A 129637-nucleotide genomic window follows, 5' to 3' on the forward strand; every position below is an offset into this window, starting at 1 on the left:
GAAATGGTTCCTGAGCACCGACAGCTTCCAATTACGTGATGGGCGAGTAGTGGGCGCGCTCTCTTAATTGGACTGGCGGACACGCTACAGGCGCCGGCATAAAGCACCCACCTGCCACTGTCTCCCTTCCTCTCCCCGCTGTGCAGCTCAGCGAGAAGGCCGTAGAGTCGTGGAGAGTGCGGTAGTTCCACGGTGGAGACGCGTATAACAGCTGTGAGCCACTAGCAGTCTATAACCGTCTTACGTCAATACCTGCCACCCACCAGTGAGCCGGCAGCTCTCAATAATAGAACGGAACTCTCCGAGTGGGAGAGAAATCGCTAGATGCGATGCACATGTACAGACAAGCAAATGATTCCAACTTCAGAAAAATTAGATGATTTATTCAAGAGAAGGATCTTCACAAATTGAGCACAGACAAGCAAATGACTCCAACTTCAGAAATGTTAGATGATTTATTAAAGAGAAGGATCTTCACAAATTGAGCAAGTCAGTAACGCTTTGGTCCATCTCTGACTGCCGGTCGGGGTGGCCGAGCGGTTCTAGGTGCTACAGGCTGGAACCGCGCGACCACTACGGTCGCAGGCTCGAATCCTGCCTCGGGCATGGATGTGTGTGATGTCCTTAGATTACTTAGGTTTAAGTAGTTACTAAGTTATAGGGGACTGATACCTCAGCAGTTGTCCCAAAGTGCTCAGCGCCATTGGACCATCTCTGACTCTTATACAAGCAGTTATTCGGCTCGGTCTTGACTGACCGAGTAGTCCTCCTGATGCAAATCGTACCAAATTCCGTCCAACTGGCGCGTTATATCGTCGAAATCCAGAGATGGTTGGTTGGGCTGCCCATAATGCTCCAAACATTCTCAGTTGGGGAGAGATCCAGCGACATTGCTGACCAAGGAAGGGTTTAGCGAGCACAAAGACAATGCGCAGGAACTCTTGCCGTGTGCTTGTGATCATTATGTTGCTGAAATGTAAGCACACGATGGCTTGCCGTGAAGAGCAGCAAAACTGGGACTAGAATGTCGTCGACGCACCGCTGCCGTGGATGGCAACCAAAGGGGTCTGCTAGGATAAGAAATGGCACCCTGGTCGTCGCCCGGTATGGTGGACGACAGTCAAGTTGGGATCCCGCCACTGTCCGGCGCATCTGTAGACGCATCTACGTCATGGAACCTCATTGCCTGGAGCAGAATTGTACTCCTGCATCCAATTGAGACTCAATGACCAGTGAAGACGAGTCTGAAGACACCCCCGGCAGTAACGGGATAGCAACCAGACTGTCGCCACCCATTACGGCCCGACAACAAGGACTGATGGTCTCGGTTTGCCATAACAGGATCCGATCAGCACAGAGGTACGTCGTCGATATTCAACGCCCCGTTTTGTTTCCCTTCATGGCGAGGCATTCAGGGCTTACATTTCAGCAAGATAATGGCCGCCCACACTCTTCTAGAGTGTGTACTGCTTGTCTGCGTGCTTGGCAATCTCTACCTTGCCCGGCAAGGTCACCGGATCACTCCTGAATAGAGAATGTTGGAAGCATTATGTGCAGGGCCTCCAACCAGCTCGGGAGTCTGACCACCCTAACGCGTCAACTGGACAGAATTTGGCAAGAAACCCCTGGAGGTCATCCAACAAGTGTATCAATCGATTTGAAGCTGAATAAATGCTGGTATGAGGGCCACAGGTGGACCAATGCGTTGTTGACCTGCACAATTTGTGAAGCTCTATCTCTTCAATAAACCATTCAATTTTTCTGCAACTGTAATCATTTGTTTGTCTGTAAATCACATCTGCCGATTTCCGTCCCATTCGACTACTTCCTTCGTAGCGGATAGTTCCTTTGTCATAGTGTGTATGTTTGCGGGATGTGAGTGTAGAGAGGGGAGCAGTGTGTGGGTGGAAAAGGGAGCAGGAAGTGAAAGCTTGCGTGGGAGTTTGGGAGAATGAATGTGTTCGAGCTCCGATTCCTTTTTCGTATTTCTGTGATCAGCCAGACAAATTCACTCATCAGGTATGCAGTTATAAAAATTATTACAGACAGTCGACCCTTTTCGTCTGTAAGCTCTCCCCCCCCCCCCCCCCCTCGGTCCTCAATGCGCACTTAACGGCAGAAATGGGAGACATCACGTACATCCAGCGAGTGAGTGGAGTTATGCAGAAACGTGCAGGTAAGTCCCTTCAGCACCGGTTGGACAGTTGGACACTTCACGCATGGCTTAGAACCTTACCTGTAGGCTGCGACTAAAATAGTGATGGCCAGTTGTTCATCGTCCGCATATAATTGTGTGCGGTGTATGTCAACCAATTGAAATAACTATGGGCAATCTGACTGTTCTCTACTACAGCTATGCAGAAACCTGTACTTCTGTTGGGCAAACGTGCCATTTGTTGTTGTGGCCTTCAGTCCAGAACCTGGTTTGATGCAGCTCTCCATGCTACTATCCTGTGCAAGCTTCTTCATCTCCCAGTACCTACTGCAACCTACATCCTTCTGAATCTGCTTAGTGTATTCATGTCTTGGTCTCCCTCTACGATTTTTACCCTCCACGCTGCCCTCCAGTATTATATTGGCGATCCCTCCATGCCTCAGAACATGTCCTACCAACCAATCCCTTCTTCTAGTCACGTTGTGCCACAAATTCCTCCCCAGTTCTATTCAGTACCTCCTCATTCGTTACGTGACATATACATCTAATCCTCAGCATTCCTCTCTAGCACCACATTTCGCAAGCTTCTATTCTCTTCTTGTCTTAACTATTTATCGTCCATGTTTCAAGTCCATACATGGGTACGCTCCATACAAATGCTTTCAGAAAAGACTTCCTCACACTTAAATCTATACTCGACGTGAACAAATTTCTCTTCTTCAGAAACACTTTCCTTGCCATTGCCAGTCTACATTTTATGTCCTCTCTACTTCTTCCATCATCAGTTACTTTACTCCCCAAACAGCAAAACTCATGTACTGCTTTAAGTGTCTCATTTCCTAATCTAATACCCTCAGCATCACCTGATTCAATTCGAGCCCGCAGCTCGTGGTCGTGCGGTAGCGTTCTCGCTTCCCACGCCCGGGTTCCCGAGTTCGATTCCCGGCGGGGTCAGGGATTTTCTCTGCCTCGTGATGGTTGGGTGTTGTGTGATGTCCTTAGGTTAGTTAGGTTTAAGTAGTTCTAAGTTCTAGGGGACTGATGACCATAGTGCTCAGAGCCATTTGAACCATTCAATTCGACTACCTTCCATTATCCTCGTTTTGCATTTGTTGATGTACATCTTATCCTCCTTTCAAGACACCGTAGATTCCGTTCAGCTGCTTTTTCAGGTCCTTTTCTATGTCTGATATAATTACAGTGCCGTCGCGAAACTTCAAAGTTTTTATTTCTTTTCCATGGATTTCATTTCCTACTACAAATTTTTCGTTTGTTTCCTTTACTGCTTGCTCAGTATACACATTGAATAACATCGGGCATAGGCTACAGCCTTGTCTCACTCTCTTTTCAACCACTGCTTTCCTTTCATGTCCCTCGACTTTTATAACTGCCATCTGGCTTCTGTTCAAATTGTAAATAGCCTTTCACTCCCTGTATTTGATCCCTGCCACCTCCAGAATTTGGAAAAGGGTATTCCAGTGACCATTGTCAAAAGCTGTATTTAAGTCTACAAATGCTAGAAATGTAAGTTTTCCTTTCCTTAACCTATTTTATAAGATAAGTCGTAAGCTTAGTATTGCCTCGCGTGTTCCAACATTTCTACGGAGTATAAACTAATCTTCCCCAAGATCGGCTTCTACCAGTTTTTCCATTCATTTGTAAAGAATTTGTGTTAGTATTTTGCAGCAGTATGAAACTGACAGTTCGGTAATTTTCACACCTGTTAACACCTGCTTTCTTTGCAATTAGAATTATTATATTCTTCCTGAAGTCTGAGGGTATTTCGCCTGTCATACATCTTGCTCACCAGATGGAAGAGTATCGTCGTGGATGGCTCTCCCAAGGCTATCAGTAGTTCTAATGGAATGTTGTCTACTCCCAGGGCCTTGTTTCGTCTTAGGTCTTTCGTGCTCTGTCAAATTCTTCACGCAGTGTTGTAACTTCCATTTAATCTTCCACTACGTCCTCATCCATTTCTATAATATTGCTCAAATGGTTCAAATGACTCTGAGCACTATGGGACTTAACACCTGAGGTCATCAGTCCGCTAGAAGTTAGAACTGCTTAAAGCTAACTGAGCTAAGGACATCACACACATCCATGCCCGAGGCAGGATTCGAACCTGCGACTGTACCAGTCGCCCGGTTCCGGACTGAAGCGCCTAGAACGGCTCGGCCACCGCGGCCGGCTCATAATATTGCCCTCAAGTACATCGCCCTTGTATAGACCCTCTATATACTCCTTCCACCTTTCTGCTTTCCTTTCTTTGCTGAGGATGAGTTTTCAATCTGAACTCTTGATATTCATACAGGTGGTTCTCTTTTCTCCAAGAGTCTCTTTAATTTTCTGTAGGCAGTATCTATCTTACCTCTAGTGATACGTGCTTCTACATCCTTACATTTGTCCTCTAGCCATCCCTTCTTAGCCATTTTGCACTTCAAAAAATTGTCAATTTCATTTTTGGGCGTTTTTATTCTCTTTGGTTTGCTTTATTTCCAGCACTTTTATATTTTCTCCTTTCAACAATTAAATTCAGCATCTCTCGTGTCACCCAAGGATTCCTGCTATGCTACGTGTCTTTGGCCATTTGACCCTCTGTTTCCCTCATTATTTCAGCTCTCAACCCTATTCTATCGTATTCCCTTCCCTCGCCTTTGTGAGTCATTGCCTAACGCACAGTCTGAAACGTTCAAGAATCTCTGGTTCTTTCAGTTTATCCAAGTCCCATATCCTTAAATTCGTACTTTTTTTACAGTTTCTTCATTTTTAATCTACATTAATCTAAATTGCGGTGAGAATCCACATCTGCCCCTGAAAATGCCTTAAAACTTAAAGCCTGGTTTCTAAATCTCTGTCTTACAATTACATAATGTACCTGAAACCTTCCAGAGTCTCCAGGCCTCTTCCAGGAACACAGCCTTCTTTCATGATTCTTAAACCAAGTGTTAGCTATGATTAAGTTATGCTCTGTGCAAAACTGTACCTGGCAGCTTCCCCTTTCATTCCTTATCCACAGTCCGTATTTACCTACTGCTTTTCCTTTTCTTCCTTTTCCTGCATTCGCATTCCTGTCCCCCATGACCCCTAAATTTTCGTCTGCCTTAACGATCTTAATAATTTCTTTCATCGTATCATACGTTTCTTCAATCTCTTCATCATCTGCAGAGCTAGTACACTGTGGTAGGCGTGGGCTTGGTGTCTATCTTGACTATAATAATGCGTTGGCTATGCTGTTCGTAATTTTCCATGCTGTTCGTAGCAGCTTACCCGCTCTCCTATTTTTTGTTGCTGTTTTGTTTGTTCATTGTTAAACCCACTCCTGCATTAACGTTTTTTGATTTTGTATTTATAGCCCTGTATTCACCTCACAAGAAGTCTTGTTCCTCCTGCCACCGAACTTCACTAATTCCCACTATATATAACTTTAACCTATCCATTTCCCTTTTTAAATTTAACTTATCTGCCCGATTAAGCGATATGACATTCCATGCTCCGATCCGTAGAATGCCAGTTTTCTTTCTCCTGATAACGACATCCTTCTGAGTAGTCCACTCCAGGAGATCCGAATGGATGACTATTTTACCTTCAGAATACAATGTCATCATTTAACCATACAGTAAAGCTGCATGCCCTCGGGAAAAATTGCGGCTGTATTTTCCCCTTGCTTTCAGCCATTCGCAGTAACAGCACAGGAAGGCCGTTTTGGTTAGTGTTACAGGGCCAGATAAGTCAATCATCCAGACTGTTGCCCCTGCAACTACTGAAAAGGCTGCTGCCCCTCTTCAGGAACCACTCGTTTGTCTGGCCTCTCAACAGATACCCCTCCGTTGTGGTTGCACCTACGGTACGGCTATCTGTATCACTCAGGCACGCCAGCCTCCCCACCAACGGCAAAGTCCATGGTTCATGGGAAGAGGACCCTTTGTTATATTGGCGATATTACCTTTCCTTAGCATTCGATAAGGACCTCTCACAAGATTTCACGCGCACGTATCGGAGATTCACAAAAACATGTCATTCTTGGAATTATTGCTAGTAAAATGTCACGAATTGATTTATCGACGGTTAATGCCTTCATATAAGATTGCTCTCTTAGGAGTGAGTTGTTATCGTCAATAATTAACAAATTAAGAATGAGATACACTTACGTTATAATTTACAGTATGTAGTTTCAGTGCAATGGAGCATTGAAAATTTATCACACAAACATTACTATAATCATTAAATGTCACTTACAAGGGCTCCATGATACAAGCTTCCAAGGTAGAATATGGTAACCAAGACCGGAGTTAAACATCATTGAGTTTTAGTGCAATGAATGTCATGGTTTCTGGAGTCTAAAGTTGTTGGTTCGCATTCCGTTGCATGCAATCATTTTTCATGTTAGCGTTGTTAACACGTTCTGTTACTTTCTTATGAATGTAATACAAGTATGTTCTGCAGTATTTGGTGTTATTTACATTCAGTCTGATGTGAGAACGGAGGATGAAATAAATGTTTAGTGATTTCCGAATATGTAGTTAGGCAGGAACCTAAGAGGACACCTTAAATTGCTGCATCTGAAACGAGTAGCAATAAAATTTGTATTCTGTCTTTTCACTAATATTTAGCTCTTTATTTCTGAATATGTGATTATCTCCGAGTGGGTGGTTAGGCCGGAACCTAAGAGGACAGCTTTAAATGCTACGACTAAAATGAGCTGCAGCAAAATTTGTGTTTTTTCTTCACACAAAAATTTGTCTCTCCGTTTCCGAATATGTAACGACTTCCGAGTGTTTGGTTAGGCGGGAAGCTAAGACAACAGCGGAAATTGCTACGAGTGAATTGTGGAACAACAATATTCATATTCTTCATTGTAAGAAAGTCGATAGCCGATCATACGGTCGTCGATATTGCCAGCGATGTCAAAATGACGTCACGTTTCCGAGAACTGTTGTGAGACGAGCGTTACCCTGTACCTAACTAGAAGAATTACTGATGATTTTGCTTTCGTTCTGATTCGGCTACGGCGTTCTATAGGTATAAAAGTATTCACTTAGAGAGCAAACGGTTTAACAAAGTGAAATAGTTTCCTTCGACAAAACCTACAGAAGTAAAAAGCCGCAGCATTCAGACAGCTGGAATCCGTGAGGAATGATCGTGGTTTTCAGCCTGCTTACATTCTGGCGATACATATGGAAGAATTTTCTCCAAAAAATGTTCAAATGTGTGTGAAATCTTATGAGACTTAACTGCTAAGGTCATCAGTCCCTAAGCTCACACACTACTTAACCTAAATTATCCTAAGAACAAACACACACACACACCCATGCCCGAGGGAGGACTCGAACCTCCGCCGGTATCAGCTGCATAGTCCATGACTGCAGCGCCCTAGACCGCTCGGGTAATCCCGCGCGGCCGAATTTTCTCCGTTAAAATCGATATATAAAATAAAAATTTTCTGCTTATGGGGACCAATGATCGGTACTCCACGGAGAGCGCTACATTGCATGGTAGTCACCAATCTGAAGTGCTTTGAAGTTCCAGCATCACAAGAAATAGCAGCTTCAGCGGCGAGCAGCGTACAGAATTCTAAGGCGATTGTCTTGTTAATATTTTCAGCTTACGAGATAGCGAGCAGCGTGTCCAAAAAAAGAAACTATCAGATAAGATCTATTTCTTTAATTTCTTCTTCCTCACTACACTATAGAAACTTGAACAGGTCTGTACAATATGGATCAATGAAATGCAGTTTAATAACCTTCAGCGAGTCGGACTTCAGAAGAGTAATAGGCTAGGGAACAAGATGTTGGTAACCAGATAACTGATTACCGTAATTATCTCAAGTAAATCAAATATTCCCTTTCCATTATCATTTATCGTCTCGAAGTTTTCAAGATAACTTACAGTTTGTGATCTGAAAGAAATCTGTTAATGCAGGTATGGTTCTTTACAGATGTTTACTACGAATAGAAATATTTTTGACTGAGCTGATTTGGATGAGCCACAAGAATATTTATTTCTAACTGATAATTAATTGAAACACTCAGCTGCCGATAGGTGTTGTCGATATACGTCCATGAGGACAGCTATAAATGTGTGCTCCGACCAGGACTCAAACCCGGGATCTCCTGCTTACATGGCATGAGCCACCGAAGACGCAGATGAATAGCGCGGCTGCAGGGACTTATCCCTTGCATGCTTTCCGTGAGACCCAGATTCACAATTGTCCACAATCTACATACGTAATGTTCCTCATATATACTTTGACCATTCACTAGTTACTCGCGTCCACTAAGGTGACGATTCCAGTAAGAGTTCGGGCAACCTGTGAACATTCGTGCAGACGAAGGTCAATGACAGGGTCGGGGCACACATTTTCATCTGTCCCCATCGATATATGTCAACAACACCTGTCGGCATCTGAGGGTTTCTATTAATTATCGTTTATTTTAGAGAAGCTGAACGATCATCAATGGTATCTGTTCTTTCGAAAACAGTTACTTTCATATTTATTTCTAACAGCTTCCACGTAGACGTTGCACTACTCACTAGCCGAGCGGTCTAAGGCGCTGCAGTCATGGACTGTGCGGCTGATCCCGGCGGAGGTTCGAATCCTCCCTCGGGCATGAGTGTGTGTGTTTGTCCTTAGGATGATTTAGGTTGAGTAGTGTGTAAGCTTAGGGACTGATGACCTTAGCAGATAAGCCCCATAAGATTTCACACACATTTGAAAATTTTGCACTACGCGTCTTCGGTGTTTGCTTGCGCCATCTCATAAAATTATTACTTCAGTCAATTAAGGAAAGGTGTGAACTGAACATGAAAATAAGAGATTTACAGTAATTTTATTATGATTATTGCAACGAGAAATTACGATATTCTTACAAGAATCAACTAATTCATGTTACTCAAACACCTGTTGCTCTCAGTGTAGACGCACAAAGATCGTTTCATTAACACAGGTTTGAAAAAGATATGAAAAGTCAGAGATTCGTTTGGTGAATGAGGCAGCTATCCACTTGCTACACTCAATCACGTAGACAGAGCAACTTTTGCCACACATCGATGTTAGCCACTGGTGCTGCTTTATTACACATTCGACAAGATGTAAGCAGACCCACCACTCCGGTGCAACACGCCATTCTTTTCTTTCTTTCGCTTACGCCACAGTCCCACAGCGATTGCAGGGTCGGTGGATTTGGCAAGGTTAGCTTTTAGGGGTGGCCGGATGCCCTTCCTGCCGCCATCCCGTACCCCCCAGGATGGAAACAGTGTACCCCAACTGTCTGCGTCTAGTGTAAATCGTGAAATAGTGGAGATGTGTTTCAAATGTCTGCAACGCGTGTAACTGAGGCGGACTGCGGGGACCAGCCCGGTATTCACCTATCGGGATGTGGAAAACCGCCTAAAAACCACATCCAGGCTGGCCAGCACACCGGCCCTCGTCGATAATCCGCCGGGCGGATTCGATCTGGGGCCGGCGCGCCTACCCGAGACCAGGACGCAGCGCGTTAGAGCTCTCGGCTAACCTGGCGGGTTGGTACAACACGCCATGTCGGAAGGAAGAGAAACAAATTAAATTGCGTTGCTCAGCAAACAGAGAGAGAGGAGCGGTATACGCTTGTTACCCTGACTTAATCAATGTGGGTTCATTACCGTATCCATGCAGAGCGCTCTCTCCCTCCCTTTCAGCGCATGTTACTGTAGTGACGGTCAGTACTTCATGTTAGTGGCAGGTATCCATAGCAGTGCAAAAAGGAATATAAATGAGACAACTATATACAACCTCCTGACGACTACTTTCTCGATCAACACTGACTGACTGCTCACAACAACAACCACCACAATATTCCAACTCACTCTTCCTCGTTTCAAAACCAGTGTGTCGAAGTAAGGCAACCATGCCTTGCTATACGTTGGTTGAGCCTCACTCACTCCAAAGACTACAGGCAAAGACCTAACTCTAGACGATGCCGTAGAGAAAGTGCAGAAATCGATGAATGTGTTATCAAAAGAAAAGCAAAAAGTGCCTGTAATAGACATGTAAATAAATGGAGCACATGAAAGACGGCTGGTTAAAGAAGACACATATCAAGAGTTAACAGCATCTTACAGAACATGGGTAATCCCAAAAGTACGGTCTCCTATTAACTACAGAACTCTGTTTGTGTGGCAGTTGGTCACACCGTTACGAAGCGTGCTTCAGTCGCTGTGCCGGCCAGGGTGGCCGGGCGGTTCTAGGCGCTACAGTCTGGAACCGCGCGACCGCTACGGTCGCAGTTTCGAATCCTGCCTCGGGCATGGGTGTGTGTTTAAATAGTTGTAAGTTGTAGGGGACTGATGACCTCAGAAGGTAAGTCCCATACTGTAGAACCATTTATTCAGGCGCTGTGTGTAAACATGCGCACGCCGCGCTGAGTCGCTCAGTCTTGGCTTGGCAGCCGTTGAGAATGGAGCTCCCGTTCGATGTTACCGGCAAGTGCGAATTGCGCGCAGTTATTCGGTTCTTAAACGCAATGGGCACTGCGCCGATTGAAATCCATCGCCAATTGACGGAAGTGTATGGTGAGTCGTGCATGGATGTCAAAAATGTTCGTAAGTGGTGTAGAGTTTTTGCAGCTGGTCGGACCGAAATTCACGACGAACAAAGGAGCGGGAGACCGTCAATTTCTGAGGAGACAGTGTTGAAGGTTGGGCAAAGCATGCGTCAAGATCGGCGGATCACCCTGGATGATCTCTGCACGTCGGTTCCTGAGGTTTCCCGAAGCACCGCTCACAGAATTTTAACGGAAACATTGAACTACCGGAAGGTGTGCGCAAGATGGGCGCCACGCATGCTGACTGAGGACCACTTGCGGCAGCGAGTTGATGCTTCCCGTGCATTTCTTCACCGCCTTGCAGCCGAACAGGACAACTTTCTGGACTCAATTGTCACGGATGACGAAACCTGGGCATAGCACTTTACACCTGAGACCAAGCAACAATCACGCTAGTGCCGGCATCCTTCTTCGCCAAAGCCGCGGAAATTCAAACAAACACAGTCTGCCGTTAAAGACATGACAACCATTTTCTGGGACCGGAAAGGGATATTGTTGGTCGACTTTATGCCCACTGGGGCCAGAATTATCGCTGACAGGTACTGTGAGACTCTGAAAAAACTCAAACGGGCAATTCAGAACCGGAGAAGAGGAATGTGGAGCAATGGCGTACACATTCTCCATGACAACGCTCACCCACACATCTCTCGGTAAACCGTTGCTGTCCTGCAACAGTTTCAGTGGAACATAATCACCCACCCACCCACCCTATAGTCCTGACTTGGCACCCTGTGACTATCACCTGTTCCCTAGGTTAAAAGAACATTTGGTCGAAAAGCGATTCAGCTCCGATGACGAGGTCAAAGAAGAGGTTTATATCTTTCCGAACAGCATGGCGGCGAGCTGGTATGACATGGACATACAAAAACTGCCACAGCATCTACAGAAGTACATCGACAGATATGGTGATTATGTCGAAAAATAGCTAAATGTTCAAGCTGCAAACTGATTTAAACCGTCGTAGAAATAAACAGGTCTATGTAGGATACCTTACTTTTGGGATTACCTTCGTATTTGATTATATCGACGATACAATACTTCTGCATAATTCGAAATATTATGCGATTTGCGAAAAGCTAAAAATGGAAAGCAGAAAGTTACGCTCCATTGTCAACAAATAGGGAAGGATTTTGAACCTAACTGAGCCCACGTAAGAGGGGTGTCATAGGGGTCTGTTCCAGCTCCGTTACTTTTCTAGATACACACTGTCCAGTCACAATAATGTGACTATCTGTCAGAAACTTGAATAACCACTTTTTACAGAACAAGACGTGCTGTAAGAGTGTCACTGCTGTTCTGGAAGGTACCGACAGGGAAGTGAAGCCAGGCCAACTGGAGTGGCGTGGCCAGTTGAGCCAGGTTTCTCGGATGAGGGTCCACTGAGTAAACAGTCCGATCGACGTGGTCCCACAGATTGTCGATTGGGTTTAAATCCTGGGAGTTAGGTGGGCAAGAAAGTACGCTAAACCTGGCGCTCTTCGAACCACGCAACTTCGCTGTGAGCTGTGTGACACTTAACATTGTCCCACTGGTAAATGGAAATGAGCGTTTGGCGTCATTGGCCAGGAGGCCCCGTACGGGGCAGGTCCGGCCAGCTTGGTACAAGTCTTATTGCACTAATGGACATTAAAATTGCTACACCAAGAAGAAATGCAGATGATAAACGGGTATTCATTGGACAAATATATTGTACTAGAATTGACATGTGATTACATTTTGACGCAATTTGGGTACATAGATCCTGAGAAACCAGTACCCAGAACAACCACCTCTGGCCGTAATAACGGCCTTGATACGCCTGGGCATTGAGACAAACAGAGCTTGGATGACGTGTACAGGTACATATGTCCATGCAGCTTCAGCACGATACCACAGCTCATCAAGAGTAGTTACTGGCGTATTGTGACGAGCCAGTTGCTCGGCCACCAGTGACCAGACGTTTTCAATTGGTGAGAGATCTGGAGAATGTGCTGGCCAGGGCAGCAGTCAAACATTTTCTGTATCCAGAAAGGCCCGTAGAGGACCTGCAACATACCGTCGTGCATTATCCTGCTGAAATGTAGGGTTTCGCAGGGATCGAATGAAGGGTAGAGCCGAGGGTCGTAACACATCTGAAATGTAACGTCTATTGTTCAAAGTGCCGTCAATGCGAACAAGAGGTGACCGAAACACGTAACAAGTGGCACCCCATACCATCACGCCGGGTGATACGACAGTATGGCGATGACGACTACACGCTTCCAATGTGCGTCCACCGCGATGTCGCAAAACAAGGATGTGACCATCGTGACACTGTAAACAGAAGCTAGATTCATCCGAAGAAATGACATTTTGCCATTCGTCCACCCAGGTCCGTCGTTGAGTACACCATCGCAGAAGCTCTGTGATGCAACGTCAAGGGTAACCGCAGCCGTGGTCTCCGAGCTGATAGTCCGTGCAGCTGCAAACGTCGTCGAACCCTTCGCGCAGATGGTTGTTGTCTTGCAGACGTCCCTATCTGTTGACCCAGGGATCGAGACGTGGCTGCACGATCCGTTACACTCATGCGGATAAGATGCTTGTCATCTCGACTGCTAGTGATACGAGGCCGTTGGGATCCAGCACGGCGTTCCGTATTACCGTTCTGAACCCACCCATATTCTGCTAACAGTTATTAGTTCTCGACTAACGGTTGCAGCAATGTCGCGATACGATATGCCGCAATCGCGATAGGCTACAATCCTACCTCTATCAAAGTCGGAAACGTGATGGTACGCATTTCTCCTCCTCACACGAGGCATCACATCAACGTTTCAGCAGGCAACGCCGGTCAACTGCTGTTTGTGTATGAGAAATCGGTTGGAAACTTTCCTCATGTCATCACGTTGCAGGTGTCGCCACCAGCGCCAACCTTGTGTGAATGGTCTGAAAAGCTAATCATTTGCATATCGCAGTATCTTTTTCCTGTTGGTTAAATTTCGCGTCTGTAGCACGTCATCTCCGTGGTGTAGCAATTTTAATGGCCAGTAGTGTACATTCAACGCCACACTGGGCGATCAGCGCGCCGGGTGGTGATGAGTTGATGACAAAGACAACAGCCAGTCCCTGAGTGGAGAAAATCCCCGTTCCAGACGGGAATCAAACCCGGGCCCGTAGGACGGCAATCCGTCACGCTGACCACTTAGCTATCGGGACGGACGTCCTGCTGGTAAATGTCATCGTGCCGAGGAGAAACAAACTACACGTAGGAGTGTACATAGGCCCCAAGCACACATGCATGGTTCTGCTGATCCAGTGTGCCATCCAGACTGAAGAGACCAGCCAGGAAATGGCACGAAAACGTTTTCCAGACCATAACGCCCCCTCCTGGTTCCAGACGTTTCACGCCGCACGCGCCAGCTGCTGTCTGTCGGATGGAGCATAAGAAGTGATTCACTTGAGAAGGCCACGTGTCGCCACTCAGTGGACGTCTGCGGTACTGGCGTGCAAATGCCAGTCAGCGTGGGTGCATGAATCAGGCACCTTCTGAGGAGGTCCGTAGGCAGCAACGTTCACCGAACTACGAGGTGCATTCAAGTTCTAAGGCCTCCAATTTTTTTTTCTCCGGACTGGAAAGAGATAGAAACATGCGCATTGTTCTAAAATGAGGCCGCGTTCATTGTCAATACGTCCCAGAGATGGCAGCACCGTACGGCAGATGCAATTTTACCGCCAGCGGCGAGAATGAGAACTGTTTTAAGTACTTAAAATGGCGACGTTTTCCTTACTTGAAGAGCGTGCAATCATTCGTTTTCTGAATTTGCGTGGTGTGAAACAAATTGAAATTCATCGACAGTTGAAGGAGACATGTGGTGATGGAGTTATGGATGTGTCGAAAGTGCGTTCGTGGGTGCGACAGTTTAATGAAGGAAGAACATCGTGTGACAACAAACCGAAACAACCTCGGGCTCGCACAAGCCGGTCTGACGACACGATCGAGAAAGTGGAGGGAATAGTTTTGGGGGATCGCCGAATGACTGTTGAACAGATCGCCTCCATAGTTGGCATTTTTGTGGGTTCTGTGCACACAATCCTGCATGACAACCTGAAAATGCGAAAAGTGTCATCCAGGTGGGTGCCACGAATGCTGACGGATGACCCCACGGCTGCCCGTGTGGCATGTTGCCGAGCAATGTTGAGGCGCAACCACAGCACAAATGGGACTTTCTTTTCGTCGGTTGTGACAATGGATGAGACGTGGATGCCATTTTTCAATCCAGAAACAAAGCGCCAGTCAGCTCAATGGAAGCACACAGATTCACCGCCACCAAAAAAATTTCGAGTAACTGCCAGTGCTGAAAAAATCGTGTCCATGTTCTGGGACAGTGAGGGCGTAATCCTTACCCATTGCGTTCCAAAGGGCACTACGGTAACAGGTGCATCCTACAAAAATGTTTTGAAGAACATGTTCCTTCCTGCACTGCAACAAAAACGTCCGGGAAGGGCTGCGCGTGTGCTGTTTCACCGAGACAACGCACCCGCACATCGAGCTAACGTTACGCAACAGTTTCTTCGTGATAACAACTTTGAAGTGATTCCTCATGCTCCCTACTCACCTGGCCTGGCTCCTAGTGACTTTTGGCTTTTTCCAACAATGAAAGACACTCTCCGTGGCCGCACATTCACCAGCCGTGCTATTGTCTCAGCGATTTTCCAGTGGTCAAAACAGACTCGTAAAGAAGCCTTCGCCGCTGCCATGGAATCATGGCGTCAGCGTTGTGAAAAATGTGTACGTCTGCAGGACGATTACGTTGAGAAGTAACGCCAGTTTCATCGATTTCGGGTGAGTAGTTAATTAGAAAAAATCGGAGGCCTTAGAACTTGAATGAACCTCGTATCATGGAGAATACACTGTTGGTAGCCTCTTGGTTCATCTTGATGGTCAGTTGCCCAATAGTCACACGCCTAGTCACCCGTACACGTCTCCGCCGCCGTCATTTATCCCTGTCATCTATGGCCCTTGATGAACCACAGTTGCCTCGGCCTCCATTTTGGATAGCACCATTTGACCATGAACGGTACACGATAACCATGGCGGATCGCGAACAGTTTAGAAACGAAGCCGTTTTGCAAATGCTTCGACCTTTGGCGTGAAAACCAGTGATCAATCCACATTACGCTCTGCACTATCTTCCCTCCCCCTCCCCCCCCCCCCCCTCCTAGCCCTCTGCGACGTGCTTCATATATCCTCCAATGCTATTGTTGCCACCTGTCATCTGTGAGAGTTGTTATTAAACATTGACGTCGAACATATCCTGTACTCACACTGATGTCACTGCACCTTGTATGTCACCTGCACTAAACGTTGATCACTCAAAATAATTTTCTTCTTACATGACACAAGTGTTATAGTGAAATAATGTAGCTTATAGGACAGAAGGTAACATCACAACATGGCTTTGAGAGCAAAGATCAACTATTAACTGCAACAGTTTCTAACACGAAGTTCTCATAAAACAGAGATTTTACTCTCCGAAGGTGGCGCCATAACTGTGTCTGGAAAGTGAGTGATGAGAATGAAACCGAATCTGCTCCAATGATCGTTTTTAGTTTTTACACTTGCTTGCTAATGGCGCTACGGTTCTAAATTTCTCATTTATCATAGGCAAAATAAAGGCGGGTCATAAAATTGGCCAAGCAGCTTTTTCCCTGTGAGCGTTCGAAAAAATAGTGTGTTGTGAAAAAAAAAAAAAAAAAATCGGTATTTGTCCTGAAGGTTCTCCTGTAGTGATATTATTACGATATTCGTAAAATCTTAACCACAACGGCTCGAACAGCTTCGTTCAACATTCGTCAATCAATCACCATCAAAAAACTCAGTTTTCAAACAGTCTACAGAATTTTGTCGAGGACATGCTCGCGTCAAGTAAAGATGAATCGGAAACTCTCGTTGTTCGAAAGATAATAAAGTTTTTTTTGACTGATCTCATGCATACATTCTCCTTGTCAGTGTTTTCCATATATTCCTTTCCTCCTCTGCGGAGGAGAACTTCCTCATTCCTTACCTCATTAGCTAACTCATTTTCAACATTCTTCTGTAGCACCACATCTAAAATGCTTCGATTGTCTTCTGTTCCGGTTTTTCCAGCCCCCCAAAAATTTTTAATATTCCCGATGTTTCAACGTTCTGTATTTTGTTACCTACAATGAAGAAGACTAGTTTTTGAAGCAATGAGTCTGTATCATACAAAACTTACAACTGCGACTTATTCTCCAATACATTTTAAGATGTGTAATAATACTCTTCTGCAAACTAACATTCCCAGAAATTTCTGACGTATGACATCGAATGGAAATATCACACTGTTTGAAGGAGGACAGAGGAAAGACGAGAGTAAATATGAGAATATCTAAGTTCTACAGTTTCAGGGACTGAACCAAATTTTGCACATGGTGTCGTTATCTTATTGGTTATAATCTGCAGTATTTTTTCAAGTTTTTTTTGTCAAGTTGTGTGATCAGGACGTTGCAGAACACAAAATGTCACATGCGGATAACTATTCTCAAATGTTTGCTTATCACTTTGAAAATGTGTTAAATTATTCTGAGTAATTAGTAAACAAATATGTGTAAAAGTTTTTTAATATCAGTGTTAGAACTCTAGCAACATTTTTTAAAAATTTATGTTTATGATACATAGGAATTGACAGTAATGCACTTCGAAAAATTATGTTCCACAGGAAGATATGTTATAGTAAATACAGAGTCTGTAGTTAATTCTACCTTTTTATCTGCAATAACTAAGCAGAAAGCCTTCCCTATGCACTTCAAAAGTGAAAGATGGGGGAAATTTAGGAAAAAAAGATTTTTTTAGCATTTATGCCAGAAATAAGTACCTTGATCTAGAATGATCATTGTGGCGTGCCCTTTTTGTAATATCCTCCACTGGCATATCAGAAGTAGCAGTTCGAACGTCTTCGTCAATAGATTTTCAGTGAACCAATGTACATCAAATCCTAGTCTCATAAGAGTCCTGATTTTTCCAGTGTTACAATTATTGAACGCCAGACAAGTATCATACGAGAAAGTTTTAACAACAGTAGGGTAAGGTGGGGCTGTGTGAGTCATGAGGCTATGTGGGAAGGAATAAGAAAATAATCTACTGAGCAGCCCGTGTGCACAACTCGGACGCCATTATGTGACAAAATCTTTGGTAGACAAGACGTGTATAGGCTGCAAGAAGCGATTTGCAAATATATTTAACCCGGACTGCAATCACCCAGGAGGAAATAGAAGAGGTAAGACAGTACTGTCTACAAATTCCGCCATGCAACGTTAAGTCAGTTTGAAATAAGATCTGGTGTTGGAGTACATGAATGCAATTTATAAACCTTTCCGCTACCTGTTGTATAGCATCAATCACGACGGACAACAGCACAACTAGCGGCATCTGTTGAAAATTTGTGTAACTGCTTACACTTTAAAAATAATCAGGCAATGGGGCTATGTGAATCAGACTTCGTGGGGCTTTCTGACTCGGAATATGACATGAATTATTTCTGATTTCTTGTTTGTTGAAGTATTCATGTAGCCTAATTATTATACCTTACAACGACAATTCAATCATGCTCTAATTTAGGCTATAGTAATTAGCACGAGATACTAATTTAATAATTACAAAAAGAATTTTTGATTATTCACTTTTTTCAGATGGTAAGAACATAGAAGCGAAGCCATTCATGTTCATTGTGGTCAGAAGAGTCGATGGCAGGCACTATTACCAGTATTTTACAAGGGCATAAAAGCATGCTGGCTGCAGCTGGGCCTTAAAATGTGCCATTTACGACTCCTTAACAGACGGGTTTAAGAAATTCGTTTCCTTAGAGGAATGGAACACAATCACACACAAAGTGATCCCTCAGAGAAGAAGAAAAATGGGCTATCGAACTCGCAGTGGCCGAGCGGTTCTAGGCGCTTCAGTCCGGAACTGCGCGACTGCTACGGTCGCAGGTTCAAATCCTGTCTCGGGCATGGATGTGTGTGATGTCCTTAGTTAGGATTAAGTAGTTCTAAGTTCTAGGGGACTGATAACCTCATATGTTGAGTCACATAGTGCTCGGAGACATTTGAACCGTCTATCGAACTCTGTTATCAGCAGAACAAGAAAAAAATTTGAGCGGAAGAATGAAGAGTATCTAACCGTGGTATTGGACATACCTCAAAAAGCTGTGTATGCTAAAATCAATGTCATTGTGGTTCCATGGGGAGAAGATACGAAAGTGGCTGGTAAGGATTGGTACCTTTCTTTCATGAAACGACATAGGGAAGTTATTTCATTAAGAAAGCCTGAGGAACTTTCTAAAATACAAGCCATGGAATTAAACGATGAAGTAGTTAAAACATTTTACAATATTTTGAAATCTTTCAAGGATTTGATTTGAAAAATAAAGCTCAAAGCACGTATAATGTGGACGGAAGTGCGTTTCCCATGAACAACAGGCCTGAAAAAGTTGTGGGGAAAAAGAAAAAAAGAGAAGTTGTTGCATTGACGAGTTTGGAGAAGTGAGAAAATGTGACTCGTTGTTGCCTGCAATGCCATTAGGACATACATTCCATGGTGCATCTTCAGAGGCAAAAGAATCCGAGAAGAATACAAGCTGGGAACCACTCCAGGTACAAAAGCGTCTATATCAGATACGGGCTACAAAAAATATGAGCCGACCGGAGTGGCCGTGCGGTTCTGGGCGCTACAGTCTGGAGCCGAGCGACTGCTACGGTCACAGGTTCTAATCCTGCCTCGGGCATGGATGTGTGTGATGTCCTTAGGTTAGTTAGGTTTAAGCAGTTCTAAGTTCTAGGCGACTGATGACCTCAGAAGTTAAGTCGCATAGTGCTCAGAGCCATTTGAACCATTTGAAAAAATTTGATTTGTTTGCGAGTTGGCTCCAACACTTCAGCAAGCACCGTTCACTAGGCAGATGTCTTTTACTTGTGGACGGTCACGATTCACACCTTTCTCTCCAATGGCTGCAGTACTGTGTGAAGAATCACTTTGAATTAGTATGTCTTACCACCACATACAACGTACATTCTGCAGCCGCTGGACAGAACTGTTTTCAAGCCATTAAAGGCGTATTGCCACCAAGAAGCAGATTCATTTATACACATTAACCCGTCAACCTCCATTACAAAATTCGGTAAAATTCATCGTGAACCTTCAGCTGTCCTTCATTTTGTGCGATGCGCTTCGCTGCTTGTTTCGGTGAAATGACCACAAATTTTAACAATTATTTGGCACCTGAATATTCCCACTTGCAAACATACATAAATAAAATTGCTTTCTGGTAAAATTTTCGAAGTCGCCGGGTGGCGTGGAGATACTATAGAAAATTATGTGAAGCGTTGAGCGCACAGGAATTTTCCCCTTCAGTCCCAACAAAATACCATCGCACAAATTCCTTCCTTCGTCTATATTCGTGAATGATGTATCCTGTTCTGTTACTACAGAATCGGAAGGAAACGCAGTCCCTACAACTTCAAATCCTTCAACACATTCGGAAAGTCAGAAATCATCATTTTTCCCTGTTTCGCCAACTCCAAAGAAAACTACCGGTATCACACGTGCGAGAAGAGAGAAAAATTCACCTTGACATCTGACTTCATCAGTTCATCTCAGTCTTACGAGAGGGAAGGGAAAATTGCATTTTGAAAACTCTCGAAGCAAGATGATGAAGTATTGTAGAAATTCCCTGGATGTTCAAGGGAAACCTTCACATGAAATAGACGATTGATCTTCATCATCACCGGGAGCTGAGTTTCAGGAAGAAAACGTACCTTGTGGTCTCTGTAGCATTAGGTATTACGACCATAGATCTGCGAAGAAAGGGAAATGGCTAAGATGTGATAAGTACAGGGTATGGTTTCACGAAATTTGTGTGGGGGCTGCTGGCCGTAAACAATGTCGTTTTGAAATGGGTGTAACAACTACTGAAACATTAAGTGCAACTGAGGTGTAATCTTCCATGTTTTGATTAATTTTATGACAGATGGCAATGATTCACATAGCCCAATTTGCGATACAAAAAGCCCCACAAATTTTTAATTTTCCCGATGTTTCAACATCTTATATATTATCATACAATGAAGACGGCTCGTTTTTGAAGCAATTAGTCTGTATCATACAAAACTTATAACAGTGACCTATTCTCCAATACAACTGTGGGGCCCAAAAAGTTAAAATGATTCATTTAGCCCGACCTTACCCTAGATGAATAAAATTTTGTCTTTGGGCGTCTCTTCTAAACGCGGTTGTTGAAGACTTCCTCCGTGTTTTATGTTCCATATATATGCATTCCTCCTTACATGAACCATGGACCTTGCCGTTGGTGGGGAGGCTTGCGTGCCTCAGCGATACAGATAGCCGTACCGTAGGTACAACCACAACGGAGGGGTATCTGTTGAGAGGCCAGACAAACGTGTGGTTCCTGAAGAGGGGCAGCAGCCTTTTCAGTAGTTGCAAGGGCAACAGTCTGGATGATTGACTGATCTGGCCTTGTAACAATAACCAAAACGGCCTTGCTGTGCTGGTCCTGCGAACGGCTGAAAGCAAGGGGAAACTACAGCCGTAATTTTTCCCGAGGGCATGCAGCTTTACTGTATGATTAAATGATGATGGCGTCCTCTTGGGTAAAATATTCCGGAGGTAAAATAGTCCCCCATTCGGATCTCCGGGCGGGGACTACTCAAGAGGATGTCGTTATCAGGAGAAAGAAAACTGGCGTTCTACGGATCGGAGCGTGGAATGTCATCCCTTAATCGGGCAGATAGGTTAGAAAATTTAAAAAGGGAAATGGATAGGTTAAAGTTAGATATTGTGGGAATTAGTGAAGTTCGGTGGCAGGAGGAACAAGACTTCTGATCAGGTGACTACAGGGTTATAAACACAAAGTCAAATAGGGGTAATGCAGGAGTAGGTTTAATAATGAATAGGAAAATAGGAATGCGGGTAAGCTACTACAAACAGCATAGTGAACGCATTATTGTGGCCAAGATAGATACGAAGCCCACACCTACTACAGTAGTACAAGTTTATATGCCAACTAGCTCTGCAGATGACGAAGAAATTGAAAAAATGTATGATGAAATAAAAGAGATTATTCAGATAGTGAAGGGAGATGAAAATTTAATAGTCATGGGTGACTGGAATTCGAGTGTAGGAAAAGGGAGAGAAGGAAACATAGTAGGTGAATATGGATTGGGGCTAAGAAATGAAAGAGGAAGCCGCCTGATAGAATTTTGCACAGAGCACAACTTAATCATAGCTAACACTTGGTTTAAGAATCATGATAGAAGGTTGTATACATGGAAGAACCCTGGAGATACTAAAAGGTATCAGATAGATTATATAATGGTAAGACAGAGATTTAGGAACCAGGTTTTAAATTGTAAGACATTTCCAGGGGCAGATGTGGACTCTGACCACAATCTATTGGTTATGACCTGTAGATTAAAACTGAAGAAACTGCAAAAAGGTGGGAATTTAAGGAGATGGGACCTGGATAAACTGAAAGAACCAGAGGTTGTACAGAGTTTCAGGGAGAGCGTAAGGGAACAATTGAAAGGAATGGGGGAACGAAATACAGTAGAAGAAGAATGGGTAGCTCTGAGGGATGCAGTAGTGAAGGCATCAGACGATCAAGTAGGTAAAAAGAAGAGGGATAGTAGAAATCCTTGGGTAACAGATGAAATATTGAATTTAATTGATGAAAGGAGAAAATATAAAAATGCAGTAAATGAAGCAGGCAAAAAGGAATACAAACGTCTCAAAAATGAGATCGACAGGAAGCGCAAAATGGCTAAGCAGGGATGGCTAGAGGACAAATGTAAGGATGTAGAGGCTTATCTCGCTAGGGGTAAGATAGATACTGCCTACAGGAAAATTAAAGAGACCTTTAGAGATAAGAGAACCACATGTATGAACAACAAGAGCTCAGATGGAAACCCAGTTCTAAGCAAAGAAGGGAAAGCAGAAAGGTGGAAGGAGTGTATAGACGGTCTATACAAGGGCGATGCACTTGAGGACAATATTACGGAAATGGAATAGGATGTAGATGAAGATGAAATGGGAGATACGATACTGCGTGAAGAGTTTGACAGAGCACTGAAGGACCTGAGTCGAAACAAGGCCCCCGGAGTAGATAACATTCCATTGGAACTACTGACGGCCTTGGGAGAGCCAGTCCTGACAAAACTCTACCATCTGGTGAGCAAGATGTATGAAACAGGCGAAATACCCTCAGACTTCAAGAAGAATATAACAATTCCAATCCCAAAGATAGCAGGTGTTGACAGATGTGAAAATTACCGAACAATCAGTTTAATAAGCCACAGCTGCAAAATACTAACACGAATTCTTTACAGACGAATGGAAAAACTAGTAGAAGCCGACATCGGGGAAGATGAGTTTGGAATCCGTAGAAACACTGGAACACGTGAGGCAATACTGACCTTACGACTTATCATAGAAGAAAGATTAAGGAAAGGCAAACCTACGTTTCTAGCATTTGTAGACTTAGAGAAAGCTTTTGACAATGTTGACTGGAACACTCTCTTTCAAATTCTAAAGGTGGCAGGGGTAAAATACAGGGAGCGAAAGGCTATTTACAACTTGTACAGAAACCAGATGGCAGTTATAAGAGTTGAGGGACATGAAATGGAGGCAGTGGTTGGGAAGGGAGTAAGACAGGGTTGTAGCCTCTCCCCGATGTTATTCAATCTCTATATTGAGCAAGCAGTCAAGGAAACAAAAGAAAAATTCGGAGTAGGTATTAAAATCCATGGAGAAGAAATAAAAACTTTGAGGTTCGCCGATGACATTGTAATTCTGTCAGAGACAGCAAAGGACTTGGAAGAGCAGTTGAACGGAATGGATGGTGTCTTGAAGGGAGGGTATAAGATGAACATCAACAAAAGCAAAACGAGGATAATGGAATGTAGTCGAGTTAAGTCGGGTGATGCTGAGGATATTAGATTAGGAAATGAGACACTTAAAGTAGTAAAGGAGTTTTGCTATTTGGGGAGCAAAATAACTGATGATGGACGAAGTAGAGAGGATATAAAATGTAGACTGGCAATGGCAAGGAAAGCGTTTCTGAAGAAGAGAAATTTGTTAACATCGAGTATAGATTTAAGTTTCAGGAAGTTATTTCTGAAAGTATTTGTATGGAGTGTAGCCATGTATGGAAGTGAAACATGGACGGTAAATAGTTTGGACAAGAAGAGAATAGAAGCTTTTGAAATGTGGTGCTACAGAAGAATGCTGAAGATTAGATGGGTAGATCACATAACTAATGAGGAGGTATTGAATAGGATTGCGGAGAAGTTTGTGGCACAACTTGACCAGAAGAAGGGATCGGTTGGTAGGACATGTTCTGAGGCATCAAGGGATCACCAGTTTAGCATTGGAGGGCAGCGTGGAGGGTAAAAATCATAGGGGAAGACCAAGAGATGAATACGCTAAGCAGATTCAGAAGGATGTAGGTTGCAGTAGGTACTGGGAGATGAAGAAGCTTGCACAGGATAGAGTAGCATGGAGAGCTGCATCAAACCAGTCTCAGGACTGAAGACCACAACAACAACAACAACAACAACATATATGCATTTCTATAACAAATCGTAGTTGAGCGCATCGTAAATGGGCTCACGGCCTTCTGTATTGTGAGATATCTTCTCTGATGGCAGGAAATAATAAAATTTCGAGGGATAGAATCGTGCAGGAAAGGGGGCGTGGTTCTGTACATTGATTCAAACTTGGTAGCTTTTACAGCATTTACAGTACGAATTAAACCCTGAAAATTAAAGATAATATTTAGAGCGCTCTACGGAAGTATCTAGTGGCAGAAAAATTCAACATTTTTGACCAGTTTTTTCATACAAACCAGTTTTTATATACAAACCGCCTTAAGATATAATTTTAATTTCCCTATACCATATTTTGGGTCTATTAGGCGTCATGGACTATAAGACGCACCGTAATTTTTAAGCACTTTAAAAAAATATATCCTTTTTACCATTTTTATTACTAGACTGCAAAACCGACTTACAACAATTCTTAATTTATAAAAGCGAACTGACCTTTAAAATCCCCGAAAATTGTCATATGAGCTTTCTTCTTCTTGTTCTACTTCTTGTTACTCCTCTTCATTGTCCTCTTGATATACAACATGGTCATCACTGCCATCGAGAGCGTTGCTTACCCACACTTCTCGAAAGATTTGACAATAATAATTTAACAATAAAGACCACGACTGTTTTATCCACTAACACAATTGTATGATTGTAGGTCGTTTTAAAGGTTCTTTCGACGTGAACTCAGGTTTGGTTTCATCCGTGATATATTTGTTGTATTCTCCCTCATATACACTTTAAATTTTTTATTTATCGTCACGTCAAGAGGTAGCAATTGTGAAGCGAGTCCTTTCGGAATAACAGCGAGCTCTGTATTTCCCTCTGTTAGTTTCTCTTTCACAGGAACTTTTAAAAGCCTACAAAACTGATCAAACACAAGAAGACATCGTTTCTTCAATAAAGAACCTTTCCTTCTCCCCCACACTTTGTTAATTCATTTCGTACCAGCATCGCCGCGCGGGATTAGCCGAGCGGTCTAGGAGAGTGCTGCAGTTATGGACTGTGCGGCTGGTCCCGGCGGAGGTTCGATTCCTCCATCGGGCATGAGTGTGTGTGTTTGTCCTTAGGATAATTTAGGTTAAGTACTGTGTAAGCTTAGGGACTGATGACCTTAGCAGTTAAGTCCCATAAGATTTCACACACATTTGAACATACCAGCATCGTCCATCGAGCCCTTACGTGAACAGCACCACCTGGCGATATTTCATATGGTTGTGTCTTTGTTTTGCGCTCCAAATGATCACTGGATTTAGTGCAGTCAGGACAACATGAAAGGACAACAGTGTAGAGCATTTTCATAACTACAGTTTTAGCAACTTTCATGGCAACAGTTCTGTTACTCGGCACATCAAATGTCACAGGAGTTTCGTCCATATTCGTTATTTGGCTTGGTTCCACACTGATTTTCTGTTGAATAATTAAGCGATGGTAAGTGTTGCGCTGGCTGAAGAGCCAACACCGCGTTACTGGAAGAGGCCGAAATGCACGCGTTTTAGCTCACGCAGGCTGGCGTGAGGAGGGAAGAACAATACTGACGTGAGGTCTGAAACATGTCAAGGAATGAGAATTCAGAAAGCGGACGTAGCTAGTTTGGTACTTAACTTTAATCCATTAATGATGAACGTCGCTCTTGACAGTACATGATTCACAATATTATCTGTTCAGAATACATTCTTGAAGAATATGGCGCCTTGCTAGGTCGTAGCAAATGACGTAGCTGAAGGCTATGCTAAACTGTTGTCTCTGCAAATGAGAGCGTATGTAGTCAGTGAACCATCGCTAACAAAGTCGGCTGTACAACTGGGGCGAGTGCTAGGGAGTCTCTCTAGACTAGACCTGCCGTGTGGCGGCTCTCGGTCTGCAATCACTGACAGTGGCGACACGCGGGTCCGACGTATACTAACGGACCGCGGCCGATTTAAAGGCTACCACCTAGTAAGTGTGGTGTCTGGCAGTCACACCACAGTAAGATAATATTTTCTCTTCATACTACTATGGTATTTTCTAAGATGGTTCGCATGCTAAGTCCATGATGCTTCATAACTCTGTAGAGCAAACCAACTCTGCCCTTAAAGTCTGTTAAGGTCCACTGTAGCGCTATCCTATTTGTATTAATTCCACTGCCATTTTGACGGTGTCCTTGCATCTATTTCAATAGTCATCTTCTAGCTTTGGCCAGCTATCATTCAGTCCTCTATTTGCACATTTAGTCTTAGTCGTTTTTCTCCGCTCTTCTTTACTAGACCGCCAATCGCAAATAGTTTTTCTGTTGGGGGAGGGCCGAACTGTCACTCAGCTGCTCATTTCCCTTGTTCTTTTGCGTATGCTATTACTTTCAGTTTATATTCCGCATAATATGAATACCTTTTCTTTTTTTCCATTACGAGACTAAGTATTGTAGGGTTACCGACAATACAAATCACTTTCAGTTCAAGTTCACTAGCACCTTAGACTCCAATGACGCATCTTATGCTTAGACAGTGTTCAGGATTTGTGACAGCGGGGCTGGAGGGAAACAGTGTTACCAAGTTTGTGAATTCCCGCAACTCATGTTCGTCGCATTGGTGCACTGCTGCTGCCAGTTAAATCCATTGTTGCCAGATATAGATAGATGAAGATAGTAACTGTTCTCGAAAGGACAGATACCATTGATAACCGTGCAGGATCTCTAGAATAAATGATAATTAACTGAAACCCTCAGCTGTCGCCAGGCGTTGTTGATATACCTCAATGGGGACAGCTGAAAATGTGTGCCCCGACGGGACTCGAACCTGGGATCTCCTGCTTACATGGCAGACGCTCTACCCATCTGAGCCACCGAGGACACAGATGAACAGCGCGACTGCACGGACTTATTCCATGCACGTTTCCCGTGAGAACAGTTACTATCCTCATATATAGTTAAAGGCTATCCGGCCATTGACCTTCGCCTGTGCGAATGCGCACAGGTTGCCCGAACTCTTATGGGAATCGTCACCGTAGTGGGTGCGAGTAATGAGTGGATGGACAAATATCTACACTACTGGCTATTTAAATTGCTACACCAACAACAAAAAATGCAGATGATAAAACGGGTATTCATTGGACAAATATATTATACTAGAACTGACATGTGATCACATTTTCACGCAATTTGGGTGCATAGATCCTGATAAATCAGTACCCAGAACAACCACCTATGGCCGTAATAACGGCCATGATACGCCTGGGCATTGAGTCAAACAGCGCTTGGATGGCGTGTACAGGTACAGCTGTCCATTCACCTTCAACACGATACCACAGTTCATCAAGAGTAGTGACTGGCGAATCGTGACGAGCCAGTTGTTCGGCCACCATTGACCAGACGTTTTCAATTGGTGAGAGATCTGGAGAATGTGCTGACCATGGCAGCAGTCTAACATTTTCTGTATCCAGAAAGGCCCGTACAGGACCTGCAACATGCGGTCGTGCATTATCCTGCTGAAATGTAGGGCTTCGCAGGGATCGAATGAAGGGAAGAGCCACGAGTCGTAACACATCTGAAATGTAATGTCCACTGTTCAAAGTGCCGTCAGTGCCACGTCATCTTCGTGGTGTAGCAATTTTAATGCCCAGTAGTGTATCAGGTACCTTACGTATGTAGATTGTGGACAGTTGGGAATGTGGGTCTCACGGGAAACATGCAAGGGGTAAGTCCGTGCAGTCGCGTTATTCATGTGTCTCCTCGGTGGCTCAGATGGACAGAGCGTCTGCCATGTAACCAGAAGATCTCAGTTTCGAGTCCCGGTCCGGGCACACATTTTCAGCTGTCCCCATTGAGGTATATCAACATCACCTGTCAGCAGCTGAGGGTTTCGATTATCATTTATTCTAGATATAGATAGGTTTCCAGTGGTGTCGAATATTTGGCCATTTTTAAGACTGGCGGGAATTCTAAATTAAGCAGTGGACAATTTTGGAGGAGAAGCTGAAAAGCGCCGCCAGTAGGAATGCAGGAGCGCCTCTGAGCAGCGAGACGTGTAACGAGGTTCTGGCGCGGAGTCTGCGGCACGCAACGCTTCCTGCAGACGCTGGGACCGCCGGCCGGAACACACTGCGTTTCTCTCGGCCGGCCGGCGTTCCGGGCCAGGGAAACTCCGCAGGCGGGCCTTACACCGGCGCGGCCTCGCTCACACTTTCCAGCTCCCGTCGTAAGCGCTCTGTCCATGCTGCCCTCTGTAAGGGTCACTGAGAGACATACCGTGAGCTACACTCACGCTCGTAAATTAAGGATAATGGTGATACATGGTGAGCCGGCCGGAGTGACCGAGCGGTTCTAGGCGCTGCAGTCTGGAGCTGCGCGACCGCTACGGTCACAAGTTCGAATCCTGCCTCCGGCATGTATGTGTTTTCCTTAGGTTAGCTAGGTTTAAGTAGTTCTAAGTTCTAAAGTGCTGATGGCCTCACCAGTTAAGGGGCTCCGGAAAGGCTCAAAATCATGAAAAGTTCAATTTTTACTTTTTTGCGTTTTCTGAATCTGCAGACTATTACCTTTTAATAGATATATAATTTATTCAATTCCGAAGACTACAACTATTTTTAAATTTTTTTTTTAATGTGTTCTGCATGGCGCTGTTAAACTGCTGTCAAATGGTGTCATTATTAACGTCCGTGTTCATCAGGTACATTTTAGTGATGTGAGGTAAAGTATGTGTTGTGGCTAACCTGTGATGATTCAATATATATCGCTGGTGTGATTGTCGATTGTTTCATGTTTATTTACTCTGTCGTTATCTCGAAAATATTCGCAATTAATTCTGTTTCTTGAGTCTCTGTTTTGTTGAAGTATAATAATGAGTAAAAGTAAAGTTATTAGAAATCCTCTGAAGGCTTTTAAGAAAAGGAGAAATGTTGGAAAGCCAAACGTATGTGTTATTACTGTAAACAATAAAGACGATAACCAAGTGAGTGAACCTAACCTCTCAAGTACACCTGCCCATAGCAATCAAAGTGGGAAAGAAAATACTTCACAGAAGAAGCTTGGTTCAATGAGTGAAAACTATGAATGTTTTATGGGCGAATCGGATGTGAATGAAATATTTGATATGTCGGTTCTCAAAGGAATTTTTTCAAACTGTGTAAGATGTATTCATTGTAGTGAAGTTGGTCTGGAACTCTCCATAATAAAGCACGTAGGACTTGCTAGTGAAATACAACCGAAGTGTGATAAGTGTTCATACATGACCACCTTTTGGAACAGTGTTGCAGTAACTGCAACTGAAGAAAGTGGTAGCAAAGTCTACGAACACAACAACGAGCGATGCTTGCTTTAGACAAGGAACGCCTTCGGGCTGCAGACAGGGCTGTAAAGAGTCTAGAAATACAAGCAAGAGTAAACAGGAGGAGGAACAAGAGGAAGCTGGAGGAGGAGTTTGCAGAGGATGAAGATAATCCATCCTATGGACCTGGAATGCACTAAAAAGTTAATCCAATCTTTGTCGCTCGATTCCCAAAACTTTTATTTTCTCATACTAATTACATGTTTTCTAAGGATCTTCCAAACATATTTGTTTCAAACTTTCAGTAAATGTTACACAGTACCTTCTGCATAATTTAACACAGCCTTTTTCCAAAAAACTGTATATTTTTGAATATATAAATAAAAAATTGCAAAAATGTTGTGAATTTTCGTTACAATTGAAAAAAAATCATCTTTAATAACTGAACTAAAATTTTGTAAAATCCCTGTGTTAAGTTGTAGCCCATATTCCAGTAAATAATCTGTAAAAAGTTCAACTTCCTACCTCAAATACTTTGTGAGGAAAGATGTAATTTATAAGCGTTATTTTAACATTGCAAGTATAGGGCGTTCCGGAGCCCCTTAAGTCCCATAGTACTCAGAGCCATTTGAACCATTTTTTGATACATGGTGAAAGAACGCTCTGGTGGGCGGTTTGTGGGTTTAGATCACCTCGGGGTATTACCATGCGGTGCATTTGACCTGCGGTCGTCGCACGGTGGCGCTGGCAGCAGTCCACACACCCAGATGTGTGTTGGTGCATGTCAGAGTACGGTGCAGCGAGTAAGTGTGCAGACGTGCTAATAGCGACAGTGTGTTGAAAATAGCTCAAAGAACACATATTGATGACGTTATGAGGGTTAGAATACTAGGGCGACTGGAGGCTGGTCAAACACAACAGGTCGTAGCACGGGCCCTCCGTGTGCCACAAAGTGTGATCTCAAGATTATGGCAACGATTCCAGCAGGCAGGAAACGTGTCCAGGCGCTACAGTACGGGACGTCCACAGTGTACAACACCACAAGAGACAGCCACGGGGTACCGCAGGTAGCGTTGCTCGAGACCTTACCGCAGCCACTGGAACTGTTGTCTCCAGACACACAGTTTACAGACGACTAAACAGACACGGTTAATTCGCCCGGAGACTTGCAAGACGCATTCCATTTACCCCTGGTCACAGGACAGCCCGTAAAGCCTGGTGTCAAGAACACAGTACATGGTCATTGGAACAGTGGTCCCAGGTTATGTTCACGGACGCGTCCAGGTATAGTCTGAACAGTGATTCTCGCCGGATTTTCATCTGGCGTGAACCAGGAAGCAGCCACCAATCCCTTAATGTCCTTCAAAGGGACCTGTGTGGAGGTCGTGGTTTGATGGTGTGGGGTGGGATTATGATTGGTGCATGTCTTTGACAGAGGAACTGTAACAGGTCAGGTGTATCGGACATCAGTTTTCACCAGAATGTCCGCCTTTTCAGGGGTGCATCGGATCACACGTTCCTCCTGATGGATGATAACGCACGGCTCCTCCGAGCTGTCATCGTGGGGGAGGACCTTGGAACTGATCAGGCGAATGGAGTGTCCTGCCTGTTCTCCAGACCTAAGCCCCATCGAGCACGTCTGGAATTTTCTCGGTCGACGTATCGCTGCACGTCTTCAAACTCCTACGGCACTTCGAGAGCTCTGACACCCACTGGTGCACGAATGGGAGGCTAAACCGCAGCAGCTGCTCGACCACCTGATCCAGAGTATGCTAACCCGATATGCAGCCTGTGTGCATGTGCATGGAGAATACACTCCTGGAAATTGAAATAAGAACACCCTGAATTCATTGTCCCAGGAAGGAGAAACTTTATTGACACATTCCTGGGGTCAGATACATCACATGATCACACTGACAGAACCACAGGCACATAGACACAGGCAACAGAGCATGCACAATGTCGGCACTAGTACAGTGTATATCCACCTTTCGCAGCAATGCAGGCTGCTATTCTCCCATGGAGACGATCGTAGAGATGCTGGATGTAGTCCTGTGGAACGGCTTACAATGCCATTTCCACCTGGCGCCGCAGTTGGACCAGCGTTCGTGCTGGACGTGCAGACCGCGTGAGACGACGCTTCATCCAGTCCCAAACATGCTCAATGGGGGACAGATCCGGAGATCTTGCTGGCCAGGGTAGTTGACTTACACCTTCTAGAGCACGTTGGGTGGCACGGGATACATGCGGACGTGCATTGTCCTGTTGGAACAGCAAGTTCCCTTGGCGGTCTAGGAATGGTAGAACGATGGGTTAGATGACGGTTTGGATGTACCGTGCACTATTCAGTGTCCCCTCGACGATCACCAGTGGTGTACGGCCAGTGTAGGAGATCGCTCCCCACACCATGATGCCGGGTGTTGGCCCTGTGTGCCTCGGTCGTATGCAGTCCTGATTGTGGCACTCACCTGCACGGCGCCAAACACGCATACGACCATCATTGGCACCAAGGCAGAAGCGACTCTCATCGCTGAAGACGACACGTCTCCATTCGTCCCTCCATTCACGCCTGTCGCGACACCACTGGAGGCGGGCTGCACGATGTTGGGGCGTGAGCGGAAGACGGCCTAACGGTGTGCGGGACCGTAGCCCAGCTTCATGGAGACGATTGCGAATGGTCCTCGCCGATACCCCAGGAGCAACAGTGTCCCTAATTTGCTGGGAAGTGGCGGTGCGGTCCCCTACGGCACTGCGTAGGATCCTACGGTCTTGGCGTGCATCCGTGCGTCGCTGCGGTCCGGTCCCAGGTCGACGGGCACGTGCACCTTCCGCCGACCACTGGCGACAACATCGATGTACTGTGGAGACCTCACGCCCCACGTGTTGAGCAATTCGGCGGTACGTCCACCCGGCCTCCCGCATGTCCACTGTACGCCCTCGCTCAAAGTCCGTCAACTGCACATACGGTTCACGTCCACGCTGTCGCGGCATGCTACCAGTGTTAAAGACTGCGATGGAGCTCCGTATGCCACGGAAAACTGGCTGACACTGACGGCGGCGGTGCACAAATGCTGCGCAGCTAGCGCCATTCGACGGCCAACACCGCGGTTCCTGGTGTGTCCGCTGTGCCGTGCGTGTGATCATTGCTTGTACAGCCCTCTCGCAGTGTCCGGAGCAAGTATGGTGGGTCTGACACACCGGTGTCAATGTGTTCTTTTTTCCATTTCCAGGAGTGTATATCCCATATTGATGTCGTGGTACATGCGCAGGAAACAGTGGTGTTTTGTAGCACATGTGTTTGGGGACGGTTTTCTCAACTTATCACCAATACCGTGGACTGACAGATCTGTGTCGTGTGTGTTTCCTATGTGTCTATGCTATTAGCGCCAGTTTTGTGTAGCGCCCCGTTGTGTGGCGCCACATTCTACAATTGTCCTTAATTTATGAGCATGAGTGTAGTTTGCAATAGATACTGTCGTGTACCAGGACGCTCCAACGCCACAACACTGTACTGAAATAGAAGACGACTTGCTGAGGATTGACACATGGAAAAGTCTCTGGCAGTAAACCCTCAACAACAATACGAGAGAACTTGAAATTAAGTTACACATTATTATGGCAGGCCAAGGACTTTTACTTCACGCTGCTCTACGCTTCAGATTCGCATAGTTTTTTTTAACTTGTTTCGTGGGAACCGCCATAAATTCCTCTCCTGTGCCAACCTCTTCATCTCACAGTAGTACTTGCAGCTTAATTATTTGCTGAATGTATCCCAATCTCTCTCTTTCTCTACAGTTTTTGCTCTCCACAAGGCGGTCCATTGACCGTGACTGGGCCAAATATCACACAAAATAAGCGTCAAACGAAAAAACTACAAAGAACGAAACTTGTCTAGCTAGCAGGGAGAAACCATATGGCGCTATGCTTGACCCGCTAGATGGTACTGCCCCCCCATTTTTATTACATATTCGTGTAGTACGTAAAGAAATATGATAGTTGGCGCTGTAATAGTCAAAAACATATGGTTCACAATGTTAGACGAACAGTTGGTAACACGTAGGTTTTTTAAATTAAAATACAGAACGTAGGTACGTTTGAATATTTTATTTCGGTTGTTCCAATGTGAGACATGTCTCTTCGTGAACTTATCATTTCTGAGAACGCATGCTGTTACAGCGTGATTACTTGTAAATACCACATTAATGCAATAAATGCTCAAAATGATGTCCGCCAACCTCAATGCATTTGGTAATACGTGTAAGGACATTCCTCTCAACAGCGAGTAGTTCGCCTTCCGTAATGTTCGCACATGCATTGACAATGCGCTCACGCATGTTGTCAGGCGTTGTCGCTGGATCACGATAGCAAATATACTTCAAATTTCCCCACAGATGAAATCCAGTGACGTCACATCCTGTGAACGTGCGGGCCATGGTGCGTCGACTACCAATCCACCTGTCTTGAAATATGCTATTCAATACCGCTTCAATCGCACGCGATCTATATGTCGGACATTCATCAAGTTGGAAGTACATAGCCATTCTGTCATGCAGTGAAACATCTTGTAGAAACATCGGTAGAACATTACGTAAGAAATCAGCATACATTGCACCATTTAGATTGCCATCGATAAAATAGGGGCCAATTATCCTTCCTCCCATAACGCCACACCATACAATAACCCGTCAAGGGCGCTGTCATCGTTCCGTAATTTATCTTGTGCCCAGTGGCAGAACTGTACACGGCGTTCAAAGTCGCCACCATGCAATTCCTGGTGCACAGAAATATGGCACGGGTGCAATCGATGTAGATGTAGCATTCTCAACACCGACGTTTTTGAGATTCCCGATTCTCTCGCAATTTGCCTGCAACTGATGTGCGGATTAGCTAAAACACGTACTTGTGTATCATCATTTGTTGCAGGCCGTGGTTGACGTTTCACATGTGGCTGAACACTTCCTGTTTCCTTAAATAACGTAACTATCCGGCGAACCGTCCGGTCACTTGGATGATGTCGTCCGGGATACTCAGCAGCATACATAGCACACGCCCGTTGGGCATTTATTCACAATAGCCATACATCATCACGATATCGACCTTTTCCGCAATTGGTAAACGGTCCATTTTAACACGGGTAATGTATCACGAAGCAAATACCGTCCGCACTGGCGGAATGTTACGTGATACCACGTACTTACACGTTTGTGACTATTACAGCGCCATCTATCACAAAACGAAAAAAGTGGTCCAACTAAAACATTCATATTTGTTTACGTACTACACGAATATGTAATAAAATGGGGGTTCCTATTTAAAAAACACGCAGTTGATATCCGTTTGACCTATGGCAGCGCCATCTAGCCCGCCAACCATAGCGCCATCTGGTTTCCCCCTTCAAGCTAGACAAGTTTCGTTCTTTGTAGTTTTTCGTTTGACGCTTATTTCGTGAGATATTTGTCCCAGTCACGATCACTGGACCACCCTACATATTACATCAGTGAAGATAGAAATTTTTTTCTGTTGTACATTTTTTACCTACAGTTTCCTATACGTTTTTGTGCATTTGGGCGGAAATGTGCATGTTATCTTTAACATTCTATAGGTGTAGTAGAATATATTACAAATTAACTGTGAAAAATGAAGAGTCTGTCTTTTACAGTTACTGAGAAAATGGGTCATTTGTCTTAGAAAAATTTATTTTTCAGAAATTGCAATTGAAAATTATTTTTAAGTAAAACTCACTTTTAAATAGAATCGCCGGCCGCGGCGGCCGAGTGGTTCTAGGCGCTTTGGTCCGGAACCACGCGGCTGCTACTGTCGCAGGTTCGAATCCGGCCTCGGGCATGAATGTGTACGATGTCTATAGGATAGTTGGGTTTATATAGTTCTAAGTCTAGGAGACTAATGACCTCCGATGTTAAATCCCATAGTGCTTAGAGCCATTTGATCCATTTTAAATAGAATCAACAGCTAAAATGCACCAGCACTGTAGTCTTTATCGTCATCTTCATTCGCAGAATGCATCCTCTTCCTCCTGTTCAAAGATCTAGCCTCCTTGGACGCTTTCTGGACTAGTAGCTCAGCAATCTTCCCTCGCTGCTTGTCCAGTTCCTCTAGTATGTCACGCGTATTCCAACAAGTCTTCACTCCCAATTCCTCTAAGACATTTTGTCCACCAGCATTACCATCATTAAATGTGATAACACTATCAAACACACCAAGCTTCAATGTATGGTACCCCACAAATACGCACTACATTGTTGAATCACTCATTCACAGTTTGCATTTTCCCTGTTGGTCATTTCTTCAACAGATCTTGATTTTCCAAATCTCTATAAACTGACTTGATAGCCAACACGATAGCCTCAGATAAAAGGTTCTTGTGGGTAAACGTATCTAAAGTTTCAGCTGCTTCGCCTTTTTTATATTTACACCACTCGCCTGATAGCTGATTGATGGTTTCTTGTAGTAGACGACCCCGAATAGTCTCCCCACCAGACAGTGGCGTCTTCAACAATTCCTGTTTCCTCCGTCAAAGTCGTGTGCCCATTCCTTTCTGTACGTGGTTGACACACTCCTACTTTTCTGGTATCTTCTTGTCGTAAGATCTGCTATCAAAAACAGCTTTGAAAGAGCTAGTCACCATCTCCAGTGAACTGCACATAGCGAACCCCCTCGATTTTGTACAGAGCGATGAAAAATGTTTGCAGATCTGTACTCTCCATTGCTCCACTAGAACCTGTATAATTCTTGATGCACTTTCGTTCCTGCTGCCTCTTTTAGTCTGCATTTGACTTAGCAATATTGCATCCATCGCAATGTTTGCATAAAATTTCTACATCTAGGACCTTACCTGTGTCAATATTTGTGACAACTGCACAGGAGTTTAGAGACTGAAGGCCCCTCTTCTGCCAAGTACCATCAAATGCAACTTTTATGTCTGTAAGTGTCTCACTGTGTCTATTTTCCTCAACTGCCTCCTTTTCACTAATTCATCTGCTACTTTTTCCACTTTTTGTAGTAAAATGTCTGGGTGTTTTGATATGCTAGTAGTGGCCCATGGCAGATTCATTACAAGGCATAATACTTCCCCAGCAGTTGGACCTTTCAAACGCACATCAGTCCATAAAAATACCTTATGTTCGTCTCAAATAAGTCGATGTATTTGCACTTTTCTGAAGTAAAAAATTGCTTCTGAAGTTTACAATTTTCACATGAAACTGTCAAACTACAAAGTAACCCATATGGCTTTGAGGCATCTTCAGTGACGTTTAGTTTTCCTCCACATAACCTACAACTTGTAAATTACCTGAACACGGAACTGAGAATATTGAAATCTATAATGATGTTGATATCTTTATCATTCACATTTGTCTTATTTGAATACATTTCACCACATTTCGCACGTTTCTTTTTGGAAGATGTGGCAGTGGAAGGAGCTGTACCTGTATTGACTGAACTGTCATCCGTAACCTCTGGTACACGAGAATAAGTTCTGTAGTACCGGTTTCCTCGGTTTCTTACTTTCTTGAAAACTCCTTTTGCTCTTGTCATTGTCAAATGTAATAATTAGCTCACAGCACCAAGAGTACACTTGCACAACAGCAAAAAGTCTAAAGTACTCACAAACATTACACCAACATTATCGCATGCGCAACGCAAACAAGATTCGCAACTGTGGTGTCACCGCCAGACACCACACTTGCTAGGTGGTAGCCTTTAAATCGGCCGCGGTCCGCTAGTATACGTCGGACCCGCGTGTCGCCACTGTCAGTGATTGCAGACCGAGCGCCGCCACACGGCAGGTCTAGAGAGACGTCCTAGCACTCGTCCCAGTTGTACAGACGACTTTGCTAGCGATGCTACACTGACAAATACGCTCTCATTTGCCGAGACGATAGTTAGCAGAGCCTTCAGCTACGTCATTTGCTACGACCTGGCAAGGCGCCATTACCAGTTAATATTGAGATTGTAAAACATGTACCGTCAAGAGCGATGTACACCAATTATGGATTAAAGTTAAGTATTCCAGCAGCAACGTACCTTATTGGCTATATTAATTACATTGTCCTGTTCCAGACCTCACGCCAGTTTGCGTGAGCTTAAACGCGTGCATTTCGGCATCCTCCAAACTCCGTGAATTGGCTCCTGCCAATTCACAACAGGAACTGTCATGCAAGTTTTACCAACTTATGCAGCAAAGTTTCCACTACAAATTAAATCAAACCACAGCCTTCTAGACATAATGGTTCTTGAGATAAAAGGTTTTAGCTGACCAATTATAAAGACGTCCTTTTCAGCTAATTAGATTAAATTTTATTAAAAATATTTCCAGTCAGACAAATTTAATAGATCGCACACCAAAATAATCAGCAAATCCTAAATAATATTAGAATGAAATTTTCACTCTACAGCGGAGTGTGCGCTGATACGAAACTTCCTGGCAGATTAAAACTCGACTCGAACTCGGGACCAGGTTTGGAAGGTATGACGTGGGGTACTGGCGGAATTAAAGCTGTGAGGAAGGGGCGTGATTCGTGCTTGGGTAGCTCAGCTGGTAGAGCACTTGCCCGCGAAAGGCAAAGGTCCCGAGTTCGAGTCTCGGTCCGCACACAGTTTTAATCTGCCAGGAAGTTTCTATATAATATTTCTGCATAACAAACAAAAAATTGATAATTTTGGAAGAAATGACCCGTTAACGCTGCGTTACACTTCAGAGTCGCAAGCTTTCTTAACTGGTTTGATGAGAACCTAGATAAATTCCTCTCCTGTGCCAATATCTTCATAGTACTACCTGCAACCTACGTTCTTAATTATTTGCTGAATGTATCTCTCTCTCTCTCTCTCTCTCTCTCTCTCTCTCTCTCTCTCTCTGCAGTTTTTGCCCTCTATAGCTCCCTCTAGTACCATGGAAGTCGTTCCCTGATGTCTTAAAAGTTGTCCTATCATCCAGTCCCTTCTCCTTGTCACTGTTTACCACATATTCCTCTCCGATTCTGCAGACAACCACCTCATACCTTATCAGTCCAGTTAATTTTCAACATTCGTCTGTAGCGCCATTTCTCTTCTTTGCCGGTTTTTGCACAGTTCATGTTTCACTACCATACAATGCTGTGCTCCAAATAGACAGACTCAGAAATTTCTTCCTAAAATTAAGACCTGTGTTTCATCCTAGTGGGCTTTTTTGGCCAAGAATGTCGTTCTTATCAGCTCTAGTCCGCTTTTTTCCCCCCTCCTTACTCTCATCATAATGCCCTACTTTGCTGCCTAGGTAGGAGAACTCCTTAACTTCATCTACTTTGTGATCTCCAATTCTGACATCAAGTTTGTCGCTACAGTGAAATGAATACCACTAGCTGCCTACAGGCGTTGACATTAATCAACAGGGACAGTTGAAAATGTGTGCCCGAACTGGGACTCGAACCCGGAATCTCCTGCTTACATGGCCGACGCTCTATCCATGTGAGCCACCGGGGACGTAGAGGATAGTGCGACTCAGGGACCCACATTCCCAACTTATTGTCCCGCACTACATTCATAGTGCCCCTGCCCATTATACTCATTACTCACGGCTTTTTGCCGATTTCTATAAAGAGTTCGGGCACTGTTTTTACACAAAGGTACGGCCAAACTTTCAGGAAAGATTCCTCACACACAAAGAAGAAAATATGTTATGTGGACATGTGTCCGGAAACGCTTACTTTCCATGTTAGAGCTCATTTTATTACTTCTCTTCAAATCACATTAATCATGGAATGGAAACACACAGCAACAGAACGTACCAGCGTGACTTCAAACACTTTGTTACAGGAAATGTTCAAAATGTCCTCCGTTAGCGAGGATACATCCATCCACCCTCCGTCGCATGGAATCCCTGATGCGCTGATGCAGCCCTGGAGAATGGCGTATTGTATCACAGCCGTCCACAATAAGAGCACGAAGAGTCTCTACATTTGGTACCGGGGTTGCGTAGACAAGAGCTTTCAAATGCCCCCATGTCAACACAAGCACCGAAGTCAACATTACCTTCCTTCAATTGGGCCAACTGGCGGTGAATCGAGGAAGTACAGTATATACTGACGAAACTAAAATGAGCTCTAACATGGAAATTAAGCGTTTCCGGACACATGTCCACATAACATCTTTTCTTTATTTGTGTGTGAGGAATGTTTCCTGAAAGTTTGGCTGTACCTTTTTGTAACACCCTATATATATACTTGAAGATAGTATCTGTTGAACAGACACCATCTGCATATATATGTTTGTCGCTGTCTCACTCCATAATTCGTACACATTAGACTGTTCATTCAGCAGATCACGTAATTCTCCTTCCCTTTCACTGAGGATAGCAATGTCATCAACAAATCTTATCATTGATACCCTTTCACCTCGAATTTTAATTCCATTCTTGATCCTTTCTGTTATTTGCGTCATCGCTTCTTCAACGTATAGGTTAAACACTAGGGGTGAACGACTACATCCCTGTCTTACACCCTTTTTATTCCGTGCCCTCCGTTCTCGGTCTTCAGGTCTTAATGTTGCCTTATGGTTCTAATACATATTGTATACTGCCCGTCTTTCACTATACCTTATCCCGATGTCTCTCAGAATTTCGAACATCTTGCACCATTTAACCCTGTCGAGCGCTTTGTCCAGGTCGACAAGTCCTGTGAACTTGTCTTGCTTTTTCTTCAGTCTTGCTCCCATAACACAAATACGTGACACTATTCTTCAAAACAAGTCTCTGTAACTCACAGTCGCAATGTTCAACTCCCCAACGGTAAAAGATGCTTCTTGGGCACGTAGCCATGAGAGAACTCTCGTGTCATCGTTCGCATCGTCCAAAAATCTACGACTGCTGCGACATCTTCGTTTGTCCTAGACATCTTCGTTTGTCCTTCCCAAACAGAATCAACCAGTTCTTTGTGGCATAGGTCAAAAAGTTGCCACCGTATCATTTATGAGAGCTAGCAGAAATTAGAATAGCGAGAAGCTTAACATTGAAACTGGCGCTCACCAAGTAGGCGAAAATATGGAATTCCGTTACTTTGGGGCCGCAAGGGGTAGCTGTGCGATCTAGGGCGCTTTGTCACGGTTCGCGCGGCTTCCCCCGTCTGAGGTTCGAGTCCTCCCTCGGGCGTTTGCGTGCGTGCGTGCGTGCGTGTGTGTGTGTGTGTGTGTGTGTGTGTGTGTGTGTGTGTGTGTGTGTGTGTTGTCCTTAGCGTAAGTTAGTATAAGTAGTGCGTAAGCCTAGGAACCGATGATCTCAGCAGTTTGGTCCCGTATTCCTTACCGCAAATTTTTACCTTGGAAACAATGTAACCCATGATGGACGGAGCAAGGAGGACATCAAAAGCACACTAGCACTAGCAAAAAGGGGCATTCCTGGCCAAAAGAAAACATACGCCTTAACTTTAGGAAGAAATTTCTGAGTATGTCCGTTTGGATCATAGCATTGTATGGTAGCGAAACATGAACTGTGGGAAAGCCAAAACAGAAGAGAATCGAAATCTTTCAGATCTGATTCTGCTGAAGGATGTTTACAATCAGTTGACTGATGAGGTAAGGGGACCATCCGACCGCCGTGTCATCCTCAGCTGAGGACGCGGATAGGAGTGGCGTGTGGTCAGCACACCGCTCTCCCGGCCGTTACGATGGTTTTCTTTGACCGGAGCCGCTACTATTCGGTCGAGTAGCTCCTCAATTGGCATCAAGAAGCTGAGTGCACTGCGAAAAATGGCAACAGCGCATGGCGGCCTGGATGGTCATCCATCGAAGTGCCGGCCACGCCCGACAGCGCTTAACTTCGGTGATCTCACGGGAACCGGTGTATCTACTGCGGCAAGGCCGTTGCCACAGCTGTAGAGGAAGACATAAATTGGAAAACATCTAACAAATAACTGCGAAGCAGGGTGCCAAGTGCCACTCTGAGATGAAGAATTTGGCACAGGAGAGACTGATGAATGCACATATATTTCTTTTAACTTGAAACTGCTAAATATCTAGACAACGACGCATAATACGAAAAAAAGGTTCTAGGTGAAAAGTTAATAAAGGGGACATTTGTCTGTACCACAAGTGCCCACTACCTAACCACTACTACAGCATGGACGGGGTCAATTTTTTGTTTTCAAATGGGAACCCCCGCGCTTTTAATGGTTATTCTGATTCTACCCAAACAAATACATACTGATAGCCATACCATTGTTTTCCATTCGTGGTAAATGGCGCTGTAATGTCATGTGTGTCTGTTTTTGTAATTAAGAAACAACGCATTTGAATCTACATTTCATTTACGTTGTCAACGTAAAACTTTGTGTTCCAGGGGCTGGTATTTGTGCTAGAAAGTTACTTTGTACAGCTGTTGCACAAAATATGATTTTCTCCAAAAGTTTATCACCTTTAGATAACCACTGAACGAAAATTTTATCAAAAATATCTGATGCAACAGTTATACACCAGCTATGTAATTACAGATGACATGAACGTAGGCAACGAGGATGATCATATCTTTCGTTTATTTTTAATTATAATAATAGATCCGGGAAGAAGGGGTCAGGTGGCTCTCTAAGGGAAATTTAATTTTCACCAGACCATCGTTACTGGTAGAAGTTCGATGCTTACATATTTTCGGTCTACATATCATAAGATATTATACTAAATATTTACAAGTACAGAATGGACAGGCGCATTTACATAGTGAACACTTCTCTTACCTAACACGGTGAAATGGTCAGTGCAGACATACACAGTACAACGCGGAAAATGGACAGCAACCCTCCTTCGGCTGAAGTAATTCCACCTACTTTGTGTCTTGTTTAAGAGCAGACACGTAGCTGTTCTTCGATTAAACTGTTTATGTTTTCACCCACGTTAGAAATTTGATATATATATATATATATATATATATATATATATATATATATATATATATATATATATATATATAAATTTCCTAAGTTATTTTATAGGCGTCTTGTCACTCCAGTATTGACGTAATAGCAAGCAGGTGCATCAGACATTATTCAACCGGATTCTTGTAGTTGGCCAAAATATAACAGAACAGAGGTACTTACAAAAAGTAGTAATTAATTACTTCAAAATCGTCACAAGGAGATGGAAAGGTGGATGATAGCTTTTTAAAATGATTTAGAAGACAATCTGCGATAATATGTGTGAGGCATGGAAGTAAGTAACTGCCTTAGGGGTAAATAGATTGTTAGCAGAACTGTCCAATTTGGCCACATTGGAAGCCGCGAACTGTGGCCACTTTTGCAAATCGAGTCGTCTTTAGCGGCTCATTGGGAAAACTATCAAAGCTAGAGAAGCAATGTGCAACTACATTTGTAGGTGAGAAGACGCAGCTTCAGCATTGATACTGAAAAAAGTATTACGCTACGTTTAATTGGGGTAACAAGAATGAAACAAATCGCTTAACTGATATTAGACAAGGGAAAATTACTGAAGCTTTTTCAATTTAAAAAACAAAAAACGTGCTACAAATTTCCTCTGTCAAAATTCATTGGAACACCCATGGTTCATGTTAGATCTAGTAATGACCATTTCTCGGCAGGCAGTAGCATTGTTCAGGGCAAAAAAATAAGCGTCCTCGCCTTTCCCTCCCTGTACTAATAAATACAGTTTTAATAAAATATTCTGCTATATCACTTCTTCAATATTTTGCGTGGTGGGAGACTGTAGCTATTTTATTTAGTTACGTCAATTTCCTGTGTCAAGCACAAAATTGTTTTGCGAATAAATATGATCTCTGGCTATCTAAAAATTCATTGAAGCGAAAAATATTTTTCGAGTCTGAATACTAATAAATGATTTTAAACTGTATTTTTATACGAGTACATAGTATTATGAAAGTTATTGTCTTTTATTCTTAAAAAGTCCACTCCCAGTCAAAGTTCATATGTTCAAATGCGTGTGTATTTCTAAGGGACCAAACTACTTAGGTCATCGGTCCCTAGATTTTCATACTACTTAAACTAAATTGTGCTAAGAACAACACAAACACTCCCATGCCCGAGGAAGGACTCGAAGCTCCGGCAGGACGGGCCCGCGCAATCCGTGACATAGCGCCTCTAACCGCGCGGCCACTCCGCGCAGCTAAGTTGAAGTTCGAGTATCCTCGGGGTGCGGGACTCCTTTGGTATTATGAAATGAGTAATCTACATCTGGCTACATACTCCAAAAGTCACCGTCCACTACCTCGCGGAGGGTACTCCTCACTACTTCCAGTCACTCGTTTCCTGTTCCAATCGCAAATAGATCGAGGAGAAAACGACTCCTATTTGCCTCCGTGTGTGTTCTCTAATTTCTCGTATCTTATCTTCTCGGTCTTTACGCGCGATGTAGACTACTGGCCATTAAAATTGATACACCGCGAAGATTACGTACTACAGACGCGAAATTTAACCGACAGGAAGAAGGTGCTGTGATATGCAAATGATTAGCTGTTCAGACGATTCACACAAGGTTGGCGCCTGTGGCGACACCTACAACGTGATCACATGAGCAAAGTTTCTCATACACAAACAGCAGTTGACCGGCATTGCCTGGTGAAACGTTGTTGTGATGCTTCGTGTAAGGAGGAGAAATGCGTACCATCACGTTTCCGACTTTGATAATGGTCGGATTGTAGCGCATCGCGATTGCGGTTTATCGTATCGCGACATTGCTACCCGCGTTGGTCGAGATCTAAAGACCGCTAGCAGAATATGGAATCGGTGGGTTCAGGAGGGTAATAGGGAACGCCGTGCTGCATCCCAACGGCCTCGTATCACTAGCAGTCGAGATGACCGGTATCATATCCGCACGGCTGTAACGGATCGTGCAGCCACGTCTCGATCCCTGAGTCAACAGATGGGGACGTTTGCAAGACAACAACCATCTGCAGGAACATTCGACGACGTTTGCAGCAGCATGGACTATCAGCTCGGAGACCGTGGCTGCGGTTACCCTTGACGCTGCATGACAGACAGGAACGACTGCGATGGTGAAATTAACGACGAACCCGGGTGCACGAATGGCAAAACGTCATTTTTTCGGATGAATCTAGGTTCTGTTTACAGCATCATGATGGTCGCATCCGTGTTTGGAGATGTAATGATGAACGCACATTGAAAGCGTGTATTCGTCATCGCCAAACTGGCGTATCACCCGGCTCTATGGTATGGGGTGCCATTGGTTACACGTCTCGGTCACCTCTTGTTCGCACTGACGGCACTTTGAACAGTGGACGTTACATTTCAGATGTGTTACGACCCGTAGCTCTACCCTTCATTCGATCCCTGTGAAACCCTACATTTCCGCAGCATAATGCACGACAGCATGTTGCAGGTCCTGTACCGGCCTTTCTGGATAGAGAAAAAGTTCGACTGCTGCCCTGGCCAGCACATTTTCCAGATCTCTCACCAATTGAAAACGTCTGGTCAATGGTGGCCGAGCGACTGGCTCGTCACAATACCCCAGTCACTACTCTTTAATGGCTCTGAGCACTATGGGACTTAACTTCTGTGGTCATCAGTCCCCTAGAACTTGGAACTACTTAAACGTAACTAACCTAAGGACATCACACACATCCATGCCCGAGGCAGGATTCGAACCTGCGACCGTAGCAGTCCCGCGGTTCCGGACTGAGCGCGTAGAACCACTAGACCACCGCGGCCGGCCAGTCACTACTCTTGATGAACTGTTGTATCGTGTTGAAGTTGCATGGGCAGCTGTTCCTGTAGACGCCATCCAAGCTCCGTTTGACTCAATGCCCAGGCGTATCAAGGCCGTTATTACGGCCAGAGGTGGTTGTTCTTGGTACTGATTTGTCAGGATCTATGCACCCAAACTGCGTGAAAATGTAATCACATGTCAGTTCTAGTATAATATATTTTTCCATTTAATACCTGTTTATCATCTAAATATTTTCTTGGTGTAGCAATTTTAGTGGCCAGTAGAGTATGTTGGTTCCTGTAGAATTGTTTTGCAGTCAGCTTCAAATGACGGTTCTGTTATTTTCTCAATAGTATTCCACGAAAAGAACTTCGGCTTCCCGCCAGGGATTCACATTTGATTTCGTGACTCATCTCCATAACACTCGCGTGTTGGTCGAATCTACCAGCAAGCAGGCTATCAGTCCGTTTCTGATCTACTTCGATGCCTTCCTTTAATGCAAACTGGTACGGATCCAGAAAAGTCGAGCAGTACTCGTCACACAAGCATCCTATATGCGGTCTCCTTTACAGGCGAACCACAAAGTACGACGACTTGTAGTCCTGGACGTGAGTGTGGTCCAGCCCAACCCCTATCTGCCTTTGTGTATAACACGTGGACTTGGCAAATCGGATGAATCTTTATGAAACGTTCAGCACCTATTAAAATTATTGTAATAAACAGTTGTGAATTACTCCAGTTTCTTTTATTATTGAAGATACACTACAAATAGGATACATTTAGAATTGCCACAGAAAGTAATACGTTTTGCCCGCCAAATGTAAACGGAATCCCACATTTCAAACCTTGGCCACACAGGAATTCAAACTTTTCGCTAAAGAAAACTGTTAATAGACCATCTGAGACAATATATCTCGTTTTACGTAAATAACTGAGATTATGTAAACGAAACACAGTACAGAAGCAAGGATATTATGTACCGCAAAGTGTAAAACTGTAGGATATAACTTCTTGTCTGTTGGGCACACAGCTTGCATAGGGTCATCATAGGACATCATCTTTACACTTTTTACAAAATTAGCCACAAATTGTTCATTTCGTCTTGATTCCGTAAGTTCATGACAAGTTTGTTTCGGTTTATGAGCCGTCATCAAGTGATCTTGTTGAAATGACATTTATATATAATTTTATTCTACGTCTGTGTTACAGCACTATGAGATTTCATGTTATAGTTACAGATGGAATGAAATCTATAAATTATCTTGAAACGTAATTTCTTTCATGCATTATGTTGTTGACATAGGTCACATATTTACTTTCTATAGAAATTACGTGTATTTTTTGACAGCTCAATCGTTTTAACGATGCTTTATGTTTACAATTAAATTATATCTTAGGGGATAGTCAAAAAAAATGGCTCTGAGCACTATGGGACTCAACTGCTGTGGTCATAAGTCCCCTAGAACGTAGAACTACTTAAACATAACTAACCTAAGGACAGCACACAACACCCAGCCATCACGAGGCAGAGAAAATCCCTGACCCCGCCGGGAATCGAACCCGGGAACCCGGGCGTGGGAAGCGAGAACGCTACCGCACGACCACGAGATGCGGGCAGGGGATAGTCAGAGATATTTTTTGGCAGAGATATTGTGCATTATGTAGACGTGCGATCTTAATGTTGTCTATTATATATTGTTTATAGTGTCGTCTCCACCCCTTTCCTTTTTCTATTATATCAATGAAGTTTCCAGAAAATTTTTACGTTTGAGGACCGTCTGTTTGTTCAGGATGTCATTCGAATGTATAAATTTCTAGTTCTTCCGAAATGTTCATGGTTTACCGTTTTGGCATCCTATATAGAATTTTCAAAGCGTTTTTGATTGTGTTCGTTTTATGATTTTTACTTTTAAGTGTAGATAAAAACTTGACTGGTTGCTTTCTATAAATCTTATTCTAACATGTCCTCCTCTTTGTCCGACCCAAAAGCATACATAAAGACATAACATCGAAAAGAAATGACAAAACCAAAGCGAAACCAATACATGTACCAACAGCAGATAAAGGCAACACATGACACAAAATAAACGAATTGTTAAGGAGTACGAAAATACAAGTAGCACTACGAGTAACTTAATGAAGTTGAGATAACAAGAAATAGACTTCCCTATCTTTTCTAATAAAGGTGTTTACAGAATTTCCTGCGACGACTCCAATAGGCGGCACGGATCAGTAAAGAAAGGGCAAGAAATCACCTGCGTCCCTTTCAAATAGTTTTTAGTTACGATAATTTCTGTTTGATTTTTTCGCCCAAGTCTGGAAATGCAGTCTGCTAGCACGTCTTTGGTTTCTTTGTTCATTAGGCACAGATAGTTGCGGTCTAATTTTACGCTGGTTTGCAGAACTATGCATTTTGCCGTTGCATTTTGCAGTTCTGCCAAACAGCGTAAAATCAGACCTCTTTTATCAGTGGCTAAGTAAGAAAGAACACAGACATGCTAGCAGACTGCATTGGCTGATGTAGGCGAAAAACGAAGCAGAAATTACCGTAACTAAAAACAAATAATTTGTTAACGATCTGTTTTCGACCTAAAAATTAAATCAAATTGTAAACATGTTTAATTACAGAACACTGTATATGCTTTATTTAAATAAAGTGGAATGCGTCCCTTGAGGAAAAAAGCCTCATTTTTTTGTATTTGTAACAAAGAAATAAAAATTCCCTCAGGACATATATAGCGGCTGCGGACAATAAGGGCACATAAATGAGGAAATATTACTGGATTTTTGGAAAAAAGTGATCGACAATGGCATATATTACAGAGATAAGAAAATATTTGGAGACAAAAAATTGTATTGTGAAAGAATCGCGAATAACAAAGAAATTGTCCCTCTGGTTAAAGTACTAAAGTTAGAGGCCTGTCGAGATAGAAGAAATTAGTTATAAGAACAACATGGACAGAAAAAAAAGGAGAAGGCAATGTGGATGAAAGTGTACAGCAGAAATTATAAGCATCAAAGAAAGAAAAGTAGGTAATTTAAATTCTTACATACTTGTTCAGCATGAATAAAAAATGATTTGTACTAAAATAAAATTTTGTCTTCCACAATACAGTAAAGTTTGAAAAGGTGGACCCTCATAACTGTTTAAGATATTAGTGGTAATTAAAGTTCCTGTAAAGGACAATCTTACAGTTATTACAGTTCTTTAATCTGATGGTTATGGCTGACATAATAGGTGCACTATATTATTTTGGTATCCATAAGACCGCAAACGGATGTAATTCAGAATAGGTGGCACTGCCTCAGAACCCTGATGAGACGACCATCAGGATGACGGTGTGGGTTCATAGCCTGCCAATGAAAGTGGCGATCACACTGGAGGTCGCGAGCGTCGCTACGCTGGGTGCCTGGGACACGTCAGCAGCGGCGGCGACTTCCGGGCCATCGCTTCCAGTGGCGTCGGCGAGGAAGGCGGCGAAGGTGGCGACGTCGGTGTAGACTCCGGGGTAGCCGGCCACGCCACACTCGACGCCCCAGCTCACCACCCCGGCCAGCACGCCGTCACACACCAGGGGGCCCCCGCTGTCGCCCTGCACACGATCACACCACACTAGATTACAACCATACCGAGATGGCAAGTCTCGGCACGGTGGCAACATTCTCGGCACGGTGGCAACATTCTCGGCACGGTGGCAACATTCTCGGCACGGTGGCAACATTCTCGGCACGGTGGCAACATTCGCGGCACGGTGGCAACATTCGCGGCACGGTGGCAACATTCGCGGCACGGTGGCAACATTCGCGGCACGGTGGCAACATTCGCGGCACGGTGGCAACATTCGCGGCACGGTGGCAACATTCGCGGCACGGTGGCAACATTCGCGGCACGGTGGCAACATTCGCGGCACGGTGGCAACATTCTCGGCACGGTGGCAACATTCTCGGCACGGTGGCAACATTCTCGGCACGGTGGCAACATTCTCGGCACGGTGGCAACATTCTCGGCACGGTGGCAACATTCTCGGCACGGTGGCAACATTCTCGGCACGGTGGCAACATTCTCGGCACGGTGGCAACATTCTCGGCACGGTGGCAACATTCTCGGCACGGTGGCAACATTCGCGGCACGGTGGCAACATTCGCGGCACGGTGGCAACATTCGCGGCACGGTGGCAACATTCGCGGCACGGTGGCAACATTCGCGGCACGGTGGCAACATTCGCGGCACGGTGGCAACATTCTCGGCACGGTTATTTTCAACAAGATGGTGCAACCGCGCATACAGCTCGCGTTTCAGTGTCACTGCTTGCTGATGTTTTTGGTGATCGCATAATTTCATAGGGACTTTTGTCTCCACGATCACGTGACGTAACACCACCTCACTTTTTTTTCTGGGGTGCAGCGAAAGCAACTGTCTATAACAACCGTCCAAAATCCATCGATGAACTGAAAACTGCAATATCCACTTTCACTGCTTCTGTTACAGAAGAAATGTTACAGATTGTGTTTGGAAACATGATTAGACGAATTGAATTGTGTATTCAACAACAGGAGGGACACTTTCAACATTTAATGCGAAAATTTGTAAGTAAAAATGAATATTCAATTTATTAATAACTTATATTTCACTGAGTAGAGGCACTATGGAGAGACTTTTTGGACACCCCGCATATTGCGCAGAGTACAGACAGACGGTCTTGCGTAGTACTCCTCAACACGTTCTCCGAAAACTGTCTTGAGTAGCTAGTTCGGCTGCTCACACGCAATGGAAATATCTTAGACTCTGTAGCTACGAACAGACTTTGTCGATGACGTCAGTACAGCGACAGGAACTAGTGATCATGAAGTCATCGTAGCGACTACAGTTACGGAAGTCAATAGGCAGCAAAGAAGGCTAGGAGAGCGTTTTTGCCAGAAAGAGCAGATAAGCAGTGGTTAGAATCTAGCCTAGACGATGAATTTTAATCGCTGATTTTCAGTATGATGGCCGTAGGGGAATTATGGGATAAGTTAAAACAAACTGTAAATCGTGGTCTCGAGAATTACGTGCCTAGTAAGTGTATTATGGGTGGAAAAGACACCATCATTTAACAACGAAATACTGAGGAGACGAAGATTGCTGCCGTCTCGGTTCGGAACAGAACGCGCAAATGGCGATAGGCAACGGTTAGTTGAGAACCATGCGTCTGTAAAAAGATCTATTCGCGAAGCATACAACTATGACCGTCATGCAACAGCACAAGATCTCGCAAAGAACCAGCGAAATTTCTGGTTCCATGTAAAAATGCTAAGCGTGTCTAACGGCTCCATTACGTCAGTCGTTGACCAATCTGGTGTGGTAATAGAAGATAACAAAACGAAAGCCGAAGTTTTAAATTCCGCGTTTAAGAAACGGTTCACGAAGTAGGATCGTACAAACATACCGTCGTTTGACCTTTGCACAGACTTCGATATGGAGTACATAACAATAAGCATCCGTGGTATTGAGAAACAACTGAAGGCGTTGAAAGCAAATAAGTCACATTTCGGTTTGGCCACTTACTTTGACTGCACTTATCCGAATCTCTCGCCAAGCGCAAAGTCCCAAACGACTTGAAAAACCGCCTGTGTGTAAGAAGGCTAAAAGAACGGGCCCGTAGAATTAAAGACCAATTTCTCTAATACCGCTTTGCTGCAGCTGTCTACCAAAAGATTGAATACCATAGTACAAATAGTAACAAACAACAGAAAAAGAAAACATCGTAATAAAGCTGACCAATAAAACCAAGAGACAGGTAAAGAGCAAATACTCAGCTATCACCAACATGAGGACAGAATCTCTACAAGCACACACACAAAACATAAGAAAAGAAATAGCACAAAGTGAGAAAGAAACAGAAACATACAAATTCAAATACTAAAGTAGAATACCCACTATTTTTTCAAAAAACAAGGCATACATATATACCTGAAACCAACAATTCGATTCAAGGGTATCTTCCAGAAACAACAGGAAAAGGCGATCTCCTGGACACACACACACACACACACACACACACACACACACACACACACACACACACACACTCTGGAGAGGGAGAGAGAGAGAGAGAGAGAGAGAGAGAGAGAGAGAGAGAGATATGACATATATGTTATTAAAATATATGTCACAAGTTGGCGACGGTCACAACCTACACGAAAAACAAACGAACATACCTAAACACTGTAATACTGTGCTGGGTGCGAACACACGTAACTGGAGTTCTATTTCCAGAATGAGGTGAAGTGCAAAGAACGCCAACGAGGCGAAACAGAAAGCGCAAAAAGGCAAAAAACTGCCAAGTTCATAAGTCTAATGAAGTTTCTTTCCATTTCAATTCCGGCTAACAAAGAAGTAAAAAGCAGTGGTTTGCAGGATATGTGAAAAAGAGGCAGAAATCTCGTAAGTAAAATTTTATAAAGGAAAACTGTTTTTAATCTTTAAGAAGCATACTGTACAAATATACGTATCCTTTTATATCCACAGCTGTGATATATGTTAACTGAAGGTGTGTGTGTTAACTCCTTTAGCTGTTTCTGTTGCTTTTTTTGTAAAGGTTCTTTAATGTGTTAAATAATGTGCCACCTCTTAGTCCGTAATCACGACAGAACTACAATAGCAACAGATTTAATATTCCAGAATGAGATTTTTACTCTGCAGTGGAGTGTGCGCTGATATGAAACTTCCTGTCAGATTAAAACTGTGTGCCCGACTGAGACTCGAACTCGGGACCTTTGCCTTTCGCGGGCAAGTGCTCTACCATCTGAGCTACCGAAGCACGACTCACATCAGCGCACACTCCGCTGCAGAGTGAAAATCTCATTCTGGAAACATCCCCCAGGCTGTGGCTAAGCCATGTCTCCGCAATATCCTTTCTGTCAGGAGTGCTAGTTCTGCAAGGTTCGCAGGAGAGCTTCTGTAAAGTTTGGAAGGTAGGAGACGAGTTACTGGCAGAAGTAAAGCTGTGACGACGGGGCGTGAGTCGTGCTTGGGTAGCTCAGTTGGTAGAGCACTTGCCCGCGAAAGGCAAAGGTCCCGAGTTTGAGTCTCGGTCGGGCACACAGTTTTAATCTGCCAGGAAGTTTCAGATTTAATATTACTGAAGTCCAGCCACAGCCTATAGGATAAATTGACAATAGAAGAAAACTTTCACGTACAAATGAACGCCGACGGGCTTAGGAAACAAACAACACACTGCTCACCGCGTTTTACGAAGTAAAAAGGTGTTTATAAAGTACTTTAATATGCGCGTGCAGTGTACTTGCAACCTAAAAGGAGCAGCATCAGCCACAACAAAACGTGAGTAGTCACAATTATATATGCAAAACATTATGACACGTCAAAATCACGTTTTTTAAAAATCAAGAGAGGTGTCAACTGGCCAATGAAATTTACATTTACATCCTTTGGTTTTCATATGACAAGCTATCAGGTGCAGAACACCATATAGTTTGGTCCTGCAAAACCATAGGATGTAAAATCACGCTAAGAAGCAAAACGAACAAAAACTTTTTTTAGGCCTCACTTTGTTAAATCAGCTATAACCTGAAATACTTTCTACAGTTTTCAGTAAACAAAAATCCACAGTTGATGGCACAGTGGTGCTGAAACATGTTTCGGTAAAAAGAAAAAATTGTGTTTGCAAAAATGCGGGATCCATATCCTATAATGAGACGAAGTGTGTTCACAGAGCTGCACGCGTGCGTTGCTCATTTGAAGAAGACTGTGTCACACGTAGATTGGCCAGTAGAGTCACTAATGTTCATCCCGCTGAAACTGTCTGGGTCTCTTTCTAATGTGGCAAACATCCCGAAAATTTGGAATCTCTATGGTGCCTAATCGTCAATGAGTGTCTTCGACAGCAGATTTACGTGCCTGAAGGAGCTTCAGGGCTGTCTTCCTCTCCGAAATGAGGTCGTTACGAAAGGGGGTTGTCGAATGCTATTAAAAATTTAGTCGTTAAACATTGTTGCTAATAAACAGTTCAGCAGTTTGCGTTTGCTAAACAAGTTTACATCTCAAAATTAACCGTGCTTTTACAGTCTCTTAGATGGTTTTCTGCAGTAGTGGATGAAACTTTCGGCACAGAGCTGTGGCTTAGAGCACCATTAAAAACCGATAAGTCAACATCACCAAGGATGTAAATAGCAAATACAAAAATTTTAATTTAAAGATATGTTTATTTTTCATCGTCAGATCCTAAATGAAATGGTCCTCATGCATTTGGAATAAGTCAAAAAAATTTAAAAATGCATTCATTTGAGAGGTTTTAACAAACTTCTTACAAAACATGTACGTATACAACAGACTGAAGTGCGTGTATAATAACTTTTAGGGTATTGTAGCTACGCGGCAGCAAACAGATAATCGGTGTACACCATTTGTTTACACTGACCAAATCACTGCATTGAATACGTGCAACTGACCGACATTACGTAACAGGCGCATTATTTGATATTATTAATGATGCATTCATCACTAGGGTCTGCTAAGAAACTAGTCTTTCCCTGGAGGAAATTGGTCACCACTGTAGACTTTATTAGTAGCTACGCCTTTTATGGCTCCTAGCTAGTTATTGAAAAATGTTTGTTTCTGAATAATGGACCCCCGTATAGATCAAAATGAATGGCTTTAATCTTTATGTATAAAATCGTTACTTCCAATATTGATTCCATGACATGAGGTTTTGGTTTGAAATAAAGACACAGTCCAGAATGATGTATTTCAGTCTGCAGCAGCGTGTGCGCGCCGATATGGAACTTCCTTGTACGTTATCACATTCATTGCGATGATTGTGTTTCGGTAACGATCCTAAATTATTATGAGAAGAATATTAATGTTAGCACTGTTTCGTGACACTGCAATATTAATTACGTAAGATCCCATTAACTGCATTTTTCAGATACTCTCTAAAACAAAAAAATGACTAAAACCACCAAGGAATTATCCAAATGAGACGAAAGTCGGTAAATGTGATCTACGTGTGCAGCAAAACGGATGATAGCAATGCAGTTGCCAATCATGGCAAGCAGTCCTGGGCTCTAATGTTTCAGCAAGATAGTTTCGGCCGTGCATGGCGAGAGTTTCTATTGTTTTCGTGTTTGCCAGACCCTACCCTGGCCATCGGTTGCCGTATCTTCCCACTTGAGAATGTTTGGAGCATTATGGGCAGGGCTCTGCAACTACACTCACGCTTATAAATTAAGGATAATTGTAGAATGTGGTGCCACACAACGTGGCACTACACAAAACTTGCGCTAATAGCATAGGCACATAGGCAACACACATGACACAGATCTGTAAGTCCACAGTACTGATGATAAGTTGAGAAAACATTCCCGAAACACATGTGCTACAAAACGCCACTGTTTCCTGCGCATGTACCCCGACATCAACATGGGATATTATCGCCATGCACACGTACAAAGGCCGCACAACAGGTTGACATACTCTGGATCAGGTGGTCGAGCAGCTGCTGGGGTATAGCTTCCCATTCTTGCGCCAGTGACTGTCGGAGCTCCTGAAGTGTCCTAGGGGTTTGAAGACGTTCAGCGATACGTCGACCGAGAGCATCCCAGACGTGCTCGATGGGGGTTTAGGTCTGGATAACAAGCAGACCACTCCATTCACCTGATATCTTCTGTTTGAAGGTACTCCTCCACGATGGCAGTTCGGTGGGGCCGTGCTTTATCATCCATCAGGAGGAAGGTGGGACCCACTGCACCCCTGAAAAGGCGGACATACTGGTGCGAAATGACATCCCGATACACCTGACCTGTTACAGTTCCTGTGTCAAACGCATGCACCAATCATAATCCCATCCCACACCATCAAACCACGACCTCCGTATAGGTCCCTTTCAAGGACATTAAGGGGTTGGTATCTGGTTCCTGGTTCACGCAAGATGAAAACCCTGCGAGAATCACTGTTCAGACTAAACCTGGACTCGTCCGTGAACATAACCTGGGACCACTGTTCCAATGACCATGTACTGTGTTCTTGACACTAGGTTTTACGGGCTCTCCTGTGACCAGGGGTCAGTGGAATGCCACTTGCAGGTCTCTGGGCGAATAAACCGTGTCTGTTCAGTCGTCTGTAGAGTGTGTGTCTGGAGACAACTGTTCTAGTGGCTGCGGCAAAGTCCCGAGCAAAGCTACCTGCAGTACTCCGTGGCCGTCTGCAGGCTTCGATGGTGAGATATCGGTCTTCTTGCGGTGTTCTACAATGTGGACGTCCCGTACCGTAGCGCCTGGATACTTTTGCTGTCTGCTGGAATCGTTGGCATAATCTTGAGATCACACTTTGTGGCACACGGAGGGCCCGTACTACGACTTGCTGTGTTTGACCAGCCTCCAGTCGCCCTAGTATTCTACCCCTCATAACGTCATCAATATTTCTCTGAGCCATTTTCAACCCACAGTTACCATTAGCACGTCTGAAAACGTCTGCACACTTACTCGCTGCACTGTACTCTGACATGCACCAACACACCTCTCGCGTATGTGGACTGCTGCCAGCGCCACCGTGCGACGACCGCAGGTCAAATGCACCGCAAGGTCATACCCAGAGGCGATTTAAACCCGCAATCCTACCACCAGAGCGTTGTTTCACCATGTATCAGCATTATCCTTAATTTATGAGCATGAGTGTAGATCGGAACTTGACGATTTGACGTGTGGCCTGGGCGCAATTTGGCTCGCTATCGCTCAAGAGGACATCCAGCAATTAATGCCTGATCGAGTTACTGCTTGCATAGGTGGACCAACGTATTGTTGACTTATTCAATTTCTGGCGTTCTTTTTCTTGACCAGATTATTTAATTTTTCTGAAACTGTAGTCATTTGTTTGTCTGTACTTGTACATCACGTCTCTTATTTGTCTTTATGATATGTGCGGACAAATAATTTGTTTATTTATAGCAGTTAGAGCAAAACCTCATCATCACTGCACAGCCACTGCAACCTTCATTCATTTGAATATATTTACCGTATTCATCTCTCGGTCTCCCTCTACAATTTTTTCCACACACACTTCTCTGTGTTACCAAACTGACAATTCCTTGATGCCTCGGAATATGTCGTATGAGCCAAGCCCCTTAGTAGTCAAGTTGCGTCACAAATTTAGTTTCTCGCCAGTTCGATTCAGTACCTCCTCATTAAATATTCGATCTACCCATCTAATGTTGCACATCGTTCTGTATCACTGCATTTCAAAAGTTATTGTGTATTTGGTTCAAATGGCTCTGAGCACTATGGGACTTAACTTCTGAGGTCATCAGTCCCCTAGAACTTAAAGCTACTTAAACCTAACTAACCTAAGGACATCACACACATCCATGCCCGAGGCAGGATTCGAACCTGCGACCGTAACGGTCGCGCGGTTCCAGACTGTAGCGCCCAGAACCGCTCGGCCACTCCGGCCGGCTATTGTGTCTTTACTGTACCTCGACTATTACTCCAGAGAAAAGACTTCACAATAAATTTGTATTCAGTATTAACGAATTCTCTGTTTCAAAAATGATTTTCTTCCTACAGGCAGTCTGCATTTCGTTTCTTACCTTTTACTTTCCAGCCAAATATCAATTTCGTATTTCCCTTGGTAATCCAGTTCCCTCAGCATCAAATGATGTAATTCGACTTCATTCCAACCCTTGTACTACTTTCGTTGACATGCACCTTAGAACCGCTTTTCAAGACACTATCGAGTCCATTCAACTGCTCAACCAAGTACTTTGCCTTCTCTGACACAGTTATTGTGTCAGTGGCAAGGTTCAAAAATTTTATTACTTCTCCTCATCTTTAGGTCTCTTTCCAAATTTCTCCTTCGTTATCTTTGTATAACTGCTGTCAAAAACAATTTCACATTGACAGTTGTTGATCATGGTGGCACTTGTACTATAATTATTTTCAACCATTTATGGCATATGCATTTTATTATGATGACTGGTTTCATCGTTAAACGTCTTCAGATCGGTAACAGCCAATATTACAAAAAGATCATAGTTAACAGTAGTATTTGAAGAAACATAAAGAACTACAATCTGCATTTGTATAACGACTACGAGACGCATAGGTAGAACTAGTAACCCCATATCCACGATTTTGTTAAAGAATCGAACTCTCATGTACACATTAAATCTCATTATCAAACACATGATGAGTGTACAATCTGAGTAATTTGACCAAAATGACTATGACGTCGTATCTCCCGAGTTATGAATCGTATAATGATACGTTCATTGATATACGTGGATGCTGTCTACAACATTTGTTGTGAAAAAGAGTTAGCAGTAAAGAAGTACAAATTACAGCGTTTTCTCTGAATCTGAAGTTTTACTGCATAAAATTGTAGGACGTGACGTCCGCCAGTTATGCAGAACACCGTTTTTTCTCAGTACCCAAATATGTTTCAGCACCACTGTGCCATCAGCAGTGGGTTTCCGTTTTATTTATTCTGTAACGTGAACATTTTTGTTAAATTATTACAAAATTATGTGGATGAAAAATAAAAGTTCACTGAACATGCTGCAACTGCAGTGAAATATGTTTGGATTAAAAAACAAAATTGTGTTTTGCTAAAGGCTGACCCTATCTAAAGACACACGTAAAATTATGTCGATGTTTAGTTCAAACAATAGTTCGTTTCATTTTGTTAATACTTTTACACTTGGTGTGCATGAATTTTCCGGATCACTTGTGTATTATTTACTACAGGTAGCTTGTCATCTGCAACCAAACGATGTTGATGAGAAACTTTGCTGGGAGTTAACCTATCATCTAGAACGTAATTTCGTTTGTCGCGATGTTTTCACACCTATATTCGTTTTTACTTACGCTTTCGTGTGGCAATCCTTTTATTCTCCGCATCATGCATCGCGACAAATCAGATTACATTCTAGATGACAGGTTAACTCCCAGCAAAGGCCGGCCGAATTTGCCGTGCGGTTAAAGGCGCTGCAGTCTGGAACCGCAAGACCGCTACGGTGGCAGGTTCGAATCCTGCCTCGGGCATGGATGTTTGTGATGTCCTTAGGTTAGTTAGCTTTAACTAGTTCTAAGTTCTAGGGGACTAATGACCTCAGCAGTTGAGTCCCATAGTGCTCAGAGCCATTTGAACCAACCCAGCAAAAATTTCTCATCAACATCGTTTGGTTGCAGATGACAAGCTACCTGTAGTAAATAATGTACAAGTGATCCGCAAAATTCATGCACACCAAGTGTAAAGGTATTAACAAAAAGAAACGAACTATTGTTTGAACTAAACAGCCACATAATTTTGTAATCATTTAACAAAAATGTTCTCATTACAGAATAAATAAAACGGAAACCCACTGATGATAGAACAGTGGTGCTGAAACATGTCTGGGTACTGAGAAAAAACGGTGTTTTGCATAACAGGCGGACCTCACATCCTACAATTTTAACAGCAAACACGGTCAACACAAGGAGCTGCAAATCCAAAAGATGAACATTTTACTGCTTAAAAAGCGAAAACGTACTAAGCGATAAAGTTCCTTCTCGTTTTATCGGGTGGTGTCAGCGAGAAAATATTTCTGTAAGGTGTGAAATTGTGTGTAGCATTTGCTGGAAATCGCTAAATGTTCTCATTCTCAAATCCTTGATGAAAAGAGTCCGCGAAATTTCCGCGGCTTGAGTTAATGCTTCCTCAGAACACACACACACACACACACACACACACACACACACACACACACACACACGGCTTTTGAATTTAATACTTCCCTCAGTGCATTAAACCTTAAACATCTGATTATACCTGTTAATGAGTAAATTATGAGAACATTTTAAATTTTTAAACTCCGTCAGTGGTTACATGAAACAATGAAAAATGGATGTTTTGCTGCCCTTCGAAGTCATTAGACAGGCAACCATCTGGTTAGAAATATGTAGCAAAACTGTGATACTTGCACGTCTTTCCTATACTGCTCGTACACCATATAAGAATATAATTTCTGTCAACATTTGCTATAACAGATGTTAATACCACTAATAATAATAATAATAATAATAATAATACAGTTCGTATTCGGGAGGCGTTCAGTAACGAATGAACAATTTTTTTTCTCAAATAATTTGGGTTGAAAAGTTGCGGAATTTGTTGGTGCAAAAGAATTCAAAGCTGCACCCTCGCTGCTGCGGTCGCGGGTTCGAAATCTGCATCAGGCATGGCTGTTTGTACTGTCCTTAGGTTAGTTAGGTTTAAGTAGTTGTAAACCTAGGGGACTGATGGCCTCAGATGTTAAGTCCCACAGTGCTCAGAGCCATTTGAGCCGCATCGTCAGCCCGTCAGCTGGGACTCTACAGCGGTTATTCGGCAAGATTTCCTCTCTCACGGTGCAACTGCCACCTCTGATGTGTGTTGTGCCACCCGCAGGAACTTGAAGAAACGATTTCATTTTTTTTCTTCTCCATGACAACGCAAGGCGTTATACGAGTCTGGGCACCTGAGAGGAGATCGTAAAACTTGATTCGACTGCTCTTCCTCATCCACCTCCACAGCCCATATCTCGCACCTTCCGACTTCCATCCGTTTCGCCCAATGATTGATGGACTTCTCGGGAAGCAGTGCGTAGATGATGGGGTGGTGATTGATGCAGCACGTCGTTGCCGCAGATGTAGACCAGTTGATTGGTACCATGCGGGCGTACAGGCTTTGCCAGTAAGGCGGCGTAAGGTCATCACACTGAACAGAGATTATGGTGAAAAACTGGTTTTGTAGCCGAAAGAATGAGAAGTAATAAATAATATGGTGTATTGGAATTTTGCTTGAAACCGACCTGCTTTCAAAAAGAAAAGTGTGCTGCATTACTTACTGAACGCCCCTAGTATCTTCACAAAAGAGTCTCTAACGTTTAAATTTGTATTCGATGTCAACAAGTTTCTCTTTTTAAGGAACGCATTCGTTGCTATTACTGATCTGCACTTTATATAGCCTCTACTTTAGCCATTGTCGTTTATTTTGCTGCCAAAATTTAGTGTCCGTTTTCCTAATCTAACTCTGTCAACATAACAAGATTCAATACCACTACATTTGATTAATCTCCTTTTAATTTCGTTGATATTCATCTGACAACTTCTTTTGTTGACACTGTCCATTCCGTTCAACAGTTCTTTCAACTCCTTCGCCGTCTCTGAAAAAATACGTCACGGTAAACCTCAAACTTTTAAGTCCGTCTCCCTAAACTTTGATTTCCTTTGCAATTGCATACGTATTTATCCCGCTAATTTCAATGTGAGTAGACTTCTCTATTACGATGGAACTTATGTGTACTGACTCTTGTAGGTCTCACATTAAAACTCTAACGACATTCGTTTCATTGTCACCTAAAATTCGAAATAATTTCAAAAACTTTACTACTGCTTCCCAAGTAACTATCAATGAATGTTGCCCTAAAAGGCAAGGCGGCACAACTGACACATCACACTGTTTTTCAAAATTTTCAACAAGTCTGTGTAAACAACGTTCGGCAGTGGGCCGGGCGTTGCGGCCGAGCGGTTCTAGGCGCTTCAGTTTGGAACCGCGCGACCGCTACGGTCGCAGGTTCGAATCCTGCCTCGGGCATGGATGTGTGTGATGTCCTTAGATTAGTTCGGTTTAAGTAAAGTTCTAGGGGACTGATGACCTCATATGTTAAGTCCCACAGTGCTCACAGCCATTTGAGCCATTTTCGGGATTGCGTTTTCTAGCGCCATATGACAAATTTTTTGAATATTCAGCTGTTTCATGTTACAGTCCACCAATTTCGGAATGAAACCACTATTAAATATTGACAGTCTCAATGTTGCTATAAATACTGTTCTTGTTTAAGTAATAGCCCGGAGGATAGCTATGTAGAACAAATATGTTCTGTAGGTTTCCTGCCCCTTTATATACCCTCACTCAGTTTCTAGACGGTTCACTGCTTCCGATTTCTAGAGGTCTAGTAAGATGCTGACTGAATACGCAGACAAAGCCATCGAAATGACATATGCAACACACTTAACGTATAGGCAACGCGGTTACGATCTAAACCGACAAAAGGTAGTAGGAAACCTACTGTAGTCTCTGCTTGTTTACGATAGTGTACGGTAGCCTATGCTAGTTGTATAACACTAGTTGCCACGGTTTCACTGTGGCTGCACGCGACATTGTGTTTGGTCCACATACCGCCAGAATGTTGCGGCCAGTCTGTGTGCAGTTTAGAAGCATTCGCCCACAGGATTTGCACTGTCCGGCGTATTTCTGCTATGGACTAAGTTCCCAGTCGCTGCAACATTCCAATCCCTGCTGTCACTCACCAGTTATCCGTACCGCAGCAAAACTATCTCTTGCAGGAACTCGGGAACAAAAAAATGGCTCTGAGCACTATGGGACTTAACTTCTGAGGTCATCAGTCGCCTAGAACTTAGAACTACTTAAAGCTAACTAATCTAAGGATATCACACACATCCATGCCCGAGGCAGGATTCGAACATGGAACCGCAGCGGTCGCGCGGTTCCAGCTGTAGCGCCTAGAACCGCTCGGCCACTTCGGCCGGCTGAACTCGGGAACGTCTATTGTCTCATGACGATGCAACACTCTTGTTGCGAAACAACTTTACAGTGGAACGACATGTGTAGGTATCTACGTACGTAACTGCAGATGCTGATAACATCAGGGAATTCTGTGCTAGTAGAATTCGGAGCCTCACTGCAGCACAACTAAATAACACAGTGGCAGTACGTTTGCCCGCAAAGCAGCGCTCAGCACTTTGCAGGAAAGATAAATGCAGTCTGAAAGAGGAGCGGTCGGGGGCGACAGGTGTTACAAAGTGTTCTGAAACGGCGCCAGCGGTGCTCCTCACCCCCCACCCCCCACCCCCCCCCCGCCCCCCGTGCAGCACGGCAATTTACAGGAGTGGACATTTTTTTCCCCTCCCTCTAACTGCGAGCCAGCGGACTTGGCGACGGTCTGCTTAGGGCGTGAGTAATGGCCGTGCTGTGTGCGAGTTACGCCGTGAATGGAAGGCGCTCACGCACCGTGTTACCGCAACTTCAGCTCTCTCTGCCTTTTCCCCGTTTTACTGGTGTCGTACATCTACTGGTAATTCACTTACTGCACAACGCGAGAAAAATGTCTGGTCATAGGCAAACCCACTTCTCGTTTCCGGTCAACTTTACCTTAATTACTTTCGGGTAGGTTCATCCTCGTTCGATATCACTGAAGGGAAACACGGCGTAGGCCTGAATATTCTCTCGATATTGGGGTTGTTTCACTACAGACGCGTTCAGTCATTTATAGAAGGCCTACGAGGGGCATTCAATAGGCAATGCTATTTTTTTTCCTGAAAGCAGGTTCGTTTCATTGAGGAATCCAGTACACCATATTAATCCCCACTCTTTCGGCTACAAAACCCTATTTTTCAACATGATCTGCGCGTCCACTGCGCCGGTCTTCGCCACGTTATTGAGAGAGCCTGTATGCCCGCATTGTACCAATCTACGGGTTGACATCGGAGCCAGCGTCTTGCTGCAGTTTCAGATAAGTTTTTACAGTCTGACGATAATTTATGGAATTGTAGTTTTAGTCTGACGATGTCGACTATGGACAAACGCTAGTTACTTTTATTCTGAGGAAGGTTGGATTATCCCGACTGAAACCTAGGTAAATCTATGTAAACTTTGGAACTGAGGCTGTTGGTTTTTAAAATTAACTAGTGAACCCCCCTCGTATGTGTCCGCAGTTTATCCTTGTATGAGATTGTGAAATGGACGAGAAGCAGTCGAGAAAGAAAACGAAATCTTTTGAAATTTTGTGCTGCAGAGGAATCCTGAATATTGAATGAGTAGATTAAATAAGTTATGAGGAGATACTAAATCGAATACGTCATAACTAGAGTAAAGGGAGAAATGGTGAAAAGACTCTTCCTCAGGGATCAAAGAACCGTCAGTTTGGCAGTGGAAGGGAGTGTGGGGAATAAGATTCGTAGGAGGAGAGAAATGTTTGAGTATCGTAAACATATTCAGATGGATGTAGGTTGTTTTTGGACTGAAGATCACAGCACCAACATACGTAATGAAATACCTGGCTATACTTACTGTAAGAGATATACAAAACTAGAGATGGAGCAAGAGCGCAAGATGTTTAACGACATGTTCATGGAATTGTGAATGTCCTCGGGAGATACGAACAGTCACTCAGTCATTATTTAAAGCCGGCCGGAGTGGCCGAGCGGTTCTAGGCGCTGCGGTCTGGAGCCGCGCGACCGCTACGGTCGCAGGTTCGAATCCTGCCACGTGCATGGATGTGTGTGATGTCCTTAGGTTAGTTAGGTTTAAGTAGATCTAAGTTCTAGGGGACTGATGACCTCAGAAGTTAAGTCCCATAGTGCTCAGAGCCATTTGAACCATTATTTAAATGCCCCTCTAGAGCACAATGTTACTACGGAAATCACACGAGAGGATGAACAAAATTAATATAACTCAGAATGAAGACAAGCAAGGTGTGACCAAAGGTTGCAAACAATAGAAACCAATTAAAATTATTAATTGCTAATTCTTTTACTCGTAACTGTCCACTAAGTCTCTGTATTATTATTAAACGCAGATGTATTTAAATATGTTATTAACCAACAGTAAGATAAAACTAATTTTAATTTTTTTAATTAGCACACGAATTTCGTTCAATACCCTATTAAGCATCAACATCGATATTGAAAATGTGTTGCTGTCGGCAACAGCTGCCCCGTCCATTGACGGCAACTAATTAGGCGTGCGCGGCTACTGTTTGCTGACTGCCAGCACCAACAACCGGCAGAGAATTAATCGTGGCGTTTTTCTGCAACACCAAACAATATTGCAGGAACCGACAGCATCAGTTAAAACACATTTTATCAGCTTGTACAAGTACGATCGTGCAAAATTTCTCGTCAGTAATCACTAGCAACATAATGCGCCGTAATAATTTCGAAAAACATGGAGGTATCTTCGTCGTGTTGCGGCAGAATTATTCAAGATTTTTTTGTAACGCTATGAAAGAGATTCTTCTCCCGTAGGGATTGCGTGTCTCTTCCCGTCCGAACAGCGATACCAAAGCGTCAGATATCTTTTCTCGTCGGTATGGCGAAGTTAAGTCTTTCCGCTGAAACATATATTATATGACCAGAACCACACATCTGTACTAGTAAATGGCTCAAGCGGTTACCCGCTCAGTGATTCCAGTTGCAGGTTGCCTGTGTAACGTCTTCCAGGGTCAAAAAAATTTATTTTGAGTATTTCACACAATTTTTGAGCGACTTTAAAAATTTTAAATGCTCACGTAATCTGCTTATTAAGGGGTATAATCATACGTTAAACACAATGAGTCAAGAGTTAAAGTTGGAAAATATGTCTTAAGACGGTGTAACTCAAAACGCTCGAATTGTTCAAATGTGTGTGAAATCTTATGGGACTTACCTGCTAAGGTCATCAGTCCCTAAGCTTACACACTACTTAATCTAAATTATCCTAAGGACGAACACACACACACCCATGCCCGAGGGAGGACTCGAACCTCTGCCGGGACCAGCCGCACAGTCCATGACTGCAGCGCCCCAGACCGCTCGGCTAACCCCGCGCGGCTACGCTCGAATTACCCTGACTATATTCATCTTGTATTTGAGAAAGAGAGTACTTGGCAACTTCCTACGAACTATAAACAAAATTTAAGCTACACTAAACTCCTCCCGAATAGGCCATGAAGGTCCAACGGTGCTGACCGGCCGCCGTGTCATCCTCAGCTCATGGGCATCACTGGATGCGGATACGGAGGGCCGTGTGGTCAGCAAACCGCTCTCCCGGCCGTTTAGTCAGTTTACGAGACCGGAGCCGCTACTTCTCAATCAGCTAGCTCCTCAGTTTGCCTCACAAGGGGTGAGTGCACACCGCTTGCCAACACCACTCGGTAGACTGGATGGTCACACGTCCAAGTGGTAGCCCAGCCCGACAGCGCGTAACTTCGGTGATCTGACGGGAACCTGTGTTACCACTGCGGCAATTTTCGTCATGGCACTCTCCTGACAACGTACTACAGTTTCGCTGCTCATGCAACAAAACTTTAACATCAGTAATGTTTTGATTCATTACTTATTTCCTAGCTGTCCTATTTCCAACACATTTTCCAGCCAGTACTCATAAGAACCACTGAATGTGCGAGAGGGTACCCAAATATACTGTAATTACTTTTTATAAGCTATATATATTCAAATTGTTTACAAAACAACCTCATTCCCTTCAAAATACTCTCCATTATACAACTAATACATTTGTCCCATCGGTGCTTCCACTGTTCGGAACATTTTTTCTAGTCATCTTTATAAATGGCTGATAGATACTCCGCTGTTTTCTTCTTAAGTGTTGTCAAATCTGTGTCCTTCCATGCCCTTTTCATACGTGGAAATAAGAAAAAGTCGCACAGAGCCAGGTCAATCGAGTTAGGTGTGTGTGTGTGTGTGTGTGTGTGTGTGTGTGTGTGTGTGTGTGTGTGTGTGTGTGTGTGTGCGTGTGTGTGCGCGCGCGCGTTGTTGTGGTGGAAGAAACAGTCTCCTGTCTGCTACTAATCGGGTCTTTTTTGACGAACACCTTTGCACAGTCTTCTTAAAACTTTGAAATGGCCTGTGTGAACAAACTGAATGATTCGGGCAGTTGATGGACGTCCATAACGAGCTTCCCCATCAATCCCGACATATCGCCATTTTTAAATCGAGCAAAACAATCGTTCACTTGTTTTTTTTACCATAGTGTCATCTTGGTACGCTGTTTTCAACATTGAAACAGTTTTAGCAGCATTTTTACCGAGTAGAAAACAAAATTTGCTCTGCAGCACGTACGCTTGCCATTATAAAAAAGAAACAGAAACAATATCGCTAGCAAAAACAATCAGTGCAGATGAACAGAACAAGCCAAGTCGACAACAGTCCGCAGCTCGTGGTGTCGCTGCCCGAGCAGGGGGTCCCGGCTTCGATTCCCGGCGGGATCAGGGATTTTCACCTGCAAAAATGTTCAAATGTGTGGGAAGTCTTATGGGACTTAACTGCCAAGGTCATCAGTCCCTAAGCTTACACACTACTTAACCTAAATGATCCTAAGGACAAACACACACACACCCATGCCCGAGAGAGGACTCGAACCTCCGGCGGGAGCAGCCGCATTTTCACCTACCTCGAGATGACTGGGTGTTTGTGTTGTCCTCATCATTTCATCATCATCCATGAAAGTGGCGAGTTTGGACTGAGCAAAGGTTGTGAATTTGTACGGGCGCTGATAACCGCGCAGTTGAGCGCACCAAAATCCTGAATTGGCAAGTAGTTGCGCTATACGCACTTAGCGGTAGAAGTGAAATGCGTACTACACACGTTCCGCCCACAGCACTGTTATTCCGGCTTTCTTTAAGGGGCTCCGGAAAGACTCAAAATCATGAATAGTTCAATTTTTACTTTTTTGCGTTTTCTGAATCTACAGACTATTACCTTTTAATACATATACACTCCTGGAAATTGAAATAAGAACACCGTGAATTCATTGTCCCAGGAAGGGGAAACTTTATTGACACATTCCTGGGGTCAGATACATCACATGATCACACTGACAGAACCACAGGCACATAGACACAGGCAACAGAGCATGCACAATGTCGGCACTAGTACAGTGTATATCCACCTTTCGCAGCAATGCAGGCTGCTATTCTCCCATGGAGACGATCGTAGAGATGCTGGATGTAGTCCTGTGGAACGGCTTGCCATGCCATTTCCACCTGGCGCCTCAGTTGGACCAGCGTTCGTGCTGGACGTGCAGACCGCGTGAGACGACGCTTCATCCAGTCCCAAACATGCTCAGTGGGGGACAGATCCGGAGATCTTGCTGGCCAGGGTAGTTGACTTACACCTTCTAGAGCACGTTGGGTGGCACGGGATACATGCGGACGTGCATTGTCCTGTTGGAAGAGCAAGTTCCCTTGCCGGTCTAGGAATGGTAGAACGATGGGTTCGATGACGGTTTGGATGTGCCGTGCACTATTCAGTGTCCCCTCGACGATCACCAGTGGTGTACGGCCAGTGTAGGAGATCGCTCCCCACACCATGATGCCGGGTGTTGGCCCTGTGTGCCTCGGTCGTATGCAGTCCTGATTGTGGCGCTCACCTGCACGGCGCCAAACACGCATACGACCATCATTGGCACCAAGGCAGAAGCGACTCTCATCGCTGAAGACGACACGTCTCCATTCGTCCCTCCATTCACGCCTGTCGCGACACCACTGGCGGCGGGCTGCACGATGATGGGACGTGAGCGGAAGACGGCCTAACGGTGTGCGGGACCGTAGCCCAGCTTCATGGAGACGGTTGCGAATGGTCCTCGCCGATACCCCAGGAGCAACAGTGTCCCTAATTTGCTGGGAAGTGGCGGTGCAGTCCCCTACGGCACTGCGTAGGATCCTACGGTCTTGGCGTGCATCCGTGCGTCGCTGCGGTCCGGTCCTAGGTCGACGGGCACGTGCACCTTCCGCCGACAACTGGCGACAACATCGATGTACTGTGGAGACCTCACGCCCCACGTGTTGAGCAATTCGGCGGTACGTCCACCCGGCCTCCCGCATGCCCACTATACGCCCTCGCTCAAAGTCCATCAACTGCACATACGGTTCACGTCCACGCTGTCGCGGCATGCTACCAGTGTTAAAGACTGCGATGGAGCTCCGTATGCCACGGCAAACTGGCTGACACTGACGGCGGCGGTGCACAAATGCTGCGCAGCTAGCGCCATTCGACGGCCAACACCGCGGTTCCTGGTGTGTCCGCTGTGCCATGCGTGTGATCATTGCTTGTACAGCCCTCTCGCAGTGTCCGGAGCAAGTATGGTGGGTCTGACACACCGGTGTCAATGTGTTCTTTTTTCCATTTCCAGGAGTGTATATCACAGTTCGTCAGCAGCTGAAGTTACTAATAGAATTGTAATTTCAGTTTATTTTCGGTCGTTGTTGGACAGGATAATTATTTGTGGTTTCATATTCAGTAGTGTACTCGCTGGCGTTCTCTTGGGCAAAATATTATTAGGAATTGATACCTGTTCTGGAAATTACAGAACATTAGGTCACATGTGCCATTAAGATAACGAAGGAGGAAGGAGAGAGAGAGAGAGAGAGAGAGAGAGAGAGAGAGAGAGAGAGAGAGAGAGAGTGAGGAGGGGGTGGGGGGAGGAAAAGAAATTAGTGGTGAGAACGAAGAGGAAGTGTGCAGTTACACACTCGAAGTGCAAAAATTCCGCACTACTTTACTAAGTAAATATCACAAATACGTAGGTATAAAAACTTGGGGGATGTGTTTTGGCACCCATACCAAATAGGACCCAGTGACGACTTTTAAATTCCATAAGAAAAGACAGCATATGTTGTCACCGGTATGTCTGATCCACGTTCACAACGGGTTGGTAAAAAACCTAAACTGGCACGCGCCTGGGTATAGACGCCAACAATGTCCGTAGAAGTCTACTTACAAAATTTCAAGCACCGGCGTTAATTAAAGAGTCTAGGAATATGCTTCAGTTCCTTACATATTGACCCGTAGGGACACTGAAGACGATATTACACTAATAGCAGAGGCACTGAACCAGCTTCCATACTCCTAGAGTCCTGGACAGCGTTTGACGCAGTGCCGTGCTGCAGGCTCCTACGGATAGTCCGAGCGGGCCTAATTGGTTCTGATTAATGAGGCTTCAAGAGATTTTAAGTAAAAGAGCCCAGTATGCCGTACTGGACGGCGAGTGACCTTGAGATACGAGGACGACGTCAGTAGTGCCCCAGGGAAGACTGATAGGTCCGCTCTCCTTTTCTATATACGTAAATAGTGTGACGGAGAGATCAGTGACTGTTTGCTGACGACTCTCTAGTAAACGAGAATGTGTCGTAATTTCTACATCTACATTTATACTCCGCAAGTCACCCAGCGGTGTGAGGCGGAGGGCACTTTACGTGCCACTGTCATTACCTCCCTTTCCTGTTCCAGTCGCGTATGCTTCGTGGGAAGAACGAAACGCGCCGCTCTTCTTTGGATCTTCTCTATCTCCTCCGTCAACCCGACCTGGTACGGATCCCACACTGATGAGCAATACTCAAGTATAGGTCGAACGAGTCTCTTGTAAGCCACGTCCTTTGTTGATGGACTACATTTTCTAAGGACTCTCCCAGTGAAACTCAACCTGGCACTACCCTTACCAACAGTTAATTTTATATGATCATTCCACTTCAAATCGTTCCGTATGCATACTCCCAGATATCTTACAGAAGTAATTGCTACCAGTGTTTGTCCCGCTGTCATATAGTCATACAATAAAGGATCCTTCTTTCTGTGTGTTCGCAATACATTACATTTGTCTATGTTAAGGGTCAGTTGCCACTCCCTCACCAAGTGCCTATCCGCTGCAGGTCTTCATGAATGCAATTTTCTAATGCTGCAACTTCTCTGTATACTACAGCATCATCAACGAAAAGCCGCATGGAACTTCCGACACTACTAGCTCATTTATATATATTGTGAAAAGCAATGGTCCCATAACACTCCCCTGTGGCACGCCAGAGGTTACTTCAACGTCTGTAGACGTCTCTCAATTGAGAACAACATGCTGTGTTCTGTTTGCTAAATACTCTTCAATGCAACCACACAGCTGGTCTGATATTCCGTAGGCTCTTACCTTGTTTATCAGGCGACAGTGCGGAACTTTATCGAACGCCTTCCGGAAAATGGCATCTACCTGGGAGCCTGTATCTAATATTTTCTGCGTCTCGTGAACAAATAAAGCGAGTTGGTTCTCACACGATCGCTGTTTCCGTAATCCATGTTGATTCCTACAGAGTAGATTTTGGGTTTCCAGAAATGACATGATACGCGATCAAAAAACATGTTCTAAAATTCTACAACAGATTGATGTCAGAGATATAGGCCTCTAGTTTTGCGCATCTGCTCGATGACTCATCTTGAAAACTGGTACTACCTGAGCTCTTTTCCAGTCATTTGGAACCTTCCGTTAGTCTAGAGACTTGCAGTACACGACTGTTAGAAGGGGGGCAAGTTGTTTCGCGTACTTTGTGTTGAGTCGAATTGGTATCCCGTCAGGTCCAGTGGACTTTCCTCTGTTGAGTGATTTCAGTTGCTTTTCTATTCCTTGGACACTCTTTTCGATGTCAGCCATTGTTTCGTTCGTGCGAGGATTTAGAGGAGGAACTACAGTGCGGTCTTCCTCTTTGAAACAGCTTTCGAAAAAGGTGTTTAGTATTACAGCTTTACGCGTGTCATCGTCTGATTCAATGCCATTATCATCCCAGAGTATCTAGATATGCTGTTTCGATCTAACTGATCTAACATAAGACCAGAACTTCATAGGATTTTTTGTCAAGTTGGTACATAGAATTTTACTTTCGAATTCACTGAACGCTTCACGCGTAGCCCTCCTTACGCTGACTTTCACATCGTTTAGCTTCTGTTTGTCTGAGAGGTTTTGGCTGCTTTTAAATTTGCAGTGAAGCTCTCTTTGCTTTCACAGTAGTTTCCTAACTTAATTGTTGAACCACGGTGGGTTTCTCTCGTCCCTCACAGTTTTACTCGGCACGTACCTGTCTAAAACGCATTTTACGATCGCCTTGAACTTTTTCCATAAACATTCAACATTGTCAGTGTCGGAACAGAAATTTTCGTTTTGCTCTGTGACTACTGAAGGATACGAGGTGACTTAGAATTTCTGTTGCGTGTGATCAATGGCAGCTAGCCCTAAATATGTGAAAATGCACGTTTAAGCATATCTGTACGAGAAATAATCTCGAATGTTTGAATACTGTACTAGTCTGTGCTGGTTGACACAGTCTCGTCGGTCTAAATATTCAGGAGTAACACTGCAAAGCGACGTGGAGTAGAACGAGGGCATAAGGCCGGTTGTAGGAAAGGCGAATTTAAATTTATTTGGGAACTGTAGAAACGTAATTCATCTATAAATCAGACCGCGTACGGAACACTAGTGCGACATATTTTTGAGAAATGCTCGAGTGTTTGGTATCCCAACCAGCTCGGATTAGAAGAAGGCATTGAGGCAGTTTAGAACTTTGCTGCTCTATTTCTTACCAGTAAGTCTGATGAACACGCATCCAACATGGAAACACATCACGACCTGAAATGGGAAATCCGACGTTCATTACGCTAAACACTATTTAGAAAATTTAAACTACCGTTGTTTTTCAACTGACTGCAGAGAGATTTTGCTGCTCCACCTACATATAATATCACATACTGACGTATGGACCGCGAAGTCAAGATTAATCAGGAGACATGTAGAGAGTCTTTTTCCCTCGCCCCACTTTCAGGTGGAACAAGAAAGGAAATGACCAGCAGTGTTCAAAAGTACACTTCGTCGTGCACAGCAAGTATCTGCACTCCAAAGTAGAAACGACCCACCACGGATGAATTGTCATAATCAGACTGAAGTAGGTAGATGTGATGTACGTGTACAGACAAACAAATGAGTAAAATTTCAGATAAATTGGATAATTTATTATTAAAAAAGGGCTTAACAAATTGTGCATGTCAATAACCGCGTTGGTCCACCTCTGACCCTCATGCAAGTTATTATGCCGTTTGGAGTTGGTTGATAGAGAAGTTGGATGTCCTCCTGCGGAATGTTGTTGTTGTGGTCTTCAGTCCAGAGACTGGTTCGATGCAGCTCTCCATGCTACTCTATCCTGTGCAAGCTTCTTCATCTCCCAGTACCTCCTGCAGCTCACATCCTTCTGAATTTGCTTAGTGTATTCATCTCTTGGTCTCCCTCCACGATTTTTACCCTCCACGCTCCCCTCCAGTACTAAATTGGTGATCCCTTGATGCCTTAGAACATGTCATACCAACCGCTCCTCTCTTCTAGTGAAGTTGTGCCACAAATTTCTCTTCTCCCAATTCTATTTTTTTTTAAATCTTTTCGGACTTAACTGCTAAGGTCATCAGTCCCTAAGCTTACACACTACTTAACCTAAATTATCCTAAGGACAAACACACACACCCAGGCCCGCGGGAGGACTCGAACATCCGCCGGGACCAGCCGCGCAGTCCGCATAGACCGCTCGGTCAATCCCGCGCGGCCCCAATTCTATTCAATACCTCCTCATTAGTTATGTGATCTACCCACCCAATCTTCAGCATTCTTCTGTAGCATCACATTTGGAAAGCTTCTATTATCTTCTTGTCCAAACTATTTATCGACCATGTTGCACTTCCATACATGCCGACAGTCCATACAAATACTTTCAGATACGACTTCCTGACAGTTAAATCTATGCACCATGTACAAATTTCTCTTCTTCAGAAACACTTTCGTGCCATTGACAGTCTACATTCTATATCCTCTCTACCTCCACCATCATCAGTTATTTCGCTCCCCAAATAGCAAAACTCGTTTACTACTTTAAGTGTCTCATTTCCTAATCTAATTCCCTCAGCATTACCCGACTTAATTTGACTACATTCCATTATCCTCGTTTTGCTTTTATTGATGTTCATCTTATATCCTCCTTTTAAGACACTGTCGATTCCGTTCAACTGATCTTCCAAGTCCTTTGCTGTCTCTGACAGAATTACAATGTCATCGGCGAACCTCAACGTTTGTATTTCTTCTCCATGGACTTTAATACCTACTCCGAATTTTTCTTTTGTTTCCTTTACTGCTTGCTCAATATAGAGACTGAATAACATCGGGGAGAGGCTACAACACTGTCTCACTCCCTTCCCAACCACTGCTTCCCCTTCATGCCCCTCGACTCTTATAACTGCCACCTGTTTTCTGAACAAATTGTAAACAGCCTTTCGCTCCCTGTATTTTACCCCTGGCACCTTCAGAATTTTGTCCAACTAGTGCGTTAGGGCGTCAAAATCCCGAACCTTCTCCTGATGCTCCAGACGTCTCAATTGGGGAGAGTTCAGGCGACCTTGCTGGCCAAGGGAGGACTTGGCAAACACGTGGACTAGCAGTAGAAACTCTCGGCGCTTGCGGGGGGGGGGGGGGGGGGGGGCATAATTCTTCTGATATGTCAGCACACTATGGCTCACCACGAAGGCAACAAAACGGGGTGTACAACATCGCCGACGTACCGCTGTGCTGGAAGGGTGCTACAGATGATATCCAGAGGGGTCCTGCTGCGAAATGAAGTGACACTCCAGACTATCACTCGTGGCTGTAGGACCGTATGACGGGTGACAGTAAAGATGAAATCACACTGCAATCTGGGGCGTCTCCAGACACATCGCTGGTTATTGGGGTGCAGGACAAAGCGCGACTCGTCAGTGATCGCAATTCCACTCCAGTCAATGAGGTTCGACGCCGAAGAAGTTACAGCACAGAGATACGTCGACGATATTATACGCCTCGTTTGTTTTCCTTCATGGCAAGCCATCCTGGGCCTACATTTCAGCAAGATAACGCCCCCTCGCGTATGGTGACAGTTTCTACTGTTTGGCTTGTCTTCGTGCATGCCAAACCCTACAACTTTACGAGGATTATCGGCAGCGCCCTGTATTCAGCTTGGGATTTTGGCAGTCTAACCCATCAATTGGACTGAATTTGGCATGATATCCCCCAGGAGGACATCCAACAAGGCTATGAATGAGTGGCAAGGCGAATAACTGCTACATTAGGGTCAGAAGTGGACGAATGCGTTATTAACTTGCTCAATTTGCGAAGCTCGCTGTCTTAAATAAATCATCGAATCTGTGGTTTTTCTGTATTTGTGCATCACATCTACCCTTTTTCCGTCACATTCGGATAATTTCTTCTTGGTGCGTTGTTTTATTCTGTCTTAGAGTGTAGCTGTACATTCTCCCCGCACTGGATCCACGAATGGAATGGAAATAATCTCTAGTATGAGGTACCCACTGCTGTGCAATTCAACATAGTTGTATATGTAATATTACATTTGTTTTCTGATAACAGTTATGTGTTGTTTAGGGAAAGTTGTGCTGTGTTAGATTGGTCTGCAAACTAGGGCAGCTTAGTGATCCGTTCAGCACAGAGAAACAGAGGACATCCGTCACCATTTGGCATCGCCAGTGTGTGCTCTGTCTCTGTGCCACGTCGCACGCCTTAGGTATTCTCTGCTGAGGAGCCGAGTTGCCTAGTTCTCAGGAGCAACTAAGTTATGGCTGGCCTCCAACAGAGGGAGCAAGGAGGCGAAGCGGCATGTTTCATCCGTCCACATTATATCACTCGAGCAGTTCCCAAGCGAATACCCATCCAGCAGATGTGGATACAACCTGACACACAACTCTACTCAGCAGTTTGCATCAATACAGTATTCGACAATACCAATAATACTTCAAGACACCATCCGCACCATGCCTACAGGCATCAGCAATTAGAGCCGAACCAGATAGTCTTCAGTTGCTAGTAGTTATTGTTTATCCTATAATAAAGACAGGTCTGTTCGAACTGAACTGTTGTCACAAATCATCTTCAAAGGCAACTAATGTAGAGTTCCTATTAATAAGTTATTGTAAATATATGCTAATCTTGAATGAGATTTTCACTCTGCAGTGGAGTGTGCGCTGATATGAAACTTCCTGGCAGATTAAAACTGTGTGCCCAACCGAGACTCGAACTCGGGACCTCTGCCTTTCGCGCGCAAGTGCTCTACCATCTGAGCTACCGAAGCACGGCTCACGCCCGGTACTCACAGCTTTACTTCTGCCAGGCAAAGGTCCCGAGTTCGAGTCTCGGTCGGGCACACAGTTTTGATCTGCCAGGAAGTTTTTTTATCCTAATCTTTGTTAGCAGAATTTTTGCCATAATGTTGCCCAACTCTTTCTGGCCCTGTGACAGGCCTCGAAATTTGGTGTCTGCAAACAAGATGCCCCATACAGCAACTACGAGGGCTATTAGGAAAGTAAGGAACGATAGGTCCCGAAATGGAAACCGCAGAGAAAATCAGAACTGTTTTATTTGCAATAGTTAGCTACAACTTCCAGCTGCTTATCTCCATAGTCGCTGATCCGACTTGGACGTTTGTCATAGCCTTGTACCAACTTTCCAACACCCTCGTTATAGAAGGCAGCCGCCAGTACATTCCGACAATTCTCTATGCTGGCCTGCAGCTCGTTGACTGTGCCAAAATGTGTTCTCCATAGCCAGTGGTTCGTGTGAGCAGAGATGAAACCCAATTATGGGCTGTACGAGGTGCATTCAAGTTCTAAGGCCTCCGATTTTTTTTCTAATTAACTACTCACCCGAAATCGATGAAACTGGCGTTCCATCTCGACATAATCGCCCTGCAGATGAACACATTTTTCACAATGCTGACGCCATGATTCCATGGCAGCGGCGAAGGATTCTATAGGAGTCTGCTTTGACCACTGGAAAATCGCTGAGGCAATAGCAGCACGGCTGGTGAATGTGCGGCCATGGAGAGTGTCTTACATTGTTGGAAAAAGCCAGAAGTCATTAGGCCAGGTCAGGTGAGTAGGGAGCATGAGGAATCACTTCAAAGTTGTTATCACGAAGAAACTGTTGCGTAACGTTAGCTCGATGTGCCGGTGCGTTGTCTTGGTGAAACAGCACACGCGCAGTCCTTCCCGGACGTTTTTGTTGCAGTGCAGGAAGGAATTTGTTTTTCAAAACATTTTCGTAGGATGCACCTGTTACCGTAGTGCCCTTTGGAACGCAATGGGTAAGGATTACGCCCTCGCTGTCCCAGAACATTGACACCATCATTTTTTCAGCACTGGCGGTTACCCGAAATTTTTTTGGTGGCGGTGAATCTGTGTGCTTCCATTAAGCTGACTGGCGCTTTGTTTCTGGATTGAAAAATGGCATCCACGTCTCATCCATTGTCACAACCGACAAAAAGAAAATCCCATTCGTGCAGTCGTTGCGCATCAACATTGCTCGGCAACATGCCACACGGGCAGCCGTGTGGTCGTCTGTCAGCATTCGTGGCACCCACCTGGATGACACTTTTCGCATTTTGAGGTCGTCATGCAGGATTGTGTGCACAGAACCCACAGAAATGCCTACTCTGGAGGCGATCTGTTCAACAGTCATTCGGCGATCCCCCAAAACAATTCTCTCCACTTTCTCTATCATGTCGTCAGACCGGCTTGTGCGAGCCTGAGGTTGTTTCGGTTTGTTGTCACACGATGTTCTGCCTTCATTAAACTGTCGCACCCACGAACGCACTTTCGACACATCCATAACTTCGCCACCACATGTCTCCTTCAACTGTCGATGAATTTAAATTGGTTTCACACCACGCAAATTCAGAAAACGAATGATTGCGCGTTGTTCAGTAAGGAAAACGTCGCCATTGTAGGTATTTAAAACAGTTCTCATTCTCGCCGCTGGCGGTAAAATTCCATCTGCCATACGGCGCTGCCATCTCTGGGACGTATTGACAATGAATGCGGCCTCATTTTAAAACAATGCGCATGTTTCTATCTCTTTCCAGTCTGGAGAAAAAAAAATTGGAGGCCTCAGAACTTGAATGCACGTATTGTGGGTAATCAAGCGTTTTCAATTAAAAACTTTGCACGAGCATCTTCATTGCTCCTTCAGAATGCGGCTGAGAATTGTCTTGAAGAAGAAAACGCACGACAGTTATGTAATGTTGGCTGCATAGCTTCAGGCGAAATTTTTCCCCAGGCTCTCTTATTTGGCGGGAGACACTCTAGTTCTAGGTATCTTTATTTGCTCCCTGTGTGCTCGGAACTAAAAAGAACGACGTAACGCGATCGACGGGCACGCTAGAGACACTGCCCAGTCCACCTGCGCAAAACTTCATCGGATTTTCACTGTGGTTTTTTATTTCGCGACCGATCGTTCTTTACTTTCAGAAGAACACCTGTATTTTGGTGGTAGGAGATTCTCTTCCGGCCAGATTCATATGTTGGATCCCAAGAGTATTTGCTAGATACAACATAAAGCTGAATGATCCTCCATTAGAAGACACACTTTCTCGTTCTGATGGTCTCAAAAAAAAAAAAAAAAAAAAAAAAAAAATTGTAGGCGAAACTATCACCATCGCTCGTCTACGCAATGTTTTTTCTGTGCGCTTTGTATGACCCAAAATAAAAAGTCATCTGATGATTATTATCATGATGATTAGAGATCTGTAATGCTGTAGACTGTAAAGAAGACGACATGGGCGCACATTGTGTCTGGTTTCCAGAAAAAGGGCAGGAATACGAGAGGAAATACTGAGGCTGTGGCTTAGAAGATACACTGAAAAAAGAAAGAGGTAATGCTTCATTTATAGTATTTGAATCGTCTGGTTGGAAAGTAAGTTATGTCTCAGAGAGCAAATTTTTCTGGAAACTTAAAAGAATGCTTTAGTACACAACGGATTTAAGCGTGGTGTTGTGGAGTTACCTTGTAGCAACTGGCACTAGGGTGAAACAGTGTACTCCATTACAGCATATTTTTGCCATCGACTATGGTCAGTAATAGAGTTTGAGCGCACTGGAGAGGGCCCTTTTAGAACCTGATGATGCCGATGAGGCAACTTGCGTTCTCTTTGCAGCGTAAGGATTGTTTGACTCAAGTTTATATTATTCATATACATTATAGCAATAGGACAGTGTTTCATGAGAATGCTGGTTTATTTACAATATACCCAAACCACAATCAGAGCCAAGAAAAAAGTAGAGAGAGAGAGAGGGAGAGGGGGAGAGAGAGAGAGAGAGAGAGAGAGAGAGAGAGAGAGAGAGAGAGAGAGAACGGTTGGTACAGTTCATCTTTATCTTGTCCATCCTTCGCTGGCTACTGAGAGATAATGTTGTGAAATGGTTCCTGCTCGTCGGATATGTATTTTAGAACATTCTTTGCATCGTTTAGTTTCTTCTTTTTAATGGAACAAGTCCACTATCCCCTTGACTACATGGAATTGCCACTTCCTAACTCAGTACCCAACTGACGATGCAACACAACCCGTTGTTATACCAAAAGATGCGTGCAGTTATAAAGATCAGTTATCTCCGCTTAACGTTGGTTTTTTTTTTAAGTGGATATGGCGCCTCTTACAATTCACCTATTCATTTGTAGATTCAGAGAGAGCTTCATTGACTAGACTGCACCATTTGAAATTCTGAAGGTACAACGAATAAAATACAAGCAACAGAACTCCTTCTGCTACGGAAACCGGACTGTATTTTAAGATTAGAAGGAAAAAATGGTTCAAATGGCTCTGAGTACTATGGCACTTAACATCTGAGGTCATCAGTCCGGTAGAACTTAGAACTACTTAAACCTAACTAACCTAAGGACATCACACACATCCATACCCGAGGCAGGATTCGAACCTGCGACCGTAGCGGTCACGCGGTCCCAGACTGAAGCGCCTAGAACCGCTCGGCCACAACGGCGGGCGGATAGAAGGACATGAAAGGCAAGCAGTAGTAAGGTAACAGAAGATCGGGTAGAAGAGATAATGGCTTTGTGGTTTGTCCATGACACCGTAATTCTGTCAAGAAAGGCAAATAACTTTGAGCAGTAATAGCACGGAATGGAGTGTGTCTTACAAAGAGGTTGTAAGACGGTCAACAAAAGAAAAGTATGTTAGTAAATGAGACAGTAAAAGTGGATTTGCTACTTGGGTAACAAAGTAAGTAGAGAGGAGAGAAAATACAGACTGGCGATAGGTAGAAAAGCGTTCCTGAAAAACAGAAATTTGTTAACATGTAATACAAATTCGGATGTTAAGAAGTATTTCGTAAAAGTATTTTTACGGATGTACCAAATACATGGTAGGGAAATGTGGACGATAAACACTTCAGAAGAGAAATGAAAAGGTTGTGAAACGTTTTGCTACGGGATAATGCCGATGATTACGTAAGCAGCTCTGATAATTTTATGTAATCTAATTAGTTCGTATTCAAATCACGGATGTAGTCAAGGATCTGAGGTTTGTTGCTCTGTGTCTGTTTCCGCAACAGTTGCTAAATTCATGCATTGTGTTTCTTGTCTTCTATTGCATGTTTCTATTCTATTAATGTAACAAAATAACTGAAACAGACATAACTGGTAAGACAGTTACTAGATTTGCTTTCATGCTTGTGAAAACACATTTCCTTTTAGCAACAATCCTGAGCTGATAATGAGCATCAAAACGGATACAGGGATTAATGAAAACAGGTTTCTCGTAGCGAGACTGAATATCATAACCCCCAAATCCTCCAAAAATAAACGAAAAATATACCTATTCAAAAAAGCAGATAAAACTTCGGTTGACGCCTTCCTGAGAGACAATCACCACTCCTTCCAAATTAAAAATGTAAGTGCAGACCAGATGTGGCTCGAATTCAAAGAAATAGTATGGACAGAAATTGAGAGATTTGTACCACATAAATTAACAAACGACGGAGCTGATCCCCCTTGGTACACAAAACGGGTAAGAACAACGAAATAGCACGCAAAATTTAAACGAACGCAAAATATCCAAGATCGGCGATCTTTTACAGACTCTCGAAATTTAGCGGGGACGTCAATTCGAGATGCTTATAATACTTTGCACACTGAAACTTTGTCTGGAAACCTGGCAGAAACTCCAAGGAGATTCTGGTCGCATGTAATGTATGCTAGCGCCAAGACAAAATCGATGCATTCTCTGAGCGATAACAATAGAAATTACTATCGACGGCAGTGTTGCCAAAGCAGAGTTACTGAACATATCCTTCTGCAAATCTTTCATCAAAGAAGACAAAGTAAATATTTCAGAATTCGAATCAGGTACACCTGCCAACATGAGTAACTTAAAGGAAAATACCCTCGTAATTGCGAAGCAACTTAATCACTTAACAAAAGCAGGTCTTCTGGTTCAAATGGCTCTGAGCACTATGGAGCTTAACATCCATGGTCATCAGTCCCCTAGAACTTAGAACTACTTAAACCTAACTAACCTAAGGACATCACACACATCCATGCCCGAGGCAGGATTCGAACCTGCGACCGTAGCAGTCGCGCGGTTCCGGACTGCGCGCCTAGAACCGCTAGACCACCGCGGCCGGCTAGGTCTTCTGGTCCAGACTGTATACCAGTTGGGTTTCTTATAGAGTATGCTGATGCAATAGCTCCATCCTTAACAATCATATACAACCGTTCGCTCGGCGAAAGATCCGTACCTGAAGACTGGAAAGTTGAACAGGTCACAGCAATATTCAAGAAAGGTAGTAGGAGTAATCTACTAAATCACAGGCCCATGTCGTTAACGTCGATATGCATAAGGATTTTGGAGCATATATTGTGTTGGAACACTATAAATTTTCCCGAAGAGAACGGTCTGTTGTCACACGGATTTAGAAAACATTGTCCCTTCTAGATTTCCAGGAGAATTCTGATACTGTACCACACAAGCGGCTTGTAACAAAATTGCGCGCTTATGAAGTATCGTCTCAGTTTTGCGACTTGATTCGTGATTTCGTATCAGATCAGAATTGACGGAAATTCATCGAGTGAAGCAGAAGTGATTTCTGGCGTTCCCCAAGGTAGTCTTGTAGGCCCTCTACTGTTCCTTATCTATATAAACGATCAGAGCAGCCTTCTTAGGTTGTTTGCAGATGACGCTGTCGTTTATCGTCTAGTAAGGTCATTATAAGATCAAAAGAATTGCAAAACGATTTAGAAAAGAGATTTGTGCAAAAATTGACAATTGACCCTAATTAATGAAAAGTGTCAGGTCAGCCACGTGAGTGGTAAAAGGAATCTGTTAAACTTCGGTTACACGATAAATCAGTGAAATCTTAAAGTCGTGTGTTAAATTAAATACCTAAGAATTAGAATTACGAACAAGTTAAATTGGAAAGAACACACAGAAGATGTGGGGAAGTTGAACTAAAGACTGCGTTTTATTGGCAGAACGCTTAGAAGATGCAACAGATCTACTAAAGAGACTGTTACCAGATAGGATTAACGGAGTATTCGAGAAACTTCAAGGCATAGCAGCACGTTTTGAATTATCGAGAATTAAGGGAGAGAGTGTCACTGACATGCTACAGGAATTGGGGGTAGATATGATTAAAACAAAGGCGTTTTTCCTTGCTGCAGAATCTCTTCAAGAAATTTAAATTACTAAGATCCTCTTCCGAATATGAAAATATTTTATTGGCGCCGACCTACCGAGGAAGAAACGATCATCACAATAAAATAAAGAAAATTAGAGCTCGCACGGAAAGATATAGGTGTTCGTTTCTTACGCAAGTTGTTGGAGTTTTTAATAACAGAGGATGAACCCTCTGCCAGGCACTTAACTGTGATTTGCAGAGTATCCGTGCAGGTGTAGATGCACGAGGAATGGTTAGCGAGGATACATGCATCCACCCTCCGTCGCATGGAATCCCTGATGCGCTGATGCAGCCCTGGAGAATGGCGTATTGTATCACAGCCGTCCACAATACGAGCACGAAGAGTCTCTACATTTGGTACCGGGGTTGCGTAGACAAGAGCTTTCAAATGCCCCCATAAATGAAAGTCAAGAGGTTTGAGGTCAGGAGAGCGTGGAGGCCATGGAATTGGTCCGCCTCTACCAATCCATCGGTCACCGAATCTGTTGTTGAGAAGCGTACGAACACTTCGACTGAAATGTGCAGGAGCTCCACCGTGCATGAACCACATGTTGTGTCGTACTTGTGAAGGCCCATGTTCTAGCAGCACAGGTAGAGTATCCCGTATGAAATCATGATAACGTGTTCCATTGAGCGTAGGTGGAAGAACATGGGGCCCAATCAAGACATCACCAACAATGCCTGCCCAAACGTTCACAGAAAATCTGTGTTGATGACGTGATTGCACAATTGCGTGCGGATTCTCGTCAGCCCACACATGTTGATTGTGAAAATTTACAATTTGATCACGTTGGAATGAAGCCTCATCCGTAAAGAGAACATTTGCACTGAAATGAGGATTGACACATTGTTGGATGAACCATTCGCAGAAGTGTACCCGTGCAGGCCAATCAGCTGCTGATAGTGCCTGCACACCCTGTACATGGTACGGAAACAACTGGTTCTCCCGTAACACTCTCCATACAGTGACGTGGTCAACGTTACCTCGTACAGCAGCAACTTCTCTGACGCTGACATCAGGGTTATCGTCAACTGTACGAAGAATTGCCTCGTCCATTGCAGGTGTCCTCGTCGTTCTAGGTCTTCCCCAGTCGCGAGTCATAGGCTGGAATGTTCCGTGCTCCCTAAAACGCCGATCAATTGCTTCGAACGTCTTCCTGTCGGGACACCTTCGTTCTGGAAATCTGTCTCGATACAAACGTACCGCGCCACGGCTATTGCCCCGTGCTAATCCATACATCAAATGGGCATCTGCCAACTCCGCATTTGTAAATATTGCACTGACTACAAAACCACGTTCGTGATGAACACTAAGCTGTTGATGCTACATACTGATGTGCTTGATGCTGGTACTGTAGAGCAATGAGTCGCATGTCAACACAAAGACCGAAGACAACATTACCTTCCTTCAATTGGGCCAACCGGCGGTGAATTGAGGAAGTACAGTACATACTGACGAAACTAAAATGAGCTCTAACATGGAAATTAAGCGTTTCCGGACACATGTCCACATAACATCTTCTCTTTATTTGTGTGTGAGGAATGTTTCCTGAAAGTTTGGCCGTACCTTTTTGTAACACCCTGTATATATTATGACTTTTGAACACTATTTAGGTAAATACATCGTTTGTTCCCTATCAAAATCTTTCATTTGCTAACTATGCATATCAGTTGTTAGTGCCTTCAATAGTTAGAATCTTTTATTTAGCTGGCAGTATTGGCGCTCGCTGTATTGCAGTAGTTCGAGTAAGATTTTTGTGAGGTAAGTGATTCATGAAAGTTATAGGTTATTGTTAGTCAGGGCCATTCTTTTGTAGCGATTGTTGAAAGTCAGATTGCGTTGCGCTAAAAATATTGTGTCTCAGTTTAGTGTTGATCAGAATAAGTAAAGAGAGAAATGTCTGAGTACGTTCAGTTCTGCTCAGCTGTTTGAAAATCAAATAATATAAGAGGTTTATCAGCACAGTCATTCATAAATTTTTCTAAGGGGACGTTTCAAGATGAACAGAAATATCACAGACGATAAGAGGACACTGACCATCGGTAAATAATTTGTGAGCACCGTCGTTTGCAGCGAGTGTATAAAGAGGGCTTCGAGATACGGTACGGCTTTCGGAGCACTCGGCAGACTGATCGTATACTCGCAGTTGAATAACTTACGAACGGGGTTAAGATGAATACCATGTGCATCACTTACTTTAGAGCACTGTTTTGTTAATAACTCGCAATTCACTAAACTCGATCAGCGTATTCGGGGAGATTTGTTGTGTTAAATTATCGACAATAAAATGAACTGGTCAGGTTCGAAAGGGGACTTTATACAGCTGGACCTTACGTCCAGAGAAGTTGTCGGACGTCGTGGTCGAGAGGTAAAGCGCATGTGTGCAAAGCGGAAGCGAAACACCGATTAGGCCTGCCTTATAATGTAACATTCACGTTTCAGTGATGTCGAGGTTCGTCAGAAGAGACACCTTTTTGTCATTCCACCTTAAACTTTACGTCCCCTTCGTTCGGTCGGATAAATGTTCAAATGTGTGTGAATTCCTAAGGGAGAAAAACTGCTTACGTCATCGGTCCCTAGACTTACACACTACTGAAACTAACCTATAGTAAAAGAACACACACACACACCCATGTCCGAGGTAGAACTCGAACCTCCGGCGGGAGAGGCCGCGTAGTCCGTCACATGACGCCTCAAATCGCGCGGTCGGATAACTGGTGTGTCGTAGGCACAGGCAAGTCGCCGAACTGGCGTCCAACTGAAAGCCACTGAACCACACGAAAAAAGAAAAGATATCTTGAAATTTGAGACCAACGGATGCCAAAGTTATAAAGGTTTTTCTGAAGGTATTAGTGTCAAACGTCGACGCCAAAAATGTCAGACGATAGACGAATACAATCTTTTGAAACATGTTACACTAAAAGATTGAAAATCAGATCGGTAAACAGCATAACTAATGAGGAGGTACTGATTCGAATTTACGGAGATATGTGGCACAAGTTGACAGAAAGAAGGGGTCGTTTGATACGACAGTTACGGAGGCATCAAGCAATAGTCAATTTCATAACGAAGTGAGGGGGAAGGGGAACGGTAGAGAGAGAATAAAGCTTGGACACAGTAGGCAGATTCTAGTGGGTGTCCGTTGCGGTATAGTTGTGCTGGAACGAAGAGCCTCGCCCAGGATACACTGGCGTAGAGAGCCCTATCAAATAAGTCTTCGGACTGCAAGACGACTATGACACAAGAGTATATTTTTCATATCTTGCGGTCTTCACATATATGCGTTAGGGTCCCTGTTACATGGGTCATTTTTTTCAGCTTTTCACATTTTCTCTTAACACTTTACCGTCCGCACGTCTCGTAAAAAATTGATTCACTTAGCGCCGGCAGCGCTAATTGGAATTACTTGGCTTGTCGCTGGCCGTTGTTGACATTATCGGGAGATTACAAATTGTTGAGTGTTACTAATCTCATCGATAGTTCTCATAAATTCTCAACCCCGTTCCCCTACTTTAATGAAACTTCGAAGGTATACATACATAAGTAAATACAAAATTTGCTTTTTTCAAATATTAGTTTCTTTAAACTTTTTGGAAAAATGTAAAACACATCATATTTGTATGAATCGGTTGCGGGACATCCTTTTGCGAAATATCTGTGTGTCTATCACCGGATTCGTTGACTAACAATCATCGGTCCTTCCTTTTTTTACAGTTTCCATAAGGATAGCAAGCCTAAACCATTTTCTAAGTTCGGGTCCCGTAACGTCAACAAATTTGTCATTTTCTCCTCAGTTTTCTGCTATTACAATTTTGACTATAGTAGTTGTTGGTTTCCTTGCTAATAAATTCAAATAGATCGTTCCCAATATACAATTCGACGATAATCTCGACGCTTTATGTATCTTTAGGAAATATCTTTGGAACCGGAGAACCTTCAAATTTATTATTGCTCCTCGGTAAATCAAAGTCTGATCACTGTGCACTGTCTTCTTCGTCTGATTCATCCGAATCAGTTGCCAACCGTAGTGTTAGCTTAATCGTTCCTGGACATATTTCACTATCTCCTGACGATTCTGCTTCACTTTCATTTCTTAGAACTCCACTGTCTTCTCCGTCGGCCAAATCGTCCAGAACGTCAGACAAGACGCCCGCGCATTCATCGTAAATAATAATATCGTCTCTTTCGTCTGCCATGGTGAAAGGGTGCAAGTACTTATAAAAACAAAAAAACTTTTTTAGGTGTGTAACTTATTGTATTTTAAACAAAACAGCAGCAGAATGCAAAACATGCTAAAGTTCTGACGCCAGCCACTGCATGTCACTATGCACATGACACCACTGTGGTGTCGCCGGCCACTGAGCGATACTATGCTCACGACACCACTGTGGTGTCGCCGGCCACTGTGCGATAGTATGCACACCACACCACTGTGCTATCACCGGCCACTGAGCGATACTATGCTCACGACACCACTGTGGTGTCGCCGGCCACTGTGCGATAGTATGCACACAACACCACTGTGGTGTCACCGGCCACTGAGCGATACTATGCTCACGACACCACTGTGGTGTCGCCGGCCATTGTGCGATAGTATGCACACCACACCACTGTGGTGTCACCGGCCACTGAGCGATACTATGCTCACGACACCACTGTGGTGTCGCCGGCCACTGTGCGATATTATGCACACCACACCACTGTGGTGTCACCGGCCACTGAGCGATACTATGCTCACGACACCACTGTGGTGTCACCGGCCACTGTGCGATAGTATGCACACCACACCACTGTGGTGTCACCGGCCACTGAGCGATACTATGCTCACGACACCACTGTGGTGTCGCTGGCCACTGGCCGACACTATGCTCACGACACCGCTGTGGTGTCGCCGGCGACTGTGCGATACTATGCACACAACACCACTGTGGTGTCACCGGCCACTGAGCGATACTATGCTCACGACACCACTGTGGTGTCGCCGGCCACTGTGCGATAGTATGCACACCACACCACTGTGGTGTCACCGGCCACTGAGCGATACTATGCTCACGACACCACTGTGGTGTCGCCGGCCACTGTGCGATAGTATGCACACAACACCACTGTGCTGTCGCCGGCCACTGAGCGATACTATGCACACAACACCTAGTGGTGTCACCGGCCACTGCGCGAAACTATGCTCGCGACACCACTGTGGTGTCGCCGGCCACTGAGCGATACTATGCTCACGACACCACTGTGGTGTCGCCGGCGACTGTGCGATAGTATGCACACAGCACCACTGTGGTGTCACCGGCCACTGAGCGATACTATGCTCATGACACCACTGTGGTGTCGCCGGCGACTGTGCGATAGTATGCACACAGCACCACTGTGGTGTCACCGGCCACTGAGCGATACTATGCTCATGACACCACTGTGGTGTCGCCGGCCACTGTGCGATAGTATGCACACCACACCACTGTGGTGTCACCGGCCACTGAGCGATACTATGCTCACGACACCTCTGTGGTCTCGCCGGCCACTGTGCGATAGTATGCACACCACACCACTGTGGTGTCACCGGCCACTGAGCGATACTATGCTCACGACACCACTGTGGTGTCGCCGGCGACTGTTCGATAGTATGCACACCACACCACTGTGGTGTCACCGGCCACTGAGCGATACTATGCTCACGACACCACTGTGGTGTCGCCGGCCACTGTGCGATAGTATGCACACAACACCACTGTGCTGTCGCCGGCCACTGAGCGATACTATGCACACAACACCACTGTGGTGTCACCGGCCACTGCGCGAAACTATGCTCGCGACACCACTGTGGTGTCGCCGGCCACTGAGCGATACTATGCTCACGACACCACTGTGGTGTCGCCGGCGACTGTGCGATAGTATGCACACAACACCACTGTGGTGTCACCGGCCACTGAGCGATACTATGCTCACGACACCACTGTGGTGTCGCCGACCACTGTGCGATAGTATGCACACAACACCACTGTGGTGTCACCAGCCACTGAGCGATACTATGCTCACGACACCACTGTGGTGTCACCGGCCACTGAGCGATACTATGCTCACGACACCACTGTGGTGTTGCCGGCCACTGTGCGGTAGTATGCTCACGACACCACTGTGGTGTCGCCGGCCACTGTGCGATAGTATGCACACAAGACCACTGTGCTGTCGCCGGCCACTGAGCGATACTATGCACACAACACCACTGTGGTGTCACCGGCCACTGAGCGATACTATGCTCACGATACCACTGTGGTGTCGCCGGCCACTGAGCGATACTATGCTCACGACACCACTGTGGTGTTGCCGGCCACTGTGCGATACTATGCTCACGACACCACTGTGGTGTCGCCGGCCACTGTGCGATAGTATGCACGCAACTTCACTGTGGTGTCGCCGGCCACTGGCCGACACTATGCTCACGACACCACTGTGGTGTCGCCGGCGACTGTGCGATAGTATGCACACAACACCACTGTGGTGTCACCGGCCACTGAGCGATACTATGCTCACGACACCACTGTGGTGTCGCCGGCCACTGTGCAATAGTATGCACACAACACCACTGTGGTGTCGCCGGCCACTGAGCTATACTATGCTCACGACACCACTGTGGTGTCGCCAGCCACTTTGCGATAGTATGCACACAACACCACTGTGATGTCGCCAGCCACTGTGCGATACTATGCCCACGACACCACTGTGGTGTCGCCGGCCACTGTGCGATAGTATGCACACAACATCACTGTGGTGTCGCCGGATGGCAGTGTGTTAAACTAGCATCCTGTTTGATTCCATTCCATATAAATCTAAAGTGCGTGATATTTGGGATCAGCACAATAAAGGCGAGGTGTGCTTGTGTTCTCCAGTTCAGGAAAATCCATATAGTAAAATGGAAACCATGTACGTTGCAGAATACAGTCTCAGGCAAAAAAAAGCGAGGCACCACGAAGGAATTACCCAAACGACACGGAAATCGGTAGATGTGCTGTACATGTACAGTGAAGCAAGTGATTACAATTTCAGAAAAATTTGTTGATTCATTCAAGAGAAAGAGCTCCAGCTTCACAAACTAAGTCAATAACAGGTTGGCACTGACACAGGTGTTGGAAGTCCTCCTAAGGAATATCGTGCCCAATTCTGTCCTATTGGCGCGTTGTATCGTCAAAATCATGGGCTATTTGGAGGTCCCTGCACATAAGGCTTCAAACGTTCTCAATTGGGGAGAGATACGGTGACCCTGCTGGCCAAGGTACAGTTTGACAAACACGAAGACAAGCAGTAGAAACTCTTGCCGCGTGTTGGCAAGCTTTCTCTTGCTGAAATGTAAGCCCAGGATGGCCTCCCACGGAGGGCTATGAAATGGTGTATCGGCTGCAAAGGTGCCGCGGATGACAACCAAAGGAGTCCTGCTATGAAAAGAAATGGCACTCCAAAGCATCACTCCACGTGTCGGGCAACAGTCAGGTTGGTATTCCACGCTGTCTACAGACATATGCCGCAGCTCGTGGTCTCGCGTTCGCGTTCTGGTTGCCCAAGCACGGGGTCCCAATTTCGGTTCCTGGCGGGGTCATGGATTTTTCACCTGCCTTGAGATGACTGGGTGTTTGTGTTGTCCTCATCATTTCACCATCATTCATGCAAGTGGCGAGATTGGACTGACCAAAGGTTGGGAATTCGTATGGGCGCTGATAACTCCGCAGTTGAGTGCCCCACAATCCAATCATCATCATAATCATCATCATCATCATCGCCATCTTCATCTTCCAGACAGATCTTCATTTGTCGTCAGGGCTCAGTGCAAAGCAGCACTCATCACTGAAGACAAGTCTACTCCAGTCAATGACATTCCAGGCCGACTGTGCTTGACGCCACCGCAAACGGGCTTTTCGGTATACAGAGGTCAATGGTTCTCGGCGCAAGGGACGCCTTTAGCTCAGCCCGGTTTCTGTCAGCCGTCTATTACCGTTCCTTGCGGTTACTGATCCACATGTTGCGAGTCGTATGGCTGATCGCAATGAACCCGGGAACTATGCCCCTTTGATGATTGTTCGATCTTCGCGTTCTACCGTCTCTCTCGGTCGACCGCTTCATTCTTGACGGTGTGTTCGGCCATTGTTCACCCATTACTGCCAATAGCTTGGGGTAGTGGCATCGCTCCTATTAAATATGTCTAGCGATTGGCCGATTATATCAACTGGCTTCTTGGAGACCAACTACAAGCCCTCTCTCGAATGCTATCATCTATGTATATTGTTCACGCGCACGTCTACGAGCCATCGTTACCGTCCAGCTGAGCACATGGAATGAAATTCGCAAAGACTTTATGCCCTGGTATCGACATGCCTCCTGTCCGCTGTCCTTGTCGGCTGCTCGGTAAAATTGCGCTGCGGCCAAAGTTTTGGAATTTCCGTCAATACTTGTATGAATATTAATTTTTGACCAATTTGCATAGCTCCTTCGTGGTGCGTCGTTCTCTCTCTCTCTCTCTCTCTCTCTCTCTCTCTCTCTCTCTCTCTCTCTCTCTCTCTCTCTCTCTCTCTCCTTAGATTGTATTACTTCATCACGAGAAACCGATTCATTACATGTGCACAGGTTGTTTATGACAGTCTCATTACATGAATTCCTTCGAATTTCATGGATAGCATTCGCTGGGTCACGTGAATGGTCAGTGGTTCCAAGCAGGTAGGAGCCCACAGGGATCAGTTCCTTTCTCTTTCCGTACACAGGCAATGCCAATCATCTTTCATTTGTGAGGTAAGAACGAAGTCAGTAAATTCGTTTACAGGAGAAAAATTATTCGCTGGGGTGTTAGGCGCATCAAACAATTGTGAGAAAGGTGTCATCAATGAAACATAAGTCAATATATACAATTTTAATGTACCTATATAGAAAGTGTGTCCTACACCCTGCCACTTGAATGAAGCGGAAAGTTAGTATTTATTGCAAATAAGCATGCATTATGATACAGTACATGAGAAACAGCACCCTACAGCTATAAGCTCTGTATCAAGAATGAAAGAAATATAATAAATAAAATCGAAGATAACTGGAGGTGGCTGGCTGGAGTGGCCGAGCCGTTCTAGGCGCTTCAGTCTGGAACCGCGCGACCGCTACGGTTGCAGATTCGAATCCTGTCTCGGGCATGGATGTGTGTAATGTCCTTAGGTTAATTATGTTTTTTAGTTCTAAGTTGCAGGGGACTGATGACCTCATGAGTTAAGCCATTTGAACCATTTGAACTGGAGATGCGTTAGAACATATCGTGCTTGCTGAAGAATATAAGTATCTTTTCATCCATCGGCGGTTGAAAGGGCAACCAGGATTCTTGATAGGGTTCGATTAGTAGTTACTAGAGAAAGAAGATACAGCTTATAAACATACCAAACCAGCCGTCAAGAGGCGAGAGCAAAACGAATGTGAAATTTAATCATTCAAAACCTCATCTATTACAGTAATAATAATATAAATTTTATACATGAATGTATTTGAAAATAGAAGGATTTTTGTACGCAATTCGAGTTTTTAACATACGATAGTACCATTCACATGTCCTTGTTTCATTTACCTCTGACCAACCTACCGAATCGATGACGCCAAGTTTCCACCAGTGAAGATTCAGATTTCCTCTATTTCGAAAAGTTCCAGGAACTGTTACAGTTCAGCCTCGATAATTAGAGGCGAACTTGGACTATCGAAATGTATGAGCTTAAAGAAATAAGATGATGTTGAAAACAATAAATCACATTAACTACGGCTCATTTGTTTTTTCAAGCTGTGACTTATTTATACTTTTTAGGTTGAGAGATTCTTCAGAGTATGTCCTTGAACAAACGTGTTCCACTTTAAGTCGGTTCCTTCGCCAGTCAACAACAGTAACTTCGTCGACACCGTATTCGAGAACAATTTTGTTATTGTTTCTGCTTCTGGAACCTGCAGTTATGGATAAAGGGACGTAAGGCGAAAGGTTATGGCCCATGTACCATCATGTGTCACTTCCTGTTACTACCTTATTGACACAAATACCTCTGAAACAGATAGGCCTTTGGGAATCTCAATTTTATTTAACTACAACACACATTAAGATATCAGATCTGAATGATAGGGCAATAAAAACAGGTAATGATGGGGACAACACAAACATCCAATCATCTCGAGCAGGTGAAAATTCCCTGACCCTGCCGGGAATCGGACCGGGGTCCCCGTGCTCGGGAAGCGAGACCACGAGCTGCGGACTTGCGCTAATGGAATTAGAATGAATATCTATCGGGGCAGCACCAGGTGTTCAGCTGGTATGTCCAATAAACATAAAAGGTTAATAACGTTACTTTATTTTTTCGTGGTTATGTTGTTGATAATTCTTCCGGGTTATATGGCCGTGGTCCATGGAATTTTTCTATTCCTAACGTTTCGTCCAATACTACGTTGGACATCCTCAGAGGTATGGCTGGTCCTACTGAGTCCTGCTGACTGACGAGTCGGGCGTCGGAGAGCGGCCTAAATACCGAAGGAAGTGGGCGTGGTCTAGCTTGCACATGGTAGCAGAGAGAAAACTAGTCAAGGATAAAATGTAACTATCGATAATAAGATAAAAGAAGTGTGAATACGAGGGTAAAAGAGCATAAAAGTCTTTTCCGACTGGAAAAAATAGATAAATCGGCCGTTGCGGAACATGCACTTCAGTCAGGTGACCATGTAGTTAAGTTTTCTAAACTACAGTTTTAAGTGCTACCACGAACTATTATCCACGACTGTTTAGGGAGCCTATTGAAATTTATAAACAAGAAGATAATTTTAATAGAAAAGAAGAGGCCTTGAAATCAAGCGAGATATGGACAGTGGCGTCACAGAATCGATAAGTGATTTTTATCTATGACGGACTGTTATCGATAGTTACATTTTATCCTTGACTCGTTTTCTCTCTGCTACTATGTGCAAGCTACACCACGCCCACTTTCCTCGGTATTTAGGCCGCTCTCCGACGCTTGACTCGTCCTCCCCTCCATCTACCCCTTTACCAACTTTGATCCTCCCGCCCTCCTCCTGTACTTACTCCTCTGGGCACCCTCCCTCCCTTCTCTCCCTTTTCCTTCCCTCCTCCTTTTCTCCCCCCTCCTCCCCCGGGCCTCCCCTCCCCTGTCCCTCTCCTCCTGCCCCCGTCTCCTAAGCCATTGGCATCCTTTTTTCCCTCCCCTCTCCCCCGCCTCACCCCTGTTCCCCTCTTGGCAGGTCCCCGGACTCGCACATGCTCAGTGGACATTCGCGCGCCGGAGATCACCGCCATCAGTGTCTCGTGTGTGCCGTCATGTTTAGTGTTCAGTTTCGCCGTCACACTCCATTGTTCACCAGTGCCATCGTCTTCTTCAGTGTTTGTGCGTCGTGTCAACAGTTCGTAGTGTGGATTGTCATCGAGTGTAAACGGCTTCTTGTGTTTTTATGTTCATGTGTCTACTGTTTTTTTCCCGCCGTTTTTCTAAGTGATGTCTCTTCTTTGTTTATCTCCATGTACTCTCTTCGGCTGAAGAGCGGCGTATTGTGCTGCTGCCAGCCTACCTGCTTGTTCAGATGTCAAAATAACAATAAAGTAAAAAAAAAAAAAAAAAAAAAAGCTTGACTCGTCAGTCGGCAGGACTCAGCAGGGCCAGCCAGAAGAAATCCATGGACCGCGGCCATATAAAAATGGTTCAAATGGCTCTGAGCACTATGGGACTCAACTGCTGTGGTCATTAGTCCCCTAGAACTTAGAACTAGTTAAACCTAACTAACCTAAGGACATCACAAACATCCATGCCCGAGGCAGGATTCGAACCTGCGACCGTAGCGGTCTTGCGGTTCCAGACTGCAGCGCCTTTAACCGCACGGCCACTTCGGCCGGCTCGCGGCCATATAACCGGAAGAATTATTAACAACAGTACCATCCGGTCGTGAAAGCCTTCATTGTATGATTTCGTGGTTATATTTACAAATTTATGACTGCCGGTCGTAAAGGGCTAATTAGGGCCGCAGGCTGTGGCTGGAGTAGTGCTGTACTCACGCTGCACGCGTCCCGGCCGCCCTGGCCTCCCGCACACAGCATGCCTTCTCCCAGCAGTCCCGGCAGCTGGCGCCGGCAGTCCTCCACCCCCACCACAGGTACCTCCACGTAGCGCAGCGTCTCCTTCGGCTTCACGCCCTTCTGTCAACATGAGGAGAAAGAAAACCTTATCAACGACGTCGCCTATGTACTACACAACAGTGGTTGCATTTCACGGTCGAGCGGGATAGCCGCGCGGTCTTGGGCGCCCTGTCACGGTCCACGTGGCTGCCCACGCCTATGTACTGACTTGGCAGAAAATCCTAAGAAATTTTGGTATCATGTCAAAGCGGTAGGTGGATCAAAACAAAATGTCCAGACACTCTGTGACCAAAATGGTACTGAAACACAGGATGACAGACTAAAGGCTGAAATTCTAAATGTCTTTTTCCAAAGCTGTTTCGCAGAGGAAGACTGCACTGTAGTTCCTTCTCTAGATTGTCGCACAGATGACAAAATGGTAGATATCGAAATAGACGACAGAGGGATAGAGAAACAATTAAAATCGCTCAAAGTGGAAAGGCCGCTGGACCTGTTGGGAAACTAGTTCGATTTTACACAGAGTACGTGAAGAAACTTGCCGCCCCCCCCCCCCCCTTCTTGCAGCGATGTACCGTAGGCCTCTAGAAGAGCGTAGCGTTCCAAAGGATTGGAAAAGGGCACGGGTCATCCCCGTTTTCAAGAAGGGACGTCGAACAGATGTGCAGAACTATAGACCTATATCTCTAACGTCGATCAGTTGTAGAATTTTGGAACACGTATTATGTTTGAGTGTAATGCCTTTCCTGGAGACTAGAAACCTACTCTTGTAGGAACCAGCATGGGTTTCGAAAAAGACAGTCGTGTGAAACCCATCTCGCGCTATTCGTCCACGAGACTCATAGGGCCATAGACACGGGTTCACAGGTAGATGCCGTGTTTCTTGACTTCCGCAAGGCGTTCTATACAGTTACCCACAGTCGTTTAATGAACTAAGTAAGAGCATATGGACTATCAGACCAATTGTGTGATTGGATTGAAGAGTTCCTAAATAACAGAACGCAGCATGTCAGTCTCAATGGAGAGAAGTCTTCCGAAGTAAGAGTGATTTCAGGTGTGCCGCAGGGGAGTGTCGTAGGACCGTTGCTATTCACAATATACATAAATGACCTTGTGGATGACATCGGAAGTTTGCTGAGGCTTTTTGCGGATGATGCTGTGGTATATCGAGAGGTTGTAACAATGGAAAATTGTACTGAAATGCAGGAGGATCTGCAGCGAATTGACGCATGGTGCAGGGATTGGCAACTGAATCTCAATGTAGACAAGTGTAATGCGCTGCAAATACATAGAAAGAAAGATCCTTTATCATTTAGCTAAAATATCGCAGGTCAGCAACTGGAAGCAGGTAATTCCATAAATTATCTGGGAGTACGCATTAGGAGTGATTTAAAATGAAATGATCATATAAAGTTCACCGTCGGTAAAGCAGATGCTGGATGAGATTCATTGGAAGAATCCTAAGGAAATGCAATCCGATAACAAAGGAAGTAGGTTACAGTACACTTGTTCGCCTACTGCTTGAATACTGCTCAGCAGTGTGGGATCCGTACCAGATAGGGTTGATAGAAGGGACAGAGAAGATCCAACGGAGAGCAGCGCGCTTCGTTACAGGATCATTTAGTAATAGCGAAAGCGTTACGGAGATGATAGATAGACTCCAGTGGAAGACTCTGCAGGAGAGACGCTCAGTATGTCGGTACGGGCTTTTGTTGAAGTTTCGAGAACATAACTTCACCGAGGAGTCCAGCAGTATATTGCTCCCTCCTACGTATATCTCGCGAAGAGACCATGAGGATAAAATCAGAGAGATTAGAGCCCACACAGAGGCATACTGACAATCCTTCTTTCCACGAGCAATACGAGACTGGAATAGAAGAGAGAACCGATAGAGGTACTCAAGGTACCCTCCGCCACACACCGTCAGATGGCTTGCGGAGTATGGATGTAGATGTAGATGCGGAGGTTCGAGTCCCCCATGGGCGTGTGTGTGTGTGTGTGTGTGTGTGTGTGTGTGTGTGTGTGTGTTTTGTTCTTAGCGTAAGTTTAAGTTAGATTAAGTAGTGCGTAAGCTTAGGGACCGATGACCTCAGCAGTTTGGTCCCATGTTATGTTATGTTAACCGGGGACCTAGAAACGACGGAGAGGCTCCGCCCCCGCCGCAGCCGCAGTGGTCCGCAACCCCACGACGACTACCGCTGTCCACCTCACCCCTCCGCCACCCCACACCGAACCCAGGGTTATTGTGCGATTCGACCCCCGGTGGAACCTCCAGGGAACGTCTCACACCAGACGACAGTAACCCCTATGTTTGTGTGGTAGTGTAACGGTGGTGTACGCGTACGTGGAGAACTTGTTTGCGCAGCAATCGCCGACATGGTGTAGCTCAGGCGGAATAAGACAAACCAGGCAGTATTTGCCGAGTCAGATGGAAAACCGCCTAAAAACCATCCACAGACTGGCCGGCTCACCGGACCTCGACACAAATCCGCCAGGCGGATTCGTGCCGGGGACCAGGCGCTCCACCCCGCCCGGAAAGCCGTGCGTTAGACCGCGCGGCCAACCGGGCGGGCTACTTTGGTCCCATACGACCACAAATTTCCGGTTTCGCATTTCCCTTCTCCGGTGCTAGGCAATGAGCGACGTAGTGGCTCCTTTTGTAGCGCCAATTTGAGAGCCAGATTGCACTGGTCGCCATTAAAAATTACATCATCAGCAACGATAGCAAACTACGACTTGTTGTACGTATACACTATTTATATACCCGGCCGCAGTAGCACACTGTCTAATGGTTTCCAAAAAAAAAAAAAAAAAAAAAAAAAAAAAAAAAATTCATTTTCTGTATTTCGTGTAATTATTGCTTTAAAATGCTGTTGTAATCTACTGATTAAGAGGTATAATTGAGATGCATAATCATACATGATAGATGACGACCAGTTTGGCTTTAGAAAAGGTAAAGGCAAGATCGAGGCAATCCTGAAGTTGCGGTTGATAATGGATGCAAGACTAAAGAACAATCAAGAAACGTTCATATGATTTGTCGACTTGGAAAAAGCCTTCGATAACGTAAAATCGTGGAACATTTCTCCGAAATTCTGAGAAAAGTAGGGGTGAGCAATCGGGAGATACGAGTAATATAAAATATGTACAAGAGCCAAGAGGGAATGATAAGATCAGACGACGAAGAACAAAGGGCTCGGATTAGAAAAGGTGTAAGACAGCGATGTAGTCTTTCCCCCTTATTGTTCAACCTGTACATCAAAAAAGCAATGATGGAAAAAAAAGAAACGTTCAGGAATTGAAGTAGTAGAAATGAGAACAGCTAGAAAACATCAGGGTTGACGGTCACGAAGTAGATGAAGTTAGGGATTTCTGCTACCTAGGCAATAAAATAACCAATGACGGATGGAGCAAGGAGGACATTAAAAGAAGAGTAGCAGGGGAAAAGAGGGCATTCCTGGCCAAGAGAAGTCTACTAGTATCAAACATAAGCTTGAAACTGAGGAAAAAAATTCTGAGAACGTACGTCTCGAGTACAGTACAGCATTGCATGCTAGTGAAACATGGACTGTGGGGAAAACCGGAACAGAAGAGAATCTAAGCGCTTGAGATGTGGTGCTACAGTCGAATGTTGAAAATTGGGTGGACTGATAAGGTAAAGAATGAGGAGGTTCTGCGTAGAATCGGAGGGGAAAGTAATATGTGGAAAACATGATGAGAAGGGACAGGATGAGAGGACATCTGTTAAGACGTGAAGGGATGACTTCCATGGTACCTGAGGGAACTGGAGAGGGCAAAAAGTGTAAAGGAAGACAGAGATTGGAGTATATCCAGCAAATAATTGAGGACGTAGGTAGCAAGTGCTACTCTGGGATGGAGAGGTTGGCGCAGGAGAAAAATTCATGGCGGGCCGCATCAAACCAGTCAGTAGACTGATGACTCCCCACCTCCAAAAAAAAAAAAAAAAAAAAAAAAAAATACATTAAGGATTTAACAGAATAAGTCGATTATTAAAGTTAGAAACTATGTATGTAGAGTGATTCCTGGTAACGTTTAAAAACCCCCGAAGCGTCGTCGATGACGCTGAGACAAGTGAATTAATGTAAGACACAAGGCGAGGCATATGTCTGGAAATACCCCGGGAGTGGGTGACAAATGTTGAACACGTGACATCACCAGATGACGTACATCGCTGCACGTGCAGCACACAACTGTGTGTTTACATAGAGGTAAGATTAATTGTTCATAGGTTTCGCTTTCTCCACTGTTTTACTGTAAAGTTCAGTACAAGAAAAACGTACGGTATTGCATCACAAGTAGAGGAGTATAAGCTTCAGAGTTTCATCGTTACCAGTGAATGACCTATGTTTTCTTTAGGAAATATGTCTGTAAACAAGAAAAAAAGGGAAAAACGAGAGAAACACAAAACAAGAACAGCTTTTCTTGGTGACAGCGACAACAGTAATTTTGTAGATTATACGCTTGTAACAGGTCAGATTTACGAAAGGTGTTCGAAATTTGCGCCGTTTTGCTCGCATACAAGTGTTGTATTGCACAATCATCCCACCACTCCCAGCCGCATCATGTTTTGAGTTTTGCTATAAGACCATGCGCATGTTTATCGCACGGTTGCTGTACAGTGCTGTTTGTAATTCTGCTCCAATGTCAGTGTCATCGCTGACGCCGGCTGTGTGGTGTTTCTCTATTTGTGCTTATCTTACCTGAAGAGAATGTTTCTATGCTAACTTCATGATTTTGTGCTATTCTGCTTTTTTGCGATTATTCTTTGGCACTTTATAAGCGTTGTTGGCTGTATGGTCCTTGTAACGAAAAGCCAAAATAAAGAAATAATAATTAACAAAAGCCCAACCGCTGCAGGTTCGGTGGGGCACGTCGTCTAGTGACGTCACAACATCTCTCATCCATTTTTAAGTATTTCTCGACGCCAGCGACCATATATGTCTTGCATTAAATTACTTGTCTTAGCCTATCTACGTCGCTTCGGAGATTTTTAAACTTTAATAAGACTCGCCCTGTACAACTTAAGGCAGCGGAACTAACGTTGCGGAAATGAGTCAGACTAGATTCGTGCATTATTTCGTTTTTAGAACACCAGCAACTTCCAACAAACTTTACATGTAATTTCAAAACGTTTCGAAACTATCTCCTCCTGGCAAGCAGCATAAAATAATGAAAGAATAAGTTTATCGTTCACTACATTATAGCTGTTCGTAAAAAAACACGTCACCATTAGGCATGATGTTTAAATTTGTTACATCTACATCCACATTGTGCAATTCACACTTAAGTGTCTGGCAGAGGGTTCATCGTAACCCTTCCACACTGTTTGCCTACCGTTCCCCTGTCTAAAAGAGCACTGGAAAAACCGACACTTAAATCTCTCCGTGCCAACTCTGATTTCTCTTATTTCATTACAATGATCATTTCTGCCGCGCAGAAGCGTGTCAGCAAAATATTTTCACATTCGGAGGAGACCGTTGGAGATTGAAATTTCGTGAAAAGGTCTTGCAGCTTGTTAGGTTGGTGCAAAAGTTCGTAGCTTTCTTCGACATGTTTAATAAGCACAGCAGACACACACAACAAAGACTTCAAATGGTTCAAATGGCTCTGAGCACTATGGGACAACTGCTGTGGTCATCAGTCCCCTAGAACTTAAAACTACTTAAACCTAACTAACCTAAGGACGTCACACACGTCCATGCCCGAGGCAGAATTCGAACCTGCGACCGTAGCGGTCGCGCGGTTCCAGACTGTAGCGCCTAGAACCGCTCGGCTACTCCGGCCGGCCAACAAAGACTTCAGTGATCACTAACATACTCTGCTTCACTACTTACGGCAGTGTGCCAACGCTTGGGCGACTTATGTTAGGAGGACATTTTCATCCGGAAAGGAAGTTACTTGAACGCTGTTCTATAGGGAGCGGTAAAGGTGAAAATCTGAGGGCGCAACATTAGATAAATAAGGTGGGTGCAGAATGACTTCTGAACCCAACTCCTGTATAATGGTTATTATCAGTCTGGCAGAATTCAGTCGGACAGTATCGTGGAGTAGTATCACGTCACGCAGTCTGCCTGTTCGTTGTTCTTGGACTGTGTCTGCAAGGCGTCAGTCTCAATTGTTGCCAAAAAATGTCAGCAGTCATGGTTAGACCTCGGGGAAGCAGTTTGTAGTCCACCATACCGTCACTGATCCACAAGATGCATGACATTATCTTCTGTGGACGCGCGCAGTGTTCCTGCTAGATAGAGTAGGTAAGCAATTATTAACATCTCACTTAGACAGTGAACTGGCATCACTTACTTTCAGTAAGATGCGCGTAGTGGAACTATGGACAAAATTTAAGCACATTGTAAATCGTCGTTTGGAGAGTTGTGTGCCAAGGAATTGGATCAAAGATGGAAAAGAGTCAAAAAATAGCTCTGAGCACTATGGGACTCAACTGCTGAGGTCATAAGTCCCCTAGAACTTAGAACTACTTAAACCTAACTAACCTAAGGACATCACACACATCCATGCCCGAGGCAGGGTTCGAACCTGCGACCGTAGCAGTCGCGCGGCTCCGGAAAAGAGTCACCACGGTTTAATAACGAAATTCGACGAATGGTGAGGAAGCAGATGTTGTTGCATTCTAGGTTCAAAAGGGGACGCGGTAATGACGACAAGTGTGGGTTAGAGGAGATTCGTGCGTCTGTGAAAAGATCTATGCGCGGAGCATACAACTACTTCCACACCTTAGCGGAAGACCTGGCGAAGAATCCGAGGAAATTCTGGTCGTATGTAAAATCGCTAAGCGAGCCTAAGGCTTCCATTCAGTCCCTTGTTGACCAGTCTGCTGTAGCAGTTGAAGATAGAAAACCAAATTTTGAATTTCACATTGAAGAAAGCCTTCACACAGGAGAAGTACAAACATACCGTCATTTCACCATTGGATAGACTCCCGTATGGATGACACGGAAATAAGCTTGAATATTTGAAGTTTGAATATTTCAAAAGGAGTAAATCATGGACGTATGGAATACCAGTTAGATTTTACAAAGAGTACTCTACGGCACAGGCCCCTTACCCAGCTTGCATTTACCATGAATCTCTCGCCCAGCAGAAAGTCCCAACCGATTGGAAAAAAAGCGCAGGTGAATCCAGCGTATAAGAAAAGTAAAATAACGGACCAGCAAAATTACAGACCAATATCCCTAACTTCTGTTTGCTATAGAGTCCTCGAACATATTCTCAGTTCGAACATAATAACCTTTCTTGAGACTGAGAAGCTTACTTCCACGAATTTGAGAAAGCATCGCTCGTGCGAAACTCTGTTTGCCCTTTTGTCACAAGATACACTGAGAACTACGGATGAACGGCAACGGGCAGATTCCATATTTTTAGATTTCCGAAACGCATTTGGCACGTTGCCCCATTGCTAGCTGTTAACGAAGATACGAGTAAATGGAATAAGTTCACAGATACGTGAGTGGCTCGAAGAATTCTTAAATAATAGAGCCCAGTGTGTTGTCCTCGACGGCGAGAGTTCATCAGATACAAGGGTCTCGTCAGAGGTGCCCCAGGGAAGTCTGATAGAACCGGTGTTGTTCGCTATATACATAAATGATTTGCCGAATAGGGTGGGCAGCAACCTGCGGTTGTTTGCTGATGATGCCGCGGTGAGTGCTAATGTGTCGAAGTTGAGTGACTGTAGGAAGTTACCAGACGACTCAGACAAAATTTCCAGTTGGTGTGACGAATGGCAGCTAGTTCTAAATGTGGAAAACTGTAATATAATGCTGATGAGTAGGAAGAGAAAACCTGTAATGTTCGGGTACAGTATTACTACTGTCCCATTTGACACAGTCAAATCGTTTAAATATCTGGGCGTAACGTTGCAAACGGATATGAAGTGGAACGAGCATTTGAAAACATTGGTAGGGAAGGAAGATGGTCGACTTCAGTTCACTAATAGAATTTTAGGAAAGAGTGGTTCACCTGTAAAGGAGACCGCATATAGGACGCTGGTGCGACCTATTTTTGAGTACTGTTCGAGTGTTTGGGATCCGTACCAAGTCGGATTGAAGGAAGTCGTCGTAGCATTTCAGAGGGGGGCTGCTAGATTTGTTACCGGTAGGTTAAAACAACACCTAAAGTGTTACGGAAACGCCTCGGGAACTCGAATGTGAATCCCTGGAGGAAAGGCGACGTTCTTTTCCACAAACGTTATTGAGAAAATTTAGAGAATCGGCATCTGAAGCACTGCCGAACGATTGTACTGCCACTAATACACATCTCGCGTAAGGACCTCGAAGATACGATACGAAAATTTGAACTCATACGGAAGAGTACAGACAGTTGTTTTTCCCTCGCTCTATTTACGAGTGGAAGAGCAGCAGAAATGCCGAGTAATGGTACGCACCGTAAGGTGGTTTGCGGAGTATATTTGTAGCTGTAGCTGTAGCTGCAGATGTTTCAACCTTCCACCTTGCATGCAAATATCGCACGAAGGTGGCGAATGTTCACAGATTATCACATTTTCCAGTTCTCGAGTACATTTGCGTAAATCATTGAGAATCAATGCGTTTAAACGATCTTCATGAAACACTGAATGTCTTCCTGAACGTGGAGAGTCACTGTTAGCGAAACGATCCTACTTTAAACGAGGAGACAATTCCTTGCCGCGCCCTGTCCAGTGGCATTATCCCCACACACGGCGCAAATGCTTCTCTCTGCCTCCGCTACTGTCGCCCCTCTATTGATTTGAAACTGAAGAATATGTCGGAAATATTCCAATTTCTCCAATTGGCACTCCGTTTTCTAGTGACCACAGCTCCATTCGCTATCTCCAAAGGACAAAAAACAATATGTAAAGTCAAATGGCAGCAGTGAACTACAAATAAAAATACTATGCGCAGATAAACCGCAGCTCGTGGTCGTGCGGAAGCGTTCTCGCTTCCCATGCCCGGGTTCGATTCCCGGCGGGGTCAGGGATTTTCTCTGCCTCGTGATGGCTGGGTGTTGTGTGTTGTCCTTGGGTTAGTTAGGTTTACGTAGTTCTAAGTTCTAGGGGACTGATGACCATCAGTGTTAAGTCCCATAGTGCTCAGAGCCATTTTTTGACAGATAAACTAAACCTCTAAATATCAACACGCAAAAAAAAAAAAAAAAAGAAAAGACCGCTACGAACTTATGCGCCAACCAATACTTCCCTAATGTCCAACGATGAGCTTGGATATGCAGCAGTCAGCTTTTACGGTTGAAACTGTCTTCACGCTATTCTGAATGAAGCTGCCGCTATTTTAAAATACAAAAACTGGAAGAAACAACATAAATATAAATCACAAAAGCAAGAAACAGTGCATCCACGAGAAATAGTGTACAAAATATGATTCTTTATCTTATGTAAATGTTAAGACATCAGAGTTGTATGGAATAAAAGTCCTTCTCGAAAATCATGTCTGACCAGATCCATCATTAGTAATAGTGAGAACATCTCCAAAACGCCTAAATATGTTGGAGACTTTTGTTTCTGGACACTATAGCACAGATGTTATGGGAAACAACTAACCAATAAACAGATACGCGCCACACTATTGTGCCAAAACAACTACTGACATGGACATAGATGAAACTAGCTTCCAAAGACAGAGAGACATCAAAGTCTGCACAATGCGATCTGTGGTGCGTTAGGAAACAAGGTAGATGAACTGTTTACTTTTCGTGATAATTTCGTTATCCTTGCATACAGTGGTACATAAGTGTTTAGATTATGTGACATAGAGGTCCACATGCAAATATCGTCAAGTGTCTTATCGCAGTATATTTGTAACAACCATGGTTCAAATATGGTTCAAATGGCTCTAAGCACAATGGGACTTAACATCTGAAGTCATCAATCACCTCGGCATAGAGCTACTTAAACCTAACTAGCCTGGACTCGCATTCGGGAGGACGACGGTTCAATCCCGCGTCCGGCCATCCTGATTTAGGTTTTCCGAGATTTCCCTAAATCGCTCCAGGCGAATGCCGGAATGGTTCCTTTGAAAGGGCACGGCCGTCTTCCTTCCCCAGCCTTCTCTAAACCGATGACACCGATGACACCGCAGATTGGCCTCTTCCCCCAAAACAACTCCAACTAACTAGCCTAAGGACATGACATATATCCATGTCCGAGGCAGGATTCGAACCTGCGACCGTAGCAGCAGTGCGGTTCCGGACTGAAGCGCCTAGAACCGTTCGGCCACAGCAGATGGCTAACAAACATGGAATTTGTGTAATAGAGCATGTGGTAAACAAACAAACAAACTATGGAATTTCTACCTTGTAATACAGTTAATTACGTAAAACATGGTGCACTATATAGGCGAGTAGTAATATGTATCGTGAAAAAACTGCAACGACACTATGCAAATGCTCCCAAGAGTCCATCACATCACCACAGCCAATCAAGAGAAGCACAACCCAACGAAATGTTGGGGTTAGGGAAGGAACATGGATGCATCTTTTTTTTTGTTTTTTTTTGGGGGGGGGGGGGTTTAAGGGCGCTCAACTACTGAGGTCATTAGCGCCCAGTCACAATTGCTAGAGCACATAGAATCTAGTAAAACTCAAGATGGGGGGGGGGGGGGGGGGGACACCAGAAAGTTCTTACAAAGATGCAGATAAAATAAGTGAAAGGGTTAGATGTCTTTGGACAAGCCAGTCAAAGTAATAAAACGAAGAACACGAGCAGCTGCTCGAGCGTCATCAGCTAAAATATCCTGTAAAGTAGATGGCAGAGACAGGACAACACGAGATTGACTAAAACGGGGACACGACAATAAAACATGGCGCACTGTCAAGGCATGACCACAAGGGATGGATGCATCTGTGGAGCCAACAGAACATGAGGCATTATTCAGACTGGATAGGGGTGGCAGTAGAGTGGGTGGCAAAGATGGGGGGAGGGGCATTCAGGGGCTGGGGATGGTCTGAGAATTGGATACCGAAAGGGGCCTGGGCGGAAACCAAAAATCATATGGTTATTGGACTTCCGGCATAAGAAGTCAGCCTCATTCTGCCAAGGGATTTGTCAAAGAGGGCGGAGGAGCGGATAGAGGTTCAGGGCACTCTCTTGTCCTAGGGGTGGGAAATTGCCCCTAAAGGCGGAAGAATCAGCAATGATCAACGACATGACGATGCAGGAGGCAATGGAAACCACTGCATTAAAGATACGTAACGTGTATCCACAGGACATGTGGCCTGTAATTGAAGAAGTGTCATGATGATCTCTCCATCGGCAAAAGATTCCGGAATAGTCCCTCATTCGGATCTCCGGGAGGGGACTGCCAAGGGGGAGGTTACCATGAGAAAAAGATTGATTAATCAACGAAAGGATAACGTTCTACGAGTCAGGGCGTGGAATGTCAGAAGCTTGAACATGGTAGGGAAACTAGAAAATCTGAAAAGGGAAATGCAAAGGCTCAATCTAGATACAGTAGGGGTCAGTTAAGTGAAGTGGAAGGAAGACAAGGATTACTGGTCAGATGAGTATCCGGTAATATCAACAGCAGCAGAAAATGGTATAACAGGTGTAGGATTCGTTATGAATAGGAAGGTAGGGCAAAGGGTGTGTTACTGTGAACAGTTCAGCGACCGGGTTGTTCTAATCAGAATCGACAGCAGACCAACACCGACAACGATAGTTCAGGTATACATGCCGACGTCGCAAGCTGAAGATGAACAGATAGAGAAAGTGTATGAGGATATTGAAAGGATAATGCAGTATGTAAAGGGGGACGAAAATCTAATAGTCATGGGCGACTGGAATGCAGTTGTAGGGGAAGGAGTAGAAGAGAAGGTTACAGGAGAATATGGGCTTGGGACAAGGAATGAAAGAGGAGGAAGACTAATTGATTTTTGTAACAAGCTTCAGCTAGTAATAGCGAATACCCTGTTCAAGAATCACAAGAGGAGGAGGTATACTTGGAAAAGGCCGGGAGATACGGGAAGATTTCAATTAGATTACATCATGGTCAGACAGAGATTCCGAAATCAGATACTGGATTGTAAGGCGTACCCAGGAGCAGATATAGACTCAGATCACAATATAGTAGTGATGAAGAGTAGGCTGAAGTTCAAGACATTAGTCAGGAAGAATCAATACGCAAAGAAGTGGGATACGGAAGTACTAAGGAATGACGAGATACGTTTGAAGTTCTCTAACGCTATAGATACAGCAATAAGGAGCAGCGCAGTAGGCAGTACAGTTGAAGAGGAATGGACATCTCTAAAAAGGGCCATCACAGAAGTTGGGAAGGAAAACATAGGTACAAAGAAGGTAGCTGCGAAGAAACCATGGGTAACAGAAGAAATACTTCAGTTGATTGATGAAAGGAGGAAGTACAAACACGTTCCGGGAAAATCAGGAATACAGAAATACAAGCCGCTGAGGAATGAAATAAATAGGAAGTGCAGGGAAGCTAAGACGAAATGGCTGCAGGAAAAATGTGAAGACATCGAAAAAGATATGATTGTCGGAAGGACAGACTCCGCATACAGGAAAGTCAAAACAACCTTTGGTGACATTAAAAGCAGCGGTGGTAACATTAAGAGTGCGACAGGAATTCCACTGTTAAATGCAGAGGAGAGAACAGATAAGTGGAAAGAATACATTGAAAGCCTCTATGAGGGTGAAGATTTGTCTGATGTGATAGAAGAAGAAACAGGAGTCGATTTAGAAGAGATAGGGGATCCAGTATTAGAATCGGAATTTAAAAGAGCTTTGGAGGACTTACGGTCAAATAAGGCAGAAGGGATAGATAACATTCCATCAGAATTTCTAAAATCATTGGGGGAAGTGGCAACAAAACGACTATTCACGTTGGTGTGTAGAATATATGAGTCCGGCGATATACCATCTGACTTTCGGAAAAGCATCATCCACACAATTCCGAAGACGGCAAGAGCTGACAAGTGCGAGAATTATCGCACAATCAGCTTAACAGCTCAGGCATCGAAGCTGCTTACAAGAATAATACACAGAAGAATGGAAACGAAAATTGAGAATGCGCTAGGTGGCGATCAGTTTGGCTTTAGGAAAAGTAAAGGGACGAGAGAGACAATTCTGACGTTACGGCTAATAATGGAAGCAAGGCTAAAGAAAAATCAAGACACTTTCATAGGATTTGTTGACCTGGAAAAAGCGTTCGACAATATAAAATGGTTAAAGCTGTTCGAGATTCTGAAAAAAAGTAGGGGTAAGCTATAGGGAGAGACGGGTCATATACAATATGTACAACAACCAAGAGGGACTAATAAGAGTGGACGATCAAGAACGAAGTGCTCGTATTAAGAAGGGTGTAACACAAGGCTGTAGCCTTTCGCCCCTACTCTTCAATCTGTACATCGAAGAAGCAATGATGGAAATAAAGGAAAGGTTCAGCAGTGGAATTAAAATACAAGGTGAAAGGATATCAATGATACGATTCGCTGATGACATTGCTATCCTGAGTGAAAGTGAAGAAGAATTAAATGATCTGCTGAACGGAATGAACAGTCTAATGAGTACACAGTATGGTTTGAGAGTAAATCGGAGAAAGACGATGGTAATGAGAAGTAGTAGAAATGAGAACAGCGAGAAACTTAACATCAGGATTGATTGTCACGAAGTCAATGAAGTTAAGGAATTCTGCTACCTAGGCAGTAAAGTAACCAATGACGGACGGAGCAAGGAGGACATCAAAAGCAGACTGGCTATGGCAAAAAAGGCATTTCTGGCCAAGAGAAGTCTACTAATATCAAATACCGGCCTTAATTAGAGGAAGAAATTTCTGAGGATGTACGTCTAGAGTACAGCATTGTATGGTAGTGAAACATGGACTGTGGGAAAAGCGGAACAGAAGAGACTCGAAGCATTTCAGATGTGGTGCTATAGAAGAATGTTGAAAATTAGGTGGACTGATAAGGTAAGGAATGAGGAGGTTCTACGCAGAATCGGAGAGGAAAGGAATATGTGGAAAACACTGATAAGAAGGGACAGGATGATAGGACATCTGCTAAGACATGAAGGAATGACTTCCATGGTACTAGAGGGAGCTGTAGAGGGCAAAAACTGTAGAGGAAGACAGAGATTGGAATACGTCAAGCAAATAATTGAGGTCGTAGGTTGCAAGTGCTACTCTGAGATGAAGAGGTTAGCACAGGAAAGGAATTCGTGGCGGGCCGCATCAAACCAGTCAGTAGACTGATGACCAATTAAAAAAAAAATGGTCTGAGATGCATAGTAACTGACGAATATAAATAAAATCTTTGTAGAGTCCTTGTTATAAAAGTTACTGAAGTGCTAACAAAAGATGTGTACCCCACCTATAATGGTTACAGAATGTTTGAAAAAATTTACCATGACTATGGCTCCAGCCAAAATAGAAATTATCTTCACGGAGTTCCTTCACTGCAGAAATACTAGGTCACAGTTCTAGATGTTAGGCTGACAAGTGTCAGCAGTGGTGACTTACGAAGGTGGTGACGCCCCAGCCGCTGACGTTGCATGACGTGCCGGGGGCGGGACTCCTGTGTGCCAACGCCAGCGGATACACCGGCACCTCCTCCCCCACTGGGATGAGCTGCTTCAGCTGCAACAGCGGAATTCGCAGAGGGACAAAACATCAAATCCCTCACTCAGTTTCTCTTTTTATTTCCCAACTACTGTTAATGATTTTAGATAAAAAAGAAAAGCGAACGTCGTCTGAACGGGCCTTGAAGACCCAACGGCACCGACCGGCCGCCGTATCATCCTCAGCCCTTAGGCATCACCGGATGCGGATACTGACAAGGGAGCCTCCCCATCGCACCCCCCTCAGATTTAGTTATAACTTGGCACAGTGGATAGGCCTTGAAAAACTGAACACAGATCAATCGAGAAAACAGGAAGAAGTTGTGTGGAACTATGAAAAAAATAAGCAAAATATACGAACTGAGTAGTCCATGTGCAAGATAGGCAACATCAAGGAAAGTATGAGTTGAGGAGCGCCGTGGTACCGTGGTTAACGTGAGCAGCTGCGGAACGAGAGGTCCTTGGTTCAATTCTTCCCTCGAGTGAAAAGTTTAATTTTTTATTTTCAGACAATTATCAAAGTTCAGGCACTCACACATAATCAACTTCACTTTCCAAAATTCCAGGACATGTTCAGATTTGCTTGGACGTATGCAGGATTTGCCGGTCTACACACGGAAAAATTTGAAAACGTTAAAAACATATGTTTTGACAGAACACGGCGAAAACTGTGCGACTGTGAAACTGTTGCATTCATTTGTTGCAGTTTATGTGACAAATTCTTATGTTTTCATCACTTTTTTGGGAGTGATGAACAGAGACTTCAATTAACAAACGGACTGATCATAACTTTGCGAAAATAAAGAAAATAAACTTCTTACTCGAGGGAAGACTTGAACCAAGGACCTCTCGTTCCGCAGCTGCTCACGCTAACCACGGGACCACGGCGCTCCTAAGTCTACGCTATCCTTGATGTTGCCTATGTTGCGCATGGACTACTCAGTTTGTATATTTTGCTTATTTTTTTGATAGTTCCACACAACTTCTTCCTGTTTTCTCGATTGATCTGTGTTCAGTGTTTCATGGCCTATCGACTGTGCCAACGTGTAACTAAATGTGAGGGGGGTGCGATGGGGAGGTTCCCTTGTGAGCGGCATGTGGTCAGCACACCGCTCTCCAGGCCGTTGTCACTTATCGTGACTGGAGCCGCTACTTGTCAGCCAAGTAGCTCCTCAATTGGCCACACAAGGGCTTACTGCACCCTGCTTGCCAACAGCGCTCGGCAGACCGGACGGTCACCCACCCAAGTGCTAGCCAATCTCGACGGCGCTTAACTTCGGTGACCTGACAGGGACCGCTGTTACCACCGTGGCAAGGCCGTTGGAGGAAACTCATCTTGACCACCCTAGATAAGATTTTGTACAGAGACTTTTCCCTGTTCGTATCTGCTGTTAGGCCTAGTGGATTGTCAGATCTCTGCCCCTCTCCCTAATTTCTTCTGCCTCTCGGTTGGTGTTTAAAGTGTTATTGGGGAATTGGCCAGTCTCCATCCAAGTACTAGGTGGTTTCAATTAAATTGCAGCTACTCAAAGAGGTGCGCTGAAACTATCGTATAGCAGCGAAACTTGGTAGATATTCCAAGGTGTTAATGCAGAACCAATTGACACTAGAAAAAAATTAGTTCGAGTTTAGGTTACCAGGTGCAAATCTGGCGAAGTGAATGTAAGAAAGATGTGTAGAAATTTTTCCGTATGTAATGGATTAGGAACGGGACGTGGGCCCGCCGGCCGCGGTGGCCGAGCGGTTCTAGGCGCTACAGTCTGGAAACGCGCCACCGCTACGGTCGCAGGTTCGAATCCTGCCTCGGGCATGGATGTGTGTGATGTTCTTAGGTTAGTTAGGTTTAAATAGTCCGAAGTTCTAGGGGACTGATGACCTCAGATGTTAAGCCCCATAGCGCTCAGAGCCATTTGAACCATTTTTGGGACGTGGGCAGGAAAGGTCAAACAAATGAGACGGGTATTATGTTGAGTTTATTATTAACTTCCCCTTACACAGTTTGTTCAATATGAGCAGTGGAGAGTCGACGAGATGCTGTACAGTGCCACATTTGCCGTTGGTGGCCAAAACATGAACTAACGTTTTCTAGCTTTGATCGGTTCTGCCTTAACGTATTCGGATTTCTACCAAGTTTCGATGCCATGCGATAATTACAGTCCACAATGAACCTTTAATAAGAACCAACCAGTACATGGTCTTTCCAATATGTTCTGTAGTGTTGTACTGCGTGTTTTTACGTCTTCATTGTGGGTTCCAGAACTGATTTTGCTTTGAGATCCTTAAGGATGTCACCAGGCCTTTTCCTGTCCCATAGTGTGTAGCCAGCTGTTCTTGTCAAGAACTACATCTCGGTGCTCATTACTCTCCGTTCGTCATCTCTAAGTAGTGTCCAAGATCTGTTGTAATTCAAGAGGAATGTTGTATGGTTTGAGTTTGGTGTGCCGCTGTATAAGACATGGTCAGAAGATCTTACTTATTAGTCCTATGAACTTCGTGAAGAACTTTGTGATTCTGTGATGCACATCGTTTTCTTGAATGTAGCTGGGGTTGCACCCTAGACATTTTAATATTGCTAATTTATCGAGGACTGTGTCACCTGTTAAGATTTAGATTCTGTTGTGATCGTTCCCGATTAAAGCCACAATTCTCATTTTATTAAGGGACATCTCCCTGATGTACATCTGTGCTGTTGATTGTAGATTACACGATTTGTGTAGATCATCCTCGCATGTGGCAAAAAGTATCAGGTCAGTTTCCTTTAATTTACGTCTATGGTCACAAACTTATTGTTAACAGATTACCGGTTTCGCTTTATAATGACCATCATCAGATCTGTTTTATAAAAACAAAGTCCTAATGTACTGCAGCCACAGTGGAAGTACGTTAGGACTTTGTTTTTACAAAACAGATCTGATGATGGTCATTATAAAGCGAAACTGGTAATCCGTTAACGAAAAGTTTTTGACCATAGACGTAAATTAAAGGAAACTTATTGTATATACGGGTCACTGTTTTATTCGCGACAATGTCGCAACTTGTGATGTGTCAGGTCATCTGTAAACAGTAGTGGGTCTAGGTCACTACGTCTAACCTGATTCTGTAATGGGGAAGTTGTCTCTAGTTTGTGATGAATTAATGGGACGCTTTTCCGAAACACCATAATTGTCTTCCATTACGAAGCATAAATTTGAAGTCTGACGCATAGTTCCGTACAGACTTCCTCTATAATGGTACAAAAGCATGGTGCTCTGAGACGTGTCATACAATGGGAAGGTCGTTGGACTCCATTCCAACCCCCCCCCCCCCCCTACCCCCTCTCTTACACAGATTTCACTCCTTCTCTTGACTCCTCTGCAATGGACCATCACATCCAGCGTTGAAATCACGCGGTTTTCTTGTAAACGGCCGAGGAAAAGAGTTGAGGCGCATCGCTACTCAGAATCTACAGGAAAAGGCTTCAGGGGGTGGCATAAGGTGAATCAGTTCAACTACTCTTTCCCTTGAGGCGTTGATGCCCACACATTTCACGGTCGAAAACGATATTTCACTATGCGGTAAGCGACAGGACAACGTTCATGACAATCGTCACACTGTTGACGCCCCCTGGACACTTCTACCCTTCTCTAAGCACGTTGTAACTTCAGTGAATACGATCAGACTCTTTTGGAGTGCAGCGCGACCTCAATTTTTGCTCTGATGTACAGGACGGAAACACTAGGTGGAACCACCACAGTTAAAAGTGCAAGTGAAGTGCTGAAATAAATGTGGCATTCTTATATAAAATCTCATCGGTATACAGACAACGTCAAATCGGAGTTAGCACTCGAGCTTTCGAAGATTTCCACCGCCTGCTTCGTCTGGAGATGACTGTCTGCCGTGAATGAAGCCTGTGTTCCCTTTATAGTGGCCTTCAAGCGGTCGGGTGATGCTACTTCCAACACGTCATCCAACCAATGAGTCACTATAATTGAAGCAAACTTCACACCCAGCAGACAATCATGTTCTGACGAAGAAGGTGGTCATAACTTTCCAAAGCTTGAGTTCTAACGCAGATTTCACGCTGTTTGAACAACGAGGAGATTTTATACGCAACTGCTAATGGTATTCTTGAGATTGTACTCAAACCAGATAGTGGTCTTAAGATACCATGTCTCATACACTCCTGGAAATGGAAAAAAGAACACATTGACACCGGTGTGTCAGACCCACCATACTTGCTCCGGACACTGCGAGAGGGCTGTACAAGCAATTATCACACGCACGGCACAGCGGACACACCAGGAACCGCGATGTTGGCCGTCGAATGGCGTTAGCTGCGCAGCATTTGTGCACCGCCGCCGTCAGTGTCAGCCAGTTTGCCGTGGCATACGGAGCTCCATCGCAGTCTTTAACACTGGTAGCATGCCGCGACAACGTGGACGTGAACCGTATGTGCAGTTGACGGACTTTGAGTGAGGGCGCATAGTGGGCATGTGGGAGGCCGGGTGGACGTACCGCCGAATTACTCAACACGTGGGGCGTGAGGTCTCCACAGTACATCGATGTTGTCGCCAGTGGTCGGCGGAAGGTGCACGTGCCCGTCGACCTGGGACCGGACGTAGCGACGCACGGATGCACGCCAAGACCGTAGGATCCTACGCAGTGCCGTAGGGGACCGCACCGCCACTTCCCAGCAAATTAGGGACACTGTTGCTCCTGGGGTATCGGCGAGGACCATTCGCAACCGTCTCCATGAAGCTGGGCTACGGTCCCGCACACCGTTAGGCCGTCTTCCCCTCACGCCCCAACATCGTGCAGCCCGCCTTCAGTGGTGTCGCGACAGGCGTGAATGGAGGGACGAATGGAGACGTGTCGTCTTCAGCGATGAGAGTCGCTTCTGCCTTGGTGCCAATGATGGTCGTATGCGTGTTTGGCGCCGTGCAGGTGAGCGCCACAATCAGGACTGCATACGACCGAGGCACACAGGCCAACACCCGGCATCATGGTGTGGGGAGCGATCTCCTACACTGGCCGTACACCACTGGTGATCGTCGAGGGGACACTGAATAGTGCACGGTACATCCAAACCGTCATCGAACCCATCGTTCTACCATTCCTAGACCGGCAAGGGAACTTGCTGTTCCAACAGGACAATGCACGTCCGCATGTATCCCGTGCCACCCAACGTGCTCTAGAAGGTGTAAGTCAACTACCCTGGCCAGCAAGATCTCCGGATCTGTCCCCCATTGAGCATGTTTGGGACTGGATGAAGCGTCGTCTCACGCGGTCTGCACGTCCAGCACGAACGCTGGTCCAACTGAGGCGCCAGGTGGAAATGGCATGGCAAGCCGTTCCACAGGACTACATCCAGCATCTCTACGATCGTCTCCATGGGAGAATAGCAGCCTGCATTGCTGCGAAAGGTGGATATACACTGTACTAGTGCCGACATTGTGCATGCTCTGTTGCCTGTGTCTATGTGCCTGTGGTTCTGTCAGTGTGATCATGTGATGTATCTGACCCCAGGAATGTGTCAATAAAGTTTCCCCTTCCTGGGACAATGAATTCACGGTGTTCTTATTTCAATTTCCAGGTGTGTATGTACGAGGATGAGTAAAATGAATACCGTAAATAATTCTGTAAATATTATTTATTGTGCAGAAGTGGTACAAAGCTGTAGCACTTTTCAACATAATCTCCCCCACGCTCAGTGCAAGTCCTCCAACGCTTACACAGTGCATAAATTCCTTTAGAAAAAATTTCTTCTGGTAATCCACGCAACCACTCATGCACGGCGTAGCGTACCTCTTCATCAGAACGGAACTTCTTTCCACCCATTGCGTCTTTGAGTGGTCCAGACATATGGGAATCACATGGGGGCAAGTTCTGGTGAGTATGGTGGATGAGGAAGACACTCAAAATGCAGGTCTGTGATTGTTGCAACTGTTGTACGGGCAGTGTGGGGCCTTACATTGTCATGTTGCAAAAGGACACCTGCTGACAGCAGTCCACGTCGCCTTGATTTGACTGCAGGCCGCAGATGATTTTTTAGTAGATCTGTGTATGATGCACTGGTGACAGTGGTCCCTCTAGGCATGTAATGCTCCAAAATGACGCCTTTTTCGTGCCAAAAGAGAGTCAGCATAACCTTCGCTGCTGACGGTTCTGTTCGAAACTCCTTTGGATTTGGTGATGAGGAATGGCGCCATTCCTTGCTCGCTCTCTTCGTTTCCGGTTGGTGGAAGTGAACCCAGGTTTTGTGACCCCAGTAACGAGTGTTGCAAGAATGTCATCACCTTCTTGTTAAAAGCGCCGAAGAAGTTCTTCACAAGCATCAACACGTCGTTCTCTCGTTTCAGGAGTCAGCTGCCGTGGCACCCATCTTGCAGACACTTTGTGAAACTGGAGCACATCATGCACAATGTGGTGTGCTGACCCATGACTAATCTGTAAACATGCTGAAATGTCATTCAGCGCCACTCGACGGTTTTCCTTCACTATGGCTTCAACTGCTGCAATGTTCTGTGGAGTCACAACTGACCTGGACGAGGAGCATCTTCCACTGAAGTCACACCCTTTGCGAACTTCCTATTCCATTCGCAGCCTTGCTGCTGTGACAAACATGCATCACCGTACTGAACCTTCATTCGTCGATGAATGTCAATAGGTTACACACCTTCACTACGCAAAAACCGAATAACAGAACGCTGTTCTTCCCTGGTGCAAGTCGCAAGTGGGGCGGCCATCTTTATACTGATACTGCGACGGTATGTGTGCATGTGCACCTACAGTCTATTCTGCACGCTGTTTGTAGCATGCTTACCAACTTACAGGAAAACGGCGCGAAATTTCGGTTTTTTATTACAAACTTAAGGTTTCCATTTGACTAACTCTCGTATTTGACATCGGTGTCATCCCAAAAAAAAAGACACAAAACTCAATAAGAGTGTCAAAAATTGGAAAGATTATGCAGTGAGATCATGACTAATGAGAAAAACATTTTATCGTCTCGTTTTTCGAGAAATACGTGACAGATTGATAACATCCCGTCTACAGGAAGTGTGACTCACCTTGATGACTGCTATATCGTTTTCCATCGTGGCTGCGTTGAACTGAGAGTGAACGAAAATGGCCGCCGCTTGGATCTTCTTGGCGTTTGTGTACTTGACACTCCCAACGGACACCTTCAGTAACTTCGGCGACAGTCTAAAATACATAGAGTTCAGTATCATAATTCCCAAATTCTTAAGCAATCTGATTCACCAGACAAAAGGCATTTTCAAGGTTTTTTTTTTTTTTTTTTTTTTTTTTTTTTTTGGATAAAAGAAAGCAGAGCATTTGTACGAATACAAATGGTATGAATGTAACTTATTAGAGAAACTGTTCTTTCCAGTAGAAAATTCTACAGTATACATTAAAGTCGCAAAACACCTTCGAAGACTTCACGATAGTGATGAAGCGGTGCAACCAGATTTGAGGCTGTGGTTCCGTCAACAAAGTTTAACATTCCACAGTGACGATATCAACAAACTGGTATGTCATTCGGAGAAATGAGTTAGGCGCCAAGGTGACTATGTCGAGAAACAAATAAGTAGACATGGAGGATAAAGATGTAGAATGCTAACAACGTTTTACAGTATTTAAAAAGCTTTAAGACTTTGCACACAGAAAATTCGGAGGCATTACCTTCCAGCACGTTCTCCTAGTTCATAGTTTCCTGGGTTATTTGATGTGGTATGTATAACGTGTCTATTGCTGTAAATGTCAAGTCTGTGGTTATAGTCATCTCTGTGTACTGTTATGTCCAAGAATTCTGTTCGTATTTGCATTCCTTTTTTTGCGTTGAGTTTGATATTTTTATGTATAATATTTATGTCTGCATGAAGTTCATTTATTGCCTCTATTGGTTCATCTACCATACAGATTATATCATCCACAAATCTTTACCAGTAAAGAATTTTGCATCTTGTCTTTCTGATTATTTTATCAAAGAATGCATTTTCTATGTGACTGATGAATATACTGCACATAACCAGACTAAATGGTGAAATATTAATGAAACAACACACACACATAACAAAGAAAGAAACAAACAAAGAAGAATGGAAAACATGGATAGACAGTTGGCAACATTACATACAAGGTATCACAAGGAAAGAGAAAGGAGAAATTAGGATTGCAAATAAATTTTCAAGACAGGACTGTACCTACGGCGTCCATGAGGAGTCAGAAAATAACTTTCCATGAACGCATTGTAATTAAAGCGTATAGAACCTCGTACTCCATCAGTTTCATTTCGACCTTCGAGCAACCCTCGGCAGTTCGTTACAAATAGTGGATTCCCGTTTCTGTTAAAATCAACCCACCGAGAGAGAAAAAGAAATCACATCCCAAGAAGACAGCATCAAACACAATACATTCCACTGTACATCACCATCTACCCCCACCAATATTTGGCGAAATGGTGCATTGTGCGTGCTTTGCTGCCATACTGTATGTAGAGAGAGAACCATTCATGAATGTAAACGAAGTTTGTTTATCCATACGAAGACGTCGGCTGTGAACAATGGTAAGCGAAATTTTGGTTATTTCGAGAAATCACGCAGTAAAATTTCGAGAAATTCTCGGTAAGAATATATTGCACGTACACTTAGTGTAATATTTTTATTCGTATGCGTCGTTGTTTTCACATGTATCTACCGTATAGACGTATTCTTAAAACGGTAACCGCGACGGAGATTCGAGTCCTCCCTCGGGTATGGATGTGTGTGTTGTCCTTAGCGTAAGTTGAAGTTAAGATTAAATAGTGTGTAGGCTTAGGGACAGATGACCCCAGCAATTTGGTCCCAAAAGACCTTACCACTAATTTCCAAATATAAAAAGGTAAATTCTATAATTCTATTCTTAAAGTTTCATCAATGGCTAGTTAACATTGTTTACATATAAGCCGAGTGGACTTAACGTGAGTTACCATTGACCTACTAACGTTTACTTGCTAGACGACTTAACGAAACATTACTGAGAAGTACCTCAAAAACACTAATTTAAAAATTCCTTTCACGGATAACACTTTTGGACCGTAACCGACCTTCTAGGTACCTATTTTGTGTATCACGGCAAAAAAGCGATACCACAAATTCCCGAATATGCATTGCTTACCTTCTTCGCTATACGCTCGAAACACTTTTTACACGATGCACGTGATGGTCCTATACGTTTTCATATGACATCTCTGCTTGCCTTATATTGTTGTGTGTCCCTTTGCTTCGTTCTATTTTTCTTCATTTGGTGCTACATACCTCCATGTTTTACCATCTTCTGACTTTCTTTGTCGGCTCTGCTGGTCATTTGCATCAACTGTATCTGTCTGCAGAATGTCAGGACCCGGTGCATGTTTGGAAGGATGCATTTCTGTCATGTTTCTCTGAACCTATAAAAATTCAGAGCTATAAGCTCAGCATCTTCCAAATATCTCGCGCACAAAAGTAGAATACGTCCCTCGATAGTTAGTAGAATGTACTAATTACCAGCCTTATATACAGAGTGTAAATATTAAGTTCACTAACCAGAATAAATCGAAAAATAAGCTTCACACGAAAAAATGTGTAGAATCCAAAGTTGATTATTTTCGAGGGAGACATCTGCTGGTGCTAAAATTAGCCCGCCACCCCAGCCCCATGGGGGTGGGGCAGGAGGCAACTTTAAAATTTCAAATGGGAACCCCCATTTTTTATTGCAGAATCAGATTCTACATAAAAAACTACGTACATTTTTGTCTTAAACATTTGTTTTGATTCTTGGTAGTTGGCGCTGCAATTCAACAAAATCCATGTTCTCATTTTTGCGTGGAAAATGGTAACGGATAAATAAAAAATACTTATTTACTCCGTAGGATGTTTGGTTAGCTAGTTAGCTAGTCAGATGATTTATTTGATAATTAAAAGTTGTGTGGCCTCTTGACCATGAAACAAACAAATTTTATCCGAATCTGCGGAAGAATTAATATTTGGGTCAACATTAGTAGAACTCTAATTCCTATCTCTCAAACCCCACCCTATGGGGAGAGAGGGAGAGTTTTAGTTTTAGCGAATACCGATTTGCAAAGTAAATAAGTATCTTTTATTTATCCGTAACCATTTTCCACGCAGAAATGAGAACATGGATTTTCTTGAATTACAGCGCCAACTAACAGGAATCAAAACAAATGATTAAGACAAAATGTACGTAGTTTTTTATGTAGAATCTGATTCTGCAATAAAAAATGGTGGTTCCCATTTGCAATTTTAAAGTTACCTCCCACCTCAGCCCCAGGGAGCTGGGGTGGCGGGCTAATTTTAGCACCAGCAGATGTCCCCCTAGAAAATAATCAACTTGCATTCTACACGTTTTTCGTGTGAAGCTTATTTTTCGAGTTATTCTGGTTTGTCAACTTAAGATTTACACCCTGCATGCGCCAGATTTAAACATATGGGCAAGACGCGCTTAACAGAATATACAGGGAGTTTCACAGTTCACTTGTAGATGTTGTAGAGGGAACTCAGTAGATAAAGTTTTACACAGGAATCCGTGTCTGGAAACATCATCCGAAGACGCTACAGAGCGTTAAACTTATAGACACCGGTGCCTGTAAATGTATGCATATAGAGGGTGATTCGTGATGATGCTACAAAATTTCAAATGTGATGGATAAATGTATCAATTAGAGGAAAGGATCTGTGTACCACAAACGAACTAGTCGAAAGATGTAAACGAAAATCGTGCTGATACCTGAGACTGTGCAATAAATGCACTGGTACTGTTGTTAAGATTTTAGGGTAGGCAACTTACTGAGGTGGTAGTGTGGACCAAAACAAGAGAAAAGATAATGATTTATTAGAAACCAACAACACGGCAACAATGTTAGGGACGGCGCTTAACATGTCCGACATCGCATTGTCACATAAATGGACGGACAGTCTTAAGCGATGCGACTTAACACTGTCTTCTCGCTTAACGAAACATGCATCCTTCGTCTGATGGGTAACACCTTTTGACGTGCATTTTCGTTCAGGAATATAGGCAGAATTTTTATCGGCCTCATCATCTCCCGATTCGTACATCTAGTTGGTTGGTTGTTTTTGGGGAAGGAGACCAGACAGCGAGGTCATCGGTCTCATCGGATTAGGGAAGGATGGGGAAGGAAGTCGGCCGTGCCCTTTCAGAGGAACCATCCCGGCATTTGCCTGGAGTGATTTAGGGAAATCACGGAAAACCTAAATCAGGATGGCCGGACGCGGGATTGAACCGTCGTCCTCCCGAATGCGAGTCTACATATAGTTCCTGGGAAACTTTTTCTTGACAGGACAACAACGACAACAACATCTACAGCCAGCGACTTTTGTGGCACTTGCCACTGTTCATAAGCACACATCATGTCAAAGCTGTCACTGGCTATAATCCGAATATCGAGACAGAGCTGCTACACCTCGGATTACCACGGAACTTTCTACTAATAATATCAAAGAACATCACTTACTAAATTCTGCAATGAGTAACTCAGTTTCCAGTTGACTGTCAGTTACCATTGTTTATATAAAACTTAAAAGACAGTCGTGTAATTTTGAGAATATGGCGTTTATAATGTGTGTAAGATGACGGTACAAATACTGTTCCATCGTTTTCATGGTGAATATCGCCCCAGCATGTGTAAAACATCAAATCAAATTAATAAAAAGTACACTTTCATATACGAAGTTCTCGTGTACGCTTTACAATCCTTTGCTGGGAATTATTTTGCAATCCCAAAATTTCATTTTCCTTTCGTTGTCAAGTCTTTCATGAAAATATTTTTAATACAATATACTGTTTATTTGCAGTGTAAGTAACGTAAAAATTGAAAATAAGGAAAAGGTAAAGGTGCCAGAAAGGCAGTTCTTAGGTGACGGTTGATAATAGAAGCAATACTAAAGAAAACGCAAGACACGTTCATAGGATGTGTCGACCTGGAAATAGCGTTCGACAACGTCAGCTGGTGCAAGATCTTAAAAATCCTGACAAAAACATGGGTATGCTAGAGGGAAACATTGGTAATGTATAATATGTAGAAGGACGAAGAGGGAACAATACGAATGGATGACAAAGAACGAAGCCTTCGAATCAAAAAGGTTTTCAGGCGGTGATGTAGTCTTTCGCCGCTACTGTTCTATCTGTACATACAAGAAGTGATGATGGAAATAAAAGGAAGTTTCAAGAGTGGAGTTAAAATTCATGGTGAAAGGATATCAACGATAAGATGCGTTGATAACATTGCTGTCCTCACAGAAAGTGAGGAAGAATTACAGGATCTGTCGGGTGGAATGATCAGTGTACTGGGAACGGAATGTGGGTCGAGAATAAATCAAAAGACGAAAGTAGTGTGAAGTAGCAGAAATAAGATGAGTGAAAAATTTAACATCGGCGTTGATAATAACGACGTGGGAACTTAAGGAATTCTGCTACACAGGCAGCAAAACAATCCATGAGTGATGGAGCAAGAAGGGCATCAAAAGGAGAAACAAATGGCTCTGAGCACTATGGGACTTAACTTCTGAGGTCATCAGTCCCCTGGAACTTAGAACTACTTCAACCTAACTAACCTAAGGACATCACACACATCCATGCCCGAGGCAGGATTCGAACATGCTACCGTAGCGGTCGCGCGGTTCCAGACTGTAGCGCCTAAAACCGCTTGGCCACCCAGTCCGGCTCAAAAGGAGACTGGCACTGGCAAAAAAGTCATCCCTTGTCAAGAGAAATCTATTACTATTAGAGGAACAAATTTCTGGTCATGTACTTTTTGAGGACAGCTTTGTATGGTAATAAAACAAGGACCGTGGGAAAACCGGAACAGAGGAGAATCGAAGCATTTGAGATGTGGTGTTACAGAAGAATATAAAGAATAGGGTGGAGTGATAAGGGAAGGGATGAGGTTTTTTGCGGAAAAGGCGAGTAAAGGAATATATGGAAACACTGACAAGAAGAAGGGACTGAATTGCAGGACACGACGGAATAACTTCCTTGGTACTAGAGGGAGCTGTGTAGGGTAATAGCAGTAGAGGAAGGGAGACATTGGAATACATCCAGTAAATACACTACTGACCATTAAAATTGCTACACCAAGAAGAAATGCAGATGATAAACGGGTATTCATTGGATAGATATATTATACTAGAACTGACATTTGATTAGATTTTCACGTAATTTGGGTGCATAGACCCTGAGAAATCAGTACCGAACAACCACCTCTGGCCGTAATAACGGCCTTGATACGCCTGGGCATTGAGTCAAACAGAGCTTGTATGGCGTGTACAGGTACAGCTGCCCATGCAGCTTCAACACGATACCACAGCTCATCAAGAGTAGTGACTGGCGTATTGTGATGAGCCAGTTGCTCGGCTACCATTGACCAGACGTTTTCAGTTGGTGAGAGATCTGGAGAGTGCGGTGGCCAGGGCAGCAGTCGAACATTTTCTGTATCCAGAAAGGCCCGTACAGGACCTGCAACATGCGGTCGTGCATTATCCTGCTGAAATGCAGAGTTTCGCAGGGATCGAATGAAGGGTAGAGCCACGGGTCTTAACACATCTGAAATGTAACGTCCACTGTTCAAAGTGAAGTCAATGCGAACAAGAGGTGACCGAGACGTGTAACCAATGGCACCTGATACCATCACGCCGGGTGATACGCCAGTATGGCGATGACGAATCCACGCATCCAAAGTGCTTTCACCGCGATGTCGCCAAATACGGATGCGGCCATCATGATGCTGTAAACAGAACTTGGATTTATCCGAAAAAATGACGTTTTGGGATTCGTGCACACAGGTTCGTCGTTGAGTACACCGTTGCAGGCGCTCCTGTGCGTGACGCAGCGTCAAGGGTAACCGCAGCCACGGTCTACAAGCTGATAGTCCATGCTGTTGCAGACGTCGTCGAACTGTTCGTGCAGATGGTTGTTGTCTTGCAAACGTCCCCATCTGTTGACTCAGGGATCGAGAAGTCGCTGCACGATCCGTTACAGCCATGTGGATAAGATGCCTGGTGGTGATACGAGGCCGTTGGGATCCAGCACGGCCTTCCGTAATACCCTCCTGAATCCACCGATTCCATATTCTGCTAACAGTCATCGGATCTCGACCAACGCGAGCAGCAATGTCGCGATACGATAAACTGCAATCGCGGTAGGCTACAATTCGACCTTTTTCAAAGTCAGAAACGTGATGGTACGCATTTCTCCTCCTTACACGAGGCATCACAACAACGTTTCACCAGGCAACGCCGGTTAACTGGTGTTTGTGTATGACAAATCGGTTGGAAACTTTCCTCATGTAAGCACGTTGTAGGTACCGGAGCCACCTTTGTGTGAATGCTCTGAAAAGCTAATCATTTGCATATCACAGAATCTTCTTCCTGTCGGTTAAATTTCGCGTCTGTAGCACGTCATCTTCGTGTTGTAGCAATTTTAATGGACAGTAGCGTAAGTGAGGACGCGGGCTGTAATTGCAATTGTGAGACGGAAGGATTAGTACAGGAGAGAAATTCGTGGTGACCCGCATCAGCCCAGACAGAAGACTGACGACTGAAAAAAACAAAACAAAAAACCTAAAAAAAGCCAGTGCAAGTAGTTGCGTTGTCAGACTCACAGGGACGGAGGGTGATCGGCGACGCAGACGCAATGGGCGGCCGTCACGACGTGCCGAGGTCCGACCACGGTCGCCCCGCAGTAGGGGAACGGGTAGCCGCTCCTCCAGAGTCCAGCCTGCGGGCACGTGACAGGAGTGGATCACTCATCACAAATGATAGCTTAGTCATCAACTTATCACTAGGAAGATACGAAACGTCGACTATGAAACTTGCTCTTATTGGTAGCGACATATTTCCTGTTGACTTCTGCCTCGCGTTCTTCGGCCGACGTTCGTTTGCCCATCTTCCTATCATTTCGTCAGTGCGAGTGGCTGGCGTTGTCAAAGCCGTCATCCACTGATGGTGTCACACTGTATTCGAGCTCGTGGCCGTGGCCGTGGTCTTTTCGATGTTCTTTCTCCGGCCGCGGTGGCCGAGCGATTCTAGGTGCTTCAGTCCCGAACCGCGTTGCTGCTACGGTCGCAGGTTCGATTCCTGCCCCGGGCTTGGATGTGTGTGCTGTCCTTCGGTTAGTTAGGTTTACGTAGTTCTACGTCTAGGCGGCTGACGACCCCCGATGTTAAGTCACATAGTGCTTAGAGCCATTTGAACCATTTTTGATGTTCATTAACAGTGGTTTCCCCCTGTTCTCATGTTTGTGGATTTCAACATCTTCGCTGAACAACTGGGTGTGGTAGCTCTTCTCCGCAGCGAGAACCCCCGTTTCGGCGTCTTACGTGTTCAGTCTCACATAGGGCTCTACCAATCCCGACCGGAAATACACTCATGCTCATAAATTAAGGATAATGCAGATACACGGTGAAACAACGCTCTGGTGGGCGGTTTGCGGGTTTAAATCACCTCGGGATATGGCCATGCGTTGCATCTGACGTTCGGTCGTCGCACGGTGGCGCTGGCAGCAGTCCACATACGCAGAGGTGTGTTGGTGCATGTCAGAGTAAGGTGAAGCGAGTAAGTGTGAAGACGTTTTCAGACGTGCTAATGGTGACTATATGTTGGAAATGGCTCAAAGAACACACATTGATGACGTTATGAGGGGTTGAATACTACTAGGGCGACTGGAGGCTGGTCAAACACAGCAGGTCGTAGCACGGGCCCTCTGTGTGCCACAAAGTGTGATCTCAAGATTGTGGCAACGATTCTAGCAGACAGGAAACGCGTCCAGACGCTACAGTACGGGACGTCCACAGTGTGCAACACCACAAGAAGACCGATATCTCACCATCAGTGCCCGCAGACGGCCACGGAGTACTGCAGGTAGCCTTGCTCGAGACTTTACCACAGCTACTGGAACAGTTGTCTCCAGACATACAGTCGACAGACGACTGAACATACACGGTTTATTAGCCCGGAGAGCTGCAAGGTGCATTTCACTGACCTCTGATCACAGGAGAGTCCGTAAAGCCTGGTGTCAAGATCCCAGTACATGGTCATTGGAACAGTGGTCCCAGGTTATGTTCACAGACGAGTCCAGGTACAGTCTGAGGAGTGATTCTCGTCTGGTTTTCATCTGGCGTGAACCAGGAACCGGATACCAACCCCTTGATGTCCTTGAAAGGGATCTATACCGGGTTCGTGATTTGATGGTGTAGGGTGGGATTATGATTGGTGCACGTACACCCCTGAACGTCTTTGACAGAGGAACTGTAACAGGTCAGGTGTATCCAGACGTAATTTTGCACCAGTATGTCCGCCTTTTCATGGGTGCAGTGGGTCCCACATTCTTCCTGATGGATGAGAAAGCACGGCCCCACCGAGCTGCCATCGTGGAGGAGTACCTTGAAACAGAAGATATCAGACGAATGGAGTGGCCTGCCTGTTCTCCAGACCTAATCCCATCGAGCACGTCTGGGATGCCCTCGGTCGATGCATCTCTGCACGTCTTCAAACTCCTTGGACACTTCAGGAGCTCCGACAGGCACTGGTGTAAGAATGGGAGGGTATACCCCAGCAGCTACTCGACCACCTGATCCAGAGTATGCCAAACCGTAGTGCGATCTGTGTACATGTGCATGGTGATCATATCCCATACTGATGTCGGGGTACATGCGCAGGAAACAGTGGCGTTTTGTAGCACGTGTTTCGGGACGGTTTTCTCAACTTATCACCAATACCATGGACTTACAGGAGTGTGTCGTATGTGATCCCTATGTGCCTATGCTATTAGCACCAGTTTTGTGTAGTGCCACGTTGTGTGGCACCACATTTTGCATTTTATGAGCCTGAGTGTAGCTTATGCGTTCGACTATTTTGGTATTGATAGATCGCCCGGTTGTACAACATAGGTTTAGGAAAGTGATAAATTAGATAAATTTTAGCTGCAAACGTAGAACGACGATCGATTATCTTCAATCTAGAATGTTAGCATCACCAGAGATAGCCTCGTGTCCGAGGTTTGTGTGTGGTTTGAGGTTTTCGGGCGCTAAACAGCGTGGTTATCAATGCCCAAACGCATAAAAACAGGAACACATGCAGTGAAGGGACGAAGACGGTCAGCGAACAAGGAGAACGGCTAAAAGACACAGACCTGACGCAGTTACAAATCCTCACATACAGAGGCTAAACAAGAGGAGAAGAAACGCACTAAAAAAGGAAAGGAAGCACAAGGAAAAGAGAACAGAAATCGAAGTGAAACAACTAGGTAATCGTGACTGGCGGACCTCTTGCCTAAAGCCTGGGTGAGCCAGTCACCCAGCAGCACATTAAAATCCTCTCCCTAAAATCCGAGGCAACAAATTGGACAGGACACAAAACCGTAAGACCTTAACCACAGTCGTTGCGTCGTCTTGCAAATTAGAGGGCAAATCCGGTGGCAAGGAAACCACCGCCCTCTGGTCAGAGAATAAAGGACAGTCAAGTAAAATGTGGCGGACAGTAATCTTGACGCCACAAGCACTGCAGGTTGGGGGGTCCTCCCGCCGGAGTAAAGAACCGTGCGTTAAGGGACTGTGCCCGATGCGGAGGCGAGTGAGGAGAACCTCATCCCGCCTGCATGACTGGTAGGACGTACGCCATGGCCGCGTGGTGGCCTTGACCAGACGCAGCTTATTTCCACCGACTGCCAGCCACTCCTCTTCCCATTGACGCATAACACGAAAACGCAAAAGGGAGGTAACAGCATGGAGGGGGACGGTACATTCAACAACGTGAGGGAGGGAACATGCATCTTTGGCAGCCACATCCGCCAGTTCGTTTCCCCTAATACCCACGTGCCCCGGCACCCAGCAGAAAGAAACCTCCTTCCCCTGCCGTTGCAGGTTGAGTAGGGCATCATGGGTGTTCTCGACGACCGTATCCGCTGGGTACAAGTGTTGCATGGTCTGAAGGGCACTCAGGGAGTCAGAACAGATGAGAAACTTAAGACTGGGAACACATCTCATCTGCTCCAATGCCCGCAAGATCGCAAACAATTCGGCATCGAAGATGGTAAACGCCGCAGGAAGCCGTAACTTGACGACTCGATCAGGGAAAACAACAGCACAACCAACAGAGTCCCCCTGTTTAGAGCCATCCGTAAATACTGGTACATGGTCGGCATGCTGGTTTAAAATATCGTAAAATAAGGTGGTAAAAACAAACGCAGGTGTGCAGCTCCTCCGGTACTCTGACAAGTGTAAAAGGACGCTGGGCCTCTGGAGCAACCAGGGAGGCAGGCGGGTAAAACCCTGGAGTTGGGGTGCCACACGCTCCACACCAAGGGACTCAAGCAAATGCTTGGCACGAATCCCAAATGGTCTCGTTGCCCTTGGACGACTGGAAAAGAGACGTTCCATAGGCGGTCGGGCAACAGTAGGGTATGCAGGGGAGGTAGGACAGGCAAGGAATTGACACACCCGTCGCACCATGAGGAGTTTCCACCGGATGGCGAGCGGCGGTTCCCCTGCCTCAGCACACAGGCTGGGGATGGGACTGGTATGGAAGGCACCAGTGGCCAGCCTGACACCCTCAGGGTGTACTGCGTCAAGAATCTTCAGATACGAAGGCCTCGCTGACCCATACACAGTGCATCCATAGTTAAGACGCGACCGGACGAAAGCCCTATAAAACTGCAGCAGACGCGCCCGATCTGCTCCCCAGGACCGATGGCTCAGACACTTCAAAATTCAGCGCCTTCAGAGCCCGCACCTTGAGGTCTTTAAGGTGCGGCAACCACGACAACTTGGAATCAAAAGTGAGGCCCAGGAACCTCACAGTGTCTCTAAAAGGAAGAATGGTGTCGCTCAGACGCAATTCAGGGGAGGTAAAAGCATGTCGAGAACGATTAACATGAACACACACACATTTGTCTGCAGAAAAGGTACAATCCGTCTTCGCAGTCCATGCCTCTAATCGCTTTATCGTAAGCTGCAGCTGCCGACTAGCAGTGACAAGACTGGAGGAAGAACAGAAAACAGCAAAATCGTCCACAAACAAGGAGCACTGGGCCAGACTCCGGATAGTGGACGTGATACTGTTAATGGCGACGGCAAAGAGGGTGGCACTTAAAACGCTTCCCTGAGGAACACCATTCTCCTGCACGTACAAATCAGATAGCACATTACCAACCCGATATCGAAAGAGGTGGCGGGAAAGAAAGGACCGAATGAAGATGGGGAGATGGCCACGAAAGCCCCACTGATGGAGTTGATTGAGGATAAGGCGGCGCCAAGTAGTGTCATACGCCTTATTAATGTCAAAGAATACACCTAGACAATGCTGGTTACGTAGGAGGGCCTGCTGGATGGCCGCCTCAAGCAGGGTCAAGTTGTCTATAGTTGAACATCTCCGAAAGCCACACTGAGAGTGGCTGAGGAGCTGCCTGGTCTCGAGCAGCCAAACCAGGCGACGGTTGACCATGCGTTCCAATGTCTTCCCGACACAGCTCGTCAAAGCAATACTCCGATAACTACTGGGATGCATTCGGTCCTTCCCCGGTTTGAGCAGGGGAATCAAAATCTCCTCCCACCATGAGTCAGGGAACGTGCCGGGCCGGCCGAAGTGGCCGTGCGGTTAAAGGCGCTGCAGTCTGGAACCACAAGACCGCTACGGTCGCAGGTTCGAATCCTGCCTTGGGCATGGATGTTTGTGATGTCCTTAGGTTAGTTAGGTTTAACTAGTTCTAAGTTCTAGGGGACTAATGACCTCAGCAGTTGAGTTCCATAGTGCTCAGAGCCATTTGAACCATTTGAACGTGCCGGATGACATATCATATTAAAACAATTCAGGAGAACTTCCTCGGATGGGTGTCCGAGACCATGTGATGACCGTGGTGCCCTCTACACTACCCACAAACTCGGCGCTCCTTCGAGTGCTGCTTGCAGTTCTCCGCTTTACCTCTGAAGAAGTCTCCCGCAATCGGAGATGAAACGTTAGGGGTTGGGTTGGGTTGTTTGGGGAAGGAGACCAGACAGCGAGGTCATTGGTCTCATTGGATTAAGGAAGGACACGGAAGGAAGTCGGCCGCGCCCTTTGAAAGGAATCATCCTGGCAGTTGCCTGGAGCGATTTAGAGAAATCACGGAAAACCAAAATCAGGATGGCCGGACGCGGGATTGAACCGTCGTCCTCCAGAATGCGAGTCCTGTGGTTAACCACTTCGCCACCTCGCTCGGTGAAACGTTAGGGAAAAGCTTTATGCACTGACCGCGGCCTATCAGCCCGGAAGTTTTAAGTGAAATCAGTACCGGCCGTGGAAGCCTATATTTTATTACAAGCATAGATTTCAGGTCATGTCTACGGGGTGCGGTATATTCCCGACTTTGTGTGGCCTTTGCCGATGTAGGAAACACTATTGAGTCTTGATCGGTTCGTAAATAGTCTTCACGCCGCATTTATGCAATAAACGACCGTTTCGGTTCGCAACCGTAGGGATGTATGGCAGATAAGGCCGCATCCGACATTTCTTCTTCCGACGTGTTTCCTCGCTGGATGTTAGATTTCTTGACGCTTATTTAGCAACTGGTGTGGTTCCTATCGCTCCTTAGAACGTTCACCAGTTGTTGCATCTAGCGTCCGAGATTCGTGTTGAGCGCGCTACGATCGTGTCGATCACTCATCTTTTCAGGATCGAGAGACGATTTGATACACTGTGCAGTTATCGGTTCTCGTCCGTCGTTTTCCGATACAAGCTGTGGCTCATGTCCACACCATTTGCTCAAATGGCTCTAAGCACTATGGGACTTAACATCTGAGCCGGCCGAAGTGGCCGTGCGGTTAAAGGCACTGCAGTCTGGAACCGCAAGACCGCTACGGTCGCAGGTTCGAATCCTGCCTCGGGCATGGATGTTTGTGATGTCCTTAGGTTAGTTAGGTTTAACTAGTTCTAAGTTCTAGGGGACTAATGACCTCAGCAGTTGAGTCCCATAGTGCTCAGAGCCACTTAACATCTGAGGTTATCAGTCCCCTAGACTTAGAACTACTTAGACCTAACCAACCTAAGGACATCACACACATCCATGCTCGAGGCAGGATTCGAACCTGTGACCATAGCAACAGTGCTGTTCCGGACCGAAGCGCCTAGAACCGCTCGGTCACAGGGGCCGGCTCCACGCCATTCCTGGGAACCAGCGCGTTTAGGAACTATAACTGATAGTCCTTTTCTATCTTCATGCTAAATTTTATGATGGCGACCGTTCAGATATCTTAAGATGTCGCCGCGTCGTTCCTCTCAGCGACCCGCACCACACGTTACTTTCACACTAATAAAGAGCAAACCTCTGACAATGACAGCCACACCACGAAGAACATTAAACTAATGTCGGCCGAAGATTCTGAGACAGGGAATAAGGAAATACACGAACTAGTCGCCTCGAAAGCCTCAATTACATTTCATGTCAATTTGTATCCAGCAGTCACTATGAATTAAATTCTCAGCTCATCTTCACGAGAATGTAGT

The 129637-nt window shown here is 44.7% G+C and overlaps 1 protein-coding gene across 1 annotated transcript; it reads right to left on the reverse strand.

The window, feature by feature from the left end:
* Nucleotides 1–48637: 48637 nt before the first annotated feature.
* On the reverse strand, nucleotides 48638–117522 carry LOC124552319 (anionic trypsin-1-like). The gene is made up of 5 exons (XM_047126592.1): nucleotides 117404–117522; nucleotides 115175–115310; nucleotides 108028–108144; nucleotides 93455–93595; nucleotides 48638–48883 (listed from the first exon to the last, which is right to left on the reverse strand). Exons 1-5 carry the CDS (start codon nucleotides 117520–117522, stop codon nucleotides 48638–48640), a joined length of 759 nt encoding a protein of 252 aa, XP_046982548.1.
* Nucleotides 117523–129637: the final 12115 nt, after the last annotated feature.

The sequence above is a fragment of the Schistocerca americana genome, chromosome 10, assembly GCF_021461395.2.
Source record: "Schistocerca americana isolate TAMUIC-IGC-003095 chromosome 10, iqSchAmer2.1, whole genome shotgun sequence".
NCBI lineage: Eukaryota > Metazoa > Arthropoda > Insecta > Orthoptera > Acrididae > Schistocerca > Schistocerca americana.

Coding starts and splice junctions, on each gene's coding strand:
- LOC124552319 (XM_047126592.1), bottom strand. CDS start 117,522: ATGACAGAAATGCATCCTTCCAAACATGCACCGGGTCCTGACATTCTG. Junction 108,145..115,174: donor ACGATATAGCAGTCATCAAG/GTGAGTCACACT, acceptor CCGCTGTTGCAG/CTGAAGCAGCTCATCCCAGT. Junction 93,596..108,027: donor GCTGGGGCGTCACCACCTTC/GTAAGTCACCAC, acceptor TCATGTTGACAG/AAGGGCGTGAAGCCGAAGGA.